At 47.3% G+C, this 142,374-nt stretch overlaps 4 protein-coding genes across 23 annotated transcripts; 3 read left to right on the top strand and 1 right to left on the bottom strand.

Annotated features, from left to right (window-relative positions):
• The first annotated feature begins 17,359 nt into the window (after nucleotides 1-17,359).
• Nucleotides 17,360-30,362, top strand: CHIT1 (chitinase 1). Of its 2 annotated transcripts, none has more exons than XM_003130296.5 (11): nucleotides 17,360-17,414; nucleotides 18,670-18,699; nucleotides 20,661-20,862; nucleotides 21,402-21,458; nucleotides 23,025-23,190; nucleotides 23,397-23,521; nucleotides 24,164-24,287; nucleotides 26,567-26,752; nucleotides 27,309-27,422; nucleotides 29,256-29,382; nucleotides 29,923-30,362. In XM_003130296.5, the coding sequence occupies exons 1-11, from the start codon at nucleotides 17,390-17,392 to the stop codon at nucleotides 30,165-30,167; spliced, it is 1,401 nt and encodes a 466-aa protein (XP_003130344.3). In that variant the 5' UTR covers nucleotides 17,360-17,389; the 3' UTR covers nucleotides 30,168-30,362. The 2 variants fall into 2 exon arrangements, with proteins under 2 accessions (XP_003130344.3, XP_084833748.1); XM_084977622.1 differs by having other exon boundaries at nucleotides 27,288-27,422.
• A 32,412-nt stretch (nucleotides 30,363-62,774) lies between these two features.
• Nucleotides 62,775-72,273, top strand: CHI3L1 (chitinase 3 like 1). Of its 2 annotated transcripts, NM_001001540.1 has the most exon segments (10): nucleotides 62,787-62,877; nucleotides 63,159-63,188; nucleotides 64,343-64,544; nucleotides 65,046-65,102; nucleotides 65,839-65,989; nucleotides 66,748-66,869; nucleotides 69,004-69,127; nucleotides 70,406-70,588; nucleotides 71,319-71,435; nucleotides 71,635-72,273. In NM_001001540.1, coding segments are annotated over 10 exon segments (1,152 nt in total). In that variant the 5' UTR covers nucleotides 62,787-62,852; the 3' UTR covers nucleotides 71,776-72,273.
• A 3,045-nt stretch (nucleotides 72,274-75,318) lies between these two features.
• MYBPH (myosin binding protein H) lies at nucleotides 75,319-87,472 on the top strand. Of its 3 annotated transcripts, none has more exons than XM_084974678.1 (11): nucleotides 75,319-75,600; nucleotides 75,708-75,842; nucleotides 76,495-76,662; nucleotides 79,109-79,197; nucleotides 79,584-79,779; nucleotides 79,961-80,100; nucleotides 80,988-81,147; nucleotides 82,695-82,831; nucleotides 82,987-83,173; nucleotides 83,513-83,563; nucleotides 86,422-87,472. In XM_084974678.1, exons 1-10 carry the CDS (start codon nucleotides 75,390-75,392, stop codon nucleotides 83,527-83,529), a joined length of 1,440 nt encoding a protein of 479 aa, XP_084830804.1. In that variant the 5' UTR covers nucleotides 75,319-75,389; the 3' UTR covers nucleotides 83,530-83,563; nucleotides 86,422-87,472.
• Nucleotides 84,683-122,495, bottom strand: ADORA1 (adenosine A1 receptor). 16 transcript variants are annotated; one of them, XM_084974669.1, is made up of 4 exons: nucleotides 122,283-122,495; nucleotides 121,037-121,468; nucleotides 103,416-103,542; nucleotides 84,683-86,575 (listed from the first exon to the last, which is right to left on the bottom strand). In XM_084974669.1, exons 2-4 carry the CDS (start codon nucleotides 121,251-121,253, stop codon nucleotides 85,936-85,938), a joined length of 984 nt encoding a protein of 327 aa, XP_084830795.1. In that variant the 5' UTR covers nucleotides 121,254-121,468; nucleotides 122,283-122,495; the 3' UTR covers nucleotides 84,683-85,935.
• Between the last annotated feature and the right edge of the window lie 19,879 nt (nucleotides 122,496-142,374).

The following is a 142,374-nucleotide window of genomic DNA, read 5'->3' as shown; positions in this document are numbered from 1 at the left end:
GACGCGGCTCGGATCCCACGTTGCTGTGGCTCTGGCGTAGGCCGGTGGCTACAGCTCCGATTCAACCCCTAGCCTGGGAACCTCCATATGCCGCGGGAGCGGCCCAAGAAATAGCAACAACAACAACAACAACAAAGACAAAAGACAAAACACACACACAAAAAAAAATGTTTGAAGGTTTATCTCAGTGACACATTCTATATCGTATTTTTGCTTCTCCCTCTTTGAGAAATCTTTCTTTTGGCAAACTTTCCAGCACATCTAGAATATAAATATCATGAAAATGACCCTTCTCATGCTTTGCTCATGGATATTAGCTTAGCACCATTTATTGAATAACTCATGCTTGGTGCAGTTACTGCTGAGGCAAAGGAGTCCATGCCTGGTTACCGAGAACAAGTCGTGTGTGTGTGTGTGTGTGTGTGTGTGTGTGTGTGTATGCACCATACCTGCGACATGCAGAAGTTCTCAGGTAAGGTATCGAACCTGCACCACATCAGTGACAACACTGGATCCTTAACCCACTGAGCCACCAGGGAACTGTGCAAGTCACATTTCTTTTTTCTTTTTCTTTGGTCTTTTTAGGCCCACACTTGTGGCATATGAAAGTTCCCAGGCTAGGGATCAAACGGGAGCTGTAGCCTCTGGCTTGCGCCACAGCCACAGCGATGCCACATCCAAGCTGCGTCTTTAACACACACAATAGCTCACGGCAATGCTGGATCCCTAACCCACTGAGCAAGGCCAGGGATCGACCCCCATCCTCAGGGATGCTAGTCCGGTTTGTTACTGCTGAGCCGCAATGGGAACTCCAAACTTTATATGATTATTTTTCCTAGCTACAAAGAGTGAGATAGGACCGCACTAACAGTGTCATTTGGTACATTTAGTGTTAGAACATTGGGAAGACTTGAAACTTTAATTTTCCCTACTATAAAAAGAGTAAATACCAGGGTATCCTGAAGAAATGAATTCAAAATAACTGTGGCTATTTAAAATGTGTTTAGCATAAGCATTAGCAAAAATATGTTTATGGAATTGAATGTTGCCGTGGAGAATTCAAAACTATAAATATGTAATATATATATTTCACAACAGAAAAAGATAAATCAGCTTCCACAAATCATCTTTTTTTTATGTTTTCTGCACTAAATCAGAATTGTTATGTCTTTGTATTCTTTGATTGGGTTTTGTTGGTGTTATTAATTATGTATAGCAATACTTCTATTACATACTGTCCAAATAGTATTTGCTTGGGGAGGCTTAGAGATATATTTTGCAGCCAGCATGACTAAATGTGTCTTATTGCAATCTTTTCCTGGGAACTGGGAGTACAGAGTGAAAATGTATGCCTTAGCTAGCCTTTTTATTGGCAAGGAGGTGCAGCTGGGTTGACAGAAACAAATTTGTTGGTAACTTCTGTTTTTCTTCTATTTTACAAATGAAAGAAAATGCCTGGAGTTCCCACTGTGGCACAATGGGTTAAGAATCCGACTGCTGTAACTCTGATTGCTGCAGAGGCACAGGTTGCCTCTGAGGCTCTGGCATTGCCGCAGCTGCAACATATTCAATTCCTGGCCTGGGAATTTCCCTATGTTGCGGTGCACCCATTCAAGAAAAAAAAAAAGAAAGAAAATGCCTGTTTTGTTTGTTTTTGTTTTTTTTCCAGATCCTTTATGCATTCTTCCTCTTTCCCTTCTTTCCACAGACATTAATTAAATTTTTTCTATGTGTCAACTTTTAGGGATTTAAAGAAGTGAAGATAGGGTTGTAGTAGAGAGGAGATTCTGACATTATAGTCATCAAGAAACTCATGAATTATAGGACAGAACTATACACCACTGCCTTTCCAATCCATGGCTCATAGCTCTGATTCTCTCCTCAGCTCTGGAATCACCTTTCCAGTTTTTAATTGAATTCTTTTCTAGCTATCATTTGCTAACGATTGCTATTGAGCTTATATGCATTCTCTCTTTAAACTCTCTTAAACCCTTGTAATACAGATATTCTGCCCATTTTGCCATTTTGCAACAAGGAGATACAGGTTTAGAAAAATTAAGTAAATGGCTGAACTCTGGATTCAAATTAAGTCTATCTGATGCAGACATCCATTTTTTCCCCCACCGCATCACTCTGCATATACCAGTATCCCAGTCTGAATTGTCTATAGGAACTGAGGATCCATTGTAAACTGTGGTGATCTGGGGAGCTCCTGCTACATTAACTGGTGGGAGCTGCTGACCTGCTGCAGATGGAAATGCAGTTTTGGTATTATGGTGGTCCTGATCTTCTGAAAGGAGCTGAATATAGGCTTTTAAAATAAAACCTCCCAGTTGTTAAGTGACACTATTTAACTATACACAGATTTTAAGATAATGTGTTTGAAGTTCTCATCGTGGCTTAGTGATTAACGAACCTGACTAGTATCCATGAGGACATGGGTTTGATCCCTGACCTCGCTCAGTGGGTTAAGGATCCAGCATTGCTGTGAGCTGTGGAGTAGCTTGCAAATGCGGCTCGGATCTGGCGTCACTGTAGCTGTGGTGTAGGCCAGCAGCTACAGCTCCGATTTGACCCCTAGCCTAGGAATCTCCATGTGCCATGTCTGCAGCCCTAAAAAGATGTAATAAATAAATAAATAAATAAAATAATGTGTGGGCCAAAGCATGTCTATAGGCATCCCCATCTCAACACTTCTGCAACAGTATTGTCTCTTCTCTTCAGAACCTACTCATACTCTCATCCTTACCTCAGTAAAGACAAGATGCAGGAGTTCCCATTGTGGCTCAGCAGGTTATGAACCTGACTAGTATCCATGAGAACACAGGTTTGATCCCTGGCCTCACTCAGTGAGTTAAGGATCTGGTGTTGCCGTGGGCTGTGGTGTAGGTCGCAGATGTGGCTTGGATCCCGAGTTGCTGTGGCTGTGGTGTAGGCTGGCGGCTGCAGCTCCATTCGACCCCTAGCCTGGGAACCTCTATATGCTATGGGTGTGGCCCTAAAAAGACAAAAAAAAAAAAAAAAAAAAAAAAAGGACAGGCTACAGGCTTTTGATGCCTCTGTGGCATCTCTAACCACAGAATGTTCTGCAGTTGTTTCTGACTCCTTTCTCCTTCATCTCACATTTCCGACCTCAGAAATATCTCTCAAATCTGATACCTTTCTCTACCTCTTCTCCTCCATCCTCCAAATCCCCAAGCTACTGTCTTTGGTCATGTTCTTTTTTTTTTTTTTGTCTTTTTAGGGCTTTTTTAATGGCCTCGGAATGTGGAAGTTCCCAGGTTAAGAGTCAAATGGGAGCTGCAGCCGCTGGCCTACAGCACAACCCCAGCAACTCAGGATCTAAGCCATGTCTTCAACCCACACCACAGCTCATGGCAACACCAGATCCTTAACCCACTGAGTGAGGCCAGGGATTGAACCGGCATCCTCATGGATACTAGTCAGATTCATTACTGCTAAGCCACAGTGGGAACTCCTGGTCAGATCCTTATTTCTATCTGGACCACAGAAGTATATTTTACCTGGCACTCCTACTTCTAATCTTCTCTGCAGAACAAAAAACCAAATTTGCCCCACACCAATAGGAAGAAAGAATAGACTGTTAAAAAAGTTAATTTGGGGGAAGTTGGCTCACTATATAGTGAAAATTACAACTGAATTCTCACCTAACACTGTATGAAGACTGGACTATGGATGATTAAAAATCTAATAGTGAAAAGTTAAATGACAGAGTTAAAGAACATGTAGGAGAGTATCTTTGTGATTTGGAGTCCGAGAGGACTTCTTTTTTTAAAGAAAGCAAAAGCCTCAACTGTAAGGAAAAAACTGACGAATGTGATTATATCAAAACTGAGTATTTCTGGAGTTCCCTGATGGCTCAGCAGATTAAGGATCCAGCATTGTCACTGGCAAGGGTTCGATCCCTGGTCTAGGAACTTCCACATGCCACAAGCATGGTCAAAAAACACCCAAGACAAAAATTGAATATTTCAGTAAATAAAGTTAACAAAGGAAAGAATATGAAAAAGCAGTGTCGCTGCTTTGGAGAGCAATCTGGCACTATTTAGTCAAATTTAATATATGCATACCGTGTGACCAGCAATTCTGCTCTTGAGTACTTATTCCAAAGGAAGTCTCCTATGACTATGTAACAGAACACATAAGAGGATATTCATTGTAGCTTTTTTTTTTTTCTTTTTTGGTATGATAGTGAGGGAAAGGTTGTATCAATTGGGTGTTATATCACTTGTGGAGAGTGAATAGTAAAAGGTAATGGATGTACACTTTTATGTACTGTATAGCAACTATAATAAATAAATTAGGTATACACAGAGCCATATGGATATATTCAAAAACCGTGTTAAAAAAAAACACACTAAAGAGAAAGAGCTATATGATACACTATCATTTACATAATTAAAAATGCATGCACATTTCATAACAACAAAAAATTTCATTAAAAATAATATGATTGCATATGGTAGGAGTTAAGTGAAATGAGAAATATGAGGGTAAAAAGAGAATAAGCTAGAGGAGAGTTTTGTTTGGACAAAAAAGAAAATGATAACATGCCATGACCTGACAAGAGTGATTAACTCATCCCTGTGCATCAGTCTAATAAGAATCAGATCCCACACATGTGAGCACACAGCACACAGAGACCCACACTTTCTCCTTATTACTCCCAAAGTTAAAACCCTTCATTGACTGTCTGTCACCAGTAATTTAAGGTCAAATTTTATAATGATCTGGCCCTTTCACCTCTCACTGAAATTCTTGCCATTCCCAAACACACCTTCCCTATTGTTACTATCTTGACTTTGACCCTTATCAAATTGTGCTGTGATAGTTGGTTACATATTCATCTTTCCCATTAATCTGTGAGCTTCTGAAGTTCCCAAGGGCATATAAATTAAATAGAAAGTGATTTTAATCCTCAGAAAAATTATAGGTGGTCAGATGATACTTCTGTTGTCCACATATACAAACATTTATTGAATGGTTTCTAAATGTTTGTTAAATTAATTAATCGGTGAACTATCAAATTCAACCACAAACTAAGCAAGTGAAATCTGGATCCAATCAGACCTACAGAGTCTTCTGGAATTGAATATTTCTGTTGGGAAATCTGAAGTCATCCTGATTTTTTTCCCTTATAAGAGATTTAATCTTTTGCCTGCCTCTCCAAAGGATTCTGTGTCTCTATTCTCAGTCCAATAGTTTCCCCAGGATGTGTTTGTGAAATAAAATTCGTATTTTGTGGTAAGACAAGAAAAATTTATTTATTTATTTAGTCTTTTTAGGGCCACACCCATAGCATATGGAGGTTCCCAGGCTAAGGGTCGAATTGGAACTGCAGCTGCTGGCCTACACCACTGCCACAGCAACTCGGGATTCGAGCTGCAGCTGCAACCTACACCACAGCTCAGGGCAATGCCAGATCCTTAACCCACTGAGCAAGGCCAGGGATCGAACCTGCGTCTTCATGGATGCTAGTCAGACTCGTTTCTGCTCAGCCACAATGGGAACTCCACAAGAAAAATTTAAACAAAAAATTTCTCTGTCCTTTGGCCTCCTCTCTCCCTCCACTGAGTTTGTGTATCTGTATTATGTATTGACCAAACCTTCTTTATCAGCAGAAATACCTGCTCCTTAACCATAAAGAGCAATATTCTCCTAGCATCAATAAGACAACTCCTTGGGAGTTCTCACTGTGGCTCAGTGGGTTAAGAATCTGTCTAGGATCCATGAGGATGCCGGTTCAATTCCTGGCCTTGCTCAGTGTGTTAAGAATCTGGTGTTGCTGTGAGATGAGGCTTGGATCTGGCATTGCTATGGCTGTGGTGTAGGCTGGCAGCTGCAGCTCCAATTTGATCCCTAGCCTGGGAACCTCCATATGCCACATGTGCAGCCCTAAAAAAGACTAGGAAAAAAAAAGTATATATATACACACACACACACACACACACATATATATATCAATGATGCACCAGAACCTTTTATTATTGCCTAATAATGAATGAGTTAGGTGTTCATAAACCACTTTTTGCACAGCAAGAGAGGCAAGATGCTTTTTTACCCCAAAGGTATTCTCCTCTGTTACTACAGACACATACTGCTCCCAAAGATTTGGACTAAAGATTTGGATTAGCTGTGCAATTCTTTGGGGAGTCCCTTCACCCCAACTTCTCTGGACCATGCAGTATCCAGGAAGGCTTCTGGTTAGGGCCTTGTTCATCCCAGTTTCCACAACACTTACTGCAAAGAAGTGATAGTGCCTTTGAGCTACATAGTAAGTTTCTCATCTTTACTTTTTTGGTCTTTTTAGGGCCACACCCATGGCATATGGAGGTTCCCAGGCTAGGGGTCTAATCAGAGCTGCAGCCGCCAGCCTACGACACAGCCACAGCCATGCCAGATCCAAGCCTCATCTTCAATTACACCACAGCTCATGGCAGCACCAGATCCTTAACCCACTGAGCGAGGTCAAGGATCAAACCTTTGGCTTCATGGATACTAGTCAGATTCGTTTCTGCTAAGCCATGACAGCAACTCCAAGTTTCTTACCTTTAGAAAGTGATTTTTTCTCCCCACTATTTTCTGAGTCTAATATGAGGCTCTCTCACACTCTTTTGTCCATTCCCAACTGCTTTTAGCTGCCCTGGTATGTTCTGGCATCTGCAGATTATATCAGTTAACTAGTCTCAGAGAAAATGGAGTGTTTATGCATTTGCTTGCTTTAAAAAATTGTAGTAAATATATATAACATAAAATTTACCATTTTAACCATTTAAAAATGTACATTTTAGTGACACTCTGTGTGTTCACATCATTGTGCAAGTGTCACCACTAACCATCTGCAGAACTTTTTTTTTAGGGCCACACCCACTGCATATGGAGGTTCCCAGACTAGGTGTCTAATCTGAGCTACAGCTGCCAGCCACAACCACAGCCACAGCAACGTCAGATCCAAGCCGCGTCTGTGACCTACACCACAGCTCACAGCAACACCAGATCCTTAACTCACTGAGCAAGGCCAGGGATCAAACCTGAAACCTCATAGTTCTTAGTCGGATTCTTTTCCGCTGCGCCACAGAACTTTGTCATCACTTCAGTCCGAAACTCTGGTAACCCATTAAACACTAACTCCACATCTGCCTCTTGCCACGAAAGGAAGATGGTCTACTTTTTACTTTCTGTCTCTATAAATTTGAGTACTCTAGATACCTTACATAAGTGGAGTCATATAATACTTGCTCTTTTGTGTCTGGCTGGTTTCAGCCATGTTGTAGCCTGTATCAATTTCATCCTTTTTAAAAGAACAGTATCTCACTGTATGTATATGCCACTTTCTGTTTATCTATGTTGGACATTTGGGTTGTTTCTACTTTTAATCTACTGTGGATAATGCTGCTACGAATACTTGTGTATACAAATTGTATATTTGGTTTTGTGTTCTATTATTCTTTTCCTTGGTTTTTTTTTTTTTTTTTTTTTTTTTTTGGTCTTTTTAGGGCTGCATCTGAGGCATATGGAGGTTCCCAGGCTGGGGGTCCAATTGGAGCTGTAGCTGCTGGCCTACACCATGGCCACAGCAACCAGATCTGAGCCACATCTACAACCAACACCACAGCTTGAGGCAATGCCAATACTTAACCCACTGAGCTAGACCAAGGATCAAAACTGCATTCTCATGGATGATAGTCAGATTTGCTTCTGCTGAGCCACGACGGGAATGCCTTCCTTGTTGTTTTGTATGCTTTCCAGGGAGCTTTGATTGTTGATTTATATAGCTATGGTTACTCTGGAAGTTCATTATGAGCCACATTTAAAAATAAATATTCCAGGAGTTCCCATCATGGCACAGTGGTTAACGAATCTGACTAGGAACCATGAGGTTTCGGGTTCGATCCCTGGCCTTGCTCAGCAGGTTAAGGATCCAGCATTGCTGTGAACTGTGGTGTAAGTTGCAGATGTGGCTCGGATCTGGCGTTGCTGTGGCTCTGGTGTAGGCTCCAATTAGACCCCTAGCCTGGGAACCTCCATATGCCGCAGGTTTGGCCCCAGAAAAGACCAAAATAAATAAATAAATAAAAATAAATATTCCAGATATTCTTATGATTGGGCAAGTCTGGAAAACACTTTTTACCATTTCTATCTGAATGAAATCAAGTCAAAATAACATCAAAGATAATCTCTGAGAAGAGAAAGATTATCCAGAAATCTGGGTAAGGTTGGAAGCAGAAGCACTGATGGCAAGAGAAGACTGGTGCCTAGGAGCAGGTTACACACAGAAGAATCAATTGTTCCATTAACCACTGTCTGCCAGAGCAGCGCCTGCATCTGTGAGTCTCTACGCAAGCAGAGAGAGGGTGAGATAGATGGGTTAAAATTGCCTAATTCCATTTCTGGGCTGACCATACCAACGGAAAATCCCTATTTGGCTCTGCTTTCAAAAATGCCAAGCTTAGCTCAGCACTTCCCCTGGGCATCTGCTGATGCTCATATTTTGGAGTGGAGGTAACACAGTCTATGTCGGAGTAACTGTGGGTTCTTAGTTTTAACATCATAATTTGAAAACTTGCAAAGGTTTCCATGAATTAACATTGAGTCTAAACTCACTCTTGTGTATCTCTCAGATTTGCACCAAGGGAATACGATGAGTAGCCCAAGGGAGCACCTTAACAACAAAAGCAAATTGTAGTCTTGGGAGTATTTTTGAGCCAGTTTGTTGTGAACTGTTGTTCAAACTCCATAAAGCAATGCGATAGCCACTCAGGTAAAAGCAGTTTGGGATTTTATGGCCAGCAGAGAGATACTCAGCTGGCTTTCTAGAGGGAGAAAAAACATTTTTGTTAGGCGCTGGCACATTTTCATTTGCTCAGCAAATATTTACTGAGCTTCTATTATGTCCTTGATGCTGTAGATAAGGCAGAGGAACTTTAAATGTTCTTGAAGTTACTGAGCTTTTATTCTGATGTGGGAAATAGATAATAAACAAGTGAACAAATACAGAGAGATTTTCAGAGTACAAAGCACCAAGTTGTCCTAACTAAATATTTAATAGTGATTGATGAAATATATTGCATAATCTTTAAATTTCTAGGTTTGGTAGTTTATTTCAATTACATGTTATAGATATAAATATAATTTACACAAAAATTTTCCTGGAAAAAATTCTTTGCAAAGTGAAGTTCTTTCCTTTTTTAAAAAATTTAAAAATTTTCATTAAACTATAGTTGATTTATAATGGTGTGCCATTTTTTGCTGTACAGCACAGTTTCTCTTTCTTAATGACTATAAAAATGTGAGGGTTTATATGTAAAGAGAACTAACGATATCAGTTACCAATAAGTTTGAGGGCAAACTGGCTAGTTCAGATTCTAAGAGCCGTGACATTTCAGATTAGAACCAAGGTTTTCCATGGTTTTGGAGTCTAAGAGTTTGGAAGCTTTTGCATCCTCTAACCTCACCCACAATTTCTTAAATTGGCTTATCCACTTGTTCACGTTCTTCGGTGTTTCATCCCTCAGAAGGGAGTGGGCGGTGGGAGGAGGAGGATGATGTTATTATGTGCTGCTCCCTGTGGGCTGCTGTATATAAAAATGGCATCTTGAAATGGTTAGAATAGCGCTTGTTGTGTCTAACTGGGATGGCAATGGTTGGAACTTTTTTTTTTTGTTCAGGAAAATGTAGAAAAGAAGATCCCTGGATATTAGAGTGGCCTTCATTGTCCATACCCTTTAGTGGAAAACCAGGATGCTGTCCTGGGATTTGAAAAACTCTTTCATGAGTGAAACATTGGTCACTCTGGCTCTATTTCAGCCTGAATTTATTTCACTTCCTTTGATAATTCTGTGCAACTTACTTTCCTGATATATTTAAAATTGAAAGAACGATTACAGAATAAGGAACACTGCCTTAAAGGTCAGGGAGGGACTCAACACTGCAGAGCAGAAACATAAAAAATTAAATTGGCGTATATCGAAGAGTATTTGGGAGTTGCCATCATGGCTCAGTGGTAACGAACCTGACTGGTATCCAGGAGGATACGGGTTCGATCTCGGGCCTTGCTCAGTGGGTTAAGGATCCAGTGTTGCTGTGAGTTCTGGTATAGGTCACAGACATGGCTCAGGTCTGGTGTTGCTGTGGCTGTGGCGTAGGATGGCAGCTGTAGCTCCAAGTCGACCCCTAGCCTGGGAATCTTGTATGCTGTGGGTGCAGTCCTAAAAAGACAAAAACAAACAAATAACAAAAACAAACAAACAAACACACGAATCTTCCAGGAAAAAATTCAGAGTATTTGGTGGGAGTAAAATCACTCATTTAGGTGAGATGTTACCATTGAGTGTAAACTATTCATGTACAGATGATTTTTTCTCTCTAGACCATTGCTTGAGAAAAATTTATATGTGAATGAAATTCCTCTTGTAATTATATCCACATGTAGTTTTTAGGGAATTTTAATTTTTTTTTTTTTTGTAGATGTTTCCCAAGTTTACTCCCTTTTTCATCATATTGGAGGAAAATAACTTTGCTGGCCAAATGTTAATTTATTTGAAGAGGCATGAAGAAACATTTACAAAATAGGAACCTAGATCTAAATTTTTAATCCATGTTAGCAGAATTCATTTTTATGGTGTTCACATTTATGGCAGATAAAGAGAATTGCATTTTTCTTATGAAAGAATTTACAAATAAGAGAATATATACCTATCATTCAGTTGAATATTGTCTGCTGAGTATGTCATTATCTGAGTATATAATAAAGTCCCAAAGGGATATGGGAAACAACTGCACACAAATTTTTTATCCCTGCTGGACTGAACAGTTAGCCTGGAAAATTTTTATTTTAGAAAGATTGGCTTTCAAACAGTCACCACTTCACAGACTTGTTTATAAGGGCTTCCCCCACCTTCTTTTTCCATTGTGGAGAGCTGGGAAAAGGCTCGTAATAGCAGAGATAATTTAAGTTTTTCAGTAATTTTTTTTAATTAGAAGAAAAAGAAATTATTCTTTATACAGGGTAAAAATCTATTAATTATGTTGACAGTTAAAAAAAATCAAGCTTAAAATTTTTGCTTTCAACATTGCTTTTAAAATATGATTTAAAACAAAATAGTTCACACAAATTTCCTCTTCACTTATTTGTAAATCTTGACGGTTGAACATATGACCTTTTTTTTCTTCAGGGATCCAACCCAAGGCACAGCAGTGACAACACTGAATCCCCACCTGCTAGAACACTAGGGAACTCCCACGGCCATTTTTTAATAATGGTTTTAATTTTTTCCATTAAAGCTGGTTTATAGTGTTCTGTCAATTTTCTACTGTACAACAAGGTGGCCCAGTTACACATACATGTATACATTCCTTTTTCTCACAATATCATGCTCCATCATAAGTGACTAGATAGAGTTCCCAGTGCTACACAGCTGGAGACCTTTTTTTTTGGACACTGTTTGTTTTATAGCTACAAGACAATAAACCAAATCAGAGATGGCTTGAGGTAAATAGTAAATTATATTTACTTAAGAGAAAGCTTGCTTACTACAACAAAAGTTGATGACCTATGAAACATACTGCTGAATTTCTTTAATATATTATTAAGGAGATTTTCTCCTGAAATAGTTGAAGATGTTTTAAGGATTGAAATAATCTTAAAAGGTGTAATTACTGGGAACAAGTCTATGTCACTAAGAAATACATTAGAAAATATGTTCAGGGAGTTCCCATCGTGGCGCAGTGGTTAACGAATCCGACTAGGAAGCATGAGGTTGCGGTTCGGTCCCTGCCCTTGCTCAATGGGTTAACGATCCGGCGTTGCCATGAGCTGTGGTGTAGGTTGCAGACGTGGCTCGGATCCCACGTTGCTGTGGCTCTGGCGTAGGCCGGTGGCTACAGCTCCGATTCAACCCCTAGCCTGGGAACCTCCATATGCCGTGGGAGCGGCCCAAGAAATAGCAAAAAGACAAAAAAAAAAAAAAAGAAGAAAAAAAGAAAATATGTTCAGTATGCTAGCAAGAGTATAAATGGGTTTGGAAATCTCATTATATGGATGGCATTTTATTAATACAAATGTCCTAGAAATTCTCTGAATAATATTGATGAACCTAAAACGTGCCTACTGATGATCTACTCGATAAGCATACTGCTTTCCCCCACTCCTCTTCTTTCTTGTCCTTCTACTTCTTCCTTCTCTTTGTCTTTTCTTTCTTTCTTTCTTTTTTTTTTTTTTTTTTGTATTTTTAGAGCCGCATTTGCTGCATATGGAAGTTCCCAGGCTAGGGACTGAATCAGAGTTTCAGCTGCTGGCCTATGCCACGGCCACAGCGACACAGAATCTGAGCCCCATCTTTGACCTACACTGCAGCTCATGGCAACACTGGATCCTTAACCCACTGAGCAAGGTCAGGGATCGAACCCACGTCCTCATGGATACTAGTCAGGTTTGTTACCACTGAGCCACAAAAGAAACTCTTTTGTTTGTCTTTTCAACTCCACAAAGTTGAAGTCATTTAATCATTCATTCAGCATGTCCTTTTTGAGTGCCTATATGCCGGGTACTTTTCTAGGCTTTGGAAATACAGCAGTAAATGAAATATGGAAAATACCCTTTTTGGAAAAACTTGATGGATGCCACTTTAAGCAAGAGCCACAAGCATCAGTCACTGAAGTGGCTGAGGTCACTTCTGTGGTGCAGGTTCAACCCGTGTCCCAGGGAATTTCTGCATGCCACAAGTGTGGCCGAGAGAGAGAGAAAGAGAGAGAGAGGTAACATCACTAGCCTTGGGACAGAGCAACATCTTGTGTCTCTGAGGACACATCAGTTCTGCAGTATTCCTGCTGAAATAATCTGATCATGAGGAACTAGACTAACTCAAATTGAGGGGCAGCTACAAAATAACTGGCCTGAGCTCTTAAGAGATGTCAAAATGAAGAAAAACTGGGGAAGAAAAAAAAAAAAAAAAGACTGAGAAGCCGTTCTAGATTAAAAGAGACTAAAGATACCTGGAAACTAAATGCAACACATGATCCTGAATTGGGCCCTGGATTAGGAAAAGAAAAGCTGTAGAGGACACTCACTATTAAAACAAATGATGTTATTTGAAATGGACTGTGAATTAAGTAAAAATACTGTATAAATGTTTAATTTTGAGATTTTGATAATACATGTTAATTAGATATATAGAACACAATATATGAATATATTATATAATTATTAATATAATATGAATATATATTAATATATAATAAAGTGATATATAACACATGTATGATATATTAATATAAATACCAATATATTTATCACGCATTTTCTTTATATCATAAATTGTATATTATTTAAACATTATATGTTTACATATATGTATATAATCTTTTTTTTTTTTTTTTTTTTTTGTCTTTTTGCCTTTTTCTCCCAGGGCATATGGAGGTTCCCAGGCTAGGAGTCTAATCAGAGCCGTAGCTGCCTGCCTACGCCACAGCCACAGCAATGTGGGATCCGAGCCGCATCTGTGACCTACACCACAGTTCATGGCAATGCTGGATCCTTAACCCATTGAGCGAGGCCAGGGATCGAACCTGCAACCTCATGGTTCCTAGTTGGATTCGTTAACCACTGCGCCACGACGGGAACTCCTGTACATAATCATTTATATAGACATACATATAAGAGAGAGAGCCAGCACAAGATAAAGATAAAGACAACGGAGTCAAAGGGATAAATGTAAACAACTGAATAATTTAGGTAAATAATATATTGAATCTATCAATTTATCCTTGCAAACTTTTCTGTAAATTTAAATTATATCAAAATAAAAACATTAAAATAATTTCCTGGCCTGGTGGCACTTACCTTCCTATGTGATACACCACAGCCACAGCAACACTGGATCTGAGATACATCTGTGATCTATGGCACAAGCTTGTGGCCACGCCAGATCCTTAACCCACTGAGCGAGTCCAGGGGTTGAACCCACACCATGTCCAGTTCTTAACGTGCTAAGCCACAATGGCAACTCCAGGCTTATGCTTTTTTAATGTTGCAATGAATTCCATGCACATTATTTTACACCAGTAATTGAGTGTAGAAGTAAATAAAAGGACAGAGGGAGAGGGAGAGAGAGAAGGAGAGTGAGAATGAGAGAAGAAAGGAGGAGGAAAGGAGTCTACACGTTATATGAGGCTCTGAAGGAGGCAGTGGGGGAGAGGCTTGGGGACTGGATGGCCTGTAGTTCAGGTCTTGGCCCACACTACCTAGACCCAATCCTCCCCTCTCAGTGTGGTACCCACTGTACGCCTACTGCCTCAGGCTCAAACCTGTTACTAGTGGTAAGAGAAGAAGCTTCCACAGGGACATGGTCCCCCAGGATCAGGAAACAAGCAGACATTTGGACAGGCAAGGCTGCAACCTGCATGGCCAGAGAGGACTCAGTGTGCCCTTTGTCCCCAAAGGGCGGTGAGGACTCCCAGCTCTGCTTTTTAACATGACCAAAGGCCATAGCAGCCAGCACCCACAAGGTCCTCTCCTGCCTGGGACTTGGGCCCTTCTGCAGATGGCCAGACGGGAAAGGGAAGAGCCTGGGAAGCTCCACTCAAGCTCTGAGCAAGTTTGCAAGTTCTTTGGTTTCTCTTTCTCAACTGCAATATGGAAGAATGGCTTCTGCTAATAGATGAGGTTTGTTTTGGGGGAGCGGGGAGATAGTGCATTTACATCAACCAGCTACTTACTGAGCACTTGTCATTGAGTGGTGAGGGGACTGAGGAAATAACATTCAATCATCAATTGACTCAATATTTTCAGACATTGTTGAGGTCTATTATACAGTGCACAGTAGTGAACAGACAGACATGGTTCCCACTCTCGGGGCTTCCAGTCTAGTAAGAAAGATACACATTTGACCTGGCAAACTCACAAAATAATTACATAATTGCAAATTAAGATAAGGGCAAGGATGGAAGGAGCATGCTGCTTCAGGAGAGAATAACAGTAATAGATAGGTCAGGGGGATGAAAAGAAACAGCTGCATTAACCAAGGTAGTGGTGCTAATGGTGAGGTTACTGGACACAGCAGAGACCTTGGATGATTGGGGGCAGGTCAGGATCTGGAGTGACTCAGAATCCTGAGCAGCACACTGAAGGGTCCTTTTGGTGACATGAAAATGATCAGGAAACCTCAAAGCTGACAGGTCAGTTGTGTATATGGGGTGGTGGCAAGATAAGGAGGCCACCTGCCTCTCTGGAGAAGCTTCTCAAGGTCTCCTAGTTTTCATTCCCCACCTTCACCCTTCCCCTCCTGCCCACATTCTAGGACCTGAGGTACTTCTATAGACATCAGGTGACTCTGAATGGGCTCCTTTGCAAGATCATCAAGTGAGAGGGAAGGTGAGGACATAAGGACCGTCCATCTGGGCACAGAGGTCTGACCCCTCAGGGGCCTCATAGAGGTTACCAGAGCCCTGATCTCTGACACCCACAGAGACTGGGCAGAAGTGGGCTAGGGAGCCCCAGGAATAACAGCAGCCAGTGACCAGTGCCTTTGCAACAATCCTCTAAGGACTTCTTTTTACAGATGAAGAAACCAACACCCAGAGAAATTAAGGAACGTGCTGGAGGTTACACAGATAGTAAATGGCAGAGTTGGGATTCAAACCCAGGCAACCTGACTCTGGAGTCTGCCGCCACTGGACATTGCTGCTCAGTCATCCAGGCCGCTCACATGAAGGCCAAAGACCAAGGACTGGATCGCTCAGATGCTGCAGAATTTTTCCAGGACCCCAGAGTTCATGGGTGCATGGTCCATTATCTGCAAGACATAATAAATAACATGTGCCAGTTAGGTCCTGTAGTGGCTCAGGGATGTCCCCCCTAATATCTCCAGCCAGCACCTCAGGATGTGACCTTACTTGGATAAGGATTTTTGCAGATGTAATTAAGGTAGGAATCTCAAGAGGAGATCATGCTGGATTAGGTGGGCCCTAAATTCAATGACAGGGGTTTTTGTAAGAGGCAGAAAAGAAGAAGATACAGAGGAAAAAGCCACGTGAGAATGCAGACAGACACTTGGGTGATGCTTCCACAAAGAAGGAACTCCAGAAGCTGTCAGACACTGGAGGAGGCAAGGACAGATCCTTCCCGATAAATTTTGGAGAAAGTACGGCCCTGCCAACACATTGATTTCAGACTTCTGGGCTCCCAAACTGTGAGAATACATTTTTGTTGTTTTAAGCCACCGAGTTTGTGGTAATTTGTTATAGCAGCCACAGGAAACTAATAGAAGTCCATACTATTCCTTACGAGAAACACAGGCAGAGGAGTTCCCCTTGTGGCTCAGTGATAATGAACCCGACTAGTATCCATGAGGATGTGGGTTTGATCCCTGGCCTTGCTCCGTGGGTTAAGGATCTGGTGCTGCCATGAGTTGTGCTGGAGCTCACAAACACAGCTTGGATCTGATGTTGCTGTGGCTGTGGTGTAGGTCACAGCTGCAGCTCCTGATTTGACCCCAGCCTGGGAACCTCCATGTACCGTGGGTGCGTTATCATTATATAGTTTTCTCAATGGATATAAAAGCATATCACATGGATAGCAATAAAAATACCTTACAAAATATAAACTGTATTTGCAACACCATCATCTTTTTTTTATTTTATTTTATTTTATTTTTTGTCTTTTTGCCTTTTTCTTGAGCCGCTCCCATGGCACATGGAGGTTCCCAGGCTAGGGGTCTAATCAGAGCTGTAACTGCCGGCCTACGCCAGAGCCACAGCAATGCAGGATCCGAGCCGCATCTGAGACCTACACCACAGCTCATGGCAATGCTGGATCCTTAACCCACTGAGCGAGGCCAGGGATCGAACCTGAAACCTCATGGTTCCTAGTCGGATTCATTAACCACTGTGCCACGACGGGAACTCGGCAACACCATCATCTTACAGAGAAGTTACATGAGTTTCAGAGAAGGCCATGACCAAGCGAGCAGGCAGGCCAGCTCCCTTGCCTCATGAGGCAGGCTCTGTGAGCTCTCATGGTCCTTACCAAGCCACACAGAGAAAGTCAGAATCATGCTCCTCTAGCAGAAAGTTCAGAAACACTTCCCGCTTCCCTTCCTCTTCCTCCTGATTTGGCAATGATGAGAGCCCAGTTTACACCCTGTGATTGTTCCAGAAAACCAAGGGTTGCTAAAGGCCATTGTGTCAGGTTTGCCCAATCCATGCTGCTTGACACCCTAGCCCTCCATACCACATCCCCTGTCCTGTGTCCTTCCTCTGCCCCACCTTATTTCAACACCCCTGGCTGTGCTGGGACAGGGAGGCCCAATAAAAGGGGGGCAATGCTGGGTAGCTTGTTGCTGGGGCTGGAGTCTGTCACTGTGCCAGCACCATGGTATGGTCTGTGGCCTGGGCAGGTGAGTGGGAGCTGTCAGGGAGTGTGAGCTGGGCCCCTGGAGCTGTGGGGAGGTGAGGGTGTGTCTGTGAAATGGCTCCATGGCCATCAGCAAGGAAGAGGAAGCTATCAGAACTTAGGAAGGTCAAGTTCATTCCTCCTCTGCTGCCTGGCTTGCAATCCTTCATTGCCTTTCCTGTGGGATCCCTCTGGGGTCTTTCAGCCCATGAGCCTTTGTGTTGCAAGGAAAAGATTTCTCAAAAGGCTGAAAATGACTTTTCCTCCTGTTCTGGAAGCCCAGAGTCAGTGAACACCTTAGCATGTTTGGTGTTGTGTCTCCTGTGTTCTTAGGGCTCCTGCTTTCCAAGAGGCACCCACTGCCAAGGGATTCTTCCTCAACTTGCTGCTGGTTGCCCAGCAAAGGGTGGCCAGGGGCCATGATCCTGGGTGTCCTTACAATTTTTTAATTTTCTTTTTTAGGGCCACACCTAAGGCATATGGAAGTTCCCAGGCTAGGGATCAAGTCAGAGCTGCAGCTGCTGGCCTACACCACAGCCAGAGCAACTCAGGATCCAAGCCACATCTGTGACCCACACCAAAGCTCAGGGCAATGCTGGATCCTTAACCCATTGAACGAGGCCAGGGATTTGAACCCCAGTCCTCATAGTTACTAGTTGGGTCTGTAACCCACTGAGCCACAAAGGGAACGCCCACAAGTTTTCATGCAAGTTTCACTAGGTTAATGAGAAAACACAAGGTCATCAGAAGGGTGAAAGATGTATGTCAAAAGGAGTCCTGCTGAGCGCTAGGTCTCCAAGGATGTTGGTAATTCAGCCAGCGTCTTGTGCGGTGTGGCAGGAAAGCAGCACAAAGCAGTAAATAGTGGCTGTAAGGTACAGGGGCTACTGAGACATGGAATGCCTGGCCAAACTCTTTCAAATTATCTCCTTCCAGGCCCAGCATAGGTTTTCTTCTAGTTCCAAAAGAGAAACTTTCTAAAAACCTTAAAAGCCAATGGTTTTCCTAGAATCTTCCTAAATCCATACCACCTTCCACTGATGCTCTAGAGAGGGAGCAGGCTCAGCTCATGGAAACTTCCCTTCAGCTCTGGGCCTTCCCCTGGGTCCCTTCTGGGCAGAAGAAGCTTGATTTGTAGGAAATTGTCCTGAGCCCACTCCTCCCCGACTACCTCTACCTCCCGTGCTTCAGTAACTAAACAGGGCCTGGGAAAGTGAGAATGTCATTGTAAACTCTCCCTTCTCTTCTGTGCTATTCAGGTTTGATGGTGCTGCTGATGATCCAGTGGGGTAAGTGGCACCTTTCTTGAGACTAGCCCCGGATTTCCTAAGCCCCATTCCCTTGGCTTGGCTACCCTCTTCCACTCACTCCCCCACCCTTATTCCTACCCCAAGAGCTCTTGCCAGATTTCTCCTCCAAAGCTCAGCTTCCCTCAAGTGTCCTTATCACCCTACTAGCCCTACAGTTCCTTCTCCCAAGAAGGTTCTGGCCTCCTCACCCACTAGCTCAACTCATCTATGTCCATGGGGCCGACAAATTTCAGCCTCTCTCTGGCCTTTCCTGAGGTCACTTGCTCCAACCTCTGTGCTCTCATGGCACCTGAGCCCATTTTACAGTGTATAGCACAGTGTTTCTAATTACTGGCTTGAGTGTCCCTCCCTCCATGTCCTAGCCCCACGGCTCAGCAAGAACAACACTGTCATCCCATGTCTGTTGCACTGATTGCACATGCAGCATGGGAGAGCCAGGATGGACTCCTGCTCATGCAAGAGGAGAGAACTCTCTGGGTGATCTTTAGCAACTTGGACTCCTGGGTTCCCTTCCCACCCCACCCTACTCCCTATACTCAGCCCCTCATCCTGAGGCTGGGCTGTGGCACTGGACACACATTTCCCTTCTACATCTCACAGAGGGAACAGCCAGGGGCCAGAGAAATAACAAACATGGGGAAGAGAGAGAGGTTGAAGATTTCCTAAAAAGCTTTAGCCCAAGCTACTTCTGGTCATATGGAATGCTATGATATGGCACAGTATATGTTTATGATAATAGAATTTTGTGTGGATGAAGTTAATATACATAAAGCACTAAGGGACAGAGCTTACTATCTGCCAGCCCTGTTCTGAGTGTTTTACATACATTAACTCTCTGCCCACGTGATAGTCCTTCAAAGAGGAACAGGGATCATTCCTATTTTATGAAGGAGAAAGCTAAATTATCTGGCTAAAAAGTTGCAGAGTTGGGATTTCAGCCCAGGCATTGAAGTTCCAGAGTCCCCACTGTTAACCACCAGAGCTTATTGCCACTATAGTACAAAACTCTCTGCATGACATTTGATATGTTATGGCAGGATATGATACAGAATAAAAAGAGCTTCCTGGCTCCTTTCTAGATGATCCCCGGGAGGTGTTCTCTGAGTTACTTCCCTCCTTCCTTCTTTTGCTTTGGAGAATTTACCAATCTTCCTTCTATATCACTCCAGGCTACACCTCCCATCCCCATGAGCAAGCTTCATCCTGGGTGACATCCAGTTAGGGCTAGTGACCCTATCCAGTCCATGGCCCAAGGGGCATCTCTGCCAGCCCCTCATGCTCTGGGTTCCCACACACCCTCCTTCATGCCACTTGGCCCTGCTGTCCCTCTTCATCCAGCCACAAAGGGGTTGGAGGAGGGTGCAGAGAGACCCTGTCTGGGCAAAAGGAAATTTAGGGCCTAGACCATGGCCACAGACAAGATATATTCCAAACCCACCATTCTGCCAAGCACCCGGCATAAAATATTGGTGTATATAAACCACATAACTGTAGTCTGCGTGGCTGGAGGAGCCATCACCGCTAGACAACCCCCACCCCTACGTGCAAAGCCATTCCACATGTTGTCGAGATGCCAGAAACAAGCTGCCTTTTCCTAGAGAAAATACGCTCTTTATTAGAACCTTGTCAATGATGTTAATAAACATAGATTCTCTACAGGAGGGTAGTAGATGCAAATCTCTTTAAAGCAGGACTAAAGTAACATAAACCCGGGGGCTGGTAACTGGGGCCTCCTCTCTGCTACTTCCTATGTTTACATTTTAATTAACATTCTGAAGTCTTCCAAGCTGTTTTAAAAGTTCTGCCTCCCTTCCTTCAGCAGGTGAAGGGCCATGTTTAACACTCTCTGGCCTGACATGGGTTCTGCCTCCAGGCAGAGGGTGCCAGTCCATGGCAGGCCCTTCTGATCGCTATTTCTTTCCTTTGCCCCAACCGGCCAGGCTCTGCTGCAAAACTGGTCTGCTACTTCACCAACTGGGCCCAGTACAGAGAGGGGGCTGCTCGCTTCTTGCCCAAGGATGTGGACCCCAATCTGTGCACCCATCTCATCTATGCCTTTGCTGGCATGAACAACCACCAGCTCAACTCCACAGAGTGGAATGATGAGGCGCTATACAAAGACTTCAATGGCCTGAAGAAGATGTGAGCTGTAGTGGAGGGGGTGGGAGGCAGGAAGGCTGGTGCTTCCTCTCAGAGCCAGAAACCTTCCCCAGTGCCGCGAGCCATTGCAGACACTTTGTGTGGCATTGGGAAAGTCTCATTCCCTCTCTGGGCTTTCCTGCTTATGTGGAAGAGGAGGGAGATAGAGCCTGCTTAAAGACACTTCCACTTTAGGTCTCAGCGGAATCTGGATTGTGAAACTGCCTCCCCCTGCTGGAAGTGAGAGTCCTTCTTTCTCCTAAAATCCGTCTTTCAGCTCAAGTGTTATTACCACCTCAGTAAAACCTCTCAAATGTTCTGCCCTGACCTCTTGCTTTCTGAATTCCTTGATAAGAGGTCCTCAAAGGCAGGAAAGTGTCTTTTCTTCCCTAACGTAGGCTCCTCTTCTACAGGCTCTGGGCATAGGGATTTATATATCTCTCACCTCCCCTCTTCGACCCTGCCAAGCTCCTGCTTCCCCAGTAGTGACGTGAGCCCTGGAGCTGGCTGGGTAAATTCTGGCACTTCTCTGTCTTTCCCAGGAATCCCAAGCTGAAGACACTGCTGGCCGTTGGGGGCTGGAACTTTGGCACTCAGAAGTGAGTTGTCTGTGGGCACCTGTATGGCAGGGCCACTAGTAGGGAACCGGCTCATTGGCCAGAGACCCCAGGTCAGGGAATCCACCAGGCTAAGGGGTGGCTAGGGGGAGGGGGAGGGGGAGGGAAGAGTGGACTCTGGGGCTGGCCTTCCTTCTGGGTTCTTGGTGTCACATGGGGAGGCAGTGGAGTGGGCTTAGCGCTGAGCTATTATGTCTTGCTTTAAATGCAGCACAAAGACTCTGACCTCTTTTCAAGCCTCGGTCTCTTCCTCCATGAAATGGGTAGAGGGAGGTTCTCAACTAATCCCAGACAGTTTTGAGCTCTGAAACAGGATGTCTGACAATTTCTGTTTCTCTTTTGAGTATCAAAGTCAGTCTGTGAGACTGAACTTAAATAACAAAATACTAACATTCCTAGGACATTTCTGATGGTTTATGGAGACAAAGGAATGGTATACTTGGAACCAGACTTTTCCTAGAAAGTCCTGAATATGTGGCCCCCCAAATTATTATTATTATTATTATTTTCATCTTTTTTGTCTTTTTTTTTAGGTCTGCACCCACAACATATGGAGATTCCCAGGCTAGGGTTCTTATCGGAGCTACAGCTGCTGGCCTACACCACAGCTCACAGCAACGCTGGATCCTTAACCCACTGAGTGAGGCCAGGGATCGAACCTGAAACCTCATGGTTCCTAGTCAGATTCGTTTCCGCTGCACCGCAACGGGAACCCTGGTTCCCCCAAATGCTAAACCAATCTTTCTAATACTTTTTGGAATCATGAGCCCTTTTGAGACCCTGATGATACTTAATGACTCGCCTTCCCCAAATACTGCTTTTTACACAGATTTTTCATTGAAATGCCTGGTTTCTTAGCCTGGGGTTCCCAGGCACATGAACCTCACTAAGAATTGCTATTAAATAAATTAATACATTAAAATAGGAACAGTCTATTAAAAAAAAAACCCACGACTGATACCGGGAAAGTAGAATGTGGGGAGTTGGTTTTGAGGGCACTTTACGGATTTTAAAGAGCTGGGGACTAGTCACAGTAACAGCAATAGCACAGAGCAGTCTACACATGTGAGTGAGAAGAAAAATGACCGTGTTACCCTGCCAGGGAATTAGAGCGGCAGGCCCCCAAGTTGACCCCGATCCTCATTAACCTTGCTGCACTTTTCTCTTCCTCTTTATCTTAGAAACTGATTCCTCTTCCTTTTTCAAACTCCAAGCTAGGTTGACAGCCAGCTCTGATTCAGGGTAGGACAGATCTCTGGGCAGGGGTGTGGCGATAGGCTTCTGGAGGGAATTTTGGGGAAACAGAGCTCCTAGAAAGTCGGTGTGTCCCTGGTGGTGTCAATGTTTGGGGACAGAGCACACTTCTAGGTTGTCCCTTCTCCTCGGCTGGGCCTGTAACCCACCCAGCAAACATCCCAGCAGCCTCTCCCAACACCCGCCTGGCCTAGACAGTGGAGCGCCAATATCCTGAGTGGTTTCTCCGCGGCCTCTGAGGAAGCGTAACCTGTAGTCCAGAGTGAGGCCATGCTGCTTTTCATCACCGCACAGGTTCACGGACATGGTGGCTACAGTCAACAACCGACACACCTTTGTCAACTCAGCCATCAGGTTTCTGCGCAAATATGGCTTTGATGGCCTTGACCTTGACTGGGAGTACCCAGGAAGCCGAGGAAGTCCCCCTTCAGACAAGCAGCGCTTCACAGCCCTGGTGCAGGTGTGGCTGGGTGGAGAAGGGGTCACCTAGTTGGCTTGGGGCAACGTGGGTGCTGCTCTGCCCCCAGGCTCAGCTGCCTCATGTGTTGGCATTGTGCAGACCAGCCCTGTGGGCAGTTTGTTCAGACTCCTGAGTTGGTACATCTGCTTGGGGCTCCCAGAGCCACTTGGTCCCTGCCCGTGTTTCACCCTGAGCTGCCTCTGCAGGACCTGGCCAACGCCTTTAAGCAGGAAGCCCAGATCACAGGGAAGGCACGCCTCCTACTGAGCGCAGCTGTCTCAGCAGCACGACCCAGCATAGAAGCTGGATACGAGGTGGATCAAATTGCTCCGTGAGTCTCAGGCAAATGGTGTGGGCCCTGCTGTTCTCTGCAGAAAGACCAAAAGCAGGCTGAGCTTTCCCGACAATGGAAAAGGGGCTTGCCGGTACCACTGGCAGACCCAGGAGACTCACTCTCTGCTTCTCCACCACTCCAGAGTCCCCCTCTTTGGAGCCTTGCCCTTTCCCTTAAGAACCCACTCTTAAAACTCACTCCAAGAGGATGCGCTGTCATGATCCTTCCCATTCCAGGCACACTGAATCAGAACCTGTACCTTAATGAGATTCCCAGGTGATTTATATGCATGACTAAAGTTCGAGAAACACTGAGCTAGAGTTCCCTTCAAAGCAGCGAAATAGCGCTAGGTGTCCTGAGTGGACTCTGTCCTGACAGGTGCTGAGAGGAGAGCTCCTGTGGGAGGGAAGGATACTAAAGACATGAGCTGCCAAGAAGGAGAGTGTCCTGGATGGGGTGGGGGACTGGCAGTGCTGCCCATGTCACCTTTCTCAGAGCCAGAAGCTTGAGCCCCCCTTTACCACGAGACTCTCTCCCAGGCCACAAACCGTGTGTGTGTGGGGGGGGGGGCAGGGGGGAGCAAGGAAGGAGGAGGGCTCCACCCTCCTCTCTAGCCCTCACCCTTCTTCCTTCCTGCAGGAACCTGGACTTCCTCAGCCTCATGGTCTATGACTTCCATGGCTTGTGGGAGAAGACCACCGGGCATCATAGCCCCCTCTACAGGAGGCATGGAGAGAGCGGGGCAGCAGCTGAATTCAATGTGGTAGGTGGCAGATGAAGCAGGACTCCCCTTGCACAGGCCCTGACAGGTGGCCTCTCTGGAGCTTGAGGAACCTTATGGAAGGCAAAAGCAGGATACCAAGCAGGGCATGGAGAAGTTAGGACTTTTTGTTTCTTTCATGCTTATTTATTTTCCTGTCCCATACCACTGCCAAGGAGAAACCACTTCTGTGTAGCATCTTGGCTGATATTAGACACAGCAAATCAGTCTAACATCAAACAAACCAGCAACTAATTGGGAAGCCGCCTTTGAGTTTCCAGCACAAATGGCTCCTACTCCCATTTCCTTCAAGGCAATGGCTAACTTTTATTCCTTATCACGGCTTAACCTTCCAGAACGTTTTTATCAGAGGCGAGTGCTTTTCCAAGTTGCTAACATCTCAGGGTGTGTCACTCAGGGCAGAACTACCCCTGACCCATCCCAGTTCCTTGAAAGGGCAAGCTTGGTTTTAGACTGGAGTGGGTGGCAGTGCCTGCCTAACTCTTCCTCATTGAGTAGGCTAGACATTTTCTATAAGCCCACCCTATGTTTTATAAGTCAGGATTGACCATACCATTTCTCTTTCTGAACAACAACAAAAAGCCCTACATTAAAATGTTTATTATTAATTCTGGGGAGCCTACATCTTTTTGTGTTAACTGGTGGCACATTTAGGACTTCCATGGTTCTTACACGAATAAAGTGCACTTAAAATTTTTTTTTTTTTAGGGCTGCAGCCGAGGCATATGTAAGTTACAAGTCTGGGGTTGAATTGGAGCTGCAGCTGCTGGCCTACACCACAGCCATAGCAACGCAGTATCTGAGCTGCATCTGCAACCCACACCATAGCTTTCAGCAATGCTGGATCCTTAACCTACTGCATGAAGCCAGGGTCGAACCCACGTCCTCATGGATACTAGTTGGGTTCTTTTCCTAAAGTGCACGTCTTCAGGCACTTGACCCAGGTGTCTAGACCTCACACTGAGCCCAGCCCTTCCACCCTGATCTGGATACTGTGGGTTTCAGATGAAGCCATTGCAGACAAGTGGGGAGAGATACAAAGCTGTGAGGTGAGAGGGCTCAAGTCCCACTGACACGAGGAAAGAAGGCCTTTCTCCTCCTGCACACTCTCCATACTGTGTGCCCTGCCAGGTTGCTGCTAACCAGAGGGGTGACTTTTCCAAATGTGCATAAAAATGCCACAGAGCTTAGCAGGGTGCTCTGCCCACTGCCCTCGGAAAGCTTGAGTCTGATCAAAGATAAATCATGTAGACCAGCAAAAAGAAATACACATAAACCGATACAGTGAATTGTTCCTAAGTGCTAAGAGGCTGGAGAGTGACTAAAAAACCTGGACTCTGACAGTGTGGCTTCTTGGGGAAAGTGATCTTATCATCTTGGTTTGAGGGAAGAATCTTCATTATCTGTTTATTATGCAGAGTTATATTGGGTACCTCCTCATGTCACAGGCCTGGGGGTGTCATGTCAAGTAATATGTGATGGGGGAAGATCTTGTGCAGAACTGGGACGAAGCCCTGTGCTTGTTTGTTCTATTTGGTCACCTAAGTGCCAAGCACTGTTCTAGGCACTGGGGATACAGAGATAAATAAAACAGACACCATTTTCTGCTCTTGTACTGAAGGTGAAACAGCAGTGATAGGAAAGATCATGCTTAAGGCTTTCCTTTTCACACTGTGCCAGACTTTATACATGCATTTCTTTCTTTTTCTTTTTTTTTTTTTGTCTTTTTGCCATTTCTAGGGCCGCTTTTGTGGTATATGGAGATTCCCAGGCTAGGGGTCTAATCAGAGCTTCAGCTGCTGGCCTACACCAGAGCCACAACAACGCGGGATCCAAGCTGCGTCTGCAGCGTACACCACAGCTCACGGCAATGCCGGATCCTTAACCCACTGAGGGAGGCCAGGGATCGAACCCGCAACCTCATGGTTCCTAGTTAGATTCGTTAACCACTGCGCCACGATGGGAACTCCTAAATAAATAAATTTATAAATAAATAAATAAGTTTAAATTTATAAACGTACCAATCAATCAGTCAATATTTACCAGGCGAATGGTTGTCTGACCCCAGAGTCCATGCTCTTGGCTCTAGGTCCTGAGCTTCTCTCACTGGGGTTGAGGGTCTAAGACAGGATCTAAAGAAGAGGGGGGCGGGGTGGGAACGCTACTAAAGGCCCATGAAACTCCTCTGGAGCCCCCAGACTCAGATGACAAGAACCAGTCTGAAGGCAAAAAAATTAGCCCTGACCCTCCTCTACCACCAGGACTCTGCTGTGCAACAGTGGCTGCAGAAAGGGACTCCCGCCAACAAACTGATCCTTGGTATGCCCACCTATGGACGGTCCTTTACCCTGGCCTCCTCACTGGACACTGGGGTAGGGGTCCCAGCCACAGGGCCTGGAACTCCTGGCCCCTTCACCAAAGAGGGAGGACTGCTGGCCTACTTTGAGGTAGGAAAACCCAAAGCCACCCTAGATCTGTGGGGAGCAGGGGCATGTTCTCCTACAGTTTCTTTCTTTCTTTTCTTTTTTTCTTTTAAGGGCCACAGCTGTGGCATATGAAAGTTCCCACGCTAGGGGGCGAATTGGAACTGCAGCTGCTGGCCTACACCACAGCCACAGCAACGCAGGACCCAGGCTGCATCTGTGATCTATGCCACAGCTTATGGCAACACCAGATCCTTAACCCACTGAGCAAGACTGGGGATCGAACTCACATCCTCATGGATGCCAGTTGGGTTTTTAGCCTGCTGAGCCACAACAGGAACTCCCTCCTTTAGTTTCTGAGCGAGGATGCCAGGCACAGTGAATACTGCCTGGGGAATTCCATCCCATGCCTGTCATCTTGGATTTATTCCTAAGCCCAGGTGCCTCATTGAATCCATGGTCACTCATCTAGAACCTCCTAGGTTCTCCAGGATTCTCAGACAGGAGTTGTCCAATGTCTGGTCTCCTCATGACAAGTATCTAGTCATCTCCTTCCCAGTTCTGCCCTCTGGTCCTACAGGTCTGCTCCTGGAAGGGGGCTTCTGAGCACAGAATCAAGGAACAGAAGGTGCCCTATGCCTTCCAGGGCAACCAGTGGGTGGGTTTTGATGACACGGAGAGCTTCAAAACCAAGGTAAGGCTCAGCCCTGCAGGGAGGGGGTGGTTCTGGGTGGGCCTAAGGCCTGTCAATAACAATCAGTGACAGCATTCAGGACCTCTTCAAGGAGCAATGTCCTCTTAAATATCCTAGCATTTCACAGATCTCCATGTGATAACACTGTATCTTTATCACCTATTAAGGCAGAATGACAAAAAATTGCTCTACACTAAAATATTTGTATTTTATTATTTATTTATTTGGCCATATCTGTGGCATGAAGAAGTTTTGGGCCAGAGATCAAACCCGTGCTGTAGCAGTGACCTGAGCCACAGAATTGACAACACCAGATCCTTCACCTACTGAGCCATATGGGAACTCCTATTTATATTGTATTAAACACAGATTCTACAGACATATGAAGAGGACAGCGAGGCATATAATTTTATTCAGTCCATTGACAATTTTTGGTGCATGTTCAAATTATAGACCTTTTGGAGTTCCCTGGTAGCTCAACAGGTTAAGGATCTGACATTGTCACTGCTGTGTCTTTGGTTACCGCTGTGGTGTGGGTTTGATCCCTGGTGTGGGGAACTTAGACATGCTGCAGGCATGGCCAAAATTAAAACAAAATAAAATATAAAACCACAAACTATAGACCTTTCAGTTTATTTATATGACCCTATCCCTCCGCTCCCGCTCAATGTTGGTAGCTTGAAACCTGAGTGCATCTACTTCTCTCCATGCCTCTTTCCCTGACGAGGTCATTGGCACCTGCAGAGGAGCCTGCATTTGTTTATTCATCTGCTTATCTCATGTCAGTTATTTATTTATTTACTTTTTATTTTATTTTTTGTCTTTTTAGGGCCAAACTTGTAGCCTATGGAGGTTCCCATGCTAGGGGTCTAATTGGAGGGGTCAGCCTATGTCACAGCCACAGCAATGCTGGATCCTTAACCCACTGAGGCCAGGGCTCGAACCTGCAACCTCATAGTTCCTAGTTGGATTCGTGGCATTAACCACTGAGCCCCGACGGGAACTCCCTCATGTCAGTTACTTTGCAGGGCAGATGATGGCAGGTTCTTCTGAAGGTGTAGACAAAGTGCTCTGAAGCGACTGGGGAGGTAGAGTGAACCTGGCTGGGGGAGATGAGAGAAGAGATCACGGTGGAAGGGATTTTGAGAAAGTCTTCGAGCAGAGGAGGTGGGGCTTCTCTGGAGGAAAGCACAGAGACAAAGACATGATGGAGAGGAAAGGGGGGGTGGCCTCTGAGAGCAGGATGTACCCTCAGCTGGAACCCTGAGTGAGCACTGGTGTAGGAAGGGAGGCAGCTGGATGCAAGGCTGGGGCCGACAAGAGTTCTGGACCACCCCTATCCTTGAACCGCAGCCTCACACCAGAGGTGAGCCATGGCCCTCTGTCAGGGTTAGGAGCCAGGGAAGACCACTCTGAGGGGACACACAGCCATACCCTGAGGAGGCCTCAGGGATCTGGTGGAGGAGAGAAGGCCCTCAGGGAGAAAGAAGACAAGGAGTTGATTCAGATCTTTGGCGAAGCTCAGTCATTCCCTAGGGTAACTGAACTCACCATAACCAGCACACCGTACCCCAAACACAGCAGCGCAGCCCAGAAAAGGCTGAGATGTTAAGGCTTCCAACCTAAGGAAGTCCACATATCCATGGACGCCTCACATCGCCACCCTCATGCTTGTGTCAGGACAGGAGGATTCCAGAAAGAATCCTGTCTGGCAGCGGACAGGACTCATGGGCTTGGGGGTGCTGGAGAAAAGAGGGCCCTGCCTGGATGAGGAAGCGGGCTCTAGGCTCTACTTCCCTGAGCTCTTCCTCCTGCATCTCGCTCCTTACACAGGTGAGGTACCTGAAGCAGAAGAGACTGGGCGGGGCCATGGTCTGGACACTGGATATGGATGACTTTGCTGGCTCCTTCTGTAACCAAGGACGATACCCCCTCATTAAGACACTGCAGTTGGAGCTGAGTGAGTAGGGGGGCCAGGGACCAGAGGCAGAATTCAGGGTAGTGTATGTACGCCCCTTCCTGAACCTCAGGTCCTGGCTCTTGCCCCTAAATAGTTATTTCCCACATTTTACCCCCAGAAGCTGAGGAAGCTATTGAAATGATACTTTTCATACTCTTCTTCTTCCTCTTTCTGGTTGTACCAACGCCAGCCCAGGGCGTTGGTAGCCAGGGCTTCCCTCTAGGGGGCCCTCCTCCTGGGAAGAGCAGCTGGCTCCTCTCTTCTCAAGGAGAAAGCTTGCACCCAGACCACACTGGCCTCACCAAAACTTGGTTGGGCTTAGCTGGCTGTTGACTGCCTATGACACACATAGCCCCAGTGTTTTCTCTTGAGCTGTGCTCCAGCTGTAGTTTGGGGCTGTTGTCTGGCTGTTCTCTGCCTGGGGTATCTGCTTATGCCCTGCTTGTAGGGTATGGGGTAATGAGCTGCTGCCTCTGTGCTTGGCCTATGGGTTTGGGGTCTTTTGGATGAGCCTTAACAGAATCATTGATGTTTTTCCAGATCTTCCCTACATGCCTTTAGGCCCACCAGAGCCTGAAGTTCTAGCACCAGACCAGTCCTCTGAAGCTGAGCATGGCTCCAGCTTTGGACAAGACATTTTCTGCCAGGGCAAAGCTAATGGTCTCTACCCCAACCCTCTGGACCGGTCCAGGTACTATAGTTGTGCAGAGGGGAGGCTGTTCCAGCAAAGCTGCCCAAAGAGCCTGGTGTTCAGCTCCTCTTGCAAATGCTGTACCTGGAGTTGAGTCTCCAAGGCCCTATAGACCCCAGCACCTGGGTAAGCACCCAGGACCCCTCCACAGCCCACTTCCCCAGCTCTCCGTGGCAGATGCAATCTGGCTTCTTGTGACTTTCCAAATTCAAGCTTTCTGTTCTCAGTCATGGGTTACTGGGCTGCTTATTTTTGGTAAAAATAAATCTTTGGTTTACATCCAACTGCATCCAGATGTGATGAGTTACAGATGCTGTCTAAGCACACTCTTAGTTTAAAAACTACCCTGAGGAAGTGGTGCCAAGGGGAGTGGTGGTGACACAGGCATATCTAGGTCAAAGCCAGGTGAGAAGGTGGGCCATTCGGGATGTGCCAAATTCTGTGTCAGGTATCGCCTTGAGGACTCCACATTCCAGTGTGCAGCTTCCAGGGCACATATGACTGCATCTGGAGCATAGCCCTGGATGTGACAAGTTCTTCACTGGCTGGAAAAGAAGCCTTTAGGCTTTTCCTTGTGACCTCCACTCAGGTGTTACTCCCAAGATGCACACTAGATGGCAGCAGAGAAGAGCATTCCCCTGCCTTGAGGGCTCTGCTCACAGCCATCGGCATTAAAAGGAGAATCCAGACCCTGCTAAGTGCTCATTTGCCAGATGAGGTAGAGACAATTATTACCCTCGCCTTATAGGTATTTAAACTGAAGACTGATTCTAACCCAGTTCAGAGACCACAACTGAGGCCTAAACGGGCCAAAATGTGCCAGAAGGGCCTGTATACACAGTATCTTGGACAGAGTAATCCAAATGGTCTTTGAAGCTTTTGGTTGAATCTTGGTCATTTTATTAGAAGAAAATCTCCATCTAAGCTAATGGTCCATCTTGCCATGCAATCACTGAAGCTAGTTTTGGGGATGGGACCCAGGCAGGCAGCTGCGGATGGGGACAGGTGGGGAGAGAGGAGAGGAGCTGGCCCTTCACAAGGGTACGACCAGCACAATGACAGATAAAAGAGATATAAAAGGGAAAAGGATGGCAAAGCATTTTAGATGGAGCTGCCTCTGAGAGGCTGGTGGAGGCTATGGCAGGAGTGGGGAGCTGCTCAAGGGTCCCCTGAGCACCACATTCAATGCCTTGCCACATCATGCTGTCCAGGCAGCTACTTTTTCTAAGCATCTTCACCGCTAACAAGCACTCCTAGAGCTCCTTCTGTCATCTTCTGATAGAGATAAAACCCATTTCCCCACGATCAGGGAAGATAGCCAGTCATAAATGAATTAATTAAGCCAAATATTATTTCAGTCATTCAGGCAAAAAAAAATGTTTTAAAAATACATCTCAAGTAGAAAAACACCATCTTTGAAGGCTCACTGTTGAATTCCTCTTGGGCTTAGCCTCACTTTGTTCAGCATGGGAGTGGGGAGAAGAGCACATCCAGGCACTCCTGGCATTCCTCCTCTCCTTCTTGGCCCCTGCCACATGGCCTGAGAGATCTGGGGAGCTTAGGATGGCCCCAGCGCCCCACTCCCTCCTTCACAATGTCCTTGCCATTCCCAGCTGTTGCCCAGGCCAATAATAAACTGACAACGCCAAGCAGCCAGGAGCCCAGGCTTAGCTGAGGACACTCTTCCAGTCCTCCCACCCCCTCAGCTCCTTCATTTTTTTGGAGTCCACATGCCAAGAAGGGACACAGAAGGGGAGGCATCTGGAGGGAAAGAGCAGAAGGACTCACTGCCCATAACCTTCATCATGACCATGACTTGCCCCTGATCTTCCTCTGAAGCAGAGCAGCTGGGGTAGTGAGGAGCTAGACATGTCTAAAGCAGCCCAGACCACATTCCCTAAGCTCCTTCCGACTGTTAAATTTGAGATCCTTGAGCTGTAGCAATTGTTTATATGACCTTATTTGGTGAAGGGATGGAAACCTTCACCCTATTTAAAGTTAGCTCTTGATTTGCCGCATGGGGCTTATCTGTGTCCATGCGTAAGTCAGGGGCTGCCTTTCAGAGTACAACCCAGGGCTCTTCACTCAGCCCTGCCCCACTGAAAGGCAGACCTCACATATGAGGGGCTCAGATTCTGTAATATGAGCCAGGGCAGGACTTGAGGCTGGACATCTAGGATGCCTAAAGTCAGAGTACAGAGAGATGGTCACCCCATCATATTCCTACCACTGTCACCCAGACCCGAAAGTGACTTGATAAGGTAGAGAGTATACTAGACCTTTACCTCCCTGTGTAGCCTTGGGCAAGTCACTTCTCATTCTGAGTCCTCAGTGTCACTTTACAGTGGGCAGGTTTGACCTACTGGTCCCAGCTAGTCACCACTGAGCACCCCTTCCCAGGAAACAGGAAAGCAGGGGAGGACTGGAGCCTCCATTTCGCCTAAGTATTGTCCCTTCATCCTGCTCTCCCAACTGAAAGACCCCTTTCTTTCCTCCCCTCCCCGCCCCATTTTTGTAACACCAACAGCATGTGGAAGTTCCCAGTCCAGGGATCGAACCTGCGCCACGCCAGTGACCTGAGCCACTGCAGTGACAAAACCAGATCCTTAACCTGCTTAGCCACAAGGGAATTCCAAAGCTTCTTTCAATATAAGTCTTGAGCTGAATATGGGAGGCAGGCTCTGTGGCTCCCTCCTCCACTTCTGTCTCTCTGTCTGTTTTTCTCACACACACACACAAGCACATGCACACACATGCACGGGAAACTTGTGCGTTCTTGGCCAGGCCATGGGAGCTGCTGCATTGGGGCGGGGCCTTTTTTTGCCAGAGTCTGTCTTTACGCATTATTCGAGCCTCCACCTTCATTAGCAGACTCCAGCCAGGCCTTCCCTGCCTTCCTATCTCCTATCCCTGCCTTCCTATCTCTTTCACATCTGCAGGGGCAGCCACAGGGCCAAAGCCAGCCAGCAGCTGAGCATGGCACTCTGGCTGTGTTCCAGAGGATCCGTGGAGTGATTCAGAGGTCACTGGCCTTTGGCGGGCATCCAGACCTCCATTCCCCAGAGGTGGAGAGATCTTTCGGCACACCAGTCCTCAAATGCCTTGAGACAATCTCTTTCCAATCCCTTAATCCAGTATGTAGGAGCCATTTTCTATTAAGAGACAGTGACCTCAATGGAAAGAAAAATCCACCCAAGGGTCATATAATCATATAAAATTACCTAATTTAGGTGTGGATGCTGCTCCTCCTTCTTTTTAACTAGGAGAATGTATAAGAATTAAACATACCTGGAGTTCCCATCATGGCTCAGTGGTTAACAAATCCGACTAAGAACCATGAGGTTGCGGGTTCAATCCCTGGCCTTGCTCAGTGGGTTAAGGATCTGGTGTTGCCGTGAGCTGTGGTGTAGGTCACAGACTCGGCTCAGATCCCGCGTTGCTGTGGCTCCGGTGTAGGCCGGCGGCTACAGCTCCGATTCAACCCCTAGCCTGGGAACCTCCATATGCCGCGGGAGTGGCCCTAGAAAAGGCAAAAAGGCCAAAAGCCAAAAAAAAAAAAAAAAAAAAAAAGAGAGAGAATTAAACATACCTGACTTTAAAAGGAAGACAAGATTGTATTAAATAGTCAATACTTTAAAGTATGTCTTCATTCCAAGTTTTGGACAGTTGAGACACTGCAACTTGAAATAATGTGAAGGAAAGCAAAAGCAAGGAATTTGTGATGGGAGAAAAGAAAGATAAAAAGTTAAGAAAAAAGATGAAGGAGAAAGCTTAGGGAGAAAGAGAGATGAAGTTAGGAGAGAGCGAGGAAGGCTCACGAGGACAGCTGCTAACTCGCATCTTCTGGACTTTGTGTTCCTGGTCATCCCTAACCTAGTAATGCTGGTCTTTGGGTTTTTACCTGCACATAGGTTACCATTTATAAAGAGTAAACATGGTAGGTGCTTATTTCTATTACATCATTTAATCTTCACAAAAACTCTAAAATTTCAATTTTTTTTTTTTTTTGGCTTTTTGTCTTTTCTAGAGCTGCTCCCGTGGCATATGGAGGTTCCCAGGCTAGAGGTCTAATTGGAGCTATAGCCACAGGCCTATGCCAGAGCCACAGCAATGCGGGATCTGAGTCACATCTGCAACCTACACTACAGCTCATGGCAATGCCGGATCCTTAACCCACTTAGCAAGGCCAGGGATCAAACCCGCAACCTCACGGTTCCTAGTCAGATTCAGTTAACCACTGAGCCATGACGGGAACTCCTAAAATTTCAATATCTTATAAATAGAGAAACTAAGACCCAGAAAAGTTGCCTGAGTTCACACACTCTTCATAATTAGAATCAGGACTCATATTCATACCTTGGCCCAAAGCTCTATCCACCATGCCATCTCTCTTTGGCTGTATTACCATTTACCTCCCAATTGAACTGTTGCTTATCTTTGTTCATCACCCCCCTTTTCCCCATGACCCATTCACTCTTCCCTTCCTTTCATTCCTTGCACCCATTAAACTCATCCTATCTCTCTCTCCATCTTCCCCAACCTCAAAGCTTTGTGTTTCTCCCTTCAGCACCCGCTCATGCCCAGACCTTCCTGTGGCCACCCACGCTCAGCCTTCAGGTCTCTCCTTAAGTATTGTTCTTGAAAAAGACTTTTTAAACACTTCCCAGTCACACTACCACATCATTCTGACTTATTTTTATCATGGAACTTACAATTCCATGATGTTTTCTTTATCATCTGTCTTTCTGTGCTAGAACAGAATCCTCACATAAGAAAGAACTTATCAGTCTTAGTACTATATCTCCAGCATCTAACATTTTTTCTGGTACATAGATACTTAATAAGTGTTTGTTGAATAAATGTATGGGTGAAGGATTGGATGGATGGATGGATGAATAAATTGCTCTCTATCCCTTTATAGACTCTCTTCTTAGCAGAGAGGTGCATTTTCACAGAGAACCAATAAAATCAAGCCCTAGGCTGCATTTCCCACATCAGTTCATGTTCCATCCACTACAACTTTGACCAAAACTTGGAGTTCCCGTTCCCATTGTGGCTCAACAGTAATGAACCAGACTAGTATCCATGAGGATGTGGATTTGATCCCTGGCCTTGTTCAGTGGGTTAAGGGTCCGCTGTTGCCATGAGCTGTGGTATAGGTTGCAAACATGGCTCAGATCTGTGTTGCTGTGGTGTAGGCTGGAAGCTACAGCTCTGATTCGACCCCTAGCCTGGGAGCCTCCATATGCCACAAGTGCAGCCCTAAAAAGCCAAAACAAACAAACAAAAAGCAAAACAAACATCCATTCTATAGACCTGTTCATGCTCTTTGATGAAACTGTGGATGAAGAGAAAGGAGATTTGACTCTAAACTCAAGGCTTATTCTCCTGGAGTTTATAGAGTCTAGAAGGGGCAATAAGCATGCCCATGAATGATTATAATTCAAGAGTAAATGAGCCATAAGCAATGAAAGTAGAGCAAATGTGTGCAAAGGAAGGAGAAATGCTCTTTGGTTGGGTAGTTGGTGAGAGCTCTAACAGATAGAGGTGCCGGCACTGAAATGGGCCTTTTTTTTTATTATTACTTAATGAATTTTATTACATTTATAGTGTGTACAAAAATCATCACAAACAAATTTTAAGGCATTTCCATTTCAAACCCTCAGTGCATCCTCCCACCCTACAACCTGTCTCATTTGGAAACCATAAGTTTTTCAAAGTCTGTGAGTCAGTATCTGTTCTGCAAAGAAGTTCTTTGTGTCCTTTTTGTAGATTCCACATGTAAGTGATAGCATTTGATGTTGGTGTTTCATTGTCTGACTGACTTCACTTAGCATGATTATTTCTATGTCCATCCATATTGCTACAATTGCCATTATTTCATTCCTTTTAATGGCTGAGTAATATTCCATTGCATACATGTACCACAGCTTCTTGTTCCACTTCTCTGTCAATGGACATTTAGGTTGTTTCCATGTCTTGGCTATTGTAAATAGTGCTGCAATGAACACTGGAGTACATGTGTCTTTGCGAGTCATGGTTTTCTCTGGATAGATGCCCAAGAGTGGGATTGCTGGATCAAATGGTAGTTCTATTTTTAGTTTTCTAAGGTACTGCCATACTGTTTTCCACAGTGGTTGCACCAATTTACATTCCCACCAACAGTGTAATACGGTTCCTTTTTCTCCACACCCTCTCCAGCACTTATTGTTTGTAGACTTTTTGATGATGGCCATTCTGGCTGGTGTAAGGTGGTACCTCATAGTGGTTTTGATTTACATTTCTCTAATGATGAGTGATGTTGAACATCTTTTCATGTGTTTTTTGGCCATCTGTATATCTTCTTTGGAGAATTATCTGTTTAGATCTTCTGCCCATTTTTTGATGGGGTTGTTTTTTTGTTGTTGAGCAGTAGGAAGTATTTATAAATTTTGGAGATTAATCCCTTGTCAGTTGATTCATTTGCAAATGTTTTCTCCCATTCTGTGGGTTGTCTTTTCATTTTCTTTAGGGTTTCCTTTGCTGTACAGAAACTTTAAGTTTAATTAAGTCCCATTATTTTTGTTTTTGTTGTCATTACTCTAAGTGGTGGATCTGAGAAGATGTTGTCATTTATGTCAGAGAGTGTTTGGCCTTTGTTTTCCTCTAAGAGTTTTATAGTGTCTGGTCTTATATCTAGGTCTTTAATCCATTTTGAGTTTATTTTTTGTGTGGTGTTAGGAAATGTTTTAATTTCATTCTTTTACATGTGGCCATCCAGTTTTCCCAGCACCACTTATTGAACATGCTGTTTTTTCTCCATTGTATATTTTTTCCCTGTTTGTCATAGATTAGATGACTGTAGGTGCATGGGTTTAATTCTGGGCTTTCTATCCTGTTCCATTGATCTATATTCCTGTCTTTATGCCAGTACCATATGGTTTTGATGACTGCTGCTTTGTAGTATAGTCTGAAGTCAGGGAGCCTGATTCCTTCACCTTCATTTTTCTTTTTCAGGATGTCTTTGGCTATTCTGGGTCTTTTGTGCTTCCAAACAAACTTTAAAATATTTTGTTCTAGTTCTGTGAAAAATGTTCTTGGTAATTTGATAGGGATTGCATTGAATCTGTAGGTTGCCTTGGGTAGTATAGTCATTTTCATAAAATTGACTCTTCCAATCCAACAGCATCATATGTCTTTCCACCTGTTTGTATCATCTTTGATTTCTTTCATCAGTGTCTTATAGTTTTCAGAGTACAGGTATTTTATTCTTATTAATGTGATGGTAAATGGGATTGCTTTCCTAATTTCTCTTTCTGATCTTTCATTGTTAGTGTATAGAAATGCCATCGATTTCTGTGTATTAATTTTGAATCCTGCAAATTTGCACATTCATGGATGAGTTCTAACAGTTTTCTGGTAGATTCTTTTTTTTTTTTTTTGTCTTTTGTCTTTTTTTGTCTTTTGTTGTTGTTGTTGTTGCTATTTCTTGGGCCACTGCCACAGCATATGGAGGTTCCCAGGCTAGGGGTTGAATCGGAGCTGTAGCTGCCAGCCTACGCCAGAGCCACAGCAACGTGGGATCCGAGCCACGTCTGCAACCTACACCACAGCTCACGGCAACGCCGGATCGTTAACCCACTAAGCAAGGGCAGGGACCGAACCCGCAACCTCATGGTTCCTAGTCGGATTCGTTAACCACTGCGCCACGACAGGAACTCCATTTTCTGGTAGATTCTTTAGGATTCTCTAGGTATAGTATCATGTCGTATGTAAATAGTGATCGTTTTACTTCTTCCTTACCAATATGGATTCCTTTTATTTCTTTTACTTCTCTGATTGCTGTGGCTAGGACTTCCAAAACTATGTTGAAGAGTAATGGCGAGAGCAGGCACCCTTGTCTTGTTCCTGATCTCAGCAGGAATTCTTTCAGCTTTTCACCATTGACAATGATGTTAGCTGTGGATTTGTCATATATGGCCTTTATTATGTTGAGGTAGGTTCCCTCTATGTCCACTTTCTGAAGGGTTATCAGAAATGGGTGTTGGATTTTGTCAAAGGCTTTTTCCGAATCTATTGAGAGGATCATATGGTTTTTATTCTTCAGTTTGTTAATGTGGTGTATCACACTGATTTGCAGATATTGAAGAACCGTTGCATCCCTGGGATAAATCCCACTTGATCATGATGTACAATCCTTTCAATATATTGTTGATGCAGTTTGCTAGTATTTTGTTGAGGATTTTTGCCTCGATGTTCATCAGTGAAATTGGCCTGTAGTTTTCTTTTTTTGTGGTATCTTTGTCTGGTTTTGGTATCTGGGTGATGGTAGCCTCACAGAATGAGTTTGGGAGTACCCCTTCCTCTGCAATTTTCTGGAATAGTTTCAGAAGGATAGGTCTTAGCTCTTCTCTAAATGTTTGATAGAATTCATCTGTGAAGCCATCTGGTCCTGGACTTTTGTTTGTTGGAAGTTTTTTAATCACAGTTTCAATTCCAGTATTTGTGATTGGTCTGTTCATCTTTTCTATTTCATCTTGGTTTAGTCTTGGAAGACTGTACTTTTCTAAGAATTTGTCCATTTCTTCTAGGTTTTCTGTTTTATTGGTGCATAGTTGCATATAGTAGTCTCTTATGATTCTTTGTATTTCTGTGATGTCCGTTATTACTTCTCCTTTTTCATTTCTAATTTTATTGATTTGAGTCCTGTCTCTTTTTTTCTTGGTAAGTCTGACTAAGGATTTATCAATTTTGTTGATCTTTTCAAAGAACCAGCTTTTCATTTCATTGATCTTTTCTATGGTTTTCTTTGTTTCTATTTCATTGATTTCTGCTCTGATCTTTATGATTTCTTTCCATCTACTAACTTTAGGTCTTGTCTGTTCTCTCTCTAGCTGCTTTAGATGTAAAGTTAGCTTGTTTATTTGAGCTTTTTCTTGTTTCCTGAGGTGGGCTTGTATTGCTATAAACTTTCCTCTTAGAACTGCTTTTGCTGCATCCCATAGGTTTTGGAGTGTCGTATCTTTGTTGTCACTTGCTGCTAGGTATTTTTTAATTTCCTCTTTGATTTCTTCAGTGATCCATGGTCATTTAGTATCATGTTTAGTCTCTACGTGTTTGTATTTTTTGCAGTTTTTTTCTTGTTGATTTCCAGTTGTATAGCATTGTGGTTGGAAAAGATGCTTGAAGTGATTTCAATTTTCTTAAAGTTACTGAGGCTTGATTTGTAGCCCAGGATGTGGTCAATCTTAGAGAATGTTCCATGTGCACTTGAGAAGAATGTGTATTCTGTTGCTTTTGGATGGAATGCCCTATAAATATCTATTAAGTCCATCTGGTCTAATGCTTCATTCAGGGCCTGCATTTCCTTATTGATTTTCTGTCTGGATGATCTGTCCATCGTTGTAAGTAGGGTGTTAAAGTCCCCCACTATGATTGTGTTATTGTTGATTTCTCCTTTTAAGGTTGCTAGCAGTTGGCTTATATATTGTGGTGATCCTATGTTGGGTGCATAGATATTTAAAATTTTTATATCTTCTTCTTGGATTGATCCTTTGGTCATTATGTAGTGTCCTTCCTTGTCTCTTAAAATATTCTTCATTTTAAGGTCTATTTTCTCTGATAGGAGTTTTGCTACTCCATCTTTCTTTTGATTCCCATTTGCATAGAATATTTTCTTCCATCCTCTCACTTTCAATTTGTATGTGTCCCTAGAAGTGAAGAGGGTCTCTTGAAGACAGCATATATATGGGTCTTGTTTTTGTATCCATTCAGCCAGTCTACGTCTTTTGGTTGGGGTGTTTAGTCCATTAACATTTAAGGTAATTATTGATATGTATGTTCTTATTGCCATTTTATTAATTGTTTCGGATTTGTTTTTGTTGCTCTTTTTTCTTCCCTTCTTCTCTTGTTCTTTTCTCTTGTGGTTTGATGACTATCTTTAGTGTTTTATTAGAGTTGATTTTTCTTATCTGTGCATCAATTGTAGATTTTTGATTTGCAGTTAATCTGAAGTTTTTATATGAGTCAATATATATGAGATTGTTTTAAGTTGTTGGTCTCTTAATTGCAAATGCATCTCCAGTGTCCTGCATTTGTATCCTCCACTTCTCACGATTTCTGATTTTGCTAGAGTAATTGTGCGTAGATGATTTTGTATCTTTACTATATGTATGCCTTTACTGGTGACCCTTGTCATTTGTGGTATTTTTGTTTCTGGTTGAAACAAAGAAAAAAAAAAGAAAAGAAAAAAAGCTCTTCTTTTCTGCCTAGAGAAGTTCCTTTAGTATTTGTTGTAAAGCTGGTTTAGTGTCGCTGAATTCTCTTAGCTTTTGCTTATCTATAAAGCTTTTGATTTCTCCTTCAAATCTGAATGAGAGCTTTGCTGGGTAAAGTAACCTTGGTTGGAGGTTTTTTCCTTTCATCACTTAAGTATATCATGCCACTCCCTTCTCCCTTGCAGAGTTTCTGCTGAAAAATCTGCTGATAAACTTATTGGGGTTCCCTTGTATGTTATTTGTTTCTTTTCCCTAGCTACCTTCTATATTTTCTCTTTGTCTTTAATTTCGGTCAGTTTGATTAACATGTGTCTTGGGGTGTTCCTCCTTGGGTTTATTTTATATGCTACTTGTTGCACTTCCTGGATTTGAGTGAGTGGTTCCTTTCCCATGTTAGGAAAGTTTTTGGCTATTATCTCTTTGAATATTTTTTCTGTCCCTTTCTCTCTCTCTTCTCCTTTTGGCACCCCTATAATACAGATGTTGGTGTGTTTAACATTGTCCCAGAGTTCTCTTAGACTGTCTTCATTTCTTTTCAATCTTTTTTCCCTTTTCTGTTCTGCATCAGTGATTTCCACTAATCTGTCCTCCACCTCACTTTTTTGTTCTTCTGCCTCCTGTATTCTGCTGTTAGCTGCTTCTAAGGAATTTTTCTGTGTGTCTTTTTGCCTTTTCTAGGCCCTCTCCTGTGGCATATGGAGGTTCCAAGGCTAGGGGTTCAATTGGAGCTGTAGCCACCCACCTACACCAGAGTTGCAGCAATGCAGGATCCAAGCCATGCCTGCAACCTACACCACAGCTCATGGCAATTCCGGATCCTTAACCCACTAAGCAAGGGCAGGGATCGAACCTTCAACCTCATGGTTCCTAGTCAGATTCCTTAACTACTGCGCCACGACGGGAACTCCTAATGAATTTTTTATTTCAGTTAATGTATTTTGCATCTCTTCTTGCTTAAGTTTTATATCTTGTATTTCTTTGCTCAGTGTTTCCTGTAAATTATCCATCTTTGCCTCCAGTTTATTTCCAATGTCTTGCATCATCTTCAGAATCAACAGTCTAAAGTCTTTTTCCTGGAGGCTGAGAATCTCCTGATCACTTAGCTGCTTTCCTGGGATTTTTTCTTTCTCCCTTATCTGGGTTATAGTTCTCTGTCTTTTCATTTTTATAGGTATTTGGTGTGGTGACCTTTTTGCAGACAATAGAGTTGTAGCTTCTCTTACTTCTGGTGTCTGCCCCCCTTGTGGCTGAAGTTGGTACAGGAGCTTGCTATAGGCTTCCTGATGGAAGGGACTGGTACCTGTCCACTGGTAGGTGGGGCTGATTCCTATCCCTCTGGTGGGTGGAGTTTTATCTCTGGGTGAGCTTAGAGGCAACTGTGTGCCTGGGGGGTCTTTAGGCAGCCTGTTTACTGATGGGTGGGGTTGTTTGGCCTGGGGCTTCTCAGCACTGATAGGGGGCCAGATTTTCCCAAAATGGCCACCTCCAGAGAAAGGCATGCTGATGAATATTCCCAAGAGCTTTACCTCCAGTTCCTTCCCCCACACAAGCTATATACATCCCCTGTTTTCCCAGGAGATACACCAAGAACTGCAGTTGGGTCCAACCCAGATTCCTATGGAGACTTTGTTTTGCCCCGAGACCGAATGCACGTGAAAATTTGTGTGTGCCTTTCAAGAATGGGGTCTCCACTTCCCCCAGTCCTGTGGAGCTCCTGCACATAGGCCCCACTGACCTTCAATGCCAGATGCTCCAGGGGCTCTTTCTCCCATTGCCAGATCCCCTTGCGTGGGGGTTTGACGTGGGGCTCAGAGCTCTCACTCCTGTAGGTGAGTCTCTGTGATACAGTTATCTTCCAGTCTGTGGGGCTTCCCACCTGGGAGGTATGCGGTTTTTGCTTATATCATGTAATCACCCCTACTACCTCTTGATATGGCCTTCTCTTTGTCTTCTGAAGTAGGGTATCTTTTTGAAAGTTTCCAGTCCATTTGGTTGAAGGTTGCTCAGCATTTGGTTGTAATTTTGTTCTTTTTATGAGAGATGTTGAGCTCCAGTCCTTCTATTCTGCCATCTTATTCCTGTCTGTCACTGGTATGTCTTGGGTCACTGCAGTGGCAGGGGTTTGATCCCTGGCTCCCAGAACTTCTGCAAGCCAAAAGTGTGGCTTTAATTCAAACAATTCCTTGAATTTTTCAGATAAGCTCCACCCTTGGCAACACTGACATCTCACAGGTTTGAGAGAACACCTAAAGCTCCTCTGTAGCTGCTCCTTTGTCCTTTCCTTGCTTCAATGGTGTTGAAACTCCTGAGTTTAACACCTTTGTTAAACTCAGGAGTTTGCATTTCCAAAATGGGTGGCTTACTTCACAGAATTTATGGGTCATTTAAGATTTGAAACAGGACTTGAAGGTGGGTTCAGCCCTTTCTCAGTCTCAGAGGCAGAGCATGACTCAGGCAAGGACTGAGAGCCAGGATCCCCAGGGCCTGTCTAGACTGACTGGACCTGGGGTGCAGGAAGCAGGCAGCATAAGATAAGGGTGGAAGGAGAGATTGGGACCAAACTGTGCACGTCCGTGGACTTAGGTTCATGGACTGAACACAGCCATGGGAGAATGAGCCATGTGGCCACTGTGACCCTGGCAGCAAAGTAAACAAGTGCAGCCAGAGCCCTACACTCAGAAGTGGATGGGAGCAGTGATGGTAGTGAGTGGAGGGTCCTCGCCTACAGTCACAGGGGGCTGACCTGGCTTCTCTCTGAGAAACTCAGTAAGACAGATTTCTCTCTTTCCTTCAAGCAGTGAGCAAAACAACCTGGTCAACACACATGATTTCTCAACAACAGGAAATGAAGCAACAGTTTTTGAGACAACACCCTGCCTTGATGGAGGGCAAGGCTCCAGCCTAAGGGTCATTTTGCTAAGAAGCTAATCCTGTTTTTAGAAAACAGTTCTCCTAAGGGTGCTAGCTTGTCTGGGAAGGGGTGGAGCCCTGGGGGACTGAAGATGGGGCTGGAAAAGAAGAACAGAGCAGGGCTCTGTGGTTGCTGACATGAACAGTGGGGTCGCTGGTGGAGGAAGACAAGGGTGTGGAGGATGGGGGAAAAGCTGGGCTCACAGGGACTCAGGGAGTCTCAAGGGAGATCCACCAGATCTGGAATAATTCCAAACCTCTATGTCCTTTCTCTTCCTCTTCTGGAGGCCCAGGGCCCCTACTACAGACTTGCCCACATCTCTAGTTTCAGGGACCTGAGACCTTGGACCATCTTCTTGTCCCTTCTCTTGGGCCCATCTCTGTGGTACTACATTGTACTGTAATTACCAGCTCATATACCTGCTCCCATACACTGAGGGACCCTTGAGAGCAAGGGCCTCTTCCACTACCCTGGTGTCCCCAGTATCTGTGGCATGTGGGAACAAGCTTATAGGCTTGATAAATATTTGGGTGAATGAAGTAGTTGCAGCTGAACCTTCTTGACTTTCTCCTCTCTGTCTGATCTCTAAATGTAACAGGGGACTTCTGCCTTCTGGGCCTAGATAATCTCACCCATTCCCATGACTTTAAATAGCATCATTATTCTAGTGACTCTCACACTTACATATCTTCAGCCCAAGGCTCCCCTCTCAGCTCCAGATGCATCTATCTACTAGCTTACATGCCATCTCCACTCAGACGAAGTGTAAACAACTCATCTTCACTATGCTTGAAACAGAGCCCCTTGTTTTAAAAATCTATCCTCACACCAAGTGTTCCTTACTTTTTAGAAAATTACTGCAATCCTCATCAAGTTGCTAAAAGTAGAAGCCCAAGGTGGGTCCTGATTCATCCTTTTCGCTCATCCCTTTACCTCTAATTCATCAGCAAGGTTGTTAATTTTCCCTCCAATGAATGGCTAGCATTCATTTGCCCACTTATCATCATCTCCATCCCCACCTGCTTGGTCCAGGCCACAATATCTCTTGCCTGTACCTCTTTAATAGCTATTTATGCTCTCACTTCTTCCTGCTCCATACCTTTTTTTTTTGTTTTTTTTTTTTTTTCTGTTTATGGCTGTACCTGCGGCATATGGAAGTTCCCAGGGTAGGGGTAACAAATTGGAGCTACAGCTGATGGCCTATACCACACCCACAGCAACACAGGATCCAAGCCGCATCTGCAACCTACACCACAGCTCACTGCAACACCAGATCCTTAACCCACTGAGCAAGGCCAGGGATCGAACCCACATCCTCATGGATCCTAGGCGGGTTCGTTAACTGATGAGCCCCAAAGGGAACTCCCATATCTACTTTCAACAGAGCAGTAAGAGTGGGTTTTCAAAACAAATCCTATTGAGGCAGAATAATAATTCAGGTAGTTAGTGCAGGAAAATGGGTTTCAATATATTCCCTGATTAATGCCCACGGTTTAAGATTTGTAAAAACTAATCAAGACAAACAGTCCTTGCTTGTTGAAAGACTAATTATTGAAAATACATTTGTTTTACGTCGAGGTGGGAATTAACCCCTGACCTATACATTTGACTGTTAGCAAAAGAATGTAAAGAGTGGTGCCTCTAAGTCTAGGGGAAAGAAGAGCAAAAGGATCGTAAAACTCATGGAGCACACCCTAACTCTAAAGTCCCTATTGGACGAGGCCCGATATAGGTGCTGTGCAAGGCCATTAGGGGGAAGAACTGATAGAAGGACCCCATGTTGGTATCCCTGTCCTTAAGAAATAAAAACCTCCAGGAGTTCCCGTCGTGGCGCTGTGGTTAACGAATCCGACTAGGAACCATGAGGTTGCGGGTTTGATCCCTGGCCTTGCTCAGTGGGTTAAGGATCTGGTGTTGCCGTGAGCTGTGGTGTAGGTTGCAGATGCGGATTGGATCCCGCGTTGCTGTGGCTCTGGCGAAGGCCGGTGGCTACAGCTCTAATTAGACCCCTAGCCTGGGAACCTCCATATGCTGCGGGAGCAGGCCCTAGAAAAGGCAAAAAGACAAAAAAAAAAAAAAAAAAAAAGAAAAAGAAAAAGAAAAAGAAAAAGAAATAAAAACCTCCATAGAACAATAGAGAGGGGGATTTTTCCAGTGTCTGTTCTGGGAGCTATTTGCTTTCCTGTAATAAAGACTTTTTGCTTGCTTGCTGCCTGTGGGTGTTCACGAAGTTATTCTTCTGCTCTGTATACAAGAACCTGGATTCCGGTAACACTATTGTGTACCTCCTTGCTTTAACATTCAGTGGCATCTGATTGCACATAGAATGAAACTCCTCCCCTGGTTTATAAGGGCCTCCTAGGGAGTTCCCGTTGTGGCTCAGGGTAATGAACCTGACTAGCCTCCGTGAGGATGCGGGTTCAATCCCCTGCCTCACTCAGCGAATTAAGGATCCAATGTGGCCGTGAGCTGTGGTGTAGGTCGCAGACTCTGCTGGGATCCTTTGTTGCTGTGGCTATGGTGTAGCCTGGCAGCTACAGCTCTGATTTGACCTCTAGCCTAGGAACTTCCAAATGCTACTGTTGTGGCCATATGAAAGAAAAAAATAAAAAATAAAAATTAAAAATAAAGGCCCCCTAACCCAGACCTTCCTCTCTCTCTACTGGGCCTCCTGCCTCTCTCCCTTTGGCTCAGTCTACTCTGGCCACACTGGCCTTCTCTTACATTTTTTTTTTTTAAATACCAGAGCTGTTTCTCACCTCTCAGGCTTTGCATATGGTGTTTTCTACCTAGATCATTTCCCACTTCTTGAATGTGGCCAGCTCCCTTTCATCCATCAGATTTCAGCTTGAGTTCACCTTCCCAAAGAGGCCTCCCTGACCATCCAAGCTAAAGGAAGTCCCCCACCCACTCCTCACCCCGCCCAGCTTAGCCTAGGACTTGGCACCTAACAGAGGCTCAGTAACTGCTTCCTGAAAGAACAGGTAGGTATAGCCCTGGGTCCCAGCTCCTGTGAGCTCTTCTCCTCCTCCTTCCACACCATCAGGGATTCAGCACACCCCCCTCTCGTTTTTACACCTTCTCAAAACTGCCCACACAAGCACCATATTGTGGAGTTTGTTTCTCCTCCAAAATTAGCTACATGCCTGGACAAAAACCCCTTTCTACCTGCTTCCTGGCTGTCACCTTCAGTTTCAAGGTTTAAAAGCTAGTCACGGCAAGGGAACAGTGGGGAGAATGGAAAATCACCAACAGGGAGAAGTGGCAGAGTCCAGGGCTCGACACAGTTCCTGCCGACATGGTCGTGCTCTATAGTTAGCTCCTGACTGCTTTTCTTGGCAGGATCTTACCAGTTATCTAGGACAGTCCTGATTTCAACCCTCCTGTTCTATTGTCTGACTACGTATCATGAGTTTTCTTACCATCTGTCTACTCTACCCTTCTCTTCCTGTTCTCCCCATGAGAGCAACCTTTCTTAAACCGCCCCCACACTCAATAGTTGAAAGGCCACAGTCTGGTTCACGTTATTGCTCTGACATATAACATCTGTGTGTCTCTGGGCAAATTCCTTATCCTCTCCAAATCTCAGTTCACTCATCTGCAAAATCGGGATAAGAACAGTATCTCCATTCCAGGAATTGCCAAAAGGGTGACGGCATCGTATGTGTCAAATATTTGGAACCCATAAAATGTGCTCCTCTCCCCTTCAGGATGGACAGGGTGATGTTTTTCAACCAACAGATGCCTGGGCTCTAGTGAACAGTTTAGTGCTTTAAGCAAACAGTGTACACGTGTAACTGATACGGTACAGGATGGCTGGGACATACTCGTGGCCTGAATGGTGAGCCAGGTCACGTCTGTAGGTCAGGAGCCCAGTCTCCCTGAAGAGGGAAGGGAAGAGGAGTTGGCTTGGGACTATAACCGAGCTACACACAAGCCTTTCTGTGGCCTCCATTTCTTGTTTTTAGGGAATGAGCGTCAGCTTCCATGACCTTCCCTGAGTTCCAAAGGGCAGTTGCCAATCAGAGAAGGGAGGGGATACAGAGACCAGGGGGGAGCAGTCAGGAGACAAGAGCGCAGCCTCGGGGCAGGGTCCTGGTTCCTCTGCAAGGAATATACAGAACAATATTTTTGAGCCTTTCTGCAGAACTAAAACCCCCATCAAATGGAAGAATACTTGATGAAACATTCTTCATTCTGGGAAGAAGGAGGACCACCAGAACCAGGGTCACTAAACACCAGCTCTGAAAGACAACACAAGCCTTGCCTCTACCATGATCCTTATCCAGGGCCCTATTTTCCACTCCCCAAACCATAAAACTGAAACTGACAGCACTAACGGCCTGAACCTAGCCAGAACACAGACTGAGACTTGAACGCAGCCTAAACCCAGATGGGGACTCATACCGACATGCCGGGACTCGAACCCAGCCAAAATCTAGATTGGGACTCGAACCCAGTTTTAAATTAGAATCACTCACCGGGTGGCTGGACTCCCTGAGGTTCAGGTTCTTCATACCTCGGAGCAGAAGGAATTCAGTGAGAGCAATAGACAAGAAATAGATTTATTAAGATAGGACGCTTACGAGAGATGCAAGCGGGAGGGCAGTTAAGGAGGCTCTGCCCTGGAGATCAGGTGGGCTAGTTTTATCATCAAAGGGAGTGGGGTGGGAAAAGACCGCCTCTTCCCTTCTGGGAGTAGCTCCTTCTTGGTATCCGGTATTCAAATCAGCGGAAGGGTGGTCCTTAAACTCCTGCTCTAGGTCTGAACCTGAATGCAGGCCTCACTCCATCCCCTACGCAACAACCTGAGGCAAATCTCGTGCCTCCATTAGTCAAACAAGCTGGCCTGGTTCTTTTTTGTTTGTTTGTTTTTTAAATTTCATTTTATGGAGGTTCCCAGGCTAGGGGTCAAGTCAGAGCTGTTGCAGCCACAGCAACACCAGATTCAAGCCATGTCTGCGACCTACACCACAGCTCATGGCAACACCAGATCCTTAACTCACTGAGCAAGGCCAGGGATTGAACCTTCATCCTTATGGATACTAGTCAGATTTGTTTCCACTGAGCCAAAATGGGAACTCCAAGCCTGGCTTGTTCTGATGCCTTTCTGGAGCAATTAACTTAGCGTGATCTCCCAAAGTCCTCTAGGTTTGGGAGGTTCTATCTTGGGAACCTCCATATGCCTCTCTATCTATGATCTTTTACTGGGACTTCTACAACTACCTGTGCCTACTCCATCCCTATCAAAACCACCTCTTTGGGGAGCTCCCATCGTGGCGCAGTGGTTAATGAATCTGACTAGGAACCATGAGGTTGCGAGTTCCATCTCTGGCCTCGCTCAGTGGGTTAAAGATCTGGTGTTGCAGTGAGCTGTGGTGTAGGTCGCAGACGTGGCTCGGATGTGGCGTTGCTGTGGCTGTGGTGTAGGCTGGCGGCGACAGCTCCAATTAGACCGCATCCTGGGAACCTCCATATGCCATGGGTGCGGCCCTAGAAAAGGCAAAAAGACACACACACAACCCAAAAAAAAAAAAACCCACCTCCTATAAAAGACAAAAAAAAAAAAAAACCAAAAAAAACAAAAAACCCACCTCCTAATCTCTCCCAAAGGGGGTACTGTCTTTAAGGCATTAGCCTGCTCTGGCCCCCTTTGCCTGGCAAAGCAATGCAGCTACTTTTTCTCCTTCACCCAAAACTCTTTCTCCACGTTTATATTCGGCAATGGCGAAGAGAGGCCGAGTTTCAGCAATAGGACGAAGGGCTGCATTTAAGTGGGGGAAAGAGCAAATCTTGGAAATCAGAGCTGGGAAGACTGGTCTAAGGCAGACAGGAGAGGGATTCCCGTATCTTGGGCCTGGTTCTCTTGGCCCCAGCTTGGGAGCAGTTGCCCCTCCCTGAACAGGGGTTATGAGGTTGTGCCCTTCCTGTGGGCTCACCAGGTGGGGTGGGGAAGAGCCCAAATCTCCCTGTGCACTTCCCACTGATACACTGCAGCCCTCCCTAGAGTCTCATTTGAATGCTGTGGCTCAGACTCAGCTCTGCGGAGGGAAGGTGTGCCACCTTCTGGGCTGGAGTGTTAAGGGACAGCCAGTGTCCCCAGCACCTTGGTGATAGTCTCTTGAGGGGAGGGTGCATCCTAGTGAATCCTAGGGACGGAGCAGGGATCACATGATCCAGTGCCTCTCCCACATGGGAATTCTTCTCCAAGCAACAACTCTGACAGTCCTGCCTGGAGTTTGTTTTTACTAAGGGAGCTGAAATGCCTCTTTCAACTTATCAGAGGCATTCATTTCACACTATGAAGGTTTCACCTCTCCAAGGCCACTGCATGTTTTCACTGTCTCTGAAGTCAGGTCTGCTTTGGACTGTGCCTGGTGAAACAAAACTGAAGTCTGGGCTCTAGGGCAGGCTCTGTCACCAGTGGATGAATGACCTGGAAATGTCAACTATTCTTAGTTTCCTTGTTGCCAGCCGGAGAAAACGATCTCTGTGTTAGTTTCTTACTGCTTCTGCAACAAATTACCACAAACTTTAGTGGCTCTAGATGACACATATTTATTCTCTTACAGTTTTGGAGCTAAGAAATCCAAAGCAAATTTGTTTTTGGCTGCACTAGCGGCATGTGGAAGTTCCTGGGCCAGAATGACCCACACTGGAAATTCCCACGTATGGGATTGAACCTGTGCCACAGCAGTGATCCGAGCCATTGGAGGGACAATGCTGGATGCTTAACCCTCTGCACCACAAGGGAACTCCCAAAGTAAGTTTTATGGGGCTGAAATCAAGGTGTCAGCAGGGCTGCATTCCTTCTAGAGGCTCCAGGGTGGAATCCATTTTCTTGCCTTTTTCACCTTTAAGAAGTCATCTGCAGTCTTTGGCCTGTGGCCCCTTCCTCCATCTTCAAAGCTGATCACTCCAACCTCTGCTTCCTTCATTACATCTCCTTTTCTGTGTCTGAAGGACTCTGTGATTACAGCAGGCTCACAAGATAATCCGAAGTAATCTCCCCATCTCAAGATTCTTGACCTAGACACATCTTCAAAGCCCCTTTTGCATGTAAGGTACTATGTTCCCAGGTTTGAGAACTAGGATATGGGTAACTCTGGGGAACCATTATTCTGTCTACCATAGTCTTCTTATATATAATCTGTTCTCTTCAAACCTTATCCGTTTTTCAGGCTCCAGAAGGGACCTTGTTATCTCATCTAATCTCATCTCAGGCCAAAGGGCCTAGCTTAAGATCTCTAAGGATTGAGGGTCTATAGATGCTTCTAGTTGCTTGTTTTAGTGTTGAAGAGTCTTTTTTTTTTTTGTCTTTTTGCCTTTTCTAGGGCGGCTCCCGTGGCATATGGAGGTTCCCAAGCTAGGGGTCTCATCAGGCCTATGCCAGAGCCACAGCAACTCGGTATCCGAGCCGTGTCTGCAATCTACACCACAGCTCACGGCAACACTGGATCCTCAACCCACTGAGCAAGGCCAGGGGTTGAACCTTCAACCTCATGGTTCCTAGTCAGAGTTGTTAACCACTGCGCCACGACGGGAACTCCAGTATTGAAGACTCTTAAAAGAATTTACTATTCTCTGAATCATCTCCTGGCTATGATATGAGATCTGTGTAGCTCTGCCCGAGTGCTACACAAATTCAGTACTTAGTGGGGAAGCCAAGAAACATCTCAACTGCAGACGATGGAAATCCCACAGAAGAGCCAGAAATTAAGGTGGGGAGTGGTGAAGGAAGGTAAACTGCATGCAACCCTTACATACAGTTTAGTCGTTTAATCCTGGGGGAAAACTGAGGCTCAAAGGGATAGAATAATGTTCCCAAGGTGAGCAAGGGGCAGAGCTGAATAAGAGGGAAAGTGTTCTTTTGAGTCTTCCTCAGCACAGTGTGGGCGTGGGGTCGCTGGGGCCATGGTTTTATATTTTACCAACACTTCTTCGCTCCTGGCATTACAAGCCATCCCAACGAGAGGACCATTGCTTATGGTGAAAATGGCTATTTAGATAGGTTGGAGCTACACATTTGTAGGTGAGATTTAGAGCCTCCATAAAGGAGAGAGAGAGAGGGAGAAAGAGGAATAGTAACTCTTACTTACCTCTGGATATCCAAATGAGAGGAAAAGGGGGAGAATGTTCTCCTGGATGGGAGATGAAGATTGTCACCTGGAAAGGAAGGGAGGTCCAGTGAAGAGTCACTAAAATCCCCTCTAAATTCACTTTGTAGATGAGTGCTAGACACCCCTCAAAGCAGTGGCTTGAAATCATCACTACCATCATCATCATCATCCAAAGACATTTGTCAGAGACTTTGGTCCTTGAGCTAAAGAGAGCTGTGGAGAGTCATACCTCTGCACAGACATGGTGGTGAAGCTGGCAGAGGAAACAAAATCCTGACCCTTAGGACGCACCAGATCTGAGATGGGAAGGAGTAGAGAGGCTTTATTTACCTCCAGGGAGATCCGTGGGCGGCATTTGGAAAAGAGACAACCTATTCCCTCAGCGAGTTCCCAGTCTGAGAGGAAAGCTGGAACACACAGGCACTAAACACATCACCAAAGAGGCAGTGGTGGTAAAGCCAGAGTTGGGGAAAGAGCCATTAGATGTGAGCTTGGTGAAAGAGGAGGAGGTAAGCCTGGAAGCAGGGAGAGGAAAACTCAAGTGGGGAGTTGGTGCCGGAGTGCTGGGGTGGGGGAGGAGCTCGCCAACGTGAGAGGTCTGCGAAGCGGAGACAGGGAGCGAGGAGCAAGCCAGCCGAGGCATTGGACAGAGACTCGCCGAGATCAACTGGTGTGGTCATCCTGTCCTTAACTAGATGGGTCCTAGAGGAGAATATGCATGCCCTTAGATAGGTGAAGACTGCTGGCCCCAAGATCTTGAGTGGTTCCTCACCTGGCTTTCTCTTCCCAGTTCATATCTCAGAACACAGACCCGCAGGGAGCCACTGCTCCCTTCAGAGAAAGACACCCACCCCCCGACTCTCACTCCTGGCATGGCCGTCCCACCTGTCCAGGGAGAAATGGCTCCTGGGTCATTTCTCAGCCTGTCTACTAACCCAGAAACTGATTTCAGGTCAGCCAAGGTGACCTTGTACAACCACTCGTTCACTATCTTCGGGTGGCTTCTCCAGAGACACCATGGTTTTCAGGATCCTGTAATGGACTGTGGACTGCTGTTAATTTAATAAATGTGTGTTGGGCACTGCAGAAACAAAAGCTGACACTGCCCTGTTTCCAAAATGACTAAACATGCACATACACACCACAGTCAGGAAAAAGGGGGAAAACAAACAAACAGGGGTGGCCCCAAATAGCAAGCCTTGCTTATTCTCCAGAAATTTGGACTCCCTAACAGAAACAGTTTGATCCCCGAGTTGTGCTATGCTGGCATCTGAGGGATTGATGTGACTATGATGACTGTGTGAGAAAACTGCTCTTTTCCACCATGAATAGATTAATGGAAACATGGTCATCTTGGCCATTAGCAATGTTTTCCTTTAACTATTTGTGCTTTGTGTTTGGCCAGCCAGTTGTCTGAAGGCCAACTCATTCACAGATTTTGCAAATGAATGTTTTCTTCCCTTTTCTAAATGCATCAGTCTCCAGTCCTTCTTTGACAACTGACACCAACAGATACATGGAACCTGCAGGGCACCATGTCCAGACCTGGTGCCTGGCTCATCCCTCCCTGACTCCTCTGGGGAATCTCATGTGAGGTGATGGAACTGAAGCTGATTCTCAGCCAATCTTGTTTCTGACTCTGATGGAACATGGTTGGTTGTGGCCACACTAGTGCCCGCAGGAGTGGTACATAGCCATTAGTCCCCAGTAGTCTTTTGGGGGAAAATGTGTTTGTTTGAGGATTCTGATATTTCCTGGCATTTGAGAATATAGAGTAGAAAAGGGGTTGGGTTTTGTGTGTGTGTGTTTCTATGACTATTGATAGAATTCTCCATCTTCATATGTTTTATGTTGCTGCCAGTGGGGATTCTGTTAATACAGAGCCTTCTTCCTCATCCAAAAGTTCTGGATTAAAAAAAAAATTTTTAAATTAAAGTATAGTTGATTTACAATGTTTCTTCAATTTCTGTTGTACAGCAAAGTGACACAATCATATACAGCACCTTATGCTTTTTTAAAGTGTATAACTCATTATAGTCCCAATAGCTAGTAAAAGCCTACAACACTGGCTTAAAATAAAAATCTTAAGGAAAAAAAAACCTGATTTAATAATTTTGGTTTAAAGCAACTTTATGTCTTCTCCACCATTTAAAAACAATGATTTTACCACCATTTAAAAATAATGTAGACACACTATTATAGTTTGTAACTCCTGGGCTTATTTTCTCATGAAAACCCCAATTGCTTTCTGTTTTGTTTTGTTTTGTTTCCAGAAAGTAAAGTGAGGATTTATTTAAGCAGGAATATGATCTCAGGGGAAGGGTGGGCAGACAAGTGAGTCAAAACCCAATTATTTTGAATTGCCTAAATTTCCTCTACTGTTTTGTCTGGCCATACACCTTAACATCAATTTATTTAAGATTATAAAATTGCAAAATAAAAAGTTCAGCTAAGTAGTTGATAATGAGTAATATCTTTGTAAAAGGAGATTATTTTACTTGATTTATTTATTTTCTTTTTTGGCCTCCCTGGAAGCATATAGAGTTCCTGGGCCAGGGATCAGATCCAAGCCACAGCTGTGAGCTATGCCAAAGTTGTGGCAATGCTGAACCCCACTGTACTGGGCTGGGGATTGAACCTGTGTCCTGGCACTGCAGGGAAACTGCCAATCCCTTCGTGCCACAGCAGGAATTCTGAAATTATTTTATAGAACGCTGAAAGAAGACAGCCTTGATATGTCAACTTAAATTATAATTTCCATATCCTTAGATAACTTTATGTCCTTAAGTTAATACTGTATTAATTTGAGGTAGCAATAAACTATCTTTGGATACCTGAACAACAATTTTTAAAACACTCCTACTGTTACTTAATACATCCTAGTATAGCCAGAAGTAACAGGTTGAAAGCTTATACAAATGCCTTTGGATTATGATAATGTACACACTGAGTATTAAGAAAAGTACAAAATGACTGTGACAGTTGGAAGATGTGTGTGCAAGATAATGGATGTGTTTTTGCTTATCAAGGGGAAAAAAGAATAATTTTATCCTAAACTAAAGATGTTCTAGTTGTGACAAAGTATAAAAGAAAAGATAATATGGAATAAATTTAAAGTTATACCATAAGCTTAGATGGTCTGAAGGGAAGTAAACTTTATTTTCTTGTGTTTAAAATAGCTACAAATAATAAGTTTGAAAGGCATAGTGATATGTGTTAAATTTTTAAATGAAGTCAGCCCAATGTGAATTAATTTACTCATTAGTATTGTATTCTTTACTGAGATTTTTCTGCCTATATATAATCAATTTAATCTATTCCAAAACAGAAGTCTCTTTTTATCATCAACATAGTCTGTTAACTCTCTGTTCTTTTGGTGTGTTTTTACATTTTAATAAAAATAGCTTCTTTTTGTAAGAGTTCATGTTTCTAATAATTATAACTACCAATTTCTGTGTTTTTACAAAATGCTATAATTCTTGCCTTTAAATGCCTATGATGTAATGCAGTTCTGTTTGTGGCTCAGTGGTAACAAACCCGACTAGTATCCACGAAGACATGGGTTTGATTCCTGCCCATGCCCAGTGGGTTAAGGATCAAGTTACTTTTTACCTTATAAAAGGTGAGGTATGAAAAATAGTTTATATTGGACCTTCTCCAGGTGATTGATTAGCGCAACACAATTGTTAGAACCTTTCCATTCAAAACAATGATAACACAGGTTAAGTAGTATGGAAAGTGTCTTTACTAAGATCCTATACTTTTTATGGCCAATTTTCCTCTTTTATAAATTTGAGGCAATGTAATCAAACAAATTGATATAACATTTACTTCTTATGGTCAGATAGATTATTTATATAGGTTCATCAAGAACTCTCCTTTTTCTGGAGTTCCCATTGTGGCTCAGTGGTTAACGAATCTGACTAGGAACCATGAGGTTGCGGGTTCCATCCCTGGCCTTGCTCAGTGGGTTAAGAATCTGGGGTTGCCGTGAGCTGTGGTGTAGGTTGCAGACTCGGCTCGGATCCTGCGTTGCTGTGGCTGTGGTATAGGCCAGTGGCTATGGCTCTGATTCGACTCCTAGCCTGGGAACTTCCATAAACCACAGGAGCGGCCCAAGAAACGGCAAAAAAGACAAAAAAGACCAAAAAAAAAAAAAAAAAAAAAAAAAAGAACTCTCCTTTTTCTTACCAGAATATAATTAACTGAACATCAATTATGCCAAAAATTCTACTTAATTAGGTATGATAAGCCCATTATCAAGGAACAAAGACTGAATTTTACATGTGGGAATGACAACTATGAAGTCCTTCCAGGAAAACTTCTCTGGGACAACTTTATGACTTATGAAACTTCAGCCTCACAGGTAGTAAAATGTTCATTTCTTGGCAGGGCAACAGTATTAACAAATACGGGAATCTTAGAAAAAACAGTGAGAATAAGTGTAGCAAAAATTTTCTGACATGTAAAAGTATTCCCAGCCCTAGGAGTTTTACAAATCTTCAGACAGAAGTTCTCTCTCCAGCCTCAATAACAGGTGGCTCTTGTTCTGTTCACCAAAGAGAATGTGTTTATGTGTTACATCACTTCTTGTTATGCCTTTGGAAATAAACCTCAGTCACATAAAATGAACTATCAATTCGATAACACTGAGTCAGAAAACTGTCAACTTAAGTTATCTCAATAGCAAGAACTTGCCCACATGAAAAGAAAAACCACAGAAGCAAAAACTGACTTAGCTCTTCTTCATTCATGACTGGGTAACACGGGGGTGAGGGTGGGGACATTCTGCACGTAGAGATAAACCCCAAACGACAGGTTATCCTGACTTGTTCAGGACTCCAAAGTAATAAACCTTCACTATTTCTCATCAATGTGGACTCTCTGACAAAAATAATCTTCTCCCTGGTTTTTACTATGCTAACAAGCTAATCTGGAGAATATGGTGGGCCTTTGAGAATGAGACGGGCTGGAACCTGGGACCTGGGGCCCTTTGCTGCAGTGCTTGCACCAGGATAAACATCCGGAGCAACAAAAAACAAAAAACTATAAGGGACTAAACATAACTGTGTGCTTGCACAGTTGGGGCAAATTAGGGACCAGAAGATACCAAAAAACCTTAAAAACCAACTACTGGAGTTCCTGTCGTGTCTCAGCGGAAAGGAATCTGACTAGCATCCATGAGGATGCAGCTTCAATCCCAGGCCTCGCTCAGTGGGTTAACCATCCGGTGTTGCTGTGGCTGTGGTGTAGGCTGGTGGCTGCCGCTCCGATTCAACCCCTAGCCTGGGAACCTCCATATGCTGTGGGTACGGCCCTAAAAAGACAAAAAAAAAAAAAAAAAACAACAAAAAACCCCAAAACAAAAAACCAACCTACCACTTCTGAAGAGTGGAGAGCAAAAGCAGATACTGCACATGCCTCCTGCACACATCACCCCCAAAGAGGTGGGAAGACAACCTAAGCCACCCCTCTGGCCTAACTCCTGGACCCATCCCTACCCTCACCCCATGTAAGAAACCAGCTCCCCCCTCTGTCCCTGAGGAGAGACCAAGGGAATCTATTGCTTATTTTCACTCCCCTTTGCTGCACCCGGGGCCTCAATAAAGCCTTGCCTGAATTTCTTTTTCTTTTCTGTCTTTTCTAGGGCCGCTCCTGCGGCTTATGGAGATTCCCAGGCTAGGGGGTTAATCAGAGTTGTAGCCACTGGCCTATGCCAGAGCCACAGCAAAGAGGGATCCAAGCCGCGTCTGCAACCTACACCACAATTCACGGCAATGCCAGATCCTTAACCCACTGAGCGAGGCCAGGGATCGAACCCTCAACCTCATGGTTCCTAGTTGGATCCGCTAACCACTGAGCCACGACAGGAACTCCTTGCCTGAGTTTCTTGCCTGGCCTCTTATCAATTTCTAATGACTAAGGAAGGTCAAGAACCCAGATCAATAACAAGAAAGCTGCTGATTTCTACCATGAACATGGTAGCTTTGGTCATTTTTTTTCTTCCTTTAATACTTGTTGTGTTTTGTATTTGACAAACCAATCTTTCATTCTAAAGTTGGACTTCCTTTTACTTTTTGCAGTAAATTGTTTTCTCGTCTAAATGTTTCTGTCTCTGAGACCTCAACAGCATCTGCTGTGTGCTGACGCTAATACCATGCTGGAGTTGAGGACTTGGGAATGAATTTGGAGGAAGAGACCTGCTTGTAAATAAATAACTTCCCCTCAAATACTTGGTGGGATGTTAACACCACCTTCATTGGCTCTGACACTCCCTGCAAAAGGAACGGTTCCTCAAAATAAGCACAAGAGGTGCTCCTGAGACCCAGGAAATTGTCCTCTCTGGTGGGTCTGTTTACCCGCAGGCTCCTGACTCATTTGTGCCTTCCTTGCCCCCATTCCTGTGCTTCGACCACTCTTTTCTTTTTCTTTTCTTTCTTTTTTTTTTTTTTTTGTCTTTTTAAGGCCACACCTGAGGCACATGGAGGTTCCCATGCTAGGGGTTGAATGGGAGCTGTAGCCACTGGTCTATGCCACAGCCATAGCGACATCAGATCCGAGCCACATCTACAGCCTACACCTAAACTCATGGCAATGCCGGATCATTAATCCACAGAGCGAGGCCAAGGATCAAACCTGCATCCTCGTAGATGCTAGTCAGATTCATTTCTGCTGAGCCACAACGGGAGCTCCATGCTTCAAACACTCTTGAATCCTTCAAGGTCCTGGAACATGGCAGCCTCTTCCCACCCCAGGCTTTTTCTGTTTCTCCTGCCTCACAAGTTTTTGCCAGGCTAGCACCTATCATTCCTTCTCACCTCAGCTGAAACATCATTTCCCCAGGGCTTCCCTGATCACCCACAACTTTCATAAAGTCTCTAACCCTCAGAATGGCCTTGATGAACTTTTCACGGTTGAAATAAAGTACTTATTTATATAATTCTTTGTTTGATGTCCATATTCTTTGCCAGACCATATACTTCTTGAGGATAGGCACTGATTCTGCCTTTACCACCTCCCATGGTGCAAGGCTACTGTCCACTCTCACTAAGCATTGATTAAATGAGCAAATGAGCAGCTCGGGTAGCATGAGGGCTTGGAAAGGTTGGATCAGGGAAAGATTGTCAGGACGTTTTGTTTTGCAGTTTCATTGTACCTCCTGAGTTGGTTATTCACCGGGTGACAAAAGCTATTGAAAGAGATGAAATTTCTGGAATATCAGGTTCCAAATTCAAGATTTAAGAGTTTGGAATTATGTGCAATCTTGAGATCATTCATTCAGTCACTCAATACATCCTTTACTAAGCATCTACTATGCGTCAAACGTTAGGAATGGATACAAAAGCGAATACTATACTCTAGTCCTTGTCTTTACCGAGTTCACAGTCTAGTGAGAGAGGCAGATATTAATAAGACATTCACATTCACAATTCAAAATGTAAAATTATAACTGAGTCACGTACTAGAAAGAGAGGCACAAAGTACTCTGACAGCCCCATTAGGGGGTTTTCCCCACCAGAGGGCCTGCCTTTTCTGAAGATGCCTGCTGAGCTGCAGTAGGAAGGATGAATAAGAGGGAACTGGTCAAAGAAGGGCGGTATTGCAGAATTCCTGTCGCGGCTCAGCAGTAATGAATCCTACTAGTACCCATGAGGAAGTGGGTTGGATCCCTGGCCTGGCTCAGTGGGTTAAGGATCTGGAGTATCTGTGATCTATGATGTAAGACACAGAGGTGGCTCGGATCTGGTGTTGCTGTGGCTGTGGTGTAGGCTGGCAGCTGCAGCTCCAATTCGACTCCTGGGAAGTTCCACATGCTGCACATGCAGCCCTAAAAAGTAAAAAAGTAAAAGTGGAAAAAAAAATTTAAAAGGAAGGGCAGTGTTGGGAGACATTTCTCCATGGGTCTCTTGCATTGCTGCATGTCGTATGACCAGAGGCTCTGGCTGCCTTTGTTCCATGCTACTTCTCAATGTTTTTAGAGCAAATAGCCTGGTATGGTAGAAATAGCATTTTCCCCTGGAGCAGAAGGCAGGCTTGTTTACTGACCAGTATAATAAAAATTCTCTCCCATCATGGGAAAGGAGAGGCAGATTTACTGCTCATTATAGAAAATTCAGGTTCCCTAAACTCAGAGTTCTTCTTCTCTGATGCTGCTGGCTTCATGTGCAGAATCTCCTGGGCTGCTCCAGCATCACCCCCTGGAATTTGGGTCCAAGGGAACTGTGTTAAGTTGACTTTCAGCTGGTGTGTTTAGGAATATGCAGGGTATGACCTGCCAAATAAGGAGGCACCAAGCATCCACACAGGATGGGCAGGCAGCTCCATTATGGTCTAGGTTTCCACTTTGGGGAAATGAAAACCCTGGGCCATTTTGATAGTAGGCATAGCTTCAATACACTCACTCAAAGGAAGTAAAGTGACAAGATTTATTACTTACAGATTCTAGAAACAGAGGAGGGGGGTGGGCAATGAGCCAGGGGAGGGACTGTCCTCAGTCCTGGGTCAAAGGCCATCAGGAGACAGAGAGCAAGCAGTTTTTACTTATAAGGTGCTTGAGGGAGCAGCCCACTAACTTTTTGATAGCTCAACTGTAAGTACTTATTTTATTTTATTTTATTTTTTTAATGTTTTATTTATTTATTTATTTATTTTTTTGCTTTTTAGGGCCACACCTGTGGCATATGGAAGTTTCCAGGTTAGAGGTTGAATTGGACCTACAGCTGCCAACCTACACCACAGCCACAGCCACATCAGATCCGAGCTTCGTCTGTGACCTACACCATAGCTCGCGGCAACGCCAGATTCTTAACCCACTGGGTGAGGCCAGGGATTGAACCTGCAACCTGATGGTTCCTAGTCAGAATCATTTCCGCTGTTCCACGATGGAAACTCCTATAAGTACTTATTTTAAAAGATGCAAAGCAGGACATTATGGCAGGTATCCTAAACGTGGATCCCTATCTAAATATCTAGACTCTGGGTGTAAGCAGTGTTATACTATAAAATGCCTAGGTAACAATTCAAAATAGCTGTTTCTTTTTCACAAGAAGTGATGCAAACATGAAGTTCCTGCTGCTTGCTGTGCCATGAACAAATCCTTTGTCTCTGACCTAGGAGTCTTGTCTTCTGCCAGAATCCATGAGGCTGTGGCTGTCTGTGTCACTGGCTTGCAAGTAGTATAAAATCTTGGGCCCTTCATAGTTATTGACAGGCAAGTAGATGGCACATACAAAGGTCCTGAGGTGAGAAAGAGTAGAGTGAATATAAGGATCTGAAAGAAGGCATGCGTGGGCGGCTTAGAGGGAGTAAACTGGGCATGGAATGATGTGAGATGAGGCTGCGAGGTGATGTGCCTGGGGACTTTTGGCCAATCCTGCTGGAGCAGGCCCAGGGTTGGAGCAGGCCCAGGGGATGTCTTGGATATTTGTCATAACGATATCATTATTATGTAATTCCATCATTACGGAATTAATAAACTGGTTTGGGGGGAGCACAGGACAAGGCTTGGACCATTCTGAACCTATGAAATAATTCTTAACAAAGAAAGAGGGTGAAAATAGGTGTTTTCTTAGCATCCTGCACTTTGTTAGGAAAAAATTTGCATGCCTGCTACTTTGTAATACTTCTATCAGGGATGAGAGGAAGTTCATTTCCCAACCACCCAAACAAACAAGGATAAGTTTTCGTGGACTATCACGGTTGTCAATCATTTAGGCTACAAAAGAAAGCTTGTTGCTTTAACAAGGAGAAACAGTGTCCCTTTAGCATTCGTGAATATGACTCTGGACAAACCACCTTCTGTCCTCTTCTCTTACAATAAAGGGGTGAAGTTGTTTCAGTCTTATAGGAAGAGGAAGGAAGTGAAGGGGGACAGAGGGAGAGACCACCAAGAGAGGGATGTGAAAGCAATGTGGCTAACATCGGATTATTACCTAATGTTATTGTAAAAATAAAGGTATCTGTTGAGAAGCCCTCCAACCCACGCTGGCAATTCAGAACTTTCACTCACTATCTATTAATTAATATATAGCCTGCAAAGAATTGAGCTGACCAGAATCTTTGGCCAAAAAGTTTCCACAAACAGGGGACAAACCATGCAAAGGCTTGTTAAGAAGTTTGTTCTTAGAGTTCCTGTCGTGGCTCAGTGGTTAACGAATCCGACTAGGAACCATGAGGTTGCAGGTTCGATCCTTGTCCTTGCTCAATGGGTTAAGGATCTGGCATTGCTGTGAGCTGTGGTGTAGGCCAGCAGCTGCAGCTCCAATTAGACCCCTACCCTGGGAACCTCCATATGCCGCAGGTGTGGCCCTAGAAAAAGACAAAAACAAAAACAAAAAAAAAAGAGAAGTTTGTTCTTATCTGAAGAGTGATACAAAATCACTGAAGGATCTAGAAAGGGATAACTTCGTTGAGCTTGCATGTCAAGAGAGAGGAGCTCAAGTTATGGAGATTATTCATCTTCTGAGATTAACCTCTCCTGGGGGAAATCAAAAGTTATCAAAAGTTGTCTCATTTTTACTCCTTGCTACTTTGTTGCAGTCCCAGTCTTGCCAGATCCAGATCCTTTCTCACACCTTTTTTTTTCTTCATTTTTGGCCGCCCTGAGTCCTATAGAATTCCTAAGCTAGGGATCAGATCTCTGAGCCGCAGTCATGACCTAAGCCACAGCTGTGGCAACCAGATCTTTAAACCACTGTGCCCAGCTGCGGATTGAACCCACACCCCAGCACTCCCAAGACACTACTGATCCCGTCGCGCCACAGAGGGAACTCCTTTTCTCACTCATTTTCACTGGCTTTTCAAAAAGGAAGAAAAACAGCACCAGGTCTCAGAGCATTCTTGGGAATTTCCCACTGTCTCCAGCTTTTCCTTTAAATAATCTGTACATCAGTTGCTCTCTGACCCTCTACTCTCAGGCCTGGCTGTGGGAAACAGCTTGGAGAAGGAGAGTAGGTCAGGCAGGGTGCTGCTGGGCTCAGGGAGAGACTAAATAGCAGCCTTGTTTGGGGCACCATGGATTACAGAACTCAATTGTGACCAGTTTCAACCCGGCCAAGGGCCTAGATGCATGGAGTGCTGGAGAGGAAAAGGTAGAAGCTGCCAGAAAAGCCCAGAAACTGCCAGTGAGAAAACAGAGAAAAGTGAGTGTGAGGTTGAGTCACTGGCCCCGGGAGCCCCCAGATCATAGCCCTAACAGCTCTTCTGCTGGCAGATGCCTCAGGGAGATCTGGCCCAAGTTTTCAAAACTCCCCAGGGTTTCTCAATCGCCTTGGTGGCAGGGCTCCACCCCCACCACTTTCAAGCCTGGTAGTTCCTTCATTGACACACAGCTCAGTTCCCATAAATGGGATGGTGTGGGGCGTGGGGGAGTGGAGTGGGACAGGTATAAGAGGAAGTTCAAGGTCTGAGGAAGTGTCCTGCCTACGCTGTGGGCTGCAGGAGGCTGAGGGCACAGGAAGAAGCCACAGAGCCACCCCTCTGCTACAGCCAGGATGGGTCTGAGGGTGGCTCAGACAGGTCTCTGGGTTGGCCCTTGAGCCACTGCACAGAGGGACTGGCCTCCTACCTGCAGAGTGGGAGGGGCAGTGGGAAGGAGAGGGAAGGGGGTGGAAAGCAGAGATGGGGAGGGAGGGAGGAGGAGCCTGGTCTGAGGAGGCCCTTGACCTTGATTCCCTGATTGGGGTGGCTGGGGGCCGGGGATGGGGTGGAGGGGCAGCGGGGGGGGTGCGGTGAGGGGGAGCAGAAGGATGGGCAGGAGATACTTGCAGGAGGTGGTCTCACCTTGCATTTCCTTTCAGGTTTTGTGGCCCTGGTGCTGCTCCAGAGCTGTAAGTAACCCCCTTTTAAGTCCCAGGAGGTGTGGGTGTGGCAAGGGCTGTGAGGAGGAGACCTGAGCACTGACAGAGTGTGTTTCCAATTTCTTCTGTGACTTAAATGGCTGAGAAATATTAGCATTTGTTAAACCCAGGTGATGAGGTAATGAGTATATAGATGTTTATCATACTACTACTCCCTACTTTTCTACTACTTTTCTATATATTTAAAAAATTTCAAAATTAAAATTTTTCAAAGACTCAGATTCAATGAAGTCTTCAACTAATGGTCTGGTGGGAACCACTAACAGGAGCCCAGAGACAGCAACGATGAAGGATGCTCACTGCCAGAGGGCAGAAGAGGCCTACTTTGCAGCAGGAGAAATCAGAATGAGAGGAGAGGAGGAATTGGTCCATTGAGCTATTGTACCCCAGCTTGAGGGATGGACCAAGAGAGCCTAGGGACTGCTGTTCTGGGTGGGTTGCAAGTTAGGGGCACTCCCACAGGAAGGCAGAGAAGAGATGAGCCAGAGAATCTCAGATCAAATACTCCACTGAAGGTCCTGCGAGAATCTCCCCTGAAGGCCAGGGTCTTCTGACACTGGCTGTTGAAGACTGGGCACCTCCTCTCCTTCAAAGCCACTGCCTCCAGGAAGCCTTCTTTACTTGCACCAGGTCCCATTTCATCTTTATTCATCAGCCTGCTCCCCTCGCACCCCACCCTGGCAGTATATTTATCCATTGCATTTGATCTTTTCTAAGCGTTTTCAGAATTGACCTTATTATTTTGCTTTTTAGGGCTGCACCCGAGGCATATGGAAGTTCCTAGGCTAGGGGTTCAATCTGAGGTACAGCTACTGGCCTACACCACAGCCACAGCAATGCCAGATCCTTAACCCACTGAGAGGGGCCACGGATCAAATCCACAACCTCATGTTTCCTAGTCAGATTTGTTTCTGCTGTGCCATGATGGGAACTCTGGAATAGGGCCTTATTTTCATCAAACAGGGAAAAAAAGGCAGAGGCACCTGAGCCAGACCCTTTCATTTAGGATTCTAATTTTGCTCACAATTCTGTCCATCTATCCCGCCCCCTAAAATCCCATTGGTGTGCAGCTTGGGGCTCAGGCTCAATCCTGGCCCAGGCCCCACCCTAGCCTTCTCCTTCAGGTGCTGCCTACAAGCTGGTTTGCTACTATACCAGCTGGTCTCAGTACCGGGAGGGTGATGGGAGCTGCTTCCCAGATGCCATCGACCCCTTCCTCTGCACCCACATCATCTACAGCTTTGCCAACATAAGCAACAATGAGATTGACACCTTGGAGTGGAATGATGTGACGCTCTATGACACACTGAACACACTCAAGAACAGGTTGGGCCATGGGCTGGCCAGGGCTGGAGGAAGATGGAGGGTTAGCCGGGCTGGCTTCAGGGCAGAGTCCCTCTGCCCAAGGGGATGGCCCTCAGTACTCCCCTCTGGGTGGAGAGTAGGAGGGCCTCGGCTTCAGTGAGAGGAGGTGATGAGGGGAAGTGGCAGGTTATTGAAAGAGGCAGACTGTAGAAGAAGGTGCAGCTGAGCTCCCTTGGGAAAGGGAGGCATGTCTCTCATCACTTCTCCATGGAGCATCAGAGTGTTCATGGCTCTATTTTGCCATAGCCTGGCTTCCCCATTGGAGGGAATGAAATTGGGCAGCATACCTAGGAGTAACTGCCACAAATACTTAGCAGTTCTTAGCCTACTAAATCTCAGGGTTGGAAGGAAGGGCCTCCCACTCCAAGCTAGAAGCCTTCCACAGCCTCCCAAACATGGGGCCAACCCATGCCCCAACAACTTCACTTCACCCCTACCCTCCTGCTTCCCTGTGCTCCACAGGAACCCCAACCTGAAGACCCTCCTGTCTGTTGGAGGATGGAACTTTGGTTCTCAAAGGTAGGACACATTCCCCAGAGGATGATGGAATAGGAAGAGGCGTAAGTTTCTCCTCACCTGCTATGTGTGGGGCAGGTGGTCACGGGGATCCCAAACTGGTCAGGCACAGGGTCCTAAATGGTTTTCAGGGGTCTACCTCATGTACAACCAATAAATCAGAGCCCAAAAGGGAAAAGGACTTGCCAAGAGTCACACAGCAAGGTAAAGCTTCTGATTTCCTGCAAATGCTCTTTTAAACTGCTTCTCAGACATGAAAGCAAAGACATTTGGGGGTTACTATCCGAAGGGGCTGGAAAGAGAGAGATGAAATGAAAGGAAACATTTGGAAGTGGAGGCCCTGGGAAGACTTCATGGAGTGGGTAGAGTAGGAGCTCTGAAAAGGGGACAAGGTATGGCCATGAGAGCTCCCATGCATGTCATGCATCCTGTCCAGCCATTATCACATGTAATCCTCATAACAGCACTACGTGATATATTTATGCCCATTTTAGAGATGAGGAAGCTGAGGCTCAGGTTATAACCTGCTCAATGTGTCTTGGATAGTAGATGATAGATCCAAGGATATCTGGCTCCAAAGCGTACACTCTAAGATGCCTAGAGATGGGTCTTGTCCCAAACATGGCCTCTTAGAGCTGTGTGGGTTTGGGCTCCATATGTCCCAGAGACCTACCCTCAGAGGGCCGAGGCATTCAGCATTTTGGTGCTGAGAATTCTACTGGGGTGATTTCGGTTCCAGATTTTCCAAAATAGCCTCCAACACTCAGAGTCGCAGGACTTTCATCAAGTCGGTGCCACCATTCCTGCGGACCCATGGCTTTGATGGACTGGACCTAGCCTGGATCTTCCCTGGGCGGAGAGACAAGCGGCATCTCACCACTCTAGTCAAGGTGCTGGTCGGGTTGGGGAAAGGAACAGGGAGGGTACAAGCTATCTTCAGAGATGTTCTTCTGAGGCAGGCAAGGGAGGACTGAGGCCTCCTGGCTGCAGGATCCTGAGATCTGGACCAGAGGTAAGACCCGAACTGGTCTGTGTCCTGAGATCTTACCCAGCGAGGAAGAATCACATGACACCGTGGGAGATGGATAGGGCTTCTAAGAGGCAGAGGTCACTAAGCAGAGTGCCCGCTCCTCTCTGCCCAGATAGGGGAGCATCACTGGCCCCTCTTCATTCCCACATGGATGCTGCCCACTCTCCAGCATGCACTGCATCGGAGACAGACCCATCTGGGGCAGCCCAAGCATCTCTAGTTACCCCAGGGACATAGTTATCATTTAAACAAATCGTTCACAGAAACAATACAAATCATTTTAATTTTGTGTTCTCATGTACAAGCTTGAACAAGGCACAGACCAACAGGCAAATTTCTTCCAACATCAACTGTGGGCCAAGTGGGATCACCCTCTATTTTTATGGACCCACCAGGACAGAGAATAATTGAGTGTTGATAGGTCTGCATGGGGTGTAGGGAGGAGATTGGTCCAAACAGTTTTGAAGGAAAAGGATGGGTGAGCCTGAGGACGGAACCACTTTATCATTCCCACTGAGCCCCAGTCAGGTTAGGGATGATGGCAGACAGGAAGGCCAATGATGTGCCCAGAGATCTTTCTCTATAAGGCTTGTGCTCATTTGCTTCTCTCCCAACCAGGAAATGAAGGCTGAATTTGTAAGGGAAGCCCTGCCTGGAACAGAGCGGCTCCTGCTCAGCGGAGCGGTGTCTGCAGGGAAGGTCGCCATTGACAGAGGCTATGACATCGCCCAGATATCTCAGTGAGTCTCCAACCCACTCTGCCCTCACTCTCCATTCCATGTTTAGTCAGAAGACTGGGCTTCCAGTCCTAGTTCCTCCAAAGGCTTGATGTGTGACCCTGAGCACACTCAAGTCACTTTCCCTCTCTGTGCCCCAGCCTCCCCATCTGTCAAATGGGCATAATAATCCCTATTCTTCCTTTTCGCTTGGGGTATTATGCTGACCAGTTGAGACAGTTGCTATGAATGTATGTATTTGTGGAAGAGAAGGTAGGGAAAGTTAAACAGCCAGTCAGTAACAAGCATTGCTCCACGTCTGCCTGAGCAGAGTGCTAGTCTCTGGAGAGGCAACACAGCAGGAACCCTTCCTTCCATTTCTAGACTGCTGGGGTCCACAAGGTGCAGGGGACCCCTCTCCTGTTTGCCTTGCCCCTCCTCCTAGCCAGCCCTCTAATGCATGTGAGAATGAGCAGTCCCCAGTCAAACAGTCTGTCCCCATGGAACAAAGCCATGGGTCTTAGGAAACCCAAGAGTAAGAAACAAAAGCTCTTCACTCTGACTTTCCTTTTTTTCCCGAAGGGCTGTACCCACGGAATGTGGAGGTTCCCAGGCTAGGGGTTTAATTGGAGCTACAGCTGCTGGCCTACACCACAGCCACGCCAGATCCGAGCCACACCACAGCCCACGGCAACACCAGATCCTTAACCCACTGAATGAAGCAAGGGATCAAACCTGCAGCCTCGTGGTTCCTAGTCGGATTTGTTTCCTCTCCGCCATGATGGGAACTCCTCTTCACTCTGACTTTAGAATCTTCTTTGGGTCTTAGGGAAACGTAGACAAGGTGTTTTAATTGATCACTTAGCAGGTGGGAATGAGGTGGCTCTCAACCATTTGCCTCAAGCACCTGAAACTCATGTTCATGTAATCCACAGCAGACCTTCCAACTGCATGTGCGGCAATCTCCCCACCACAAGGAATCATAAGTTCAGGTCATCATTTGGTCCTGCTCTTTCTGCACAAGGCTGTTGATGCAACTTATTTTTTTCCTGAACTTGTCCTTAAAGTATTTATTTTATTTTTTAAAGTTTTTCTTGAAGTAGAGCTGATTTACAATTTTTTTTTTTCCTTTTTAGGGCTGTACCCATAGTATATGGAGGTTCCCAGTCTAGGGGTTGAAACGAAGCTACAGCTGCCGGTCTACATCATAGCCACAGCGATGCAGGATCTGAGCCACACCTGCGACCTGCACCACAGCTCAGAGCAACATTGGATCCTTAACCCACTGAACAAGGGATCGAACCTGCAACCTCCTGGCTACTAGTCGGATTCATTTCTGCTGAGCCACAACAGGAACTCCATTCACTTTAAAAAAAAATTTTTTTTTTTTGATTTACAACATAGTGATCATTTCTGCTATACAGCAGAGTGATTCAGTTATACATGTACACATATCCATTCACTTTCAGATTCTTTTTTCTTTTCTTTTTTTTTTTTTTAGGGCTGCACCCGCAGCATATGAAAGTTCCCAGGCTAGGGGTCAAATCGGGGCTGCAGCTGCTAGCCTTCACCACAGCCACGGCAACACCAGACCCAAGCTGCGTCTGTGACCTATGCCACAGCCCAAGGCAATGCCAGATCCTTAACCCACTGAGCGCGGCCAGGAATCGAACCCGTGTCCTCATGGATACTAGTCAGGTTCATTACTCTAAGCCACAACAGGAACTCCACTTTCAGATTCTTTTCTCACATAGATTATCACAGACTATTGGGTAGAGTTCCCTGTGCTGTACAGCAGGTCCCCTTTGGCCAATCAGTGTTGATGCCACGTTTAATCTGCTTTCACCAAGGTGAATGTGGCCCAAGTGGAGAGGGTGAGGTGAGATGGAGGCCAGCTCCTAACTGCGTGATGGGGGCAGAACGGAAGAACACTGTTCTTGTCTTAAATGCACTTGTGGGGCTCTGAGCCCACTCCCCAGTATAGCACAGGTGAGGTGGTCCGGCAGCCTAGGCAGTGAATTGCCAGGTTCTACTGGGTTGGGGGTTAATGTGTTTCTTCTGGTTACCTGTTACTCCTGCTCACATCCCCTAGGATGGGGCCTGTGTGGCCAAGAACATTCTTAATTTTTCACGTTTTTCTCCATCCCCTCTTCCACAGACACCTGGACTTCATCAGCCTTTTGACCTATGACTTCCACGGAGCCTGGCGCCAAACTACAGGACATCACAGTCCCCTGTTCCGAGGCCAGGGGGATGCAAGTTCCGACAGATTCAGCAATGCAGTGAGTGCCCCAGTAGAGGGAGGGTCGGGTGGGGGGTACCACAGAGACCTGCCACCTGACGGAGCTCACACTCCAACCTCTCTACTCCTCAGTAATCCTGCAAGGGATGACTTCACAGATGAGGAAACTGAGGCCGCAGTTTATGCATCTCCAAAGCTCAGGGACTGGGGAGATGGCATGTCCCTAAAGAATCAGCACAGGGAGGGCATTCCCTTAGTGACTCAGCAGTTAATGAACCTGGCTAGGATTCCTGAGGATGCGGGTTTGATCCCTGGCCTTGCTCAGTGGGTTAAGGATCCGGCATTGCCATGAGCTGTGGTGTAGGTCACAGAAGCAGCTTGGATCCTGTGTTGCTGTGGCTGTGGGGCCAACTGCTGTAGCTCTGATTCGACCCCTAGCCTGGGAACTTCCATATGCCATGGGTGCAGCCCTAAAAAACAAACAAACAAACAAACAAAAAGCAATTACATCCGGTTACTTATGATAGAACGTGATGAAAGCTAATATGAGAAAACGAGTGTATATATATGAATATGTGTATATATATGTGTGTGTGTGTGTGTGTGTATGACTGGGTCACTTTACTATATGGCAGAAATTGACAGAATATTGTAAATCAACTATAAAAAAAAAAAAAAAGAATCAGGACATCTCCTGTTGGGCCTACAGGGAGGGCCAAGTGAAGGCAGAGGGCAGATGGGAGGAACACAAAGGGGGCTGGGGGCTGAGAAAGCAAGAGTCTAGTCTAGATTTTGCTGTGTATCCTGAGCCAATCACCTGAATTCTGCAACTGTCAAATACTGCCAATCCCTTCCTATACCTAAAAGGATATTTTTGAGATTGAAACTATACAATGCATTTTATCTGTTTATTTTTTGATTTTTAGGGCTGCACCTGAGGCATATGGGAGTTCCCAGGCTAGGGGTCAAATGAGCTGCAGCTGCCAGCCTACACCACAGCCACAGTAACATGGGATCCAAGCCGCATCTGCAACCTACACCACAGCTCATGGCAACATTGGGTCCTTTAACCCACTGAGCAAAACCAGGGATCAAACCCGCATCCTCAAGGATACTAATTGGGTTCATTACCAGTGAGCCACAATGCGAACTCCTATACAATGCATTTTAGACTGACCTTACGGGTCCCCAGAAAGGAGGGAAGTCCAAATGACCCAGCACTCTACCTTTCAAGGCAGCAGTGCGATCTGCACAGCCTTCCTCCTCCTGCACCACCAGCACCTAACTGTTCAACCTGTCTTTCCTCACCCACATCCAGGACTATGCTGTGAGCTATGTGCTGAGGCTGGGGGCCCCAGCCAATAAGCTGGTGATGGGTATCCCCACTTTTGGGAGGAGCTTCACTTTGGCCTCTTCCAAGACAGACGTGGGAGCCCCCGCATCAGGGCCAGGAATACCAGGCCAGTTCACCAAGGAGAAAGGGATCCTCGCCTACTATGAGGTATGAGTTGAGGCGGGGGAGGTAAGTTTTCCCACACTGCCAGCAGCCCTGGGGAAGGTAAGCCTCCTATCCCATCCTCACTTTTACTCCACTGGGAATTAAAAAAAGAAAAATTCCAGGAGTTCCTGCTGTGGCACAGTGGGTTGAGAATCCGACTGCAGCAGCTTGGGTTGCTGTGGAGGCATGGGTTCAATCCCCAGCCCAGCGCAGGCACAGTGGGTTAAAGGATCTGGCTGGTGTCGCAGTTGCAGCGCAGGTTGCAGCTGCAGCTCAGATTCGATCTGTGGCCAGGGAAATTTCATACCCTGAGTGTAGGGAAAAAAAAAAAAAAAGTTCCAGCAGATCCAGCACTTTGGTGAAGAGAGAGGTGGGGGGCAGGCATATCCTGTCTACATCCCTCTCCAGACAAGAGGCAGTTTCTTCTATTTTGGCCCAAGCTCTGCTGTCTGTGCTGCCTTGGGCCAATCCTCAGTGTCAGCCCACCTTTTCCCATATCCCTGTTTAAGATGCAGGAAGCTAATTAGAGTCCCCTTGATGCCCTCAGTCACAGAACCCTGGGATATTTACAACTGTTTTAAGTCAAGTTGAGTGAAGCCTGCAGTTCAAGGGGCAAGTGTACCCTGCAGAAGGAAATGAGGGGCTGAAGGGGATTTGGGGAATGGCAGCTTTTCTGTGACCTGCAAAGTCTAGCGCGGTCCCCCATATCACGCCTGCTGTTTTCTCTGCTCAGATCTGTGACTTCCTCCAAGGAGCCACAGTCCGTAGACCCCTTGGCCAGCAGGTCCCCTATGCCACCAAGGGCAACCAGTGGGTGGGGTATGATGACCAGGAGAGCGTCAAAAACAAGGTAGGTTCCTAAGACCACACCCAGGATGAAGAGGGGGAGGGAAGCTCCTTGCCCTGAGGGTGGGGCTGGGCTACAGGTGTCTTTTGGCTCTCAGGTGGCTACTTTTCTCTCCCCTGGGGAGGTGCCCACATAGCACACTCCCCACATATACACCCTGGCCTGGGACCCCAACTCTGCCCCCTCTGGGTCTCCCTCCCAGGCAAAGTACCTGAAGAGCAGGCAGCTGGCTGGTGCTATGGTGTGGACCCTGGACTTGGATGACTTTCGGGGCAACTTCTGTGGGCAGAACCTACGCTTCCCTCTCACCAGTGCCATCAAGGATGTGCTTGCTGCGGCGTAGCCTCTGTCCTTGGCACATGGCGGGGCAGGGATGGCCCTTGCCCCTTGGCTCTCACTGGCTAGGAGTCGGAGTACCTGCCCTGATGGGTCCCTTGCTGAGCCTCAGGCTCCCTCCCTGGGGCCCATGCAGAGGCCACAGCTCTACCACCTGAGAGCAGCTCTAGTGGACAGGCAGGCAGGAGTGGTGCTGCAGGACCGGCACCATGTAAGACACGGGTCAGCACACACCTGCTGACTAGTGAGAATGCCCAGGGACTCCAGGCTCCCCCCTCCAAGGAGATTTCTTCATCTCCCTTGCCCCCAGTCCTCCGTGCTAGGGGGCACCATTTTGGCAAGCTCCACCACCACACAGCCAACCATCTCACAAGAAGCAGCAGCCACACTAATTATATCCTCTGCAAAGCCTGACTTGAAACTTTCACCCAGAAACATACTCATGGCCCCCTCCCACTTCCTTTCCTAATTCTGCAGCTGCTCAATAAAGCACCAGCGCTCATCATTTGTTGCCATTTGCTTCAGTCTATCTCTGTGGCCTCACTGGACCCACTGGGCTCATCTCCCCCAGCTCTTCGGGATTCCCCCCTCTCAGGCTCAGGAGCCCTGAGTTGCAGAACATGAGACCATCCTGTTCTCTGCTGGGCCCCAGAAAGGAGGCCGGCATCCTCAGATCCATCAGTCGTAGACTTCACCCAAGGTAGCTGGTGGCCGTCCAGATCTTCAAGGCATTGCTGTCCAGACTTCTTAATGCAGTTGCTTGTTGAAAGAAGCCTTTTCTGTTTCCAAGAGGCTAGCAGGCACCAGGAAGGAAGCCCTTTAACCCCAACCCTTCATCTTCTCTCACCCTGGGGAGGTGGAGGAGCCAACACAGGGCCAGGTTAGAGAGCCCTAACCCTGGTCTCTCAAGGCTAAAAGGAGACACCAATGTTACCTCACATACCCTCCCTCCATCCTAGACCTGGAGTCTCTGTAGGGCCTGTGAGAAGTGGCCTTCCAGCCTCCCGCAATGCTCCCAGTGGCCAGCTGCTCATTACCTTAGAGGAGCCCTTTCTGTTACTGGACTGAAATCTGTCAGAAGTCCCAGGACTAGAGCCCAGCCCTCTGTCTCTCCTCTCTCAGGACATGAGCAGCCCGCAGCCTATGCAGAAACCAGGGCTCCTCGGCTCAGCCGGGGACAGGAGGTGTGGGGCAGATGGGTGGGATGGGAGGGGCTCAGAAGATCAGCCAGCCTGCCAGCCTTTACGAAGTAAGATGTTAGCACCAATTCCTGTGAATTCCCAGAGCCTTGGACATGACTTACCTCCAAAGAGAGTACAGATGCTTATTCCAAAACCAAGGTGAATTTATTCCCTGATGTTTAGATTATTTGTGACTTGGCCTAGTGGCTTGTGACACTGGTTTGAGATGTGGGGAAGGAAATACCTATCAGCCTCCCTGAAATCTGAACCAGCTGGAGCTGGGCAGATGCAACCGATCCCAAGGTCACAGCCCTGCTCAAGGCAAAGGGAATAAGAACTTGGCCAGAGCCTCTAGGGGTACCTGGCATTTCACTGTTGGCCAGTGGGCCAAGCATTCCCTAATCCCAGCCCACTGCCCACCCCACCACATAGGGATCTTTGAAACCCCAGGGTCTGTGAGTTCTCCAGGGCAGCAAACCCCCACCCCCTTCCCCTGGCCACCCTCCCCCATCCTGGGACAGGCTCTGTAGGGCTGACTCAGGGTCCTGCAGAGTTAGTCACATTCACTTATAGCTGCAGAGTCAGAGGCCAGGGATGGGGATCGGGTCTCCAAGGCCCGCCCCCTACCGGGCAGGACATTTGTCATCTGGCAAAGGGCATAGGCACCCAAGCGGGGCAGGATCTGGAGGCTCCCCAGGCCCTCTGTGGCCTCTCCTCAACAAGGACAGCCAGTGGTAAGATGTGGCCACACTCCTGTGCCCCCAGCCCCAGGGAAGGGGGAGAAGGTATGTGTGGCTGAGGACCCTAAATAAATTCCATGTGTATTTATTTTTCAGTTGTGAGCTATATCATACATGCTGAAGAGTGCATAAAATGTATTTATTTAATTGAAAGAATTCCTTTATAGTGAAAGCTTGTGTAACCACTACGCAGGACAGGAATCAAGACCTCATTAGTGGCCCTGAGCTCCAATCACATACATCCCCGTCGCTGCCCCCAGGGGCCAGCACTCTCCTGACTCTCCCTGTCTTCTTTTGTAGAGATGCCCCTTGAAGAAGAGAGCTGGTGCCGCCTGTGTGTGAATTGAACACGAGTGGGAATCACACCACTCTGTGTGTCCAGCTCCTTTTGCTCCCCATTATGTCTGTTAGATCACCCGTGTAGCTGAAGCTTTTATTCTAGTTTTGGTTTCTAGGTGCAGAGACACTGCACAGTTAATTATGGATCCCCTTGTTGAGGGAGGGCTGCTTTCTCCAGATTTGGCGACTGCAGACAACACTCCTGTCAGCATTGGCATGTGTGTCTCCTGGGGTGCAGGTGTGAGGGTTTCTGGGGTGGGCCATAGAGTTTGAACATTTTCAACTTGACCAGATGCTCACCCACTTTTGTCCAAAGAGAATGCTCCCATCTACACTCCCACCAGCAATGGGTGTTCTCGTTCCTCCCCCTCCTCCCTAACACATGTTATTTTCAGGGTTATTAAATCATCACCAGTCTTAACGTTTTACTGGATGAATGACTCAATGACTAGCAATTTGGTCCTGCCTGCCTCATTTTCCCCATGGCATGTACGTGTCCATGCCATGCCCTGCTTTGAAGCGTCTAGAAGTCTCAGAGTGCTGTCCTCCTCCAAGTTCTCTTCCAGATCTTCCTTATGACTTTATTCCACCCTCAAGGGCTAGGTGGGGGATTCTCACGGTGCTGTCTTTAGCAGAGAGGGAGACCAAGGGCCAGGCCAGGGGTTGGGGAGGCTGGGTGACCAGGGGACTTAGTTTCCCTTCCTGGGGTCCCATTGCCCTAAGATCCTCCTCCAATCATCCCCGCCTCAGGCATCCCAATGCCCTCCTTTTCTTGGCCCTCAACCTCACACAGCACAAGTGAAGCTCCTCGGGAACGTGAGGACCAGGGAATTGTGGGAATTCCCTGGCAACAAAGCGGGGAGTGCTCTCTGGGGAAGCCTGTTTCAGGCTGTCTGGACCCCAGCACCCAAGCTGAGAAGCCTTGAGCACAAGGGCCCCACAGAAGCCAAACATGCAGAGCTTGATCTGGGTTTATTCTCCAGATGAAAGCTCTTGTTCCCAAATGCCCTGACCCCTGGCACAGGCTCCCGGCAAGTCCCATCTCACCCATCTGTACCCTCCTCCCATCTGGGCACCAGAACCCCAGCTACTGAGATCCAATCAGGGTGATGGACAAGGTCCCGTGCTCCTCAAGGGACCCTTACAATTCCTCCCCCAGAGCTATTCCTGGCTTAGGCTCCTCCCACACTCTGGTCCCCCTGCCTGACCTGACCCCACAGCTGGGAATCACTTGCTTGGGGGTGGGGCAGCCCCCCTGACTATATATGCCTGGACCTAGGTGTCCCAGGCACCCTGGAAGCACAGACCCTCCACTGCTAATCCCTGCACACTCCAGCCTGACCCCTCAGCCAGCCCCAGCAATGACAGGAAAAGCCACCTTGGAGGCCCCCGACTGTGGTCCAGAGGAGACTGCCTCTGAATCTGCAAATGTGCCCGCCACAGAGCCCTCTGGAGAAGTGGCAGCTCCGAAGTCTACGGGGGAAGAGCAGACTCCCAAGCCACAGGAACCTGCCCCTCATGTACCTGCCCCCGATGCCCCAGCAGCCAGTAAACCAGCACCTCCGAGTGAAGGTGACAAGAGGGGGGACAGGTGGAGGAGGGTGGCAGGCATGGCAGGGAGTGGTGGGTGGAGAGCTTTTGGCCATGAACCTCTTCCCCTTCCCCTGCTTCTCCCTCAGATGTCCCCAGTGCCCCGCTGCTGCTGGCCGTGGAGGACGTGGGTGATAGCTCGGTGACTGTGAGCTGGGAGCCCCCGGAGTGGCTAGGGAAGCTGGGTTTCCAGGGCTACGTGCTGGAACTCCGCCGAGAGGGAGGTGAGCTCTGGGCTGAGCCCTGAATACACGCAGGGAGGGGGGATTGGAGGGCAGCAGGGACAAGCCCCCAGTTCTGCAGTTGGGTCAGTCCAGGAGGAGGGATGGGAGAAGCAATGCTTTCAACCCACTCACCCAAGGCTTCTTGCTCCACCAATGCCCCTCTGAGAGCAGGAAGATGTCCAAACCACCTGGGGCGGCCCCTTGTCCTTGAGCTCCCGAAAGAAGAGTTGGGGACACTGGGGCACAGCTCCGTGAGAATGAAGGCTGTGCTAAGTCTCAGAGGACCCTGCTTGGGGAGGGCAAGCAGAAGGCTGAGAGCAGAGAAACTGAGGGGGAGGGCTAAGTCAGAGGAGGAGACAGTGAAGAGAAATAGGCGGTGGCGGGGTCTCTGGCCAAATTCCTGATGCCACTGTCCTGCTGTCCATCTCCATGTCCAACTCTGCTGTCCAACTCTCTCTGATCACCACTTGAGGGCTCTAACATCAGGTGTCTTTGATGCAATTTAACAATAAGAGGCAGGGAGGGAGAGCGTTGGGAAATGCAGGCTCCAAAACTTCAGCTTCCTCCGATCACCATTGAGAAGGGTGGCTGCACTGAGAAGGGTGCCCACGGCCATGGAGCCATGGCCATGCACTCTCTTCATTTCCCTCAGCCTTGGAGTGGGTGCCTGTGAACACCCGGCCCATGATGGTGACCCAGCAGACCGTGCGGAACCTGGCTCTGGGTGACAAGTTCTTCGTGCGTGTGACTGCGGTGAGCTCTGCAGGGGCTGGCCCACCGGCTGTGCTGGATCAGCCTGTCCACATCCAAGAGACCATTGGTAAAGCTCATCCCTTCATCTTCTTGCACCGCACCCCTACCCCCGCCCCACTGCCAGGATCCTTGTCTAATGGTGGAGACACTGAAGCCAATGGGCAAAGCGAGCAGGGCAGCCCTCTCCCCCATCCCACACTCACGTGCACAAGCCACCTGCTATCACCATCTTGCCTCAAGAGAACTCCAGGTTCCTCAGCAGCAAGGGGCCTCTGGAGGTCAAAGAGGCCATTTCTCTGAGTGGCCCTGCTCCCAAGAGTTGGGAGAAGGGCTTCTTGACCCTCAGAAATGAAAGCTCAAGCTCCCCAGGTCACTGCCTCAGGGTCCCAGTGCTTAGAGTCATTCAGTTCTTCCTCCTATCCAATCTTAATCCCATCAGAGACCACGGAAGCTCATTTCATAGTGCTTGGGTTCCAGATTCTCCCCCAAATTTTGAAACAAAGAGGTGTTTCCTTGCCTCTTGCTGCACCACATCCCTAGTGGAGGAAGACGCATGCCTGCAAAAGGACCGTGAAAGTTTCTCCATCCCCAGAGGCCAGTGCCATACTGGGAACCTGGGAAGCCAGCTGCTGTCCCCTTGCAAAGATTTCTATTTGTAGGGTGCATTAGCCTCAAGCCTACCCTTGCTCCCGTCCCAGGGCTGATCAGGTTTCAGTCTGTTAATGGCAGTGAGTCATTTGGTCTGATCTGAGGTCTCTGGGGACAGCCCAGAGCCCCAGGGTGATGAGAGATATAGGCCAGCAGGTGGCCTGAGGCCTTGTCCACCTTCCTCCTTGTTGCCCCCTGTGTCTCCCAGAGGGGGACCCCATAGTCCTGGACTGGTTTCTAGAAAGAGGGGGCTTCACAGCCACAAAAGGGTGAAGTTTGGATTCAAGGAAATACTTCTCAATCCTAAGGCCTGGGAGATGTGGGAACCACAGGGCTAGAGAATGTAGAAGTGTAGATTGTCATGGCCAGTCAATCCAAGCCAAGGAGGTTCCAAGGCACCCCAGGACTCCTTGGAGGTCACCCAACGTACTAACGGGGCCTCAGAACCTGACTCCCACACAGGCCCCTCATGTCGCACCAGTAAGCAGGGAGTCTTCTCTAGTGGTTTTCAAAACCAGAGGACATTCGCACTTTTTGAGTCTGGGCGAGACCTGGCCCCTCTTGACAGCTCAATATGGACACATTGACTTTAGCCTGGAGGTGCCAGGAAGCCCTCCTGGCTGGGGCAGATGCATCCTTGACTTTCTCTGGGAGCCCGGGGAGCTCAGACCCTGGGAGCCTGTAGAGAGCAGGCTTCTGAGAGCCTTCATTGAAGGAGCCAGCCAGACTCAGCACCCACTACTCCATTAAAATTCCTCTGGCAGGAGAGAAGGGGATTTCCTGGAGAGAAGAGGGGAAGGAGGCCATGAATAAACAGGGAGCAGCAGGGCCTCCTCATGGGCAGGGAAGGGTGGGGACCCTGTCCAGAATCCACAGCTACTCAGCTGTCCCTCCACAGCCACCTGGAGCTGCCAAGCATTCCTGGCCCCCTGCAGCTGCCCCTGGAACATTCCAGGCCTGATGCTCCCAGGCCAAGTGCCTGCACAGCTAATCCTCAGAGACACAGTGTTCCTTCTTACTGTCTCCTCCCTCTCCACCCTGTGTGCCACGGACCAACTGCTGCCACCTGTTTGCTACCGAGGAGCCTCAGCCACTACCACCCCTGCCCCCGCCCAGGGGGATGGTGGCATGGTTGTTGCAGCTTCCCTTGGAAGGCTCACAGCCTCAGCGGTTGCATCTGGTGATGGTCAGGAAAGTGGTTCTCTACTGTAGCATAAGGCTGAAGTAAGGTGTCAGGAAGGACTTCCCAACCATCAGACTGAAAGGTACTGGGAGGGGGAACAGAGAAGGAAGGGGGTATGTCTACTCTGGCTTCATTCAGAAAGGGAAATATCCCAAGCCTCCCATATGGCTTGGAGACAGCAATGGGCAAATGGGTCTCACTGGGGCTTCTCTGAAGGCCTGAGCTGGTACAAGGCAGGGGGAGAAAAGACAGCACTGTCATCCTTCCTAGGAATGCAAGGCGACAGGTGCAGCACCTGCTTCCCACTAGGGGGAGCCAGAGAGCCAGCCAGGGCCCATCTGGAGCCCAGGAATGCCTGGGCTGCAAGGCAAATCCCAGCCTGGCAGGGTCGTGGCGCCAAGGGAGTGCCCAGGATGCCTACCAGTTCACACCGTGGAGGCCCTGCCCTCCTGGAACCTCCTGGCACTCAACTCCCCAAGGGCCTTAGGGGATTTGGGCCCCTGGAACTGGGGCATGAACTTTGCCTTTCCCACAAGGAGGCAGCCTCAGAGCACACACAGGAGCCCTCCTGCACAGCCAGCAGTCTTCACCAGCTGTCTCCTACCCCTGCCAGAGAAGCCCCCAATCAGCAGCCCCCTCGCCCACCCCACTGTGCTAAGCCTAGACCCTTACTTTAATACAGAGGCCCCCAAGATCCGTGTTCCCCGCCACCTTCGTCAGACCTATATCCGTCAGGTGGGAGAAGCAATTAACCTGCAAATCCCCTTCCAGGTGGGTATGCCTCCTGCCCAGGGTAAGAGCGCGGGTGGAAATCAGGCCCCCATTTGGGAGTGCTGGAGGAGCCCCAGGAAATGTTGGGATCCCCATGGGGGTCTGCCGGGGAGCCACACATCAAGACGACCTCATCTCCCTCTCTTGTTCACTTGACTCAGTTGTGTTTCTCCAGCCTGCGAACAGGGCGGATGGTCCAGGGCCTGGTCAGACACTTGATGAATGGGGGTCTGCGCGGCACCTGTGGCTCTAGTCTCTGCCACCCCTCCTAGGAAGGGCTGATGGGGCCGTCTTTTCTGGGCACAGCTCCAGAGAGCCCTGGACCTGAGTGAGTGTGGGTTGCTGGTACCTTCTGTACCCACTCTGAGAGGTCTGTGCCCTCCCAGGGGAATCCCACGCCTCGGGCCTCATGGACCCATAATGGCCACGCCCTGGACAGCCAGCGGGTGAACGTGCGCACTGGGGACCAGGACTCCATCCTCTTCATCCGCTCAGCCCAGCGCTCGGACTCAGGCTGCTATGAGCTCACCGTCCAGCTGGAAGGCCTGGAGGCTAAGGCAGCCATTGACATCCTGGTGATTGGTATGGAGCCAAGGGAGACGGGGCTGACTTGTGGGAACCCCGAGGCCCCACCTGCCCTAGACCTGATGGCTGACGGGGTCAGGCCAAGGGAGAGTGATGGGAGCCAGATCTTGGGTGGGGGGATTTTTCAGCAAGCCCACTTCTCCCCCTCACCCCGCCCCCCAACACTCTGTTCCTACAGAGAAACCCGGATCCCCCAGCAGCATCAGGCTACTGGACGTCTGGGGCTGCAATGCTGCCCTTGAGTGGACACCACCCCAGGACACAGGCAACACAGAGCTCCTGGGCTACACAGTGCAGAAGGCAGACAAAAAGACAGGGGTGAGGCCTGCTAGAGCAGACCAGGGGGAGGAGGAAGGGCTGTGTGTGGCGGTGGTGGGGGGAGTGGCCTAGGTGGCTGGGAAGGCCCATCCACTGAGAGTCCAGAGACTGAGGAGCTCTGGTCTATTGCTAACCTGACTCCCTGTGTGGCTTTTGGCAAATCTCTTTCCTCTCTGGGCTTCAGTCTCTTCCCGAGGACTGCAAGGGGGACTCTCAGAGGCCCTTCAAGCTCCAGAGCAGTGCTTCTGGAAATGAAAGGTACACATGAATTACCTGGGAATCTGGCTAAAATGCAGATCTTAATTCAGTAGCTCTGAGGTGGGGGCTGAGACCCTGAATTTCTATGAAATTCCCAGGTGATTCTCTCTCTCTCTCTCTTTTTTTTTTTTTTTTTTTGGTCTTTTTAGGGCCATACCCATGGCATATGGAGGTTCCCAGGCTTGGGGTAGAATGGGAGCTGTAGCTGCCAGCCTACACCATAGCCACAGCAACACCACACCTGAGCCACATCTGAGATCTTCACCACAGTTCATGGCAACCGTGGATCCTTAATCTCCTAAGGGAGGCCAGGGACTGAACCCACGTCTTCATGGATACTAAGTTGGGTTTGTTTCCGCTGAGCCACAACGGCAACTCCTCCCAGGTGATTCTTAGTTTGCAGGTCCTTGAGCCACATTTCAACCAGGAAGTCTCTAGAATTCCCTGAGGACACCAGAAAGGTCACCTCCTCCCAGGGCTCCTTCCAATTCAAAGTCCCTTAGGCTCAAACGTGGATGGTCGTGCTTCCTAGGGATGGGGCATAGAATAAGCCCCTCTAAGGAAGTGGTCACAGGGCCAGCAGGGAGGACAAAGGCAGGGGGTGCATGACGGGGCCTGGGTCCTTGCAGCAATGGTTCACGGTGCTGGAGCGCTACCACCCGACCACCTGCACCATCTCTGACCTCATCGTGGGCAACTCTTACTCCTTCCGGGTCTTCTCGGAAAACCTGTGTGGACTCAGTGACTCGGCCGCTGTCACCAAAGAGCTCGCCCATATCCAGAAGACAGGTGTGTCTGGGCCCAGGACTGGAAACCAAGCCAGGCCTGGTCATGCTGCCCTTCTCCCCGTCTCTGCCTTTTCTTTGGTGTGTCTGTCAGCCACCCTCCCTTGTGTGTTTCTTGTGGGTGTTCACTTGCCATAATCTTTGCTGCTCTCTCCACAGCTACGTGGGGCACAAGTGCTGGTACGTGTGCACACACACACACACACACACACACACACACACACGTTCATATGGAGGGACTGTAAAGAAATAGATGTGGTTGGAGTTCCCGTCGTGGCTCAGTGGTTAATGAATCCGACTAGGAACCATGAGGTTGCGGGTTCGATCCCTGGCCTTGCTCAGTGGGTTAAGGATCTGGCGTTGCCGTGAGCTGTGGTGTAGGTTGCAGACGTGGCTCAGATCCCGCATTGCTGTGGCTGTGGTGTAGGCCAGCGGCTACAGCTCTGATTCGACCCCCTCCATATGCCATGGGAGCGGCCCAAGAAATGGCAAAAAAAAAAAAAAAGAATGTGGTTGACTGAGTGTAACAAACATGTCAGAGTAAACCCATGCCGGTAAGAAGCACCCCCTGGGAGGCTGTGCACATATTCTAAAGATGCCACATGGACAACGTCATAGTGGCCATTGGGTTTCATGTGCGTGTCCCCGAGGGAGCTACTGTGAAGGGAATGCACAAGGATAGGCAGACTGGCGAGTCTGCTAAAAGCACAAACCTCCTGACCCTAATATGACGCCACAAAGATGAAGGAGAGATATGGGTATTTACTGTCTCCACACAGGCACATGGCCCTCTTGCGTCAAATGTGAAATTCCAAGCCCTTTCTCCCTGTCACCCTGCACGCTCCCAGTCCCCCACCCCCACCCCCGCCTTCATGAGTCTGTGTGGGCTGCAGAAAGCATGCTCTTTTAAACACTAGCCTGAGCTGCACAGAATTAGGAATACATTTTTGTTTAAAAGAGGAAAGCCAGTCAGTTCTCCTAAGACAAACAGAAAAGAAATGTGGAATCTCTGGGGTTTTTCATCTCTACCCTCAGCCAAGATCATTGCAACTCTTTGGCTTTGCTGCCCACTCCTCTCTGTTCCCCTCTCTGACTCGCCCAGCCATGGTCTCGGCTTTTCTCTGCCCCTTTGAGACCTTCTGTCTCCAAGTTCCTGTAGGTGGGCTGTGCCTGGCTTCCCAGAGATCCTAGGAGACTGAGGTCCTGCCAGGAGGCTCCAGAGGAGGCAGGATGAAATGAATTGGCACCGCTGTCAATCTTCCTCCAGATCACCAGCTCTCTGCTCAGAGAGCCATAGTCATCACATGACCTTCCACCCCTTAAGCCCCAAACTCACTAGGTGATACTGTGCAAGTCCCTTATCCATGAAGGGCTTCAGTTTTCCACCTGTGAACTGGGATGACAAACCTACCCTTATGGGCGAATGCTGTATAGATTCAATGAAACACCCAGCTGTAAGCTGTAGGGATACTTAGGAAAACAGACGAGGTCAGTCCTAAGAGGGCTCCTCCTGTCACCTCGAAATTACCACACTTTCTCTCCTGAAACCAGATATTGTTGCCAAACCTAAAAGCTTTGTTGAGCGAGACTTCTCAGAAGCCCCTTCATTCACCCAACCCCTGGCTGACCACATCTCTACCCCTGGCTACAGTACTCAGCTCTTCTGCAGTGTCCGAGCATCACCCAAGGTGAGGGGCAGGGCCTGCTGTGCCCTGGTGGGGGCAGTGGGGTTGAAGAATCTTCTCAGGCATCCCTGCCAAAGCCTGAGGATGGCCTGATGGCCTTCGAGAGTCTTGACCTAATCCACAACTTTCTGAGTTCTCCTCTGACCTTGCTCCCCCAGCCCAAGATCATCTGGATGAAAAACAAGATGAACATCCAGGGTGACCCCAAATACCGGGCCATCTCTGAGCAAGGTGTCTGTACCCTGGAGATCCGGAAACCCAGCCCCTTCGATTCCGGGGTCTATACCTGCAAGGCCATCAATGTGCTGGGGGAGGCATCTGTGGACTGCCGGCTGGAGGTCAAAGGTGAGGGCTTGAGGGGGGATGCTCCTTAGGAACCCTCCCATGGATGGGAGAACAGGAGAAGCCACCTCTTCTCCTGGTGGCCTAGAGCACTGGGCTGAGCCCTGAAAATCAAGGCAAGACAGGGAGCAGTAAAGATTGAGGTCGGGCGGTCAGAAGGACTTTCCACAAGGAAGGAGGGCTCAGTGTGGGGAAAGGAGGTGGTAGAGTCCACCTTGTGGACAGACGGATCCTTGGGGTGAGGGTGTGAGCCTCACTCACCCCCCTTCAGCCCCCTCCCCCGCTCAGGTCCCCAGCAGACACCCACCCCCTCTGGAGCTCTAACCTTTGGGTCTCTCCCAGCCTCAGCCACACACTGAAGAGCCCCTGGAGGAGGCCGTGATGAGGAGAAAGGTGAGTGGCTGCATGTACTCCCCCTGCTGCGTCTGCCAGTGGAGGCCAGGAGCAGGGGTGGGGGTGAGAGGGGGTGGCGTTCAGCTCTAGGTACACATCTGCAGTCACAGGCAATGCACTGGCACAGTGCCAGAGTGTTCCAGAGACTGCAGGGCAGGCTGATGCTAGTGAGGCCTGAAGTGGGTGATGCAGTGGACGGACACCATGCAGGGTCTAGTCCTGGCTCAGAATGACCTTAGGCCAGGGAATTCCCTTGGACCTAATGCAGTGGGTGGCATTAACCACCCCCTGACTTCCCTACCCAGGTGAGATTCTGGACAAGTGAAAATGTCCAATGGGCAGAGCTCAGACCTGGGCTTTGGGCCCTTAGGGAGGAAGGCCTGGGAAGGGGAAGGGGTGCTGCTTTGCCCACCCCATCTCACCTCTTCAGCAGGCACAGGTAGCCCAGCTCCGCTAACAGCAGGGGCTCATGAAACCTGTTCTCTGCCAGGTGCTGCAGGCCTGAGGGGTCAGGGCAGCCGGGCCTAGAATCAAGCTCCACGGATACCACAGATTCCCGTTTCCACAGTGACAGCTGATGGCTTTGCTCCTTGGTACCTGCCAGCCCCCTTCCTCCCCCAAGAGTGGGCCTAGCAGGTCTCAGGCCAGGCTTCCTGGACACAAGGGGCCCCAGAAGGTGCTAAGATTGGAGCACTGCTGCAGAGAGTAGTGCGCTGGGCGTGAAGCACTTGAATAAAGGTGTGTGGTGTTACAGTGCAGGGGCCTCTGTGACAGTGAGCATCATCCGTGTGGGGGCGGCCCTGTGTCACCGTGAAGGGGATGTTGAATGTGTCACTACGAGGGGGTCTCCACCTATGACACCACGAGGAAGGTGCTGGCGGGAGGGAACGCAAGGTGTTATGGGTGTTTGCCGGGTATGAGATTTTTTAGGACCTCCTTTCACATTTAGGGTTTGCTCCCCTAAGAGGATAACTGTAGGAACAGACATGGCCTTCTCTGGAACCCTCCTTGCTCCAATCACCCCCACATCCTACCTCTCTTCACTTCTCCTCCATCCCTCATCATTGCTTCTTTTCTGCCGAAGCTGTCTGCAGCCCTTGGACAGTGGTAGCTACGTTCTCCAGGAGGCTTCACAATCTTTTATTAGTCAGGGGGCCAGGGGACATCCCACATCTGAGAGAAGAAAGGGCCTGAAAGCAAGGCCTAGAGTTGCTATTCACACTTGGAACCTGGCCCCTCTCCCCTCTGATAAGGGGCTCTGGACTTGGCAGGGAGTGAACCCTTCCCCAAGGGTCTAGGCTAAAGGCCTAGAAAGCCCATGAAAACTGTGCTAAGTTCCAGGGCTACTGAGGGAACGTAAATGCTGGCAAGACTTTCCTGTCCACACACTCAGGAGGCTAGTCTCCTCTGGCCTGACTAGCCTGTCTCACTTCATCCCAGACTGTCCACGGCAGCCTGCTTTCCCTCATCCATCTCGTCCCCTGGCAGGCAGAATGCTCCCCAAAGCTGGCATGTCTGGAGTTCTCCTCACCATCTGGCCCAGAAGCAGCAGAGATGGGTGTCACGTAGGAGGGTACAGGCCCATCATCAGGGGCTGGTGGAGCTGGTGGCCCGGATGACAGGCTCCACCAGGCTCCCACTTAGGACGCTCAGGCAAGAATGAGGGCTCAATGCTGCCACCTAGTGGCTCCTTGAGGTCCACATCTACCATTCCACACTAGCGCTGGGGCTTGGAGCTGCCACTCAGGTCCCAAGGGCTAGTGGAGAATAAAACAAATATTGGCAATTATTTCTGGACTCTTTCTTTCTTCCTCTACCAAGTATAACCCCAGGATACCCAGGTGAAGGAGAACAGGCACCCTGGCACCCAGCATGGCCAGGAACGCAGGGTTCTGGGAGGTGGGGACTGAAGCTCCTTGATTCCTGCTTGTCAGTGGCTCTGGCCACTTTTTCCTAGAGAAAAAGAGAGAAAGAAAGCCAGGATATCCAGCTTCTCTCCTTCCTTCCATCTTGGTGGGTATCTTCTTTTCTCCTTAAGCTTGGTCCCAGGGCTACACCACAACCACCTAAGACAAGCACACTCCCCTGCCTGCTGTGAGAGCTGAGCTCACCCTCAGACACAGGGCCCCTTGGCAGTCTCAGAGTCCCCAGGCTCTACCCAGACAACTTTCCTCCTCCCATCAGGTTACTTGGTTCTTTCCCCAAGGACTGCCCTCCCAAACCTCCTCCAAGCCCCAGAGGTGCAAGGCACCCACAGCCCGCAGCCCAGTGGGGAAGAGTCGGGGAGATAAGGGAGACAAGTGGGACAGTATGGAGGTGAGGACTGGGCTGAGATGCCCCAGATGTGGGCAGGTGGGAGCAGGAGGTGGAGTCTAGTCATCTGGCCTCTCTTCTGGAGGATCCCCATCAATGGGAGGTGCAGGTTGGCAGCGGAAGTGGTCATTCCAAATCTTAAGGAAGGTAACCCGAAACTTCTGGATGCGGAAGGCATAGACGATGGGGTTCATGGCCGAGTTGCCGTGTGTAAGGAAGATGGCGATGTAGATGAGGATGCTGGACTTGTGGCAGGAAGGGCAGAAGAGGGCGATGCAGTTAAGGATGTGTAGGGGCAGCCAGGTAAGGGCAGAGAGGAAGAGGATGAGGGCCAGTGACTTGGCGATCTTCAGCTCCTTCCCATAGTACTTCTGCGGGTCGCCCGAGGATGCTGACACCTTCTTATTGAGCTGCTTGCGGATAAGGTAGAAGACCTCCAGGTAGATGAGGACCATGAGCAGCAGTGGGGGCAGCACCCAGACGAAGAAGTTGAAATAGACCATGTACTCCATGCTGATCACCTTCTCGAACTCGCACTTGATCAGGGGCTCACCCACACTGCCGTTGGCCACCCAGTCCTGCTCCACTTCACTCAAGTTGTTCCAGCCGAACAAAGGCGTCAAGCCGACCAGGAAGGAGAGAACCCAGCAGCCAGCGATGGCCATCGCAGCCCTTCGGGGAGTCACCACCGTCTTGTACCTGGGGGAGAGGAGGGCAGAGCGTGAGGCCCCTTCCTCAGCCCACCCAGTCCCTGAGGGTTTCTAAGAGGAGGCCCCCTGCCCAGCCAGGACCCAGGGAGTGGGGAGGTGCATGTCTTCAGCTAGAAGGCCAAGCCTTCGGGATCTAAAATTTAGGGCAGAGCTTTGCAATGCACTGGTGCATGTCTCCTGTGGGAAAAAATCATACCAGAAAAAACAAACGACCTCCTTTAGGAGTTATACTAAAATTACCAAAGTAAAAATTGTTCACATGCACTTGGCACACCCTCACCAGAGACCTTATCTTTGCATCGTGCTTTGTGTTCATGGGGTAGAAAAGCACCAGCAGAATGAGGGCCCATTTGACAGCTGAGGAAACTGAGATTCAACGTAGACACGTGTTCTGCCCAAGACCATGTGGAGGGTATCAGCGCTGTCCTGTGCTTCCTAACACACATCTACACTGCCCACAACAACCAGGTGATTAACACATTATCCCTCCCCTGGGGCCAGCTCTTCCCCGCCATCCCCCTCCCCCCCGCCCCAGCATTGGCTCTGTCCCATCTCTGCCCACATACCCCACCTCTCTGCCCCTTCAGTCACTGTACAGTGCTTATCTCCTGAGGAACTGAGTTCAAGAACCAGCTTTCCACCCCCAAGCTAATTGGGAATTATTCTCAGGGAAGAGAACTGATGTTCACTGAGCAAATACTACATAGGAGGGACTCCTATTTAGGTATGTTTGGGTGCGTTCATTCATTTTTGTGTGCTTTCTGTGCCAGGCATTGGGCTCTGTGTTGGGAATAAGATAAATAATCCCTACCTCTATGCAGCTCACATTTTGGGTGAAGAAACAGATAACACAAATGTAAGGAAATAAATAAACAAGACAACCAGAGGTTGTGATATGGCACGTGAAGGAGATAAACAGGACGATGTCAAGAGAGAGAGCTATCAACCTTTTTCATGTCATGACACACAAAGAAGATAAAAACCTTTTTTTTTTTCCTTTTCTTTTAAGGGCTGCACCTGCAGTGTTGGAAGTTTCCAGGGTAGGTGTCGAATTGGAGATGCAGCTGCCGCCTAAGCCTACGCCTACGCCACAGCAACTCCCAAGCAACACTGGATCTGAGCTACACCTGTGACCTACACCACAGCTTGCAGCAATGCTGGATCTTTTAACCCAGTGAGCGAGGCCAGGGATCAAAACCACATCCTCGGAGTTCCCACAGTGGTGCAGTGGAAACAAATTTGACGAGGAACCATGCTGTTGTGGGTTTGATCCCTGGCCTGGCTCAGTGGGTTAAGGATCTGGCATTGCCGTGAGTTGTGGTGTAGGTCGCAGATGCGGCTTGGATCTGGCATTGCTGTAGCTCTGGCGTAGGCTGGCAGCTACAGCTCCGATTAGACCCCTAGCCTGGGAACCTCCATATGCCACTGGTGTGGCCCTATAAGGAGGAAAGACAATCCAAACCCTGAAAAAAAAAAACAAACCCTGAATCCTCACAGACCCTGAGTCGGGTCCTTAACCCACTGAGCCGTAACAGGAACTCTGTGATGAAAACATTAGGATGACACAGAAAAGAGATGAGGCTGCCCTTGGGCAGGGAGTCTCCCCCTGCTCCCATTACCAGGGTTAAGAGGATGCTCCAAGGGGCTCCCCACTTCTCTTTAAACCAACCCAGCCAGCAGCCAGTGTGTCCTCTGCCAATTCACTGGCCTTGGAGCAAGTGCCAAGGGCTGAGGCCCGCCCAGCTCTGTGCCGAGGAGCTAGCTCAGCCCAGCAGCTTGCCCAGTTGTTATTTTCCAATGCGGCTTCTGAGATGGATGGAGTGCCCTGGTGAGCTTGTAAATGGCCACCGAGACCTGTGGGTGTGTGTGGGGGGGAAGCTGCCCTCGGATTCTGTTTTCTTCTGTCCCATGACTGCAGAACTGTGGCTTTCTCCTTCACAGCAGTGATATGTAAGATCCCTCTCACCCTGGACTTCTGGAAGGCTTTACAGGGGAATGCCTTGGGTCGGGGCGGGGGGCGGGGGGCGGGGGGAGAAACCAGACTGCACCCCACCCCATCTAGAAAGCAAGCACTCGAAGGGACCTTGGATACCTCACTTCCAATCTCACCATTCCTGTGGGGAAACTAAGGCCGCTAGATGACTTCGATATCTTCGGTGCGGTGCCCTGTCCCCTACTCAGTAATCACAGTGTCCTTGTGTCCCCAGAGCTCCAAGGGGCCTTGAAAGTAGCCCAGTTTGCTTGTGCCTCTCCGAAGTTTTCTGAGAGCTAATCCTTACTCTCTTGCTGCAACTAAAGCCCATTTCCGCCTCTTGGAACCCCAGCAGGCTACTAGCCCGGTGCATTCTTCAGTGTCAGAGACCCATGTCTGGGCCCTGGGTCTGCAACCTGCTGGGTCAATCCTTCTGTAACATGAAACTGTGGGCCCACGTCAGATGAGATAGCATGTGATGTGAGCACCTCACCAACATTCCCGTGCCTGAGCTCCTACCCTCCAAGCGCCTGGGAAACTGGTCTCTCTGGATGCTCAGCAAATGCTCTGCAAACATCTGGCTCAGGGCTTGTATCTGATGAGCTCAAAGTGCTCCCCACATGCCCTGTGGTGAAAGAAGCTCTGGGTGAGTCTAGGGGGTGAGACCAAAGGAACACAGATCATTCTGTTAAGAGAAAAAGACTAAAGGACACTGCCACAGCTGTCACTAGGTGGGTGGGGTTAGGGCTGCAGCTGCAGGAGAAAGGCTGGAGGCTAGGCGCCCCCTGTCACACTTACAGTTTACATCATATCTGTCACTTACAAAGCCCTTTTACATTCATGTCTCAGGTCATCCTTGTAACCACCTGCAAGGTGAGCACAGCACATAATGGAATCCCCATTTCACAGATTAGGAGCTCAAGGTCCAGAAATGGTCAACAACTTGCCCAGATCTCTTGACTCCTCAGGGCACCAGGCTGACAGTGGGCTGTTTAGATGTGGATGATGGAGAGACTGGGGATGTCCCCTTCCTACACGAGCTTTAAAATGGGAATGTCTGTCCAAAGGTGGTACTGCCCAGAGGAAGGGGGGTAGACAAAGTGACTGCTGGTATTGCCAGCAGGAGGGGAGGGGGGTCCCAGCACAGACCCCACGTCTAGGCAATGGTGATCCCCCAAGAGAGGAGGTGAACACTGACAGTGTCCCAAGTAGGAGAGAAGCAGGGGGCACCTTCTAGCTAGAGAGGTGTCTCCCTCTCCTCTTCCCCTCACCCTTCCTACTGCCTGGAGCCCTGGGGTTAAAGCTTTCCTGGGGCTCCTCCAGGGCCAAGTCCCAGCAGACCCTGTAGCTGAGGGTATCAGTTCTCATCTGTTTTTCTTGCTATTTTCTCCATGGTGGGAAAGGGCTGGATCCAGGACCTTAGCTGAGGTGGGGCAGGCTCTCACAGGAAGGGCTGCCTCCCGGGGCTGTGAGAGAAGCTCACCTCTGCCTACACGTGGGAAAGACAAGCAGAGGCTACAAGTCCCAGGGTGCACATGGGGTAGGGTATGTTGAATGTGCCTCAAATGCTTGTCCCTCCCAAGTCCTGGACCAAAGCCTTATCACCCCCAGGGATATGCTGAGAACTAGCCAGAGAGGTGGCTCCCCTCTGGAGGGTTAGTCTCAGGCAGACACAGGAGGGAAGCAGCAGCATGGAGGCACTGAGACACCAAGGGGAGCCCTGCCCACAGGCAAGCAGGGCAGACAGCTCATTAAAGATGCCACTGAAGGAATGAGGAGAGCCCCGCCCCCTTCCAAAGCTCCCTCGTGTGCCTCAAATCCCACCATGGGTGAGATGTTCCTTTGGGTTAAGAATCTCCCTCTCTGTGTGTTATTGCTAAAGCCAAGATAAGACTAACTCCATAGTATGAACTACTTTATTCGTCAGTATCTTCTTACTGATGATGATAACATGAAAAAACTGAGAGCAGAGGGGTGGCAGAGACTCCAAGAGGAAAGGGAGACCTTTAGTATGTAGGCAGCAGAGGCTTTGGTTGCTGAGAGCAGGCCTAGCAGAACAGACAAGTATTTCATAGCCTACCTGCTGTGAAAGTTAGTGTGGTTTAGAGGCAGAAACTAGGCAAGGAGGGCCACAAATCCTGCACCCAGATAGGCCAAGGCAGAGGAGGCTTTTGCTACTTCTGGGAATACCCTGGCTGGGCTGCCACAGGAGAGGCACCCTGCTGCTCTGGAGGCTAAGGAAGGCGGATGTTCAGAAATAATAATTGATCAATAATAGTAACAATGTCAGATTCTTTTGTGGCACAGCAGGTTAAGGATCTGGCATTGTCACCGCAGCAGCGCAGGTTACTGTTGTGGTACAGGTTCGATTCCTGGGCTGGGAACTTCCACATGCCTCAGGCATGGCCAAACAAACACCGCCCCCCCCCAAAAAAAAACAATGCTAATAAAAGCTAATATTTATTGATCCTTTTTCTGTGCTGGTACTGACTTTATAGACAGTCAAATTGGAGCTACAGCTGCCAGCCTACACCACAGACACAGCAACACCATATCCGAGGCACGTCTGCAACCTACAGCTCATGGCAATGCCGGATCCTTAACCCACTGAGCAAGGCCAGGGATCAACCCTGCAACCTCATGGTTCCTAGTCAGGTTCGTTAATCGCTGAGCCACAAATGGAACTCCTATTCTCATTTTCTAATTACAGTAACTGAGACTTGGATTATGGACTACGTCCAAGGTCACTCAGCGCATAAGAGGCAGAGATGGAATTTCTAAGACTGAGATCTGACCAAGCCCAAACCAGGAAGATGGACCACAATGGGGGCTCATGGTGGGTCTCGCCTGCTTCAAGGAAACTCCCGGATCAGGCGGTTCTGGAGACAGCAGCAGACTGCCTGGGAGCCTCCCCTTCACTCAAGTCTGACCTCTTTGTAGCCCTCAGACTGAGCTGCTCACAATCTGGTCAGGTGTTCAGCTGTCTGTGAACTAGGCAGCTGAGGCTGCCTCCCTTTCATTCCCGGGGGGTCCTTAGGTGCCAGTTCCAAGTGGTAGGGCTCAAGAATATTGAAAGTAACGTTGTAGAGGCAGGGGATAAGAAACCAACCCAGAAACCAATGAACAGATCATTACAGAGTGAAAAGACCAATCAAGTGAAATAAACCAATCAAGACTCTGAGAGCGAGTGGCTGGGTGTGGAGTGTGCTGACTTGGGTGGGTGGGTGAGCAGGCAGGATGGGCCTCTCTGGGGAGAAGACGCTGAGCTGAGAGCACGATGACCTCCGAGGGCAGCCAGGCACGAGGTAAAGGCTGGAGTGGGCTCAGGGAGAGAGAGGCTAGTGAGGGGCATCCTGGGAGTAAAGGCAGGGGCCAGGGTGGGGCAGTCAGAGACACGCTCAGGGACGGCCACCTGAGGCTGGGCAGGTCACAAGAAAGATTCCAAGGTTTATCCCTGTGCTGGGAAAGCCACTGTAAGCAAAAGAGTAACATGACCCAATTTCTGTTCTTAAAAGATAGATATCTCAATTGTAATGTATACATGTAAGGATAACCTGACCCCCTTGCTGTACAGTGGGAAAAAAAAAAAAAAAAAAAAAAAAAAAAAGATAGATATCTCGAGTGGCCGTGCAGAGAATGTGTTGTATGGAGCAGGGAAACAAGAAACCAGCAGGGAGCCTATTTTATCTGTCCAGGCAGGAGACGAGGCTGTGTGCTCTGGTGGGCAGCAGTGGGAAGCCAGGAGAAGTGTATGGCTTTGAGATGTATTTGGGAACCAAGACAACAGGGCCTGCTGCTGAGTCTGGATGCCCAGGTGAGAGAAAGCACCATGAGGCTGCTGCTCAGGGTTTGTTTGTTTTGGTTTTGTTGGGTTTTTTGCTTTTTAGGGCTGCATCCGGGCTAGAGGTCAAACCAGAGCTGCAGCTGCTGGCCTACACTACAGCCACAGCAATACCAGATCCTAAGCTGTGTCTTCGACCTATACTGAAGCTCACAGCAACACCAGATCCTTAACCCACCGAGCGAGGCCAGGGATCCAACCCGAGTCCTCATGGATACTAATTGGGTTCGTTAGTGCTGAGCCACACTGGGAACTTCCTGCTGCTCGGGTTTTGATCCCGACCACGGAGGGGAGGGTGGCGCTGTCCCTGAGCCTCCCTGACGCCTCTCTTGCCAGGGGTCTGACCCCCAATCCCAACCCCACCCCGTGCTCACTCTGGACCTCCTGGACACTCCTTTCTGTGCACCTCCCACCTGGGTCTTTGAACTTGGAGAGGACTGGGAAGGCTTCTTCCCCTCATCTACATCTCAGCTCAGTTGTCACCTCCTCAGAGAAGATTCCCTGACCACCGGCAAAAGGAGCTCCTGTCACGTAGTCTCCTGCCACTTTTAATTCTCTTGATAGACCTTATCACTTCTTAACTGTCTGAATCCATCCATCCACCCCCTTTCTCTTCCTCTCTCAACTGGAGGCAGATATAGACTGACAGATGTTTATGAATTTATTATTTGTTTCTCTCCAGTGGAAGGTAAGCTTCATTAGGAGAGACTTTCTTTTGCAAGTTCATCACTACATCCCCTGCACCTAGAACAGTGCTCAATAATTATCTGCTGAATGAATGAAAAAATACATGTGAAAACCGATACATGAATCCATACATCCATTTATTCAATCATTTGGACTTGTTCAATGATAAGTACATTTTATTCAATGATAACGAAAAATGATTTATTTCTCATTCATGATTGACTGAGTACCATGTGAATACATCTCTAAGAACCATAGATAAGGATTAAATGGTAGGTGCTCAACTAGAGAGAGATTAAAAAGCCATAGCCATAGCCTTAGGAGCAATTACAGTGCCCCAGATGGGAAAAATCATTCCCTGTTCATTCCTCTCTGGGCTACAGCTGTGGGGGATCTGCTGCTAAGCCAGATAAGTACTAGTCTCCTGCTTAGGTCCTGTGACATAAGGTTGCTCTGAAGAGGGCCTCTTCTGAAAGGTATGAGTGCCACCAGGCCACCAGCCAGCCTCCAACACACACATGGCAGCTCTGAGCCCCAGAGCTGGCCCCTACAACGAGACCGCCAGAGGCTCCCCTGGCCAGAACTAGCCTCCCTGCAGTCTTCCAGAGAAGTAGTATCTCCATCTCAAGCTAAACTCCAGCAAGAGCCAGGAAAGTGCCTGAGCTCTCCATTGGTCCTTTGCCTTATGGATAGATGCCTTCCATGGAGGACACTGCTTCCAGTTGGAGGCCTGACTGGTGGCCTCTCCCTGCCTCCATCCCCAGAGGAGGGCTCTTCTTGGACACCCCTGGGGGCTGATTTTTAAGCTGACTCTGAGAACATGAACAATAAGCCTCCTTCAAACAGGAAAACTCAGAATGCCATTTGGTGATGAACAGACCAGGGGACCTTGGAGGGAAAGAAGCTTTGACAGTGAAAAGAGAAAGGTTGAGCATAGATCCCATACCAAAAAATTTCTTTGGTAGATGGAGAACTGACTGACAGAGGAAGGTGCCTAGAGAAGTTGCTCCATCATTGCACAAACAAGACTGGAACATGCTGGACCTGAAGCTGTCTTTAGCTTTCTCTCCTTTCCCTGCCTTGTGTCACAGAGGCTGGAGGCTTACCCCTCTGGGATAGCTCCCCCAAGCTTCTGGGTCTTTGGGTTCATCAGAGGGACTGGAGTGCTGGAGGAAGGAGATGGAAGGATATTTCCACCCCTCTCGCTGTGGTAGATGGGTCTCAGGCAGTGTTACGTCTCTTCCTTGGCTCTACCTCCCACTAGACAGGTCCACTATGGTTCCAGCTTTCACTTGCCCCTTGCAGCCCCTGGGATCCAGGACCACCTCCTCCCTTTGTCCTTCAGCCTGGAGGTAGCTTCCTGTTGATGCTAACATCCAAGTTATTTCATTATCTCATTTGGCTTCTAAGATGCTTCATCACCTATGTGATCAATTTCTGGCATTAAATGTCCTCACTTGTAAACACCTAAGTGATTTCCATGTTCCTGGTTAGATCCCAAGTGTTCAGCAATGAAGTTAGAGCAGGAAGAATTGAGTGCAGTCATCACAAAGAATCCCCCGCCAGAGGGATGAGAGAATTGATCAGACTCTTTTTTTTTTTTTCTTTTTAGGGCTGCACCTACAGCATATGGAAGTTCCCAGACTAGGGGTCAAGGCCACGGATTGAATCTGCATCCTCACCGATACTAGTTGGGTTCATAGCCCACTAAGCCACAACAGAAACTCCCCGATCAGACTCTTAATAAATATGTGTTAACTCAGAAGAGAGAGAATTCACAGGGTAGGTCTGGAAAAGGCTAAACATGGTTTTGTTTGAAGGGGTGGAGATGTGTCCTGTGAACTGCGGAGACCAGGGCAGGACCTTAGCCTGGCTGTGCCCTGCTCCTCACCCAGGCACTGGGCATTCGGGCTCTGTGGGGGCAGGAGGGGTCCACATCTTTCTGCAACGTGGAGACAGGCACTGACTCCGTCTTCCCTTTCCTCTTCCTTGACATCTAAGAAGGGGCAATATTCCACGGCTCTGCTTACCTCTGTCCTTGTCTCCCTTCTTATCAAGGATCTCAGCCACTTGTAACTGGAAACTTGGATCTCAAGACCAGGGAAGTAAGGCTTTCAGACTATTACAGCACTTCCTGCAGAGAAATTTTTCCTCTCAAAGGAAAGAGGAACCTGGATACAATCAAAGGCGCTGGGCACACTCCAGAGGCCATATATTTAACAGGAACACTGCCCAGGGGAGTCTGGATCAGGGACCCTGGGGAAGGCTCAGGATGTCTGGGTACTAAGAATCCTGCCTCAAATCTTGCTGGCTTCAGGTCCTGTGGCATCACTCACCATCTCTATCAGTGTCATGAATCTATACAAGGGGGATCCATCCAACACCCTCAGGCTAGTCTGCAGGGCTACAGGGAGGGGGAAGCAGACACTAGAACTCCTTGAAAGAATAGAGCTGGATAAATTAATTAGGTCATTAGTGTAATGGGCTTTGGAAATAACTCCTGGTCACATTCTGAGGACAATTAACTCTACAGCCTGGTGGGAAATACAATTATGTCTATGTATGTGACTCAGTAACGTCCCCTTTTCTGAACAACTTCCCCCACCCTCCCTGGCAGGGGGAGTGCCAGTCTGACGGGAGAACAGCCCAGGCTAAAACATACAAGGTCAAAGTTCCTAGCATTGTCCCCAGACTCCAAGGTGGCACAGGTAATGGACTTCACAAGTTCTACCTCCCCGCTCGCGTGTCTGTGACAAAGTCTTTCTCCTCTTTGCACTTCCTCTCATTCTTACAAGGAGGGGCTGGCCTTTGCTCAGTGGGTCTGATCCAGAGGAGGCTGCAGGGGCTGGAGGGAGGTTCTCAGGTTTGAGGAAGGCATATTTTCAAAGTAGGTTTGCCTAAAATCCTCAACCCTTTCTCCTAGTCCAGGGCCCATCAGAATGTCCCCACACAGATGAGAGGTGGCCCAGGCACTGCGCTTGTATAAACTTTGGGTAATTTTGAGATGCGGCCACCTCCTCCCCACTCCCAGCCCTCTGACTCCTGGGGCCAGTGCAGCCCCATATCCGAGTGACAGGGTGGTCCCTCAGGGGCAAGGGTGTCTGACCTGGACCATAAATTCAGGAAACCAGACCCAGACCTCAGCATTCCTGGCCATTTCCTGCTCTGAGATTTGATTCTCTCTAGCTCTGAGGATAAAGGCCAGGAGGGCAAAAACACCAAGGCCAATGGCCCCACCTGCTGTGGGAGACTTTCTGACTCATTCGTTGGTACGGAAAAAACCATCCTGTGTGCGTATACATTAATGACCTATGAGTGGCTGGTGCAGTGAGGCCTTACCAGGATGACTGTGGTGGTAGAGGGAGTCAAATTCCTTCTCCAATGAAGTGGAAACACCTGACGTGACAGGGAGAGGGAGCTGACTGGATCATTCCCCATAGGTCTCTCAGACAGTGGTCACTTTCGAGAGGTGGCAAGGAATCCTGCTGCCTGGCTGGTGCACCAGGAAGGTGAAGGCAGGAGGGAGCTGGAAATGTGCAGAGCTCCCAGGGCCTCAGAGAGCAGGGAGCCCATACAGCCCATCGGGATGCCTGCGTGGTCAGCAGTGGCATGAGGACTTCAGAGCGAGGCAGTCTCCCTTGAAATACCTTACTGAGGTGGGAGCCACGGGACCTGGGTTCTGGTCCAGCTCTGTGGGGAGGGAGTGAGCTGGCTTTGGGTGAAACTCTTTCCATTTGGAACCCTCTAAATCTTCATCTGGCTAATGATGTTCCCCAAGCCCTGGCAGGTCAAGTTCCCCTCTTCTAGAATGTGTCAGATGGTTTGTTTTTTTTTTTTTTGTTTTTTTGTTTTTTTGCTTCTTAGGGCCATACCCATGGCATATGGGAGTTCCCAGGCTAGGGATCAAATCAGAGCTATAGCAGCTAGCCACAGCCACAGCCACACCAGATCCAAGCCACAACCTACACCACAAATCACAGCAATGTTGGATCCTTAATCCACTAAGCAGGGCCAGGGATCGAACCTGCATCCTCACGGATACTAATTGGGTTTATTTCTGCTGAGCCACATCAGGAACTCCTGCCAGATCATGTTATATGGAGAGTCACTAACAGAGGAACACGGAAAACCAGTTTGGGGATGGGGAGCTGGGGGGCAGCAGCTGAAAGGCACTTACAACTCCCCAGAAGGAAATCCTCCCTCTAAGTATTTCATGCTCCAGTCACATGATCCATGAAAGGAAGATGGGGAGCAACATGGGAAGAGAAAGAAGCATTTGTTGTGAGTGAGTGAATGAATGAATGATGAGTGCTAGGGAGTCAGAGTTCTGTGGCATCACCAGTTAATAGTTTGTAGCTTTGACAAATTAACAATTCCTTGCAACAGTGTTTTATATCAACACAGTGGGAGGAGATGACTTGCTTGGCAGGTTCACTGTGACCATGGCATCAGTGCATTAATTTACCTAGGCAAGTGGTGAATAGTGGCAACTAGTGCCTACTATTATCACTGCACCCACCCCACTCAAGGACATCCCTGACACCACAAAAAATACAGTCAGTTCCTGTAGAGATACAAAACAGGTTGCAGAGACAGAGACAAATGAAAAGTTAATTTGTTTCACTTTGGAAGGCCGGTCACATGACCTTAGTATCTATTTTGCAGCCAGCTCTCCCACCTCACTCAACCTTGGTACAGAATTGGTCTGTGTTCCCTGTTCTGAGTCTGGGGTGGGGAGCAGATGGGGACATTCAAGCTTTCTGAGCCCAGCACTAAACCCTGCAGAGGGCCCTGGAGAAGCCACACTTCCTGGCTAAGCCCAATAAAGCTCTCTTGAGTAAGTGGCTACTGTAGACTGGAGACAGGCAGGAAGACTCAGGTGGAGCCTATGCCCTTTCTCTCACCTTCCTTCTGCACATCTCTTGGCCTGTCTGGAACCACAGAGTACTCATCATCTTCCTGAAGGCCTGTTTCCCTCAAGGGACTATGATCCATCCCCAGGGGATTGACAATATGCAGACTCCAGAGCAGCCCAAAGGCAAAAGCCCTCTAAGAGCCAGGTGGCAGACCCAGTGCCTTAGAGCCCAGAGACTGGAGTCAGAGGCGCTACTCCGCCCAGACCTTCCCCAGCCTGCGAGACAGGGATGGCTCGCCTCAAAGAAGCAACTGCTCTCCCAGGACTTGGGTTCTTCTTCTGTTTTTGCTGCCTGGGCATTTAGGGCTCCTTAAAATATCTAGCTTTCTACTCTGAAAAAGATGCAGCAGACGGCAGGCTGTGGGAGGACAGAGAAGACAGGGAGACTTTCCACCTTGGAAATCTTTCCAAAGAAAGGGCTCACCCCCACCCTCAATTCCCATAGCTTGTACTTTTACATCAGAAAGTCCTACACAAGATCTAACTTCAGTCCCTCCTGCTCCATCACAACCCAAGGCAGTATTGCTCTTGGGACTTGGAAGAAGCTGCAGTCATACTCTCCAGGTCTGGCCTTTCTCCCCACCTCACATCCAAATTGATGGGGTTAGGAGCCCAAATAACAGCAGTAAGAGCCCCAGCACCCAGCTGTGTCCCATCATTCCTTCTTGGTGCCTCTTGTTGTTTTCTTTGTCTTGTGTCCTGTGACAAGCCAATCTACTAAGTCCTAAAGTGTTCAGAACATTTGCATGAAGCCACAGGCCAGGCCCAATCCGTGAACCAGTGCAGCCACATAGGCAGGAGCACAAAGAGTTTAGCAACAGCTGCCAGGCCTCAGCCCTACCCCACCCTGACCCTCAAACTCCCTGCTCCACATTTTCCTCTTTTCTGCCCCAGTCCCAGAGATGAGCTGTCGGGGAGGCCCTGATGCAGTGGATGGTGGAGAAGCCCTGGGCTTGCCCAGGTAGATACAGGGTGGGTTTAGACTCCCCTTCCCGGGCCAGCATGCAGCAGCAGGATCTCCTGGATCAAGGTGGGGGCCAATGCCCTCCTCTTCCCCATGTGAGACAATCAGTAAAATTATCCATTTTGCTCCCTGAGCATAGAACTGCAAGTTCCCCCAGGGCGGGAGTCAGGTCTAGGTCAGTGTTATATTCCCATCACCTACCATAGTACCTGGCACACAGGAGGCACACAATACTATTTTTATTTTTATTTATTTTTTAGGGCCACACCAGTGCTATATGGAAATTCCCAGGATAGGGGTTGAATTGGAGCTACAGCTGCCAGCCTACACTATAGCTACAGCCACAGCCAGAGAAGTACCAGATCCAAGCTGCATCTTCGACCTAAGCCGCAGCTCAAGGCAACGCCAGATCCTTAACCCATTGAGCAGGGCCAGGAATCAAACCCACTGAGCCACAACGAGAATGCCACAATATTATTTTTAGAAAGGAAAACAGACTCATATAAAATACTCATTTCACTGCTGTATAGCCCTGGGAACTACATCTAGTCACTTATGATGGAGCATGATAATGTGAGAAGAAGAATGTATACATGCATGTGTGACTGGGTCATCTTGCTGTACAGTAGAAAATTGACAGAACACTGTAAACCAGCTATGATGGAAAAAATAAAAATAATTTAAAAAAAGGAAAAAAAACACTCATTTCAAACCAGAGAAGGCAGAAAAAAAAAAAAAAAAAAGGAGGTGGGGGAGAAACAAACAACAAACCCAGTGAATAGAAAAGAGTTGTAAACGTCGTAGGTATTAATCCAATTGTATCAATAATCACGTTAAACATGAATAAAGTAAGGAGAAGGGTAAGAGGAAGCCAGCCTGAGGCTTTTTGCTTCCCTTTACAACATCCCTCCTGGCAGGTAGGAGAGCCTGCTTTCCATTCAGCCAGATGAGGGGCCTTCCATAGAATCCTGGAGATTTCCACTTCAAGATTCTGCCTCAGTCACCCTTTCTAAGATATCCAGCTTCATTAAGCCACTTAATTAGGTGGTTCTAGGAAGAGTCTAACCACATTTCCTCCTGCTGCAAGACCAGCTCTTTCTTCTCACTGTTGGCTCTGGGTAGGAGGAGGGAACAGCCTGTTCTCATCCTCTACAGGGAGCTGGCCTGGACCCCTGTGATTTGCACTAGGATGATGGAGCAGCGCGCAGCCACTGGCAGCATCCCAGAGCACGGGCCTGGTGAGGCAGCTTCTCTGAGGGGTGTTCAATGACCTCATTTCCAGTCGCTTCTGCAAAACCCAATAAATCACTCACATCTGCCACGACCTTGGATAAGGGAATCTCACATTAAGAAGTGTGTGGGAGAGGAGGAAGCTTATTAAATCAAAGCCCCCCCCCCTTTTCCCATCCACCATTCATGAAAACTTCAAAGTGCTGAGCTCAAAGCTTCAGAAAGGGAATGCAGACTGCTGCACATGATGGCCCTTAGGGATTCAACCATGCAAGAATTGGGCAGGTCAGGCACTGCAGCCATGGGATGGGGGCACCAAAGTGGCTTCCCTTCCTCAGCGGACAGTAAAACTAACAATCTGGGTCATTTGGAAGGTCCAACTCAAGGTCCACCAACTTTCAAATCCCACAAAGGCCTGACCACCCACGACTCCCCCTTCTCTGACCTCCATAGCTGGTACTCACTGTCTCTGACAGAGTCACACCATTTGGCCAGGGAAGCAAGAGGCTCAAGGTAACAAATGCCTGGCAGGCAGTCGACAGGCATTAGAAGGCCTGGGTTCAAATCAGAATCTAACTCACTGTGTTAGCAGATTGCATCACCTCTCAGAATCTTGGCTTCCTCATCTAAAATGGAGATGCTATCTGCCCAGCCCACCTCCCAGTGTTTCTATAGTAACCATTTGGCATTGAGCTTTACCTACTGTCTTTCCTCTTTTCACAGTCATCCTGGGAGGAAGGCAGCAGCTCCACAGAGGAGGAGCAGGAGGTAACTCGGTCAAGGTCACACAGCTGGTGGCCAGAACTGGAATTGCAACTTAGGCCAGCCAGCCCCCAAACCAGTGTTTTGTGTCTCACATTCCATGAGGCTGGAAGGACTTTGAGGGGCAGGGGTTATAGTCTAAGTTCCCCAGAATTCCTTATTGTTCAAGCTTCTCAGATGGCAGTGTATGTGAATAGCAGGGCCCAGTGGCATTCAGGCTAATGGCTGGCACAAAAGCAACCCTCCCCATCCTTGTTTGGTGAGGAGGTCATCTGAGGAGCCCAGAAAAAGGAAAGGCATTGTCTTGGATCCTACAGGAAATAGGAACTCAATCCCTGCCAGGTCCCTTACAAACCACCTGTGTGACCTATTTCTCTTAATGGACAGTCACCTCCACCACAAGGCAGGGAGCCAGGCAAGGAAAAAGGGAGCAGGCAAGGGACTCTCCACCTCAGTGAAATGAGACTGGCATGGCACAGCTCTCCTTACAAAGCACTTCCAACCAGGGATCCTCCTTGTTACACATCAGCTTGCGTTACAGAAAGGGCAGATTTTGTTGGTGCCATTTTACAAATGGAAAAACTGAGGCCCAGGAAGGTTTGGTGTGTGCCCGGGGCCACTGCTTGGCTGGAGACTGTTTGGGCTGAGACTGAACCCAGGTTCCTCTGCCTCTGGCCCAGTGCTGCTTGCAAGACACATGCCACTTCAGAAAAGTCTTCCCTGAACCCTCACAGCACTCAGCCCCAGGACTGGGCAGCTTCTCCAGCCCATCTTCACCGCTCTCACTTCCATGGACCGCATGGGATTATTTCTGCTGCTATGATGCTAGCAACACCTCCTGATTTAGCTTCCCTGCACTTGTGATCAAGGCAGCTGTGCGAAGGAGCATGTGCAGGCCCTAGAACCTGCAAGAAAGCAGGCAGGGCCTAAAGGAAACCAGGCTGCAGGTCAGGCCAGGCCTGTGCCCACCAGCAGCCTCTGTCCCAGAAATCTCAGCCCTCTTCACTCAGCTGATTTCTTCTGTTATCTTCAAAATCTTATGTTCTCTCTTCATGTCAGCTTAGAAGCTCCCTGCGGACAGGGGCTGTGGTCTCCCACAGTCTGGTCATCCTTGAGAATAGTGGCCAGAGGCGGTGGTAATCACAGATAACATTCACTTTGATTTGGCAGGCAGGTGTTCAAATCTGTTTTGTTACTTACTAGCTGGGTAACAAACTGCAAGTTCCTTTACCTCCCTGGTTCTCTATTTCTTTACTTGGAAAATGGTGTTGATAGCAGCCTTTCAGTGCTAAATAAAATTAAATATGCAACCAAAGAAGGTCCTTAGTGCTGCTCCTGACATTGAGGAGATACTAGGCAGGCAGGTGCTCCCTCTCCTCTGGGACCTCATGTTTCCTTCTTCCTCAGGATGCCCTCCTGCCAGCAGCCCCCAGGTTCATGAAGGAGCCTGAAGAAGGGAGGGAGGTACCCCGGGCACTGTACCCAGAACAGTGACAGAGCACCTTATACAGTGCTATGTGACTCCCAACCCTGCCACAGCCATGTCCCCAAGGCCACGCTCTCCAACAGCAGGCTTGTAAAGGATGCATGTAAAGGAACCCCTTAAGCCATGCTGGTGGATGGGTGTGTCAGCTGTCCATCCCAACCACAACAGAGACATACATGCACGTGCTCACACTGCTATCCATCCATCACCCACCCTCCCACGAAATAGCAGGAAAGGGGAAGAGTGAACCCTCTGGGGAGAGATGGGGGGTTTACATTATTTTCCTGTGTAATCCTCTCAACAATCCCATGAGGTAGAAGATGTCATTATTTCTATTTGACAGATGTAGAAATTGAGGCACAGAGAGTCATAGAGCAGTAAGTAGCCAGAACCAGGGTTGGGAGGCCCTCAGGATTCTGTGGCTCTCAACATCCCCACCTTCATTAGACTCAGCACTCGCACTGCTCACTGGATCCTTGCAGCAACCCTGGGAAGTTGGGCAAGGATGGTGAACCCCCTTCACTGATAAGGACCCAGGGCCAGAGAAACGAGATGGCTTGTCCAAATGGACACAGTGGCAGACTGGGCCCTGAGTTCCAGCCTCTGGGTTCCTAGCTCCAAGTCTCCCTCTGTATTGGGCAAATTGGGGAATCACTTTCCCCTGGATGGGGAGGGGGATCCCCTGTCCTTGATTCTCCTCTCAGATGTTTTCCTTGAATATTTTTTTTCTTCAAATCTTCACAGCAGATCAAGCTGAGTCAGGTCATGTTCTGACGGGAAGACTGGGACCTAGACAATGTTCCCTCCTTGCCTGTGTGGACGTCAGCAGTGGGAGGTGACACGTGCCCCTGCACAGACCCCTTGAGGACCTGGAGCTGCCTGTCATCGAGGCGCTAAAGCCCAGCACCAGCCAGCACATCCAGTCACTGGTAATTCCTTCCCACCAACCCAAGATACCACCCACTTCCCCACCTAGTGTGGTCAGGGAGTTGTTGGTGTGGAGCCTCCATTCCACAAGTGCTGGAGGTGCCTGGCTCAGCTCCCAGCAGCCGGGAGCTGTCTACAGCTCCAGCAGATGGTAGACAGCGTGGCACGACACCTGAGAAGGAAGAGGTTTTCTCTTTAAACGTCAGCTCCAAAGGCAAACTCGGTCCCTCTGCCAGGCATGGGGCAACACCCACTTCCTGATCCCAGCTGCAGCTGTGTCTGTCTCTCGGGGCTCTGCTCCACTCACATGCCCACAGCCCTACAGCCAATGTTAGCTCCTTCTGCCACCTCAGTGCCAGACAGTCAGGCCAGCCCTTGGGCTGTGCTCTGAATTGCAGGCCAGAGAACAGACTGGGGTGGGGGGTTGGGGGACCTGCCTCCCCCTCCCCTGCCACAGAACCATCTCACCCCTGAACAATGAAGCCATTCTTCTCTCCTATTCCAAGAGCACTGCCTTACAGACAACTCTTTGCAGTGGGGATAGGAATTGTGCCCGTTCTATAGATGTGGAAACTAAGCTCCAACAGGGTAAATGATTTACTTCAAATCACCCAGCAGCAAGTGTTGGAGAAAAGGCTCAAATACAGGTCTTTTCATTCATCCATTAAATTATTCATTCATTAATTCCAATTACACTTAGCTGCTATGGGACTAATAACAGGATGTTTAATCTCTCAAAAAATGTGGAAAATAGGAATATAACTATTGCTATAAAATGCTATTAATCCCTTTTCATAACATTGTGGGAATCCATATAAATTAGCACAGGGCCTAGCAAATATTAGGTGTTCACGAGTCACTTTCTGCTATTACCATTCATCTATTGATTCATCGGGTCAGGCACTGAACACCAAAAATGGGCAGAAGAGATGAACAGGCTTGGACCCCACCCTCAAATTGCTCACAGGCCAGTGAGGGAAGTTAGCTCACTGTAATCTGACAGAGGCTGTGTTAGTGAGTGACATGGAGAGCTATAAACACAACAAAACAAGGAAGTCTTCCTGAGCTAACTTAAATAATAAGTAGGAATTAGACAAGAGAAAGAAACAGCTGTCTGAGGTGTATGTTTGTGTGTGTATGTGTGTGTTTAAGACATGGTCTTAGGAGTTCCCGTCATGGCGCAGTGGTTAACGAATCCAACTAGGAACCATGAGGTTGAGGGTTCGATCCCTGGCCTTGCTCAGTGGGTTAAGGATCCGGGGTTGCTGTGAGCTGTGGTGTAGGTTGCAGATGCGGCTCGGATCCCATGTTGCTGCAGCTCTGGTGTAGGCCGGTGGCTACAGCTCTGATTAGACTCCTAGCTTGGAAACCTCCATATGCCGTGGGAGCGGCCCAAGAAAAGGCAAAAAGACCAAAAAAAAAAAAAAAAAAAAAGCAAAAAAACAAACAAACAAAAAAAACAACAACAAAGACATGGTCTTAGGTGTTAAATATTCTTCTTTCTTTTTTGGGGAGCACACCTGTGGCATATGGAAGTTCCCAGGCTAGGGGTCGAATCAGAGCTGTAGCTGCTGGCCTACACCACAGACACAGCAACACCATATCCGAGCCACATCTGCGACCTACACCACAGCTCATGGCAATGCTGGATCCTTAACCCACTGAGTGAGGCCAGGGATCAAACCTGCATCCTCATGGATGCTAGTCCGATTTGTTTCCTTTGAGCCACGATGGGAACTCCTAAATATTCTTCTTTCATTCTTCTCCTGAACTCCAAGGCCTGGACAAGTTAAGATGTAACTGAGCAGGAAGCAGAGAAAGTGAGTTCTGAGCTCAGGCAAAAGGAAGGGTGGGGCTGAGCATCACTGGCTGGAGGAGTATCACTGTGTGCCTGTGTGTGGGCCAGGCTTGCTCAGGCCTCCTGCTACAGGGCAGCTGGTAAATTGTCAGCCTCGCCCACAAGAGCGTGGGACTGTGTCTGTGAGGGCAGGTCTAACACTTGTTGCCTTCAACATATAAACTATGTTCCTACATCAAGGAGGATTAATGGTGGGGGTGGGGCATGAGGACTGGGTGGGCACAAACAGGAAAGAGATTAGCTTGGTTGGGACTCTTCCCTAGGCCTAGAATGAGAGATTGGGATGGGAGGGGGGAGGGGTGAGCCAGCAGAATTAAATGAGAGGTCTGGAAACCCAGAACCTAATTTTTTTTTTTTTTTTTTTTTTTTTGTCTTTTTGTTGTTGTTGTTGCTATTTCTTGGGCCGCTCCGGCGGCATATGGAGGTTCCCAGGCTAGGGGTTGAATCGGAGCTGTAGCCACCGGCCTACGCCAGAGCCACAGCAACGCGGGATCCGAGCCACGTCTGCAACCTACACCACAGCTCACGGTAACGCCGGATCTTTAACCCACTGAGCAAGGGCAGGGACCGAACCCGCAATCTCATGGTTCCTAGTCGGATTCGTTAACCACTGCGCTACGACGGGAACTCCTAATTTTTTGATTTTAAAAATAAAAAGCTATAGCTCCCCTCCCAGAGCCTGGAGCTGCCATGGCCTCCTGCCATGATGAAAGGTGGTGGTGGCAGAGGGAAGGTGTCATGCCTTCACACCCCTTGCTGGCTTGCTGGCTGCTCCCAGACTGGCAGCCCCTGGGCCTGACACAGTCACTCTGGGTGGTGTCTGTGTCTCTTCCCTCCTGGGCCATTCTCATCAAGGCAGCCCCGGGAGTCCCTGATGTGGGGTAGGGGGTGTTGTGTTCACTCTGCAGAGGATGGACCACTGTGGCAGGTGTGTCTTCTGAGCACAGGGAGTTCCCAAACACTGTGAATGTTTTCTTCCCCAGAGAGGATTTATGGAGCCGCCAGTCCCCAGGGGAGCTCTTGCTTCAACTCCCTCAGATGCCAATCCTCCAGGAAAAGCAGGATGAGGCCCTCGGGAGAAGACAGACAGAGCTCAGGAGGGGCTGTGGTACCCTTTCCTCAAAGAAACAGGAGCAGCATGGGGACCGACGGGAGCTAAGCTGGGGTCAAGAGATCAGGCTACTCCCCCTGTAACTTGCCAGGTAAGTTGGAGTGAGACCCTTCACTCTTCTGGTTTCCTGGGGATGTTTTACTGAAATAACCCTTCATTCTCCAGTACCTGCGATTACCCTCTGTGGGTGAATATAAAATAGCCAACTGACTTCTTCCCAACCTGGTGACTCAGTCACCCCCACTAAGCCTTCCTTCCCCCCATGGACACTGATTCAGCCACCTACTAAGTGCCAGCCAGGTGTGTGCTGTCAGGTACTGAAATATAGTGAGCCAGGCAGATGGAGAAAACCACATCCTGCTCCCACGGAACGTGCAGCTCATCCCAACAAGGGCTTGATCCGAGTGGGACTACAGCAGCCATATAACAAGTGGTAAATGAAAACCAAGTTTGGATTATCCACATGAGTAACAGCTTCTACTTACTGAGTGCCTGCTATGTGCTAGCCCCTGAGTGTATCTCATCTCTAAGCCTCATAACAACCTGTGGAAGGAAGTAATAAGAAGCCTGTTTTACAGAAGAGGAAATGGAAGCTCAGAAAGGTTAAGTAACAACTTCAAAACAACACAATTCTAAGTGCTTGAATCATCTGTCTGGGAAGACTGCTCTCTCTTACACTTTATTCCACTGGTGTACCTCCGTACAGCAAGGGAGAGAAATGTCCCTCTGAAAAGGTGATCATTAAAAACAACTGGGATAAAATAAGTCATGGGGATGTAATATACAGCAGAGGAAATATGTCAATAGTACTGTAATAACTTTGTATGGTGACAGACAATAACTAGACTTATCCTGCTGATTATTTTGTAATGTATAAAAATAAAAAAAAACTGCTCTGTTGTACACCTGAAACTAATGTAATATTCTAAGTCAATTATGCTTCAATAAACAAAATGGAAAAATAATCTGGGGTAGAAAGGCTTTTTTCCAGCAACCTTTCTCCTGTGCCCACAAGAGAATCATTGCTGGGTGAGTTCCCATCCCAACTGGGTGAGTGGGCATCAGAGCCCTTGGTACCTTTGAGATAGGAAAAAAAGGGCTGAGAAGCAGCTCTTGCCCTGCTGTAGTCTTGGCTCCTGCTCTCCCAGGGGTGGGAAGCAGAGAATTGAAAGCCTGTGGACTCTGAGAGCAAGCTGCATGGTGAGAGCTGCGAGGTCTGGCTCTCAGGGCTTGGGCCAACCCTGCCAACTGCACTGCGAAGCTTTCTCAGATACACAAGGCTAAAGGAGATCATTTCTGCATGGAAGAGCTGACAGTGCTTCTGCAAGTAGTCCATGGAGACAGAGACCCTGACCCTGTGTGCCCTATGTCAGCCTTGGGGCTCGCCCATCCTACCTGCTCTCCCATCAGGGCTAGGCTGAGCTGATACTTGATAACTGCCTGCTTATTGGGTGACCATCTTCTCTGCGGCATTAGCTGAAACTGAGCGAAGGGCCAATCTAGCAGCCAGGAGAAGAGCCTGTTGTGGAGCTGGGGAGGAACACCTACTGTGTAGGGGACTCACCTGTCCACAGTGCCAGGCCACCAGGAGGCTCCAGCAATGAGGGTGGGAAATGAGGCTGGGGAGGCGCACAGAGTATCTAAGGAGAGGGCCCACCTGACTGAGGATAGGCAGAGGCTTGGGGGACCTCACCTATCATAGAAACTACTCTGTCTCATTCTGAATAAAAGCCTGGCAGGAAAGATGAACCCCCAACTCTGCTGCCTTCTTCCGGAAACTTTAGGGTGTCCAAAGCCACATGTCCTTATTGCTGTGGTTTCAGCCTAAGAAAGCCAATAGCCTCCTGAGAAGTGAGGTGGGAAGAGGGGATGGAGAAGCTGGAGGCACCCAGGAAACTTGCTGGATATCTGAAGGACTCTGTGAGGAGGGGTCCATCTGGGGGAACCACAGGAAGGGATGGAGAGTGGGGAATAAGCAAGAGAGAGACCACCAGTGGGCCTGCCAATATATCGCTTCCACTTGAGTACCTGCTAGGATCTGAATCTCACCCCCATTCCTCCCTTCCTCACCCTTCTCAATCTCCAGAAATGGTACCATCATCCACCCTGTGGCTTCAGCCTTAATCCTGGGGTTCACACTTGATCAGTCTCCCACTTTGCACAGACAGTCCACTGCCAGTTGGTTCTAACTCCAACATATTTGAATCTGCTGTTTTCCCTATCACTCACCACCTCTTCAGCTCCCTTCCTGCCAAAACCCCCCTACATCATGCTCTCCTACTGTCCTTTCTTATCTGCACCCTGGCCACCAGTCCCCCTCCCCCCCCACCCCCCAGAAGACATCCTCCACACAGCAGACAGGGTGACCTTCTTATGTTAATGTGGTGAATACACCAATTGATTTTTTTTTTCTTCAAATGTTAAACCATACTTGCATGGACTAAAACCTATTTGGTTGTGATGTATTATCCTTTTTATGTATCACTGGATTTGATTTGCTAATATTTTGTTAAGGACTTTTGACATTTAAAAACTGTAATTTGGTTTATGTCATTCCCTGCTTAAAGCACTCAAGGGCTTTACTGTGCACCTAGAATGCAATCCAAACCCTTGACCATGAACCACAAGGCCTACAAGGCCCTATCTTAGTCCTTGGGCCCCATGGGTCTCTCTGGACACTAACACAGGCTTTGGAGAAGCCAGCAAGGGCTAGCCACAACGAATTCCAGGATGGCTTCCTTCCTCAAATTCTTCTCAAGTTGTAACTGTAGCTACCGGCTTGTTTATCTGTGTCTTGGCTCGCCACCCAACTAGGTTCTAAATTCCATGAGGGCAGGGACCAGGGCCGACTTCTGGACCTAATGCCTAGCACGGAATCTGGCACTTCTGAATTAGTGAAGGAATGAACTCTTTGCCTCCTCCATGTCTATGCCTGTGCAGCTGCACACACAAATTTATCACCTCAAACTTTAGGTGGGCCTTTAATGCTGCCCCCAGTTATACTAGACTTTCTGAGTCTAGTCATTCTCCCACTTCCTAAAGAATTATTTCACACTTGCTACTCGATCCATCACTTCCTCCCTCTCAGCTGATGACCTTGCTTCCCACTTCACTAAGACAACTGAAACACTTAGAAAGAACTTCACCTCCCAGCATCTGCACCCACACATGCTGCCTTCCGGCTTGTTAGATGATCTCTGGGCTCCTCTAAAGCCAGTCCCTAGGACCTATCTGTCCTAGGTCCCATCCCTGCTTGCCTATAAACAAGGATGTCAATCCAGAAATTCTCTCTTTTGCCCTATCATTTATTTTGCACTCTCTACTGGGTTATCTCAGTCATTATACAGACATATTAATATACCTCCTATCTTAGCAAACAACAAAACAAAAGCCTTGTTCCCACTTCTCCTGACAGCTCCTGATCCACAACTTTGCGTTCTATAACAAAATTCCTCAAAAGAGTAATCTATGCTAGCTGCCTTCAACTTCATTCCTCTTCTCTTTTGAGCCCTCTCCAATAAGGCTTTCTGTTCCCACCACTACATTAACATGGCTCTTGCAAAATACAATGGTAATTCTCAGTCCTCATCTCACTTGACCCACGTGGCAATATTTGACAGCCAGTCTCTTGTTTCCCCTGGATATACTCTCTATACTTGGCTTCTAGGACACCATGCTTAGGGCACTGGGTTTCTTCCTGTCTGTGACTCTCCTGCAGTCCCTCTTGCTGATTAAAGCACTCTCTCTAGCCTCTCAATGCTCAGTCTTGGTCCTCTCCTCTTCTTTTAAAAAATTTTTATACAATTTTGAAAGCTTATTTTCCATTTACAGTTATTACAGAATATTGGCTATATTCCCCATGTTGAATAATACATCTTTAAGCCTATTTTATACCCAATAGTTTGTGCCTCCTTGCCCCATTTTGCTCCTCTGTACTGGTAACCACTAGTCTGTTCTCTGTTATATCTGTGAATCTGCTTTTTTAAAATGTTATATTCACTAGTTTGTTGTATTTTTTAGATTCCACATATAAGTAATATCATACAGTATGTTTTTCTTTTCAACTCTTTAAACTTAGTATATGCCCTCCAAGTCCTCCATGTTGCTGCAAATGGCAACATTTCATTCTTTTTATGGTTGAGTAGTATTTCATTGTATACACAGATAACACATTTTCTTTATCCATTCATTTGTTCATGCACATTTAGGCTATTTCCATATTCCGGCAATTGTAAGTACTGCCACTATGAATATTTAGATGAATGCATCTTTTTGAATTACTGTTTTGGGGTTTTTGGATATATACCCAGGGGTGGAATTGCTGGGTCACATGGTAGTTTTATTTTTAGTTTTTTTGAGAAGCTTCCGTACTATTCTCCACAGGGGCTGCACCAATTTACATTCCCACCAACAATGTAGGAGGGCTCCTTTTTTTCACATCCTTGCCAACACTTGTATGTGTGCTCTTTTTGATGATAACTATTCTGACAGGTGTGAGTTGATATCTCATTGTGGTTTTGATTTGCATTTCCCTGGTGATTAGTGATGTTGAGCATCTTTTCATGTGCCTGTTGGCCATCTTCATATCCTCTTTGGAAAAATGTCTTTTCAGTACTTCTGCCCATTTTTTAATCAGGTTGCTTGGTTTTTTTGATGTTGAGTTGTATGAGCTGTTTATATATGTTAGATATTAGTTCTTATTGGCCGTATCATTTGTAAATATTTTTTCCCATTAAGTGGGCTGCCTTTTGGGTTTGTTGATGGTTTCCTCTGCTATGCAAAATCCTTTAAGTTTAATTAAGTCCCACTTGTTTATTTTTGCTTTTATTTCCTTTCCTTTAGGAGACAGATCCAAAAAAGAATTTCTGTGATTTATGTCAAAGAGTATTCTGCCTATTTTTTTCTTCAAGGAGTTTTACATTATCTGGCTTCACATTTAGGTCTTTAACCTATTTTGAGTTTATTTTTGTGTATGGTGTTAGAGAGTGCTCTAATTTCATTATTTTACAGTAGCTGTCCAATTTTCCCAGCAACACTTATTGAAGGCACTGTTTTTTATCCATTGTATATTCTTGCCTCCTTAGTCATAGGTTAGTTAACTGCAAGTGCTTGGGCTTATTTCTGGCTCTATCCTGTTCCATTGATCTATGTGTCTGTTTTTGTACCATTACCATACTGGTTTTGTTTGTTTGTTTTCGCTTTTTAGGGCTGCACCCACAGCACATGGAGGTTTCCCAGGCTAGGGGTCCAATTGGAGCTACAGCTGCCAGCCTACACCACAGCCACAGCCATGCAGGATCAGGGCCAAGTCTGCGACCTACACCATAGCTCACAGTGACGCTGGATCCTTAACCCACTGAGCAAGGCCAGGGATTGAACCTGGATCCTCATGGTTCCTAGTCAGATTCATTTCTGCTGTGCCATGATGGGAACTCCCTTACCATACTGTTTTGATTACTGTACCTTTATGGTATAGTCTGAAGACAGGAAGCCTGATTCCTCCAGCTCTATTCTTTCTCAAAATTGTTTTGGCTATTCTGGATCTTTTTGCGTTACCTTACAAATTCTAAAATTATTTACCCCAGGTCTATGAAAAATGCCATTGGTATTTTGATAGGGCTTTCACTGAATCTATAGATTGCCTTGGGTAGTATGTTCATTTTAACAATATTGATTCTTCCAATCCGAGAACAGGGCATATTTTTCCATCTATTTGTGTCATCTTCAATTTCTTGTATGAGTGTGTTATAGTTTCCAGAGTACAGGTTTTTTGCCTTTTTTTTTTTTTTTTGCTTTTTTAGGACTGTACCCACAACATATGGAGGTTCCCAGGCTAGGGGTTCAATTGGAGCTACAGCTGCCAGCCTATACCACAGCCACAGCAACGCAGGACCTGAGCTGCATTTGCAATTTACACCACAGCTCATGGCAAGTGCAGATCCTTAACTCACTGAAGAAGGCGAGGGATCAAACCTGCAACCTCATGGTTCCTAGTCGGATTCATTTCCACTGTGCCACAATGAGAACTCCAGGCTTTTTGCCTTTTAAGTAGGTTTATTCCCAGGTATTTTATTCTTTTTGATGTGATGGCAAATGAGATTATTTCCTTAATTCTTCTTTTTGATACTTTGCTTTTAGAATATAGAAATACAGTAGATTTCTATACATTAATTTTGTGTCCTGCGACTTTACCAAATTCATTGATGAGCTCTACTAGCTTTCTTGGGGCATCTTTAGGCTTATCTATGTATAGTATCATGTCATCTGCATCATCTTCTCTATTGCTACTTTCTCTCTTGGGGATTTCATCCAGCTTTGCGGGTTTAAACACCATCTATATGCCAAAAGCTCTCACATTTATATCCCCAGCCCAGACCTCTCTCCTGAACTCCATCCTTGTATGTCCATCCAACTGCCTGCTCAACATTCCATTGAGGTATTTAATAGACACTCCAAACTCAACCTTTCTAAATCCAAACTCCTTTTATTACTCTCCAAACTTGTATCACCTGCAGACTTTTCCACCTTGGGTAATGCCCACTCCATACTTCCAGTTGCTTAGAACTAAAAGTTTGGTCATACTGGACTTGTCTTCCTTTGACACCCTACATCAAATCCATAAGCAACTTTTTTCTTTCTTCAAAATACATCCAGAATTTAAACAAATTCTGGCACATGTATATAATGGGATTCTAACAGCAATGAAGAAAAACAAAAACAAAAACAAAAACAAAATCCAAAACATACTACTTCATTTGATAATAGGGATGAATCTCAGACATAATTTTAAGCTTCAGAAGGCATACATAAGAGAGTTTATACTGCTCAATTCCCTTTATAAAAGTTCAAGAACACGTAAAATCAATCTATGGGGATAAAAGTCAGAATAGTGGTTACCTTTTGGAAAATACTGACTGGATGGGACACAAGGGAGCCTTCTAGATTACTGAAAATGTTCCAACTACTGATCTGGGTGGTGGATACATAGATATATCCACATGCAAAGTTTATTGACCTATACATTTAAGACTCATGCCTTTTTTTTTTCACTCCCCATTTTAGGGCCGCACCCATGGCATATGGAAGTTCCCAAAATGTATCTGTAGCTGCCAGCCTACATCACAGCCACAGCAAAGCCAGATCCGAGCCACATCTGCAACCTACACAGCTCATGGCAACACTGGAACTTTAACACACTGAGTGAGGCCAGGGATCAAACCTGCATCCTCATGGATCCTAGTTGAGTTTGTTAACCTCTGAGCCACAAAGGGAACTCCAAGACTTATGCACTTTACTGTATGAACATTTTACCTCAATAAAAAAAAGAATAAAAAGTTAAAATCTGAAAACGCACATCCAGAATTAATCACTTCTCATCACCTCCTCTGCTTGCTATCATTCTGATTCAAGCCACCTTCCTCCTCTTGCCTGACTTACTGCCATAGCTTCTAATTAGTCCCTACAGCATGCTACCCCTACAGCATATTCTTAACACAACAGCCAGTGTGAGCCTTTAAAATTTAAGTCAGATCATGTCACTTTCTTGCCCTAAATCTGCAATGGCTCCCATTTCTCTCAGAGTAAAAGCCAATGTCCTTTCAGCTGCTTCCAAGCTCATTAACTTTCCAGCCCTATCTCCGACCACTCCTCCCCCTTTATCCCAGCCGCACAGACTTCCTTGCTAGTCCTCAAACACTTGAGTATGGTCCTTTCCTAGCACCTTTGTTCTAATTATTTCTTCTCTGTGGAATATTTTCCCAATATCTGCAAGGCAGAGTCTCAGCCTCAAGACTGCTCAAAAGGCTTCTCAAGGACGCCTCTCTTACCATACCATTTAAAACTGCAAACATTTCTCTCCACCCCACCCTGGCATTCCCAATCCCATTTGCTACACTCTTTTCACTTAATAACAGTCTACATAGAGGTACTATAGATTTTTTTTTGGTCTTTTTTTTTTTTTTTTTAGGGCTGCATCCATGGCATATGGAACTTCCCAGCCTAGGGGTCAAATCGAAGCTGCAGCTGCCAGCCTACACCACAGCCACAGCAATGCCAGATCCTTAACCCACTGAGCAAGGCCAGGGATCAAACCCATGTCCTCATGGATACTAGTTGGAGTCCTTATAGCTGAGCCGCTATGGGAACTCCTGTTGTATTATATTTATTATTTAGCATCTGTCCGCCAACTCATTAGCATGGAAACTCTAAGGAGACCTTTGTTTTGTTAATGAATATATCCCAAGTATCCATAACAATGCCTGGCACAAAGGAGGCACCTGATAAGTACTGCTGAATGAATGAATGAATAGATCTTTCTATATTAGGGCTCTCTGCATGTGAAGACAAATCAGGGTGACCAGTTGCCCTCCTCAAGGACAGGGAAGCTCTGAAGGCAGGCATCAGGAACAGTCCCAAAGGTCTTTTGCTACGTGGCCAGGGCTGCAGAGAGTGTGTGTGGAGTTGGGTCCAGCTGCCCAGCCCAAGCACTGCAAGGTGTCTGGTGCCAGTCTCCAGCCACCCCAACTCCTACCATGGGCAGGTTGGGAGTTTTAACTTGGCCACCTTGGTCTGTAGGAATCCACAGTCCTAACAGTGTCTAAGAACCAGATAATGATAGAGACCAGACCAGCCTGCCCATCTTTGTATCCACAGGTCCCAGAGAGTACCTGGTACATGGTCAGTGCTCAAAGCATGTTTATCTAATAGACAAACTGATGCCTCCAGCTCCTTAAACCCCACAGCTCTCTACAATCCTGCTAAGGAAAAAACTTGTGGGGTGAGGAGCATTGCAGGATAAGACACCCAATCTCCTTTTCTTTTGGGTCAGGGAAGCCCCCTGCCAGTTGCTCCCAACTCCCTGCCCGCCCCCAAGCCAGTATTCCCAAGGCGACATAAATGCCAAGGCTCACCCTCCTGCTTCCCCTTCCCTCCCCATCCCACCATCAGCTGCCAGCCTTTTCTTTGTTCTACAGCAGCTGGTAGCCGTGAATTAAGGAAGGTGAGGCTGAAGGGGTGATTCACGCAGCTCAAGGAACCAGGTATCCTCCTTCCTCTCAGTTCTGTGACCACCCTGAAAAATGGGGCCAGGAAGTACCACACTCCAAGCCCTCTACACTAGGTACTTTTCTCCTAACCAAAAGGCAAAGAAAAAGGATGCCCAGGTCTCAGGGAGTAGAGACCAGCAATGTGGACCAGACTCAGGACCCAGATGGTCCTGCTCTTCGGAGCCCAGCAGGGCAAATGGGCTGAGGAATGCCAGAGGCACTCTGGCGATTTGCAGTTTTGGCGAAATTCGGTGGGACAAACAAGGAGAGTTAGAGGAAAGGGAGTTGGGAAATATTTAACCTTATAAGAAAATCCTTACAGATGGAAGGTCTGCTATTTACCAAGACGCACAACCCAGAGTTCTAGGCTTGGCCCTGATTCTACAATGTGAATTGTGGGCATCACTGCAGCATTATTTGTAAAAATTAAAAATCAGTAACAATCTAAATAGTCAAAATTATGAGCCAATAAAATATGATAATCATTTCTTTAAAAAAAAATGTTTACAGCAGGCCTACTCTGTGCCAGGCATGAGGGATACATGTGCATGCGGCATATGTGGTCCTGGCTCTTTTGGTGCTTACCAAGCCCAGAAAATCTACCTGGGCCAGGAGAGATGGGGAGGGAGAAATAGATCCAACCGGAGTACCTAACAGAGGAAATTAACCTGGTCCAGGTGAGGAGGGGGTCAGAGGAGTCCTCCCTAAGAAGGAGCTGTTTTAGCTAAGACCTAAAAGATGAATAAAAAGACAACACGATATTATACCACTATAAAAATCCTTACAAAATCTTTTTTTACTGACATGGGGGAAATGCTTATAAGATAACACTAAGTGAATAAAGTGGGATATAAAAACCATGGAGGCACTCAATTATATAAAAATAATTATCTATCTATCATCTATCTATCTATCTGCATGAAAAAATTTTCTTAGAACACCATAATGTTAACAGTAGTAATGATAGAATTACTGGTGATTTTGCCATCTTTATTCTTTTCTATATTTCTCAAACATTTAACAATAAACATGGATTGCTTTTATGCTCAGAAATAAATGACAAATGTCAAGGCACAGCCTCTAAGCCTCCACCCTATGACCTCTGGGTAGAGCGGTTCTCCAGAAGGTGTCTTAATCATTCCCCTGCTTCCAAGCAGCACTCACACCCAAGCATCTTGCTCCTAAAGCTCTCAGAGGCTTCCTAGAAGCCTCTTCAATACCAGCCAGGAGATGCTTTCACCACAGACACTAATCCAGATGGCCCAGCATGATCTTTAGAAAAAACCACCTGAAGCCCATCCCTAATTCGAACAAAGAAATTACCTTTATAATCACAAAGCTGACATCCTTCCGTCATTTCCCCCCTCTAAGCCCACCATTAATTTGCTGCCTTAACTTGTAGGGGCTGCATTTCTCTGTTCTATTCCTTGAGGGGTGACTGCCTTTTACTCAGAAGCTGGGGAGGAAGACTCAGAATTGGGAGGAGAAAAGAGCCTGTGGCTGAGTGACCTTGAACATCCTGGAACCCTAGGCCTCTGTTTCCTCCTCTGCAAATGTGACGGAGTTGGGCTGCAGGGCTTGCTAGCACTCCTCTCTGTCTCAGACACCCTAGGCTGATAACTAATCCCCATCCTTAGACAGAAGAGCTAGAGAGAGCCTACCTCAGCTGAAAGCAGATGACACCCCTAGAGAGCAATTGTTCTGGGACCATGAGGCCACAGGTGGTCGCCTGAAGGGGTACAAGCACAGGATGTAGTTTAGCAGTCAAGAAAAGCCCAGTTAGTTGGTGGGGGAGGGGGCTGAATTGATCCCCCGAAGCAAACCCACCTTCATCTACCAGATCTCTTTCCTGTCAGAGCTCTTGGCCAACAGACCATCCTCCCCTACTCCACACTGTGCTTCTCTGGTCAGCAGCCCAGTTGGGCAGGCCTCCAGCTCTGGACAAAGGCAGGACTGCCAGGGCTCAACCACCCACTGGAGTGAAGGTGAAGGGGGAGGAAGAGGCACTAAGTATGGACTGGAGCAGAGGCCACTGGCAAAAATCAAAGGAGAAAAATCACCCCCACTGAAATCTTTAAGGAAACTCCTCCATAAACCCTACAGTTTCTTGAGGCTGATTCAAAATGCACCTGGGCTCACTGCTTAAAGGCATCTGTTAGACTGACCTGGTTTCAAACCCTGTCTCTGCTTCCGACAAGATATTTGGGCTAATGCCTGAATCTGAGTTTTAGATAAACTGATGGGGGGAGCTGTGGGAGGAGAGGAGGCTCAGAGGGGTTGAATAATTTATTCAAGGTTGCACAGCTAGTTTGCAACAAAGCAAGGTTCAAACTCAAATATTTCTGACTCCCAAATACCCATCACCCCTTCACCCCACTTCAACCTATCTGGTCACAGACCTTCCCACAGAGAGGGCTTTTGTGAGGGAGCCCATGGTTGGCGCTCCTCCCCATAATGAGCCTCTTGGAATAGGTATCAAACTGGCACAGAGTGCCACAAAGAAAACCCAGGGTGAGGGGGTGGTGCAGTGCATGCTGGAGATTCCCTAGAAGTAGGAGCTGAGGAGAATAGGGTATCAATTACTAAGCCATGTGGAGGTGCTATGCAAATAACCAGCAAAATACATGTAAATGACCTCAGGTTATGGATAAATCAACAATTTAAGCTTTTTTTTTTCTTTTTTTTCTTGTAATTGGATCACACTGCACAATGCGAACCTTTTTTTTCTCTTGGCTTTTTGCCAAGTGGAAGGAACTAAAATTTGTGATGGACAGATCAAACCATCCCTTGCTTGGTGAAGGACCCAGATGACACCTGTCACTGAATGCCCCAAACATCCCTCACTGATGCTTGGTCACTATCACTCCCAGATGCCTGGGGCTGCACACACTCCCGACGGGCTTGTCAGGGCAGAGAGCCAGGCATGTGGAGACCTCCGGCGAAAAGGTGGACTCCCAGACCCAGCAACCTGCTGACTTCAGCTGCCCAGAGGGTAGCAGCTATTCCTTCTGCAGGGGAACCTGGGCAATGATCAAAAAGGGGCTGGACTGGCTCATCACCTCAGCCTAGCCTCTAGGATCCCAGTTTTGGAAGCTAGCTCCAGCAGCCTTTCTCTAACTCAAGAGAAAGACTCTTCTCTCAGGTACTGCTGGAGTGTGGCTCTGAAGGAGTCACCTGAGTGGATGTGGAGGCCGCCACCGTCTGGGCCCTGAGGTAGAATCCTGGGAAGGCATAGGCCCCAGCAAGAAGATTAGAGGTTAAATTGCTGGAAGGCCTGCCTGAGGCTCATGCGGGTGAGCTCTGAAAACTCATTCAATTCAGTCGACATTTACTGAATGTCTGCTGTGTGACAGACACTATGCTAGGCGTTCTGGAGAAATTGCAGAAACGAACAAAATGTGGTTGCCTCCCAGGTGGCTGCCCTTGACGCATGACAATCTAGCGAGGGACAAAAACCATGTATAAATATCATTGAATAGTCCTTTGACATCTCCTGGGACATATGATGTGTTGTGTGTGTGCATGTGTGTATGGGCATAGGTGTTGCTATATAAGAACATGAGTGTGTGCAGTGGCACAGGGCTTTTCTATTCAGACCCACTTGGAGCCATATGTTAATAATGATAATAAAACTACAAATATAAACCTACCATTTATGGCTTGCATCTAATACTAAGTGTATTGCACTTATGAGGGAGTTTATTATAGTCTTCCAATCATCCCAGGAAGAAGGTACTATCATTATTGTCTCCTTTTACTGATGTGAAAAGTAAAACTGCAGGTTAACAAGGGACTTTTTCAAGATCACACAGCTAGGAATTCATAGAGAGGATTTGAACCCAGGCCTGTATTCTCAGCCTCTATGTACACCCCTGCTTTGGCCCTCCAAAGACCGCTCCTCAAGACCCTTAGCTCTCTGAGGCTGGAGCAAGGAGCTACAGAAACTGCCTTTTGGAGGAATGAGCCTGCAGTTCCTGCCAGCACATCCATCCTCATCTCCACAGGACAAGCAGGGCACATTCTGTGGGCCCGTGACCGCCGTCACATCATGACCAGGCCTTTGGTTTGCCTTGGCACCACTCAGTAGACTGAATTTCTTAAGCAGCCTTCCTATATCCACATATCTGTATGACTTTCCTAATGTGGCAACACTTTGTTATAATGGCCAGGCTCAGAGGCCCAGCCCACTCTAATGGGTTGAAACCAGCTTTATTGGCACAGCCCAGCCATGACCTGGGACTAATGGCAGCATGAAGGCCCCTCAGGGGCTGAGCTTACCGGGCTTCTGGGCTGCCTTCCATGGCTTCCCTTCTCCCCTGAGCAGCAGTTTTCACCTAACTTCGCCAGGAAAACCTGGAGGTTGTGAGGGGAGTGAACAGGGCAGAGAGACTGGCATCTGAGGGATGAGGTGTGGGGGAATCGGGAAGGAAGGGGGACAGTGGGATCAAGGCTCTGCTTCCAACCAGCTTCGGGAGAGTCTCTGGATCTGCTTCCCTTTTACCAGCTCCTACTTCACCTCCCTTACAGGATCATGGTGAAAAGAGGGGAAAATATGGGGCATTTTAAAAGCTTTGAAAAATTAAATGTGCACAAATGTTATGCAAACAGGAGAAACATGGATGCCATAGGCCTGCCTGGGCAAGGTGCCAAATGCGGCCAGAGGCCACATGTCCCAGATAGGGAAGCTACCCCAGGAATGGCAGGTGCTGGAGATGGCCAGAACTCCCCAGTAGAAAGGGAATCTGCTGGGGAGAAGATTTAAAGAAGGGGCAAGCACACCACAAGAGTGTCCCAGTGAGGCCGGCGCTGGCAGTGTGCCCAGGCATTTGCTGGCACTTGGTGGTCCAGGCACTGCCTGGTGACGAGATCCTGGCCTGGCAGGCCCGGGGAAGGAGCCCTAATGTGGATTGGACACCTGCATGAGAAGACTGCCTCTCTTAGGCCACCCACCCTGGTACTCTCTGGACACAGCATAAGCGCCTCTGCCATAACTATAAAGAACCTCGGTTTTGCAACCAAACAGGAATATTAAGACTGGGAGCCTGTATTTCTCCCTCCTCCTGCCTGCAACAGAGATTCCATAAGTGGGAGTTGGGCAGAGGTCATCAGATTGCTAGGGCTCAACAGGACGGCCCTGGAGCAAAGAGCTGGCTAGCACAGAGATGTCTAAAGAACAAGGGAACTGAAGAGTGTCTTCAGGAAACCTGTCTAGGCCGGGTCGAAAAGCAGCACTCCTATCTACCCTCAGCCCACCCGAGCAATCTGCCGTCCCTTCCACGTCCCTCCACTGGTGGAGCTCAGCTTACTCCCACCTAGCACTCACTGTGACTGTCTCGGTGGCCCCACCCTAGGCTGCCAGGCAGCCTCAGGGTTCCCTGGTCAAGTCAGGAGAAGAGCAGCAGCTTCAGCCCTGGGGTCCTGGGCACTGCCATGTTCACATTCCTCCAGCCACCCAGCTCTCTCCTATTTCAACTGCAGTTTAGCCGGGTACTGCAGAGCAGAGAATAGGAAGGCAGAGTGAGGGCTGGGGAACAATGGCCCAGAGAATATCTGGTTACTTGGGGTCTTACGCTCTACCTTTTACCTTCTCTAAATGACCCTCAAGCCACCCAACACGGGGCATGGCAGGTACCTTCAGCTGCTCTGGACTCACCTGAGCGGGATCTTGACACGGAGGTAGCGGTCGACAGCAATTGCCAGCATGGCCAGGATGGAGCTCTGAGTGAGGATGAGGACAGGGCAGGTGACCATGAGGCAGGTGTGGAAGTAGGTCTGTGGCCCAATGTTGATGAGGATGGCAAGTGGGATGACCAGAGCACCCACTGCCACATCAGCCACTGCCAGTGACACGATGAAGCAGAAGGTAGCATCCCGCAGTGCCTGGTTCACCTTCACTGCCCAGATCACCAGCACGTTCCCAGGCACGGAGACTAGGGCGATGAGCACCTCGATGCCAATATAGGCGGCCTGGAAGGCCGAGATGGAGGGCGGCATGGTGGGCACAGGCTGGGCACATCAGCAGGCAGCACCAAGGGGCAGGAGGCAAGCACCTGTGGTCACGGAAGTCTGGGGTGGGAAGGCCTGCCTAGAGGGGGAGGGGAACCCAGGCAGCTATGGAACTCTAGCTGCCCTTTGGGGTGTACCCCACTTGGCACATCCAGTGCCTGCCCAGCCTGGTGGGGTACCCTAACACTTTCTCTGCCTAATCTTTGTTCCCTCCCCTAATCATCCTCAGAGGATCCATTCAACAACTTAAAATAGCAGCACTCACTCCTCCACTGGCTTTTTTATCAGGTGTGAGGCAGTTCCTAGCACACACACACCCCACAGGGGTCCCCCATGCTTGGCTCTGCCTACCCATGCCCACAGAACAGGATGCAGGGAGCTCCCATCCTGTCTGCTGGTGGCCAAGGAGTTCCAGAGGCGGTGCCCAAACTTCCGGGCACCTGGTGCCGCCCAGGGCTCGCGGCCCCGCCAGGCAGGGCTGGGCTCCGGACACCACAAGGCAGCTCACCGTCCTCCAGGCTCCCGCCGCAGCGCTCCCAGCCCGGCCTTTCAGGCAATCACATGGTGCGGCAGAGGCTCAGCCCGGACGCTTTTAAAGAGGTAGCGCCCCTGTTTCGCACCTGGGACGGGGCTCGCAGACGTGGGTCTGGGGGACTGAGGCCAGCAGCAGGCTAGGGCGCGGCGTCCCCTTTCCCCAGCTTGCCGCGCGCACAAACCCTGCACCCACCCACCTGAGATGCTGCTGGTGCCTGCTTCCTAGCACACCCCGGTCCCGGTCCAGCACTGCCAGGCACCCTTGCACACACCCTGCTCCAAGGGGGCATTCTAATCGCCTCTTTCAGCCCTTTCCTGCATCCCCACTGGGAATGCCCAGGAGGCGAACTGAGACTTACCCAAGGCCACTAAAACTGGCAGGGCTTGGACGGTTCTGTTCAAGCGCCCTCCCACCTCGACGCCTTCGGCAGCTGTTGGCTCCGGGGATGCCTGGAGAATCCAGGGCCAGCCTGTCGGGTCCTGAGGGATGGTAGCTGGATGCGACTGGACCCCGGCACCAGGCGCTTCCGTCGCCCCTGGCGCGGGAGCTGAGTGGCAATCCGGCTCCGCACACCCTGAGGGGGCGGAGGCGGCAGCGGCGGCACCCGCGGGCCCCTCCCTCCTGGCTCTGTCTCCTCCTCCATCCCCTCCTCTAAACAAAGGCAGTGATTCTGGGTGAGAAAAACTGGAAAAAAAATGTGAGCTTTTCGAAGCGTCTGATGTGTGAATCCGTTCTCAGGAGTGGGCAGCGGTGCAGCCTTCCTGGGATCGCTCTCTCCTTTCTCAAATGTGGGATTCCCAGGAGCTCGGGTCTGGATTCCGTGATCCCTCCACTGGTCAAAGCAAGGCATCTCACCTGCAAAACTCCTGGATGTTCCCCTTTTCCACTCCCCCCCCCCCCCCCCCCCCCCCGCCCAGTCAGTTGGAAGCCCTGGCACCTCCCCAACCCCTGAATCCTGAAATCCTGCCTTCCGTTAAAATCAGCCCCTGCATGTTCTTAGGAGCGAACATCCTTCCTGCATACACTGCTTTGCAGGCTCTTTCCTGAGTCATGACATTCCTTTCTCCTCTTTCGGAACCGCCTTTCAGTCTATCAGCAATTTCCATTTTACAGATGAGGGCACTGAGGCTCAGAGAAGTGACCCACCTTCTCAAGGTCATCTCCAATAATGTCACTTCCCCTTGTGCCCCTTTTCTTTCCTCCTTCCCTCTCTTCATAGCACAGAACTTAAGCCATAAGGTATCCATTCCAATTTCCTAATGCTACTGATAAAGAAGCAGACTCGAAGAAGGAAAGGACTTTTTCAAGTTCCCACAGCAAATCCTAGCAGGATCAGAGTAAGAAATCAGGTTCCTGACTCCCAACACTGTGCTCTCCCCACTGTGTGCCATCCTGATCCCTCTCTTGGCTGTCTCCTGCTGAAGTTTTAGTTTAGGTGGGCCACTGGTACTGCTTAAGGACCACCCCAGGGCAGATGCTCACTCAGACTAGGTGCCCTACAAAGATCCCGACCTGAGAAATTCTAGTTCACGGATATTGGGAAAGGGCCCTGGGAGGGCAAAGGATTCAGGCTGGGGGACCCCAGTGCTACCTGGCCATATCCCAGCCTCTGCGGTCACTACACTCTTGTTGGGTTTCAAGATGTGAAGAGAGGAGTTCTGCTGAGAGGAGGATGCCAACAAATCTGTCACTTGCCATCTGTCACAAGTCACGGTAGTTACTGACCTTCAATACAGGAGTTAAAGGAAAAGATCAGGAATGAGGCACTCTGTGCTCTGGGAAAAACTGTCAGAACAGGCCTTCAGATCATCAGATATTTTCAGGAGAAGATTTTATGTGTCCAATTTCTTGCATCTTTCCCAAATCTAAAAAAGCACTATAACCATTAATGGAGATATTTGCTTCTCATGACAAGTAGCAACCCTCTGTCAAAATGTGTACTTGATTGCTTGTATTCTCCCTTTACCAAAATCACATACATTCAGACCTCTGTGTCTCCCCACCCCCCAAAAAAACGCTGGCCTTTTGGAGCAACTCCTAAGAGCTATCTGAGAGGCTGTCTCCTGGTCTAGAATCCTCATTTTGTTCCAACTAAAACTTAATTCACAACTCTCCTGTTGTGCATTTTTTTCCACTCAACCGTTTTGGTGACCAACAAAGGGATCCAGAGCAGACTTCTCTCCTTCTTGAATTCAGCAAGAAACCAGGGTTTGGTACCAGCAGAGGGCCCTTGTACCAATCTGCCTCCTCAGAGAGTCCAAATTGGATGAGTCTCTCCTGGTTCTTGGATCTCCCATACTAGTTGGTGATCCTGAGTTTTATTTGGTGATGTGTAACTGGTAACTGGCCACTCAGTTGAAAAATACTAGGGGAGGGGGTGCTGGTTGAAAAACCCTGGAACACTTAGCAGTCTGGGCTGAGTAGTTAGGTAAGAAGCTGATCTGACGCCTTTCCTCAGTTCAGCTGCTGTAACAGAATTTGTTGGGATAAAACTGAAGATATTATATGAGAGCTTTGCTCTAAAGAAGAAGGACATGACTCCCCCTGGTCAGTTATGGCTTTTTCAGGCAACTGAGAAATTTAAGGAAGTGGTGGAAGCAGCGTCTTCATACTGTGCAGAGGTTCCATAGGGAAACCACTCATTAATTAAAAGACCTTCTCATCCAGGGATCTTACATAAGAATTGGCCATTTGGGGAGTTCCTGCTATGGCTCAGTGGAAACAAACCCAAATTAGTATCCATGGGGATATGGGTTCCATCCCTGGCCTTGCTCAGTGGGTTAAGGATCTGCTGTTGGCATGAGCTGCGGTGTAGGTCAAAGACATGGCTCAGATCCCATGTTGCTGTGGCTGTAATGTAGGCTGGCAGCTGCAGCTCTGATTTGACCCCTAGCCTGGGAACTTCCATATGCCTCCAGTGTGTCCATTAAAAAAAAAAAAAAAAGAATTGGCAGTTTGGTGATCTGAGTACTCTTGGTCGTCTTAGGTCACCAAATGGAGAACCAAGCCATGAAGGCTGAACTGACTCTAGGTTGGTGCCTAGAGGAGTTAAGCACTCAAGCAGCACCCTGGCCCACCACGCAATTCATTAGAAAATTTTATCCCTGACAAATTCAACTTTCAAACGGGAATAGAGTCTCTCAAACAGAGAAATGAAGAGCATCAGAAAGCCATCCTCTAACATCCCAGCCAGGTTCAGATTCATACAAAACTTATAATACAAGTACTCACCTAATTGAAAATGAAAGGACAATTCTGCCCTGAAAATGGCCAATATGGGCTCTTTGATTAGATAAAAAGTTGTTAGAGAAAGCTGGATTTATAAAATCTTTTCAGAATCCTGACCCCGAGAAAACAAATCCTTTCTAGAAGAACTTACTTTTGTCTCCCTGAGCCTTGAGACCAGGGCTCTTAGGAACACTTGTCTTATCTAGATCATCTCTAATTCCTGGGATCGAGGAAAAGAATGGTGGTGGTGTTGGGGGTATCTTTTAAAATTAACTTTTCTGTTATAATCCAATGAGCTTTATATTATAATACTTGATCGAAGTCTAAAAGGAAGCTATGCATCCTCTGGTTGTATCTATCTATATGGCTGTGTGTGCATATATGTCTATACCTTTAGATGGCATTAGTTCTACTTAATTGACATAAAGAAATTAAGTTCTTATATAAATTTTCAGAAACATAAAAGGAAACTGGCCAGAATGAATTCAGGTTCATGTGAACTGGGAAATATTCAGTATTAAATGAATCCTTGGTATTCAAGTTTGTTGATTTAATTAATATAGACACGTATTTAGAGTCATCAACATTACATCTAATACTTTCATTGTACCTAAGTTTAATACGAGTCAAATAAGATTTTATTATATCTGTTGCAAATCTGTCAGCAAGAAAAATAACTTGGCATGATGAAACTTTTACAAGTAAATTAAATATAAATGAGATAAGAGCTTTTGGGTAAACTCTTTAGGAATAATTATATTTTAAGAATGCCTACTTAAAAACAACCTCTCCAGATATTTGGTAACTTAAAATTTTAGAGTTGTGCTAAATTAAGTGAAATGATGGAAGTTTATTGAATAACCAGGTCATTCCCAAATAAAATAAGATGCTGAAACATTCATTACTGAACACTGACTTCCTCTTACAGAGAAACAAAAGGTATTGAGGACTATTAATAAATATGTTTGGTGTCACTGAGATTTTTTTTTTATAAAAAAAGCACATTTTTAAAAATTATTATTGATATTTATGTTTGCCAATCTACAGAATGATAATGTAAAAGATAATTCATAATTCCTTTCTTAGTTTGACCAAAAATTAAGGTTGTTAAGAGTTGAAGATTCTAATTTAAATATGTCATTAAAGCTACTAGAAATAATAAAGAAAACGTTTCAGTATACAGTAAGAAAGGATGTGTGTTTTCAATAAAAGAGAGTATGAGGGATGGAATTACATTTTGTTAAGGGAAAAGAAAGTAATTTTGTTCTAGAGCTGCTAATTTCTGAATAGTTAAAAATACAGGACAGGAGTTCCCGTCGTGGCACAGTGGTTAACGAATCCGACTAGGAACCATGAGGTTGCGGGTTGGGTCCCTGCCCTTGCTCAGTGGGTTAACGATCCGGTGTTGCCCTGAGCTGTGGTGTAGGTTGCAGACACGGCTCGGATTCCGCATTGCTGTGGCTCTGGCGTAGGCCAGTGGCTACAGCTCAGATTGGACCCCTAGCCTGGGAACCTCCATATGCTGTGGGAGCGGCCCAAGAAATAGCAAAAAAAAAAAAAAAAAAAAAAAAAAAAAAAAAAAAGACAAAATAAATAAATAAATAAAATAAAAATACAGGACAAACTGATATGGATACAGAAAGTGATGAAAGGTTTGTGGAAAAAGAACCCTGAGAAAAGAGTCTGAGGCATGGTCAGGGTTGGCTAAATTTAGAATAAATTTAGCTGAGTAAATAAATTTTAAATGTAAGCTGATACAAAACGAATTTCATTTTTCTCTCCCTTTTCTGGGCAAAGTTTTCATAAACTGTTGATCTGCTTTTGATAACGGATTTTAAGTTTCTTTACCTTTCAAGTGATCTATTCTGCCTTTGAAGTCTTTTATTGTCACTTTGGTTAAGTGAATAAGCATTGTTTTACAGTGACTTATGATCCTATTTGACTGTTTTAAAATGGTTTTGATATTTTTTGACGAACTTCCCAAATCAAATCCTAATGAAATTCCTTTGAACTCTAGCTAACTTTAGGATGCTTCAAAGGGGCCCACGAAACATCCCAAAGAGAGATATTAAACTAATTAGGTTCATTTGGTATGTAAATAACATGGGAAGCCTTGTCAAATGAGTAATGAATCTTAGGTTATATTGTATAGGTAAATGTTTTTAATGTAGACATTCTGGATTATATGGAATTTCTAAAAATATGGCATCATCCTGGAAAAATGTCATCAGTCATAATTCTAATTATTATCCTAAAATGTTGTGTCACAGCAGGAACAAAGTTTCCTTGTCAAATGCAATGTAATCAGGTCCTCAGCGTGCCTTAAGTCTTTTGTCATCCATAGACAGTTATTGCTTTACTCCGATGTCTTTGCAAAAGTGCTTCCTCTTCTAGGAGACTCATAGCAAGGACTTTTTGATAAGTATATGGTTTCTGATAACTTTCAGATCACACTGCTGAACTGGTTAAGAAATTAAAGAATTCTTATGGAAAATTTGATAGCTTCATAAAACTGTTAAAAAAGATTAGTTATATAGGACTGAGTGAACAGGTGAATATGGCTATAATTTTATGGTTTCTGTTTGAAACATTACTGGCCTTTAATCTGCTTCCAAATATAAGGAAACCCCTCCCTTCAAGCTAATTATGACTTACAGAAATTTGGTAAGTCATAACTTTGTAAGCAGTATTGAAATACTTATTTCTCTACCTGATCCCTTCAGAGACTGGAAATCTTAGGTTCTCAGCAGCTCTGTCAGATAAATTAAGAAGGCTACCCCCTAATAGATGCAGGAATCCTAAGGTAATTTGGAGACCTTGAAAACAGAAGAATTCACCTGAATCTATACATATTATAGGCAAAATTTGTGACAAGCCTTTGGCGTGGCTTCCCTGGCCTTGAGAATGCATTAAAAAATTTAATCTGAGATTCCTATAATAAGTTTCAGGCAATTTTTTTAAAAGCCTGTATTTACGCTTATGTAAATCATCAGACCAAGTTTATTGAAACCAGACTTATTTTGCAAACAAATTAGCCTTAATTTGACTATATTTGGTAGAAATGAGAGTAATTTTAGAGAGAAAAAGATTATGTTTCAGTAGACATTAAATTCTTGTTTTGTTAGTTGAGGTCTATATTTACTGCCTAAAAATCTCTTTCCAGATAGCTCCTTGCTGTTACATTATTGTAAAGTTAAACTGAATTATTAAAAGGACACTAAGTTTGTTTGGGATGCTTATCTCAGTAATCTATCTTTGGATAAAGATCAGATGCACCATGACCTGCAACCAGAGGAGCATGCATGCATACTGCAAAAAAACATAATTTAAAGGACTATCTCCAACCTAGATGGTAGGACCTTTATCAGGTACTCTTTAACTAGCTCAGGCACAGCAAAAGTGAAGAGACTGATGCTTGGATTAGTATTTCCTCTTAGAAAGGGCCCCTGCACTGGTCTGACCTATAGAGAGTACTGCTGACCTCAAAATCACCTTAAAACAATGCTCAAACAGAGGAGAAACTACCAGACCAGATAAGAATCTGAAGGAGACAGCTGACGCAAGATACTGGACCAGGCCTGTAAACCAATTGCTTTGATAACTGCTCACACCTTTGCTTGTGAACCAAATGTATATCACAATCTTACACAAAGTTAAAATTAACCCAATCGTTAGGTTTACAGTCAATCACCAACACCCAGTAGTTCTGGGTTACCTTGGTGAATTTTTTCTATTCCAAGGCTCTAATTGGAAGGCCCTTAGAAAATATATCCTAGAAGACAGAAATTATAGTTCTGTTAAGGCCACTATTGATATTACTAGGCAGGATCCCCTCACCTGTTCAATTAATGATACCTGCTCTGACCCTGGTCATAAATATGAATTTCCTTCTAAAGTTAATCAAGCTCAGTCAGAGCAACAAGTACAACTTCAGCCAAGAAATATAACCTCCTTAATTGTGGGATGGATTTATATAACTAACACCAGGCTATGATCTTTTAATTTTTAAGGGCCCCCCCTTAAGTTGGGAACAACTAAAACATACTCAGGATATTCAGCCTAATAACACCGGGAAACTGGTCTGAGTGCCCTATGAAAAATACCAATAGATATGCAGTTCCCGTGGTGGCTCAGTAGTAATGAACCTGATTAGTATCCATGAGGACATGGGTTCAATCCCTGGCCTCACTCAGTGGGTTAAGGATCCCGCATTGCTACAGCTGTGACATAGGCCAGCAGCTGCAGCTTCGATTCAACCCCTAGCCAGGGGAACTTCCATATGCTGTAGGTGTGGCCCTAAAAAGCAAAATAAACAAACAAATAAAAAACACATAAACTGCCTCCCCCTCAGGATTTCCCTTAAAGATAAGAATTGGTTCAAAATAGACTAAGTCACTGGGGATATACCAGGCCACACGTAATGGAAGTTCTTGGCATAAATTCTTACTAATACTTTTACTAATACCACTAGCTATACTATTTGTATTTTGCCTTCATTACAAAATTGTTGCTTCTTGCTCATACCAAATGTATGACTGAGCCTCTGATAAAATGATGACTAGGTGGCTTGAAGCAGTTGACCAGATTTATAGTTCTATATGAGATCAACGATTGTAATAGTGTAAATCTAAACATGGAAAGAAGCAACGGTAGGGAATTGTCTCCTGGACTGTAACAGGCTAGTATGACAGGTGGTCCAGAGACTTTGGTTACTGTTAATATGGTCTAGTCCTGTAAGAGCCCACTGAGTGGCTTATTAATGAAATCCTCACCTGACCTAGGAATGAGCATTCCTAGCACTGTGGCACGAAATGGTCATAAAATGTCTCCCAAAACATGGTTGAATTTATGAACATGAGAGGACCCTGCCAACTAAAAATCGCCACTTGCTATTTGCCTTTACAAAGATTAGGTCACTAGCCACTAGTTGTAGTCACTGACCTTCAACACAGGAGTTCAGGGCAGAATAGGCCTTCAGATAGATATTTTCAGGAGAAGATTTTATGTGCCCAATTTCTGGCATCTTTTCATACCTAGAAAAGAACTAAAATCATTAATAGAGACATCTGCTCCTCGTGACTAGCAGCAACCTGCTCATGACCAGCTGCAAGCCTCTGCCAAAATGTATGCTTAACTGCATGTGTCCCCCTTCACAAAAATCATGTATATATTCCTCAGAGCTATCTGAGGGCTGCCTCCTGGGCTAGAGTCCTCATTTTGGCTCAAACAAAACTTAACTCACAACTCTCACGTACATTTTTTTCAGTCCACAAGGGTGAGCACATGGCTTCTGTTGGAGGTCTGTGCTGAATCACGGTGAGGTCTAGGTTGGGGCTGGAACCTGAGGAGCTGAGGTAATGAGGATAAGTGTGGGTTGAATCTTCCTGGGGAAGGAGGAAGCCCAGCATGGGGAAAGATAATTTCCATTTCTTCTTTCTGGGGGAGCTAGGAATCCATGCCTCAAACAGCAAAACCACGATCTTTCCAAAGAGCCTGGCTGGAGGAACTGGGACATGTCAACACCCCTTCCCCCTATCCCTTCCACCACCTCTCTAGATTTCCTCCACTCTCCCGATGGCATCCTATAGATATGCTTACTCCCCATGCCATGTGAACATACAAGTCTTTGAGTCCATGCCCCTGCCTCTCAGCCCTTTCCTTGACCCGAATTCTTTTTGGTTCAAGGCTTTCTCTTAACTTCCACTTGGATTCTAATTTTCACTCATCTGGCTGTCAGAAAAACCTGCAAAGACCCAGGAAGTCTATGTATACTTCAGAAGCATCTTCAGTCCTGGGAGGGCAACTGAGCTCCCTGTCCCCTTTCCCCCAAGCATTCCCATCCCAATTCTTCTCACTTCATTTGCATAATACCTGCAGGTAATTTGTTTGTTCCTCAGTTCTGGGTAAAATAAACCAAAGCCCCCTTTCCCTCCTCTCTCTTCCTTTCCTTCTTTCCTCCATCCCTCCACCCCTGCCTGTTTCCAGGGTCAGGCCTCCTGGGGGATTAGACTGGCCTTGGAGAACAAAGCTGATCCAGTCAGAGTCTGTCCTGGAAAGCAGCTCTGGGAAAAGCAATCCTCTCCTCAGAGGCTTCTGGGTGGGAGAGGGTGGGGTGGTGATGGAGAACCCGGTGCCCCCAGGCAGCAGGGCCATTTGGTGCAGTGAATATTGCACTTGATGAAGATCAGAAGAGCCAGATGCTGGCTTCTAGACCCTATTCTGCCACTCACTGGCCACATGGCCCAAGCAAGTTACTTTTCCTCTCCTGGCTTCAGTTCATCTGTCAGTCCTCTTAGACAATTGAGATCTATCATCCTATCCGGCTCTGACAGCCAGTAAATCTGTTCCAAGGTGGAAAAGATGCCAAGATGGAGATGGAACCCATGGGTCCTGGACTTTTCCACCTAGAAATCTTCTAAGTTTGGGCAGATTCTAGGGCTGAGAGGGGAGGTTTGTGGTAGGAGAAGAAAGGGAGATCAGAGGTCTACAGTGGACAAGAGAGGATGTGAGGAGGTGTAGGCTGAACAGGCGGAGCCAAGCTGCCTGGAATTTACACTGAGCTGAAAACTCTCTGGCTTTCACAGTGTACCAAGGACTCTCTGACTAGGTGACTCACCCCATGGCCAGGGTTCACTTACACTCTGCAGACACGTGACCCTCCATACTTTCACCTGCCTTGTACAACTTAGGCTTGGTTACCTCATCCATAAAACTGGACTAGGGTTACCCCTCCATAGCATGGTTATGGGGGCTTAATGAGCTGAATTATGGAGGGTCTAGCCCAGATTTTTTTTTAGGGCTGCACCCACAGCATCCCAGGCTACAGGTCGAATGGGAGCTGTAGTTGCTGGCCTTCACCACAGCCACGGCAACGTGGGATCCTTAACACATTGAGTGGAGCCAGGGATGGAACCTGCTTCCTCATGGATACTAGTTGGGTTCATTACCACTGAGCCACAGTGGGAACTCCTAGCACAGGTATTTTATCAACAAGGCAAGTAGGCAGCACCACGCTGGTGGAGTAGTAGGGGTGGAAAGAGGAGGGGATGAAAAATTCAGGAATCTGCTTTGTGCAGCCAGTCATGCTAAAGTCCCATAGGTACTAGGCTTGGGTGTCCTTAAATGTACCCAATGAAAGGCTTCTATTTGGCATGTGACTCTGCAGGCAAGATCACATCACACTGAGTCTAAAGACTCCCAGGAACTGGTCCTCAGCCCCCTACCCCTTTACCTCTTGTCCTGCTTCTGTCCTTCCAAAGCCCCTGTCCTGGCCTTCTATACTGGCCCCTCACACCTGCAGTCTCTGCACTGGGGCAGGGGTGAACAGGAGAGCAGGGGCGCTGAGGTGGAAGCACTCCTGAGGGGCAGCCCTGCACTTCCTCCTTTCTGGAGTTCTCCAAACTGAGCTAGACACCCAAGTTAGGAAGGGGCCCATCCAGGGAGGCTCAAGCCATCCCTCTCACCTCTCAGGACACCAGCAGGGAAGGGGTGTGTCAAGGTTTGGCTCAGTTCCCGTGGGGGGAGGGAGTAGATGAGGTTACAGGATTCTCCTCTTCCCAACAGCAGGAGGTTATTTTGGTCCTTGTCTTATTTTTCAGCATTGTTCTGAGCAGCATGTGTACGAGGAGGAGGAGAAGCAGGGCTGGGCAAGGACAGGCAGGTTGGAAGGAGAAGATTTCTGGATGGGGGCCCACTTCCTGGCCACTTCTGCCTCCGCAGTGGCTTCCCTGAAGTTCCCTCCCTCTCCTCTTTTCCTCTACCCTCCCCCCTTCAGATCTGGAATCTAGGTCTCCCTGCCTCCTTCTCCCTCCCTCCTCCCCTCCGTCTTCTCCAGGACCCTAGGCTCCTATGGGGGAGAGGCTGAGTCTGTGGGAAGGAACATGGACACAGGCTGAGTATTCCCCGTGTGTCTGTGTGTTTGTGAGGACAGGAGGTGCAGGGCAGGTGGGGTACAGTTAATTCAAACCCCTCCAGATAGCATGAAACTGTTTCTAAATCCTCAAGTGAAAAGGTCACTTCCATTTCCCTCTTAAACTCATTGCTCATTCGCTCATTCATCCATTCACTTATTCTATTCAACAAACATTTATTGAACCCCCTTTGTTGTATCAGACAGTGAGCTGAGCACTGGAGGTAAGAGAGATAAGAAAATCTCCCAGGCAGGTAGGGAACCAAAGGCATAAATAACCTTAATGTACAGTCTCTCCCGTGAGGATGGGGCAGGTTTTTCCTATTTATTGTTGTTGAATTTCAGCAGGGACAGAAAAGGGTTCCTGCCAGTGGCAGAAGGATGACTGGCAGCCCTCTAACTCGGGGATTTTGATGCTGTAAACTGAGAACCCCATAGGGCTTGGCAGAGGAGTCTGCAGAGGCTGGGAAGGAGGGTCGGGTTTTAGGGGCTCATAGAGCTGCCCCTACTTTAGCTGTTTTGATATATATTACATATGGGTTTCTGGTATAGGATTTTACTGAAACATGAGATTTTATTAGCCATGTGGCTTTAAAAAAACTTGAAAATCTGAGCTTCAACTCCAATGTCCACTGTATAGATAAGGAAACTGAGTCCCAGAAAGGCAATAAACTTGTTCTAACCCTGAGTCAGGGGCAGAACCTGGTGCCCAGGGAGACGTCCGAAGGGGACCTGTGCTAGGGGAATACCTCAAGTGCCAGCCCTTCAAACTCAGGACTTGGTGAAGTGAGGGTCTTGGCTTCCGTACTCTCCCCATCTCAGTGGGGAGGGAGGCAGGCTGGGAACACACCCAGAGAGACCAGCATCAGGTGGACACTTGTCTCTACAATAATAAAGGCTCCTCACAGCTGCACTGCAGCTTGGCATTTACACAAACACACGTTATGCCTCACATGCAGCATCCCATTTAATGCTCACCACACCCCTGGAAAGTTGCAAAGCAGGTATAATTAGTCCCTGATCATAGATGAGGAAACCAGGCTGAGGGGAGTTAAAGGAAAGCCTTGTGGCAGAGCTGAGACCCAGATGTGATGGGTTTTACTCAGAGAGGTGTAAGTGAGGGTTGGGGTGTTCCAATCAAAACCAGTGAACCAATTGTCTGCAAGGGGTTTCTGGAGGAGGAGACTCTCCAGCAGCCCCATCTGTGCATTTACTTGCTCAACTGATATTTATTAAGGACCTCTTATGAGGATGGCATTATTTTAAGGGGACTTCCAAGAGCTCAAAGCATGGAGCTAGAGTGTCAGGTCTGCTCTGGGGTGTGTTCCAGGTGCCACTGACAAGAGAGAGCAGTGGAGCCAGCAAGGGCCAGAAGCAACCTTGGAGGAGCAGCAAGATGCCTAGCTTTTGTGCAGAAGGGCTGGGCAGACAGCAAGAACAAACAGACTGAGTAGGAGAGGCATGTTTTGGGCAAGATCAGGGGCTTGTCAAGAGCACTGACCTCACTGGGCATCTGGTGATAATGAGGGGCTGCATTTCTAGAGGCTTCCCACAGGAGGCAGAGAAGACCAGAATGGGCGGTGCACTCAATTAAAGCCAGAAGGCCTCAGTGCACCACCCTTCAGCCCTGGGTGAACCCCAACAATTTACTGCATCTCTCTGAGCCTCAGTTCTACTATCTGTAAAAGAGGGATAATCACATTACTTATTTATTTGAAAGTGCTTTTCAGATTGTAAATCTCTAAACAGCTATCGTGGTCTACCTTACTGGTGATGGGAAGCCTTTGTAGATGTTTAAGCAGGAGACTGAAGGATCTGAAAGAGACTTTGGAAATATAATTCTGTGACTCTGTGCAGAGCACACTGGAGGAAGGAGAAGGTAAAAGCAGGGAGACCTATCAGAAGTAGCAGCAGTCTTGGTCGAAGAAGCCAAACATAAGAGGAAGCAGTGGGATTAGAGAAGAGGAACAAGGGAGATAGATGTCACATAGGTCTCTGGGAATTCTTGGCAAGTCAAACAGAACAGCCAGGGAGAATGGAGAGGCAAAGAGAACTCTTGGATCTCAAGTTTGGGCTCCTGGGGAAACGCCGATGCCCATTAAGAAGATGGGGAGCAGAAGAAGCTGGTTGTGGGGACTGGGAAGGATAGAAAGTCCACTCCTAGACAGACTGATGGGATGTGCCTGCCTATGGGGACATCCAGGTGCAGGGTCCAGCAGGCTTGTGGAAATGGCCAAGGGCATGACTGGAACTCCACCTGGGTCATCTCAGTTGAGGTCTGGGAGAGATGAGATCACTCAGGAAGAGGATGGAGAAGAGAAGTTGGGAAGAAGCTGTGCTCACAGCACCTGGAAGGGAGAGCATCCAGAGTGGAGAGCAAGTTAGCAGGTGTTTTAGGAAGAAGGGTGCTGAGGGGTTCAGGGCTGGAGAGCAGCTGTGAGTGATTTGAGGGGGAAGTGGTAAGATTTGCTAACAAGAAGGGGGAGGAGGGGAGGTAGAAGCACCATCCCACAGGTTAATGCTGGAGCAGACAGGAAAAGGTGGGGGCGTCAGAGCAGATGAAGCTTTAAAAGAGCTTGGCGGGGAGAAGAATAAAAGATGGACTGTGAGCTGCAAGAGAGTGGGGTCAGAAGTTCCCTTGTGGCAGAGTGGGTTAAGGATCCAGCATTGTCACTGCAGTGGCTCGAGTCACTGCTGTGCTCTGGCCCAGGAATTTCCACTGGGGGGTGTAGCTAAATAAATAAATAAGGGGGAGGGAGGCTGTCAAAAAGGTGTTAGTTTTAGATGAGGCGCTCTGAACATGCTCACAACCTGAGAGAGGGAAGCAGTGGCAAGAAAGAGATAAATAAGGGGGAAGAGAGACTGAGAAAAGACTCCATCTGTCCAGGTCCTAAGTTCTGGATGCTCAGAGACCCGGAAGTACGAGTGCTCCAAGCCCCTCTTCCCTGCCCCCACTGAATCTTGAGGGGAGGCTCCCAGGCCTTCTGCCTCAACTCAGTCTCTCCCCTGACGTCCCTCCACAACCCCCTCTAACCCCTGTTCCCATTTGACAGGAGGCCAACAGTTTGTCCTTCTATGTTGTACATCAATTAAAGAATCAGCCTTCTCCTGGCATCAGCTCCTCTTCATCTGGGCCATGGCCCAGCCCCCATCCATGACCAGCCCACAGGGCACTTGCTATGAATTTCTTGGCTTCTCTGGCCCTGACAGCAGCCAAAGAGGTGACTCTGGGGAGTCTTCTTGCCACCCCATCACTTACCTGGAGTCAACACGACCATGTAATAGACTCAGGAGAGTTCCCTGCATAGCCCACCCTATCCTGGCCAAAATATTCACGCCCACCTTCCTGAACTCAAATATCACCTCTAAGGGTTCGAGGCAAGGATTTTCTGCTCCCCCTTCCCTTGGTGGGCAGAAGGGAAAATGGAGGTGAAGTGATTTCTGCTGGTAGATTCCTCGATGCCACCCTTATTCCTTCTCACTCATCAAGTGTCCTTGCCCTGAAGAAAGAAATATGCCCACTACCTTCTATGCTCTGAGAGGAAGAAGAGGGCTTGATGAACTGGGGGAAAGAGCGAAAGATGGATAAAAGCAGAGTTGCCAGATTAAATTCAGAACCAGTTAAAAATTTTTAACAGCTTTATTGAGATATAATATACATAACTCCCATATAAAGTATACAACTCAACAGTTTTTAGTATATTTACAGGATTGTGCAACTGTTACCATAATTTAACTTTAGAACATTTTTCTCATCCCCTCAAAGACCTTACACCCATTAGCAGTCATTTCCCAAGCCCCTCCCCACACCTACCCCAGCTCTAGGCAAATGCCAATCTCCTTCTGGTCTCTGTGGTTTTCCTGTTCTGGACATTTCATATAAATGGAATCAAACAATACATAGTCCTTTGTTACTGGCTTTTTCACTTAGCATGATGTTTTCTATGTTCATCTATAGTGTAACCATGGGTCAGTAGTTCATTCCTTTTTATGCTGCATTATATTCTGTTCTGTAGATATCCCACATTTTCTTTATCCGTTCTTCAGTTGATGTACATTTGGGTTGTTTCCACTTTGACTATTATGAATAACGCTGTTGTCATCATTCATACACAAGTTTTTGTGTGAACCTATATTTTCATTTGTCTTGGAAAAGTAGAATCATGAGCCTGACCCTTTCTTACATTTATTTCATATATCATTATGCTGCCTGGTTGGGGAGCTATTATGATTCCCTTTAACAGATGAAAACACTGAGGCTCTGAGGAAGGCCTAAAAGCACCGAATGCTCAAGCTGAAATATGAACTCAGGCCTCTGATTCCCAGTCCAGGGTTCTTTCCATGAGAGCACAATGAGGCCCTCTCAGAGAGTCTGCAGTCTACTCAAGGGAGCTGAATGCATGGACTTAGAAAAGCAACATGATGTGAACAATCATCTCATCACTCTTGGGTGCTTTGTGGACTGTATCCTGGGATAAGGGCTTAGATTGAAGCAGAACCTTCTTGGAAGGAGTGAGGTATAAAGAGAACCAGTGGAATGTCCCCTCTCCTCCGACGGGACCCCTGAGGCCCCTGGAGGCCTGTCAGAGAGCCCACCACACACAGGCTTTTACAGTAATTTGTCTGACTGAAGTCCTGCTCAGTAGAGATGGAAGCCAAGAGTTAAAACACTAGATACCACATAACGCCAAGGAGACATCATTCCTGGGAAAGAAATCTGGGAGAAGAATGGACAGGAGACCTTTTTCTGACCTCAGCTCCTTATCTTAGCTCCAGTCTTACCCTGGCCCTAAACCCCTGACCTTAAGCACAACCTAATATTTCATTCACATCTGCCTTGCTCCTCTGCCCTAAACCCGAGACCCTGTCACCAAAGAGTGCTGGGAATGTGAAAAGACTCTGAAGTTAGGATGGAGAAGTAGCCCATGGCCTGGTCTCCCCAGCATCTTCATGAGCCCATGCCAGAGTCCCAAATTTCAGGACAGGAGAATACACAGGAGCTTGCCAGCGGTGTCCACCTACACCTAAGAGGCATCCACTCTACTTGGCTGTTCAGATGGGGTGGGAGACACAGAGGAGCCTCTAGGTGCTGGACTTTTCTTTTTCTTTTTGTCTTTTTGGGGCCGCACCCGCAGCATGCGGAGGTTCCCAGGCTAGGGGTCTAATCGGAGCTGCAGCTTCCAGCCTACACCATAGCCACAGCAACGCCATATACAAGCCGAGTCTGTGACCTACACCACAGCTCACAGCAACGCTGGATTCTTAACCCACTAAGCAAGGCCAGGGATCAAACCGTCAACCTCATGGCTCCTAGTTGGATTCATTTCCGTGGTGCCACGACAGGAACTCCTGCTGGACTTTTCTATTTCAACTGCTCTCCCCGGCCCAAGGGTTGGAGGGATTCCAGTTGGGCCTTAAAATCACTCCTAGTCCATGGTAGAGCTCAAGAAACATTGACCAAATGCTGAACTTTCAGAATAATATAGTAAAAGAGCACAGAAAGAAGAAAGTCTAGCAATGCTTTATCGTTTTTTTAGAACTCATTTAACTCTCACAGCATGGCTGGCGAAGGAAGTGCAGCTCAGTGAGGTGTGTGAATCTGCTGAGAGGGGATCCAGAGCCAGAAGAAGCCTCTGAGCTCAGGTCTGTTGCCTGGGGCTCAGGGTCCCTCTGCTGGCCGCCGGAAGCCTGGGTGTGGGGCGAGGAGCTGGGAAGGGCCGGCCCCAACTCAGGCGCCCTCCTTGGGCCCTCTCTGTGCTAGGTTCCAGAGGCTGAGAGGAGGCTCAAGTTTAGGGTGGCCCCCGGGTGCACTGTGAAAGGCTTTAGGTGGGATATTCCGGGGCAGAATGGACCAGACCTGTGGGAGACAGCACGCACCCATGTACCCATGGGCTCCAGGCTTTGCCCATCTCCCCTAAAGAGGCCATGGCAGGGAGGGGTGGGGGGAATGCAGAGACTGCTTTCCTGATGCCCAATCCAAAGTACTTTATTCCCTTTTTTTCCCAGGCAAAGTCTTCTAAGTCAGCCCAAAGGGATGGGTAGAGAAATCTCTAGAGAAAAGAGCAAAAGATTCTCCAGCTTCCTTTTCTTTCCATCCCACCACATCCAGCAGCTCTCAGCTCTAACAGTGAGAAAGGCTAACTTAGACCTATCCCATCTCGTTCCTTCTGGGAATGTGGAATTGCTGGTTCTTTGATGGATATTTTGTTAATTTAATCCTCCTCAAGGGTTATGAGATTGGCCTGCAGTGTCAAACAAATTTGGCATCAAATCTCACTTCTGTCCCTTCTTAGTGTCTGACTTTGAGCACATTACTTAACCAAGAAGCCTCATTTTTCTCACCTATAAAATGGGCTTTACTTTCATAACGGGCTGTTGGGAAGGCTCAGTGATATAAAATCAAAAGCCTTGTGTATATAATGAGTGTTCAGTAAATGTTAATAAAAATTATGATTTTCATAGTTCTTTTACCTTTCCTATTCTATCACTTAAGAGGAATGGGGTGAAGGGTATAGTAGGCAGGTAGACATTCTGGACAAAAAAGTGTGGAGTGCCCTGTCATGTGCTTGGGATGGATATCCCCAACCTGGTTACCTCCCTGTGCTCCTACCCCTTGTCTGCAAGGGGAGGGGTGGCAGCTGCTCCCCCCCTCCGCCCCCGCCCGGGCCCTGACCCAGCCAAAGGACTGGCACAGCTGCTGGAATGGCCCAAATGCCTTGGGTTTAGGGCTAGGTAGAGGACAGCTGAGGATGGGGGAGGAGGGTGAAGGGGAAGATAAGGAATACTCTTCTCTCTCACTGTGTCCATTTACCCTGCAGCTTCCCAAGCCTTTCAGGTCAGCCTGGGACCTCTGACCTCAAGCCTGCTCCACCCTGGGCGTTGGACAGGAGGAGCTCCCCCTCTTTCCCGCCCTTGTCCTCTGCCCTCTCATGCCTCTTCCCCCATGGCTAAGCCCATCCCCCCCACCCCATGCCCCCGCTCCCTCCCCAACCCATGTGCAGCCCAGCTGTCACTGGCCCTGAGCTGGGCACTCCGCCTGCCTGTACCACTCATGAATCGCCACCATTCACACTCTGGCCCCAGAGCCTCCACCTGTTCCCCTTGGTCTGGGCAGCAGGGCTGTGTGGCCTCATCTGTTGTCCTTCATCCAGAACCCAGTGCAAGAGACTAAACTTCAAAACACCCAACTTCCACCTGCCAGGCCTGGGGTGGGGAGGACTGGCTGAGAGGCAGAGTGTGAGTTAGGGGCACTCTCCTCTCCTGGAAGAGCAGGCTTGCTTATTCCCTGACCTAGACTCACCAGCAACAACAACCCACAATGTAGTGTGGAGAAAAGCAAAAAGTCCACTCTTCCCCAAAGGCCATTTGCATATTGAATCACATTCTCCTATTACATTTCATTTATTCGGGGCCAGCTCCTGAATCAGGGGCTGGTCAATGCACAATGTAAACAGAAAGACACACAGTGGCAACATTTTTTAAATTAATTTTTTGTTATACAAGCATTATGTGAGTACACTTTCCTTGATTTAAAAAAGGAAACCCTTGGGCTTATCAGACACAACTTAGAATAGATTTACAAGGAGATCCCGCTGAATAGCAGTGGGAACTTTGTCTAGATACTCATGTTGCAACAGAAGAAAGGGTGGGGGAAAAAATGTAATTGTAATGTATACATGTAAGAATAACCTGACCCCCTTGCTGTACAGTGGGAAAATTTAAAAAAATTATTAAAAAAAAAAGAAATAACAGGGACAGGGGTTCCCCCCCCCAAAAAAAATAAAATAAAATAAAAAAGGAAACCGCTGCAGTTCAGGCTCAAATTCCCTTTGATCAGTCCCCTAAATCTAGACCCTTCCCCTATACACAGAGGTGACCACTGTTACCATCGTGTCTATATATGTCCATGATGTATCCATAGAAAATATATAATTCTATCATGCAGGTTTGGGTTTTGCTGTTATTTTTTACCTAAGTTGTAAACTACAAATATTTTGCAGCTAAATTCACTGAAGTCTAAGTTGGTGCATGTAGATTGACAAGAGTCTCTTTAAATGCTGTATGATATTCCTAGACACATCATGGTTTATTTAGCCATCTCTTTATTGATATTCAAGTTCTGTCATTTCCCCCCATTGTAAACGTTGTGTCTTGTCACATGCTTGAGCCTTTCCCAACCAGGTCCGGCCTAGTCCTGTGTTCCTACCTCCTATGAATGGGAACATTTATCATGTCTACTCTATTAAGGGTACAAAAATAGCAAAAGTGTCCTTAGGAGCCCTTTGTCACAAATTTTTAGTAATTTTTTAAAAAATCCTGGGTCCCACTAAGATGATTTCTACACCCAGTTGGGGGCAAATTACTGCTCTAGGAAACAGAGCACAGCCAAGGAGGTAGAAGGAGAGCAAGAGAGAGTGAGGAAAGTAGAGAGAGAAGGAAAGTCAACAGGAAAGAGCAAGAAAGAGAAAGATGTAAAAGAACATGTATATGACAAAGATTTCTGCAATGGGGACAAACTGGAAGTGTCTAGCAGAAAAGAAACAGTTAAGTAAAATTTGGCATATTCATTCACCAGAATATTATGCAGTCATTAAAATGGTAATTATGGAGACTATGTAGGAGCATGAAAAATGTTTCTGATATTAAGTTAAAAAGCAGACTACAAAATTAAGACTACATTATAATAACAACAATGCAAAAGGATGTGGACATACAAAAATGGGAAGGGAATACAGACAAAACAATTTGATTTGTGTAGTAGCAGGATTGTGGGTATCCTATTATTATTGCTTACTTCCATAAACATTGTCATAATATTGTTTTGTGCAACATCTGATTAATATTAAAGGTGAATAGCAATAGAAAGAAGGAAGGAAAGGAAAATGAATAAAAAGAAAAAAAAAGAAAAAGAAGAAGAGAGGGCATGACAGAAGAAATGAGAGGGGAAAAGAGAGATGAGAAGAGGGATTGGAGTAAAGCCCATGTTTTGAGGACTGCACCGTCTTTAGCAGCCATGTCAGATACAGTGTTGACACAGGCTCTTCAGATTGAAAACAGTTTTCACTGTACACAGAAAACATTCACCTCCCACCCTCTTCCCTTCAGTATTTTTTAAAGGCTATCAAGGAGTTAGAGATACCAAGCTCAGGATTTTAAGCAACGCAGAGTCTTCTTTTTAGAGAAAGATGGGAGCATAGATGTATGAGCAAACAATTATAGCCCGTCAACAAATGCTCAAATGGAGGTCTAATCTTCTGTAGGAGGAGGCTTTAGGGTCCCAGAAAGCTTCAAGAGCAAGGGACATTTGAGCTGG

The sequence above is a fragment of the Sus scrofa genome, chromosome 9, assembly GCF_054392235.1.
Source record: "Sus scrofa isolate SSC_HxYL_T2T_F1_AM1 chromosome 9, Sscrofa_HxYL_maternal_Yorkshire_Landrace_v2.0, whole genome shotgun sequence".
NCBI lineage: Eukaryota > Metazoa > Chordata > Mammalia > Artiodactyla > Suidae > Sus > Sus scrofa.
The sequence above is the reverse complement of the archived record's forward strand: the minus strand, read 5'-3'. Positions and strand labels throughout refer to the sequence as shown.

Coding starts and splice junctions, on each gene's coding strand:
- CHIT1 (XM_084977622.1), top strand. CDS start 17,390: ATGGTATGGTCTGTGGCCTGGGCAG. Junction 23,191..23,396: donor GCTTCACAGCCCTGGTGCAG/GTGTGGCTGGGT, acceptor CTGCCTCTGCAG/GACCTGGCCAACGCCTTTAA. Junction 29,383..29,922: donor GACACTGCAGTTGGAGCTGA/GTGAGTAGGGGG, acceptor ATGTTTTTCCAG/ATCTTCCCTACATGCCTTTA.
- CHI3L1 (XM_084974534.1), top strand. CDS start 62,853: ATGGGTCTGAGGGTGGCTCAGACAG. Junction 62,878..63,158: donor TCTGAGGGTGGCTCAGACAG/GTCTCTGGGTTG, acceptor ATTTCCTTTCAG/GTTTTGTGGCCCTGGTGCTG. Junction 65,103..65,838: donor TGGAACTTTGGTTCTCAAAG/GTAGGACACATT, acceptor TTTCGGTTCCAG/ATTTTCCAAAATAGCCTCCA.
- MYBPH (XM_084974678.1), top strand. CDS start 75,390: ATGACAGGAAAAGCCACCTTGGAGGCCCCCGACTGTGGTCCAGAGGAG. Junction 79,198..79,583: donor ACCTGCAAATCCCCTTCCAG/GTGGGTATGCCT, acceptor GTGCCCTCCCAG/GGGAATCCCACGCCTCGGGC. Junction 79,780..79,960: donor CATTGACATCCTGGTGATTG/GTATGGAGCCAA, acceptor CTGTTCCTACAG/AGAAACCCGGATCCCCCAGC.
- ADORA1 (XM_084974669.1), bottom strand. CDS start 121,253: ATGCTACCTTCTGCTTCATCGTGTCACTGGCAGTGGCTGATGTGGCAG. Junction 103,543..121,036: donor CGTGTCAAGATCCCGCTCAG/GTGAGTCCAGAG, acceptor CTTCCTTCTCAG/GTGTCGTGCCACGCTGTCTA. Junction 86,576..103,415: donor CAACTCCCTGACCACACTAG/GTGGGGAAGTGG, acceptor CCTCTCCCCCAG/GTACAAGACGGTGGTGACTC.